The sequence below is a fragment of the Chrysemys picta genome, chromosome 2, assembly GCF_011386835.1.
Source record: "Chrysemys picta bellii isolate R12L10 chromosome 2, ASM1138683v2, whole genome shotgun sequence".
Taxonomy (NCBI): domain Eukaryota; kingdom Metazoa; phylum Chordata; order Testudines; family Emydidae; genus Chrysemys; species Chrysemys picta.
Genome location: NC_088792.1, coordinates 266,515,034 through 266,656,906, shown reverse-complemented (window position 1 = coordinate 266,656,906; position 141,873 = coordinate 266,515,034). Strand labels below are relative to the sequence as shown.

Genomic DNA, 141,873 nt, shown 5'->3' with positions numbered 1-141,873 from the left:
TTCTAACAACTCTCTTTTCGCCAACTTCTGTGAGTGGGGCCTGCCTCTGGCTCACAGCACAACTTTTGCTTAGCAGTGCCTGGAAGTACTTTGCTTCAGGCCTCAGACTGGGCCTTTGATACAAGAGTTTATGTTTCAGGGCCTCATCTTACTACAGCGTCATCTGCAAACTTGCTGAGGGTGCAGTCCACGCCATCCTCCAGATCATTAATGAAGATCTTGAACAAAACCGGCCCCAGGACCGACCCTTGGGGCACGCCGCTTGATATTGGGAGCTTCCCTGGTTGCCCCTGTGCCTAGGGGCCGGACATGCTGGCCACTTCCGGGTAGCTGTGCAGAGCCAGAACAGGCAGGGAGCCTGCCTTAGCCCCCCTGCATCACCAACTGGACTTAACAGCTGCCGTCAAAAACCGGACAGCTGGCAACCCTACACTCACCCAGTAGTGTCCATGCCCCAGAGGGAGACATGACTTTGGGAATTTCACCATTGAAGCCTGACAATGCTTCATATGTAAATACTCTATACAAATTTCATCTGAATGCTCTTTAGTTACATGATGATATTCCTTTTTATTCCAACCCACTTTGGGAGGATGAACTGGGCAGTGTATATTTTGGTTTCTTACATTTTCATAAATTCATAGCGTTCCAGGCCATAATGAACCATTTTGATCATCTAGTTTGACCTCCTGCATAAAGAATTTCACTCAGTAATTCCTGCATCAAAGCCATATAGTGTGGGTGAGCTAGAGCAGATTTCAAAAGAATATTACTTATTCTAAATTACAGAGCATTTCTGTGTAAGATGTGTATTTGGCTGAATTTTTTTTTAAACGTAGAAATCTAGGAGAACGTCATTTTCTGTTCAGAATTATCTAAGGATTACGTAGTTGCATTTTTGTGTGTGTACACCTGACATCCAGTTTATCACGTGTTAGACGTGTAAACTGAAAATTCTTACACTACATATAGAATATTACTGCATGAATGGGAAAGGTCTGAGGATATCATGTTAGAGTGCATCCTACTAAATATATATTCCAACATTATGCATTTATGTAATTTCCTCAAAATTCTAAAAGGGTAAATGTTTAAGTAAAATGTGACACTGGGATTAACGAACTAGCTTCATCCTGCAAACAAGAAACTCAGAACACTAATTAAGAATCAAACTTTGATTAAGAACTTGAGTATCACCTATCAAAGGAGGGGGTTATTTTCACACAGGCAGTAGTGGATACTGCTTTGCACTCTTTCTTACTTTCACTATCAGCTCTAGGGGTTGGCGTGAGTGGGCATATGTACAATCAGTCTTGGGGAAAGCTCAGAATGATGAACACAAGTTCCAGGCACATAGATAGAACAGGTAGAGATCCACAAGTGGCACTGTGGCAAAAAGTGCAACAGATGGGAGTGGTGTGATAAGTAGAGCAACTTTTTTTAAATACTGTTCAAGGAATACCGTTTTGCGAACATTTGTTAGTCTGTGACTTTCTCACAAAGTGATGGTTACAAATATTCATGTATTTGTCATTTCTGCTATGTGATTAGTCATGTGAGTCACATAATATTGTTTCTCTTTCCCCTGAGTGGATGACTAGAGCTACATCAAGACAATGACAGAACAAACCATTAAGGCCTTGATTATTTAATGGAAAGGATGGGGGAGCTCTTTAGAGAGAAAAGGCATCAGATAAATAGGGTTGAGGAATTTTTAAACCATTTTAGTTTTTCCTCTCTTCTTTTTCCACAAGAGCAAGCATTATGTGGACTTCAGATTTTTAAATACCTGGTTCCTCCCTCATCAAGGGAGACAGAAAAATATAAACCAAATTTGTGGCTTTTCAGCTTTACTTTTATTTTAGCACTGATAAAAAAAATCCCCAAAAACCACACACAAAAAAAAAAAACCCACCACACACACAGGCTTATTTGCAAAGAATACAGTCACCTATCATTGTCTCATAGCTGGCTAATTTTTCAAGTTCCAGGGGTCTGGCTGGGTATTGTCAACTCTCCCCATCTCATTTCATACTGAATATAATACTTTTTTCCCCTTGCTCAGATTGCATTTATTGGTGTTCATTTGTTATAACCTTCAAAACATTGTTAAGACAATATAGTTTTCCCACTAAACAAGTCCAAACTAGTCAGACACATCAGTGCTTATGTGATTAAAAGAATGGAACAGATCAGGTTTTTAGGCCAAGCTGTTTTAGACATGTGACAGACCACAGGAAAAGTTAGGAAACTTTCAAACTGAGAAACTGGCTCATTTTAAACTTCCCTATCTCTAAAATATACTTTATAAGATCAAAGTTCTTGCAAAGTTCATCAATAGCAGATGACAATTTAAATCTTGTGCTGATTTGTTATCCTTTTGCAAAGTTAGAATTGGGGGCCCTAGTTATTTAAATTCTTACACTTCACCCCCTCACCATGGTAGTATCTGAGCTCTGATTGAAATAGAGCTTTGACAGGAAAGATAGTTTGATCGCTAGCTGTGTAGCAAGGAGTGTCTAGCCATAAAATAGATATGTATGTATATTAGCAAGGCATGTACTTTTTATATTATCAATTAACTAGTATTATATGATACTTAATTTTCACAGAGGCTGCAAGTGGTGATAAATTTCAGAAAAGTGGCAAAATACTACACGTTGATCCAAAATTGCAGGACAGAGATACAGAGTGTATATGTATGTTTTATACTGATGCTCTTGAACTTTTAGAGGCAGATTGTCAGCTGATTACATGCTATTTTCATATTAACATGACTTCACGGAGTGTTTATATTGTTGTGAATATCATTAATTAGATTAACTGACAGGAAAATGTGTTTAATCTATTAATAGGTTAGAAAAAATAATGGTTTAGTCGGGATAAACCTGATAGAGACTTCTTAAAACTGAATATGCTATAAATATGATTTCACTGCTATTGACTGCTTTGCAAAGTAGATGGAAGGCTTTTCCAATGAAGAAGAAAGCTACATCTTTAAGTGTGCAAAAACTAACCAATTTGGTTGATCCAGTACATATTCACTGATCAAGGTAAAGGATTTTTTTATGAAGCAGCATTATAGAAACGTATTCTAACCTTATAGTAAATTAATAATGTGGCTTAGCAATAATACATCATGTAAAAATCATGTTTTGCAGACATTTTCTGAAGTGACTGCTGGTATCTGACATTTTATTACAAAACAAACTATCCTCCTTCCCATGTTGATGAGTGACATGCTAGTCCATGCCATACCGATTATCTTGACTACTATGACCTCCTCATCACTAGTTTTCCTGATACTCATATTTTTACCCCTCTGTCAATCCAAAATGTAGCAGCCACATATTCCTGGCCTGTTTATAAGATGGTTACTTTGCTTTTTGAAGCATTCCACTGGACTCCCCTTATCCATAGACCAAGTTTAAATTACTACTCAGCCTTGCCTTCAAACAACTGTGTCCAAACGTTTCCATTCTCCCTTTGCTCTGCCAATTATGTGACTTGTTTCTTCCACTCACGTCTTCATACCACACTGCATTAAATGATCTCCCAAATCCAGAAAGTCAAGGAAATCAACAGACACATCAGAAAGCAGTCTGCCAAATATGGGGGAGATGCCTTAGAACTAGGGCCCTACCAAATTCACAGCTCTGAAAAAAAAAAACACAAAAACACATCATGGACCATGAAATCTGGTCTCCCTTGTGAAATGTGGTCTTGTGTCCTTTTACCCTATACTATACAGATTTCATGGGGAGGACCAATGTTTCTCAAACTGGAGGTCCCGACCCAAAAGGATGTTGCGGGGCGGATTAGCCACTGGGTGGAAGGGGCATAGGCCGAGGGGCCCCGGCTGCCAGGGTGAGGGAAGCCCCTGCGCCCCAACCCGGCTCTGCGGCAGCAGTGCTGGGCTGTGGAAGCCCCTCCCCCAGTGGCCTCTGTTCCTGGCAACAGCCGCAGAATGCAGAAAGCCCTGCCCCTTCCCCAGTGGCCCCCAACCCCATCTGCAGCCATGGAATGGGGAAACACCCCCTCTCCCCATTGCCCCAGATCCCCTCCCCAGCAGAAGCCAGCTAGACAGGGACAGCCCCCCCCCATGACCCCCATCCCCACCAGAGCAAGCCCCTGTGCCCAACCTGCTCTCTGGCAGAAGTGCTGAGTGGGAGAAGCCTCAGTGCCCCAACCCTGGTCCCCCACAGAAGTGTGGGAGGTGACAGGGGAAGTCCCATCACCCAGACTCCCACTGCTGCCCTGGGACTGGAGAAGCTCTTACTCCCTGCTGCGGCCCTGGAGCCATGGCGTGGTGACAAAGCTTCTCTGGTCTTGAACCCACTGTTGGGGGAGGCAGAAAGGAGCAAAAGGGGTGTTGGGGCTGCAGTGGGGGATGGAATGCGGGGCACCCTGGGAGAAACAGGGACAGGCCCTGGGGAAAGGGATGGGACTGTGGGTGGGGGCACAAGCTGAAGGGAGGAATGGGGTCAGGGCCACAGGCAGAAGGGATGGGAGGGACCCCCCCACTTGCTCCACCCCACAGCCCCAGGAAACCCTAATCCACCTCTGTGTGTGGTGGGAGGAGGGGGAGAGAGAGGGTCACAATATTATTGTAGGGGGGTCATGGTATTGCTACCGTTACTTCTGCACTCCCTTCAGAACTGGGTGGCTGTTGGCTAGGAACCCAGCTCTGAAGCAGCGCCCTGCCAGTAGCAGCATGGAAGTAAGGAAGGTGATAAAGGAGGCATCGTAGTGTATCACCTTCCTTACTTCCATGCTGCTGCTGGCAAGGCGCTGCTTCAGAGCTAGGCTCCCGGTTAGTAGCTGCTACTCTCTTGCTGCCCAGCTCTGAAGGCAGTGCCACCTGCAGCAGCAGCCCAGAAGTAAGGGTGTGTAGCAAGGTGCACACTCACTGCCACAGCGCCACCTGCTGGTTACCTCAGGAATTAGCTCTTCCAGCTCCAGAGCACTTTCTGCTGGCCGGTGTCTGTCTCTCCTGCTGTCACTACTGGTCTTACCACTGGCATCAGTGTAGGCCCCATGTCCCCCCTGGCCCATAGTGCCCCTTCTCCGGGGTACTGCCCCACAGCAGTACCTCCACACTCAGGGGTCCTTCCCTCCCCAGGGAAACCCCCAATCCCACCTTGCCTCAATGACCTACTGCCAGTCTTCATTTAGCCCCATCCCTCAGGGGCAAACTGCAGTCTAAAGTGGCCACTCATCAGCAACAAGAGGGTTGGACCAGCTGCCTCTTCCTTCCTTGGCTGCTTCCCCACAGACCCAGTACCGCCTCGGGCCTTGGAAGCAAAGCCTCAACCTGGGAGTATACCAGGCTGGAGCTCCTTAGCTCTTCCTGCTCTTCCCAGCACTGCTTTGTCCAAGGTACCCCCTTCTGCTTGCAGGCAGCCAATCTTTCCCTCTTCAAGGCTGAAGAGAGACTGGCAGTCTTCTGGCCCTGAAGCCCTTTTATAGGGCCCAGCCTTGCCCTGATTGACTACTTTCCAGCCTTCTCTGATTGGCTCTCAGCCCCAGCCCTCTCCAAGGGCTGGCTTTTAATCCTTTCTGAGACAGAGCGGGGTGGCCGCCCTGCTACAGCATGGCTGTGATGGGTTGGGTCACAGAAACTGCCTTGGGACTGCCACCTGATGTGCTGAGACTACCTCTGAGCCTGTTTTCCCTGCTAGCTTGGGACTTCGGTACCTTGCCTGGTGTGCCAGACAGGCAAGCCTGCTACAAACACAGACCCAGGTCTGAACCACATCCCCCAAAAGCTGCAGGCTTAACTGAAAACAGCTTAAGAAGTGCTGCTGTCTCCAACACCCAGATACCCAGTTCCCAATGGGATCCAAACCCCAAATAAATCTGTTTTACTCTGCATAAAGCTTATACAGGGTAAACTCATAAATTGTTTGCCCTCTATAACACAGATAGAGAGATATGCACAGCTGTTTGCTCCCCCAGGAATTAATTACTTGCTCTGGGTTAATTAATAAGTAAAAAGTGGGCAAGTCACATGTCGATGCATGACTTAGTTCTCTATAGGAACGTTCCCAGGAAAGCTCAGATGTGGATAGGCGTCTATCAAAGTCTATTGTCAAACTAAGTGTTTCTTGATTGGGCAGTTACTGAGAATAGTCTTTTCTCAAGAAGCTGACTAAATGCTTCACTGAGGCTACTTAAAATCAAACAAGTACACAGCCAATATTCATAACTTCGAATACAAAAATGATACGTGCATACAAATAGGATGAATACATGCAGAAGAACATAACCTTTGCAAAGATATGTTACATGGCATATCTAGCATAAAACATATTCCAGTTATGTCATATTTACACTCATAAGCATATTTCTATAAAGCATTATGGGGTGCAACATCACAGTGGCAATAGTAAGACCCCCCTATAATAACTTTGCGACCACCTCCACACAACGACCTTTTGGGTCAGGACCCTTACAGTTACAACACCATGAAATTTCAGATTTAAATATCTGAAATCATGAAATTTATGATTTTTAAAATCCTATGACTGTGAAATTGACCAAAATAGACTGTGAATTTGGTAGGGCCCTACTTAGAACATTTGAGGATATTGTACAATTGCCCAGATATGTTTTTCTCTATGTTTATCTGATAGTGACTATATTCAATCTGTTATGACTTGTTCAATCTGGATATACAATTTTGGTTTTTGAGGAGCAGGGAGCTTGGTGGGATGCCAGCCAAACAGCTGCTGCCATGATATGTGAAATCACAGTCCAGCTCTTTTATTAAAGAAAACGATAAGCTACAGCCATAAGCAAACGGCATTCCACAAAGCTAGAGTTTCAGCTTTGTCTCCCTAATTTACCAAACAGGGATCATTCCCTGTCTTTAACTCTATACAGCACAGAGACATCTAGAGGCTGAATAGTATGCTAGACATGAAAATATCACTAGTTGCTAGCGGCATCTGGTGGTACAGCATAGTCTTGCAGGATGTAAATTTTGTCACCAGGTTGTGGGGAGAGGTTAGTAACTCTTTGGTTACTCCTAGTTCCAAGCGTAATTCTGAGCTCACTTGCACATACTCGTGTGTAGCCATGGTAGCACGTCTGTGTGAAGTACATACCCACAGGGTTCAGGGGGGTTTATACCTGGCATGGCTAGTCCATGTCACTGCTGATTGTTCAGTGCTGCCCGTGCTACCCTGACTACACTACTATTTTTAGCACACTAGCTCATTGAGCTAGTGTAGGTTACCATATTTTGAGTGTCCAAAAAGAGGACATTCCACGGGGCCCCGGCCCCGCCCCAACTCCACCCCTTCCCCAAAGTCCCCGCCCCAACTCCGCCCCCTCCCCTGCTTCCCGCGAACATTTGATTCGTGGGAAGCCTGAAGCAGGCAGCAGGTAAGCTGGGTGGGGGTGGGGGGAGGAGGCGCGGCCCAGTCTGGCTCCCCCAGCCGAGCGGCTCCCTCCGGCCCCGGCCCCGGCATCTCCAGCCTGGCTCGGCTCGGGCCCTGGGGTGCCGGCCCTGGGCCAGCCCCGGCCGAGCACCCCCGGCCCGCCCAGCACCCCCGGCCTGGCCCAGCACTGCCGGCCCGGCCCTGGCCCCCGGCCCCTGGCCCAGCACCGCCGCCCCGGCCCCAGCCCCCAGCCCAGCACCGCTGGCCTGGCCCCAGCCCCCGGCCCCGCCGGCCCGGCCCCGGCCCCCGGCCCGGCACCCCCACCCCCGGCCCAGCACCCCTGGCCCAGCGGCCCCGGCCCAGCACCGCCGGCCCAGCCCCGGCCCCCGGCCCAGCACCGCCGGCCCCGGCCCGGCACCCCTGGCCCCGCATGTCCCTATTTTCCCGGACATGTTCGGCTTTTTGGGATTTCCCCCAGGACGGGGATTTGGGGCCCAAAAAGCCGGACATGTCTGGGAAAATCCGGACGTATGGTAACCCTAAGCTAGTGCAAGTATTTCCATGGAAAGTGGGAGTCACACCTCCAGCTCCATGTGTAGACATATCCTCAGAACGAATGGGGTCAGTCAATGCTATTAAGACAATATCCACCAGTGTCTATTCTTTTTGGCCTATGGTGCAAGTTTGTGTCCAGGTCTGGGTGGGCAAAACAATTATAAATGTCCAGCTGTTTATTTGGTCAAAAGGTAGTTTAGGGTCAGAATAACTGGTCATACCCAATCCTTTACCACAAAAATTACAATTTCATCCCTTCCTGTTGTTGCTATTATCTGTTTAAGGTTGGTAACTGAAGTTGTAGCCTTATAAAACATCCTTATTTTATGAGGTATCTTTTTTTCAAGTGGCCCCTGGGATACATCACTGTGCATAATTTAAAGTGCTAAATATAAAAAATGTTCTTAGCAACAGCATGCATACAATTTGTTATCACAAGTGTTTATTCAAGTATGTACAACCTACTTAAAGAGAGGGGTTACTTGTATTTGCATCCCCATGGTCCAAAGCCATCTTGTTGGATGATGGGTAGGAGAAAAGGGGCATAATTAGGAGCTGTCTTTTAGATTGGCACCTGTCTGCCAGGAGGCCAGCAGAAGAATAGATCTTCCCCAGAGGGAAATTCAAACAGCCAGGGAGGGCTAATAGGCTTTAAGCCACCTGCAAGTAGTAGAACATTGGGGTTATTTACATTAAACACAAGTGAGCACTTATATTAGGTGAGCTTTTGCCCCAATTCACTGAGTTACTTTTAAAAAAAATATATTTGTCAAATAAATTGTTTTTATTATGTATGTGTTAAATCAGTCTGCCGCCATGTAGTTATTTTTAGAAGCTAGCTAGGAAGGGAAATGTAAATTAGAGATTTGTTATTTGATGTTCAAAGTGGGGCAGAGGGGAAGGATGGTGGTAAGTGAGGCTACAGGTTCTTTTATGAGAGGAATCTTTAAGAAACATGGAAGTATTATGTTGGGAGTTCAGTGAAACCTCATTGAAGCTAATGGGCTTAACAGCCACTCTTCATTCAGGATAAATGTAAGAATCAAATAAGCTCCTTTTGGAATAAGATAGCTGAAACTCAGGAGTGACCACACAAAACACAGGGCACATGCAAAGCTAGTTAAGAATTGAGCTATGTGGACAGAGGGGTTTCACTGGAGGGCTGAATGCAAACGCAGAGGGCTGCGTATTGTTTTTGGTGGAACTGTGTGCACGCGCACAGGCAGCGAGAAGAGAACACAACAGAAGCAGACAGAGAAGGCAGGCAGAAGCCAAAGACAGCCAAAATCACACTTGTAGCATGATGCTAGGACAGACCGCTTTTGGGATAGAGTGCGGGCTGGCTGGCAAAAGAGGTTTGGAATATTGAGCAAAGAAACTGCCTCCTGTTGATTGATTCCTAGTGCATTCAGAGAAACATGACTTTTTACATTCTTTGTAAATAAATAGGATTGCATCAAAGAAATACCTGACTCCATCATCAATAGGGCCCTACCAAATTCAGTCCATTTTGGTCAATTTCACAGTCATAAGATTTTAAAATTTCAAAATTTTATTATTTCATCTATTTAAATTTGAAATGTCACAGTTGTAATTTTAGGGGTCCTGACTCAAAAAGGAGTTGGGGGAGGGTTCCTCAAAGTTATTGTAAGGGGGGGGGTTGTGGTATTGCTCCTCTTATTTCTGCAGTGCTGCTGGCCGTGGCACTGCCTTCAGAGCTGGGCAGCTGAATTGCTGCAGGCGGGGAGCCCAGCTCTGAAGGCAGAGCCACGCCAGCAGTAGCGCAGAAGTAAGGATTGCATGGTATGGGATAGTATTGCCACCCTTACTTCTGCACTGCTGCTGGCGGGGTGCCACTTTCAGAGCTATGCACCCTGCCAATAGCCACCATCTCCGGCCACCAGCCACCACACTCCGGCCACCCAGCTCGAAGGCAGCGCAGAAGTAAGGGAGACAATACCATAGCCCCCCTAAAATAACCTTGCAACCTCCCTGCAACTCCCTTTTGGGTCAGAGCCCTCAATTTGAAAAACATTGGTCTCCCCCATGAAATCTGTATAGTATAGGGTTAAAGCACCCAAAAGACTAGATTTCAAGTTGGGAGACCAGATTTCACTGTCCACGACACGTTTTTCATGGCCTATAACCATGAGTTTGGTAGGGCCCTAATCATCATTTTTTCCTAAACTCCTCCTAAAGGAAACAAGCTGCAAGATACTGAACTGGCTAACTGCTTGGGTCACAAGGGGTAACAGAGGCTATAGAAGACTGGAGTTTCTTACCTGAATAAAGTTTCCTATTTCATTGTATCTTTTCTGACCTGAGAACAACTTGCAACTAGGAGTGTTTGGCCAGCACTTCCTGGTCTCATAGCCCAGTTAGAAGTTTACTGGGGAGCTACAGACTGACAGAAATTTAATAGAACAAGCCTACAAAACAAGATTGGTACTGCATTGTGTTATGCTTTTTCCTTTAAAAAGGATCTGATCAATCCTTCTCTGTTATTTTTTTAGTATCACCCTTAATTTGTGTGATGATCTATTACAGTGGTTTTCAATCTCTGGTCTGTAGGCTATGTCAAAGGGGTCTGCATTTCCATTTGAAATTTTGTAGGGGTCTTCAAATGAAAAAAGGTTGAAAATCACTGATATATTACAACACTGTGTTGGTGTCATTAGGCATAACCCTAGGTAACTCAGGAGGGTGGAAGACCACGAGTGTCAATGAAGCCTTCCTGCACTAGGCCTAAATGAACCAAACTCCTTCCATGTTTAAACTCTAATCGACCTCAAAAGCCAGATGCAGAAATTGGAATGTGTAACTGCCAGTTATCAGGTGCAACAGGCTGCATACCAGTGCCAAGCGGTAATAATGAGGCCTGCGTACTTCTGGCTGAAAGGCAAAATAACAAATCAAAGGAAAGGGAGAAGATAATAATTCCAAGAGAAGTTACTAACAAGCTGGACTTATAGCTGCCAAGATGATTTAATTGCTTAAATGTAATTGCTTGCTACTTGCTTAATATAAACCATTATAGGAGGAAGGGAGGGAGTGGGGGGGCGGGTGAAGGGAAAAGCCTAGCTGCAAAAAGAATAAAAAGGGAAAACTGCTTGTCTCAGTGTGCTTGATCTGAGACGTGCCAGTCTCCTTGCACCGCTTTGAGATCTCAAATAAACTTTGATTGCTTCTCCACGCTGGTGTGTTCATTAGCGCGAAACACACCGGGCAACAAACCCCGCTGTTGCTTTCCTCGGGCACTCTGTGCCGGCAACAGTCTCGGCGTCCCTGGGTGGGCTCGAGGCTGAAATTTAGCCTTGCCCGGACCCCTCTCGGAGGTCGATGGATTGCGGCGACGACCGGCGCCCAGCGCGCACCGGTGACTTCATCCGAGCCTCCGCGGAGACGCGGTTTGGTCGACCCCAGAGGGCACAACAGTGCAACGCGCTCGTACAGTGGAGAAGCGGCTGCGGGCGACGGTGGGGAACCGGTCCCGTGGATAGGGCGACGGTGCGAAACTGGACCCTTGGATAAGGTAGGAACAGTCCAGTGGGGACTTTACCTGTTTTGACCTGGGGACGCCCAGTGTCTTCCTAGGGTATGGGACAGGGACAGAGTACTTTAGGCAGGGCATGGTGTACACCCTTAGAATGCATTCTGGTGAACTGGAAAGTGTTTGAATCGGATCCATTGACTAAAAGTAAACTGAAAAGGTTCTGTACAGTAGACTGGCCTCAGTACCAGCTGGAGGACCAGGAAAGGTGGCCACCGGAAGGATCACATAATTATAATACGATCCTTCAATTACTTCTGTTTTGTCAGCAAACGGGTAAATGGAATGAACATATGTATGTACAGGTGTTTATGTTGCTAAGAGATAGGTCAGATCTTTTGCAGAGGTGTAATTTAACCCCGGCAGGACCGGCAGTGGCTAATGTTAGTCCTTCAAACCCCTCCCCGGTTGTGATGGCAGAGCCGGTGTCCCCTTCGGCTCCAACACCCCCACCCTATAAAGACAAGGTGCCTCAGGTCCCAGAGATTGCCCCCTCAGTGGGATTCTATCCATTGATTACTGAGACTAGGATAGCCCGTCCTGGAACAGACAACCGCCCGGCCACTACTATGCAGGTCTATACACATGTACCTTTTAACCCAGTCGACCTAGCAGCCTTTAAGGCACAGGCAGGGGAATTCTCCACGAACCCAAGCAAGTTTATCCCGGTCTTTGAGGGGTGCCTGGCTAGCCATAAGCCTGACTGGGATGATTGTAATGTCCTTATGCGGACCCTGCTGTCTGAGGTGGAGTGTAATCAGGTCGTGTCAAAGGCACGGGAGGAGGCACAGAATGCGTGGATAATGACCCTTGCAATTGAGCCCTCAGCCATGCAAGCCCCAGAATGGAGCCAGTGGGAGGAGCAGGTATATTCTCTGGTATGGGCATCCGGGGTCCCAGGAAAAGCGGCCCATCAACCCCCCGTTAATGTTCAGCTCTTGCCTGGAAAAGGTCCGGTGTGAATTAAGCAGTATCTGATCAAAAGGGAAGCCAGAGAGGGACTGCAGGAGACTATAGACCAGTTCCTAAAGTATGGGGTACTTCGAGAATGCCAGTCAGCTTGGAACGCTCCCATCTTGCCTGTACAAAAGCCCAATAGCACATATCGGCTGGTCCAGGACCTGAGGGCGGTTAATGAACGGGTTAAGACTCTGCACCCCCTTGTTCCCAACCCGTATACACTGTTGGCCTCTATAGGGGGCAGTACACCCATTTTTCGGTCCTAGATTTAAAGGACGCTTTCTTCATGATTCCAGTTGACACCCAATCTCAGGAGATTTTCTCTTTCGAGTGGGAGGACAAGAGAAGGGTTAAAAAGCAGCTTTGCTGGACAGTGTTGGCCCAGGGATTTAAAAATTCCCCCACCCTTTTCGGCCAGGCCCTGGCCAGAGACTTGGAGGAGTGGGACAATGAGGACAAGGTCCTCCTCCTACAATATGTAGATGACTTGTTCATTGCCGCTGTGGGTTTAACCCCTTGCCTTAAAGCCACTGTGAGCCTCTTGAACTTTGTTGGACTCCGAGGATATCGGGTAGCACAGAGTAAGGCTCAGATTGCCCTCCCAGAAGTACAGTACTTAGGATTCCACATAAGGCAGGGAGAGCGTCAGCTTTCAAATGAAAGGAAGGAAGCTATCTGTCAAATTCCTATCCCAAGCAATCGTAAACGGCTCAGGGCATTTCTGGGCATGGCAGGTTTCTGCAGAATATGGATCCCAAAGTTTGGACTGTGGGCTAAACGCTTCTACGAATGCGTTAAGGGAGCGGATCACGACCCCTTTCACTGATCCTCAGAAGCCGACAAGGCATTTAAGGTTTTAAAAAGGAAACTGATGGAAGCCCCAGCCCTGGGAGTGCTTACTCAGTTATTAGGCACCTGGAAACGTCCCGTGGCTTCTTATCTCAGTACATGTGCTCTCTGTCTGCTGTCCTCTGTTCTCTCCACAGGTATACCAGAGCTTTGCAGCCTGTCCTGCTGGATGCCCCGTCCACTCCCTGCAACCAGGTGACTCCGTTCTCGTTCGTACCTGGAAGGACGAGCCTCTCCAAGAGAAGTGGAAGGGACCCCACACCGTCCTGCTGGTCTCACACACAGCAGCAAAGGTTGAGGGACACAAAAATTGGATCCATCACTCTTGTCTAAAAGCAGTGCCCGCTCCTGAACGGTGGACCATCCAGCCTACGGAAAAGACTGCCAGCGATGACCTGGGACTTAAACTGTTATTCAAAAGACAATAAGGTCTGCTGGGAATGCCCTGTGACCTTTTTGGACAGTCGCAGCACACTCCCCACGAAAACTCTGAGCATTGGTTGTGTTTACTTTCACAGGGCCGGCCTAACCTGGTGGCCTGGTCCTTTTTGTTTTTAGTCTGCCTGCTATTGGTAATTGTTATTTTGTGGGTATTTGGAGAATTGTAATTGTTAGACTCCAGGGTCAAATGCCCAAAATGGAAACAGGTCCAGGGTCTGCCACTGTGTTACTCTTTGCCATAGGGGCACTCCTCTCATTGACTCCCATTTCCCCCCAGGCACATGCGGGATGGAGAAAAATCCCTATCAACTTAGAAACAAATACGTATGAGGCCCTGAAGGTTTGCTTTGCCCAAGAGTTTAACCTCTCTAACTGCTGGGTATGCTCCCAAATCCCGCACCACGCGGCAGGGTTTCCTTGGAAGGTGGTCCCCCAAAATTGGTCAGATATCTGCTGGGGATGGTTCAGTAGGGGAAAAAAATACCTCGGGTACCCCCTTGTTGCAAAACTGTACCACTGAATCCCAGTATGCATTAAGGGACGACCCCTGGAAGCCGCAGGCCAACTCAACACATCTCCCTTCCCCTATTAGGCTGCGGCCAGTGGCCCCCGGGTTGGTGTGCTATCAACAGTTCAAGTCTACCAATCACACCTGGCCTGCTGGAAATAGCACCTGTCAGTATTATTTATCCCCTGACAGTGACGCTTCCATCCCTGTCTATGTTAATGGCAAATCTGACTCTACCGCCTGGTTCGGACCATTTAGTGACACCCAAACAAGTAGGTGAAGTAGTGGTTATAATGGCTTGGTAGGGAATGGCCACTCCTTTTACATTTGCGGTACCTCTGCCTATAAGTGGCTACCGCATCAGTGATATGGAAGCTGCTACCTAGGATATCTTGCCCCTCCCCTTCGTGTCCTCCCTAAACTGCCCCCCTGGCCGCCCCAGACAGCGTAGATCTTTGTATGTCACCCCAGAGCCCATTACGGAAGGAGACAGGTTGGGTATGATCCTCCTCCCATCCTATGGGGTGGGACGGCTGGCTCAATTTTATCATAGGCTCTCTATGTTTCTCATCAAGTTCGCCAATGAAACCTTGGCCATAGAGAAAAGCCTTAACTCAGAACTTTACCAGCTCTGGTTCCTGTCCCTGCAAAACAGACAAGCCTTTGATTATGTTTTAGCCTCCCAGGGCGGGGTGTGTGCCCTTATTGGGAGTGAATGTTATACTTATGTCCCGGAAAACTCACAGGACATTAACAAGCACATCCTGTCGGCCGAACAGGCTTTCAAGCAGTGGAAGGCCCAGGAAAGGGAACCCACGGTTTTCGATTCCCTTTGGAGTTGGTTGCCTGACCTGGGAGGACTGGGGGTGGCCTTGTGCGTCTCCTCCTCACAGGTGTGGTACTGTGCCTGGTCACCCTCCTCCTGATCACTTGTTTTAAAATGCTCCTCCGTAAGCTTCGTGCCCCCCGTTCCCCAAAAGTTCCGACATGCCCTCTCATTTATAACCCCAGCTCCATGGCACTCAATCGTATCTTGTCCACAGAATATGAGAAAACTCAGCCAAAGGCTTGTTGAGTATTCTCAAAGGAGGGAGTTGTTGGTGTCATTAGGCATAACCCTAGGTAACTCGGGAGGGTGGAAGACCACGAGCGTCGATGAAGCCTTCCTGCACTAGGCCCTGGTGTGTTCATTGGCGTGAAGCACACTGGGCAACGAACCCTGCTGTTGCTTTCCTCGGGCACTCTGTGCCGGCAATAACAGTCCACAATTGCAGGCTATCCAGTGCATTGTTGTTTCCTCAGCGAATAGGGCAAATGGAAGAGGGCTTACTACACACACTGTAGGGAAAAAGACTGTGTATCCTAGTTTATGACAATGACTCTGTCCCCCAAGACCTACTAGCTGCCTGAATTGTCCTGGTTTTTCATTTTGTCAGTCAAAACATTTTTTTCTTAACTATGAAAAGTTGGTTCAAGATGTATCACTACCCAGAGTAGACTGTGCTTTGTGTTAACAACAAACAGTCCAGTGGAATGTGTTTAGTGTTATGAACAGTGCTTGGGGAGAAGAGCCAAATGAGATTACACTTCCTTTAAACTGTTGTTTCGAACAAAGTGAACCTTATTGACACTTGTTCAATGATTCATGATTAACTAATTCAGATCACCAAGTTACTGGGGGGAAAAATCCTCCTCTCCAAAAAAATATGCTTGAGTCACTGTTGAGACCGAAGCTGACAATAGTGGCACCAATGCACCTTTAGAAGAATGTGCTCTTTTACAAGTATTTTGTCACCCTATGATGTGTTGCCACAAGGATCCTGCGTTTAGATTATGGAATTGGAAATATACTTTAATTTTAGCTGCGTCATCCACTTGTCAAGACTCTTCTCATATGATACTTTACTCACTTTTTAATCTTCATTTTAATAGATCATGTGTTATAACATCTAAAATTTACAAATTAATATATCAGAGATGCACACATTCAGTCAAATCTACAAAAATCAATAGTGAACAGAATACTTGAAATTCATCGTATAATTAGGATTTTTTACATGATGTATACATATGTTAATACAACATTGCAAACAAGCATTTTTACTAAGTCTGTTTAGTATTACTATTAATTATATTCTAAAAGTTCAATGACTTGGAAGTGGGTGGGGGGGAAGAGTTGTAGCAGTAGCAGCTGCCATTGGGGTGGGGTGGGGTGGGGGAGAGGTCATACAGTTATTACCCCCAGGACTCCTGCCCCATCCACACACCCCGCTCCCTGTCCCCTGACTGCCCCCAGACCTCCGCTGCCCCATCCAACCCCCCCCCTCCTTCCTAACTGACCCCTCCCGGAACCCCTGCCCCCATTCAACCCCCTGTTCCCCCCTAGACCAACCTGACCCCTATCCACACCCCCTGTTCCCTGCCCCCTCACCGCGCTGCCTGGAGCACCGATGGCTGGCCGCACTACAGCCAGGCCACGCTGCCGCCGCCACCACCACCGCCACCACACAGCACAGAGACCAGGTCAGGCCGGTCGCACTGCCCCAGAAGCTCACAACCCCACCGCCCAGAGCATTGCGCCGGCGGCGGAGTGAGCGAGCTGAGGCTGCGGGGGAGGAGGGACAGCAGGAGAGGGTCGGGGCCTAGCCACCCGGCCCAGGAGCTCGGGGGCCGGGCAGGATGGTCCCACGGGCCGGATGTGGCCTGCGGGCCGTACTTTGCCCACCTCTGATTTAAAGGCTAGTGTTGCCAACTCTAATGATTTTGTCATGAGTCTCATGATAAGGATTGTTTTCCTTAACATCCCAGCTCCTGGAGTCAAGTGGATATGTACTGATTTCAGCCTTCATTTTGGTGTCATTAGGCATAACCCAGCTCCTGGAGTCATTTTAAAGAAAAATGAAGTTTCTAGCTCTCGTGGCTGTGGAAAAAGCATCAAAATGTGACCTCAGTGCACCCTAAAGGCTCAAAAAGCAGAAGGCAAATAAGAACACCAAATCTATTATTTTTACATAATCTCAAGATTTTTGAGAATTTGGGATTGGCAATACCGTGAAAGTTACTTGAAAGTGTCAGTTTCACTCTTGTTTAAGATCAGTTTCTAGTCTATTATTTGTAGTGCGGTAACACTCAGAGCCCCAGGCAGGCACAGTACAAACTCACAGGGCCTTGCCCTAGTAGCATCTTTCCAAAGTTAAATGGTCTATTCCAAGCTTGGTGAACTGCAAGAAGTGATAGAAAAATCTAATTATTTTTCTACAATTGTTTCAATTGTTGTATTCAAGAGTTAGTAACAAAGTAAGAATATACATTAAAATTTTAAATCTAACCAATGTCCCTTAAGTCAGGGGGCTATGATGGGGACTGCAGGAAGCGGCGGTCAGCGTATTCCGCGGCCCGTGGTACTTCCCACAGCCCCCATTGGCCTGGAGCAGCAAACCAAGGCCAGTGGGAGCTGCGATCGGCCGAACCTGCGGATGCGGCAGGTAAACAAACCGGCCCGGCCCACCAGGGGGCTTACCCTGGCAGGCCACGTGCCAAAGGTTGCCGATCTCTGGGCTAGGGTAATCGAACCCCATATCTCACTCCTAAGGGTAACCCAGGATGCAAGGGTATGCCGCTCACCTGTGTGCTGCTCTGGTTCCTGCAGAAATAATTGCCGGGTGCCGCAGCAAACTTTCCTACAGTGGGGGGAGAAAAGGCAGCTCTCCCAAAGAACCTTCAGCAGAGGATTGCAGAATACCTACAGGAAAGTTTCCTAGAGACCTCTATGGAGGATTCCTGTGACATCTCTGTGTATATTAATAGGGTTACCATTCGTCCGGATTTACCCGGACATGTCCTCCTTTTTGTACTAAAAATAGCGTCCGGGGGGAATTTGTAAAGCACTCACAATGTCCGGGATTTCCCCCTCAGGCAGAGCAGACCGAGCGGCTGGGAGGGCTGCAGGGAAGTCCCGGGCTGGACTCCGGAGCAGCTGTAGAGGAGCCGGATCCGCCCTGCATTCTGAGCAAGTGTATCAGCACAAAGTGCAGCCCTCCCCTTTTGCAACTGGGAGCGGTTTCTGCCATGCAGCGTAGCAAAACGGGAGCGAGAGCACTTTGTGCTGATACAAGGGCAGCTCTCCCCTGCAGTCCGGTCCGGGCCAGGGACCGGGTTTTGTTGTGCAGGGCCAGGGACCCGGTTTTGTTGTGCTGGGGAGCTCAGCCACGTGTCCGGCTCGCACAGAGCCCAACACCCTGTTCTGAGCAGCAGGGTAAGGGGGCCAGGGGGCAGGAAGGTTCTGGAGGTGGCAGTCAAGAAACGGGGAGGGGGCTTTTTGGGGGGAGTGGAGAAAGTTTTGGGCAGTCAGGGTACAGGTAGGGTCCTGGGGGGCAGTTGGGGGGGTCTTAGGAGGGGGCAGTTAGGGGACAAGGAACAGGGAATCTTAGGTGGGGGTGGGGTTCTGGAGGGCAGTTAGGAGCAGGGGTCCCAGGAGGGGGCAGTCAGGGGACAAGGAGCGGGGTGGGGGGCTGAGAGTTCTGGGGGGGAGCTGTCAGGGGGCAGGAGTGGGGAGAGGGATCGGAGCAGTCAGGGGACAGGGAGCAGAGGGGTTTAGATGGGTTGGGAGTTCTGGGGGGGCTGTCAGGGGGCAGGAGTGCGGAGAGGGATCGGAGCAGTCAGGGGACAGGGAGCAGAGGGGTTTAGATGGGTTGGGAGTTCTGGGGGGGGCTGTCAGGGGGCAGGAGTGGGGAGAGGGATCGGAGCAGTCAGGGGACAGGGAGCAGAGGGGTTTAGATGGGTTGGGAGTTCTGGGGGGGGGGCTGTCAGGGGGTGGGGAGTGGTTGGATGGGGCGTGGGAGTCCCAGGGGTCTGTCTGGGGGTGGGGGTGTGGATAAGGGTTGGGGCAGTCAGGGGACAAGAGGCAGGGAGGCTTAGATAGGGAGTGGAGTCCTGGGGGGCAGTTAGGGGCAGGGGTCCCAGGAGGGGGCAGTCAGGGGACAAGGAACGGGGGGAGGGTTGGGGGTTCTGGGGGGGCGGGAAGTGGGAGGGGCAGGGGCGGGGCTAGGGCGGGGCTCCTCCCGTCCTCTTTTTTGCTTGCTGAAATATGGTAACCCTAATATTACCAAATTTCCACCATGGCCCCACTGCATAGATGGACAGGCACTGTTGTTTATTTCTGTCCCTTATCCCTCCTCTACCATATAACAAAGTACATGTTTGTACTCTCACCATTCAGGGTCAAAGCAAAAAAAACTTACCAGAGCGCCCATCTCCTGCATCCTGTGCGCCGGAGCTGGAGTGCTGGGGCTGGTTAGACCCCTCTGGAGTGGAAAAGAGATCTTGACACCAGACGACCCTGCTGTGTGCTCCACATCAACTTCCAATTCAACCTCCTCTTCCACCACTTCCTTATCTGGGTTGAGTCCGCTCACTGCTGGCTCCAGCCCCCCTCGAAGTTTCCATAGGGCTCTTGGCAGTGGAGGTGAGGTTGCTGCCCAGGACGGCATGCAGCTCCTTATAGAAATGGCATGTCTTTGGCGTCACATCAGAATGGCGATTGGCCTCCCCTGCCTTCTGATATGCCTGCTTCAGCTCCTTGATTTTAGCACGACACTGCTGCGTGTCCCTTTTGTGCCCCTTCTCCTGCATGCCACTAGCAACCAGCCCATAGGTATCAAAATTCCTACGGCTGGTGCGAAGCTGCGACTGCACAGCCTCCTCTCCCCAAATACTCAGTAGGTCCAACTCCTCTGGTGTGCTCCATGCAGGAGATAGTCTGCTGTGTAAAGCTGGCATGGTCAGCTGGGAAGATGCTGTGTGAACTGTGCATGCCAAGCAAACAGGAAGAGGAATTTCAAAAATTCCCAGCCTTTTAATGGGGGAGGGGTGCATACCAATGTAACCCTTCTGCCCATCTAAGTTGGCAGCAACAAGGGCCAGGTTCTGTATCTAGGGGTTCCGTTTCAATAACTCAATGCAAAACCGGCTCGAGCCCCCACCCAGTGACCTGGGACAATTATATACCACCCCCTGAGTGCCTCTAAGAGGCAATACTTCCCCTCTTGCAAGCACAGAGTCTGAGTGTAGCAGAAAATGTTTAATAACATGAGGTAAACGACATCCACGTTAAATTGGAAAAACACCACAGACAGGATTCATAACACAAACCAGGAGCAAAAGACCCACCCTAGCAAATTGGGCTGTGTCCTTTCCCTTTGGTTCTTGAATCCAGCAACCCAAAAATCACCCAGAGTCCCCAAAGTCCTACACCCCCAAAGTCTCTTGGGTCCAGCAACCACCTAAAGTCCCAAAAGTCCAACAACCCCCAAAGTCTCTGTCCCTGGTCAGCGCAGCCCCAGAGTAAAAGGGGGGCACGCAGGGTGTTAAGGGGCACCTTACGTGATCCGAGGCCGGCCGGCCGTCTCTCTGTGGGGTTCCGCCACAGCCTTCACCACGAGCCAGTCCACTTCCTGCCGTCCCACGAATTGCTCTGCTCTACGAGCTGCTCCGCTCACCGCCCTGTGTGCTACTCCAGCCATCTCCGCAAATGGCTCCGCTCACCGACCTGTGAGCTGCTCCAGCCGTCCCGCAAACAGCTCCGCTCACCGTTCCTTCCGTCCCCGCAAGGCTCTGCGCTGCTCACTGCTCCTCCAGCTGTCCCCACAAACTTGCTCCGCCAGCCGCTTAGCAATATAGCTTCAGGCTCCCCCACTATTTAACACAGCACTCAGTGATCTCAGCTCTTAGTAACTTTAGCTCTTTTGTGATTTCAGCTCATAGTAGGGGAGCCCCAGTGCTGGGGCTCCCCTACTTTGGCCCAAAGTGAATTCAGTTCGGCAGCCTGTAACTAGACTCCTAATGGAATCAAAGTTAGCTCTGACATTCAACAGTGGAGAGAGAAGGTGATGCAATTGGTGTTTTGAGCCCTCAAAGAGGCGGGGGGACCATACCATCGCTAAGATCAAGTGTAGGTAGTCTCTTGGTCTATCCAGGGCCGTGATCAAGTGTCTTGATGTTTTTGGTCTTTTGGCCTTGAGATGAAAACCTTGCCTTTGTTTCTGGGACCTTGAAGTGAAAAAATTCTCTAAATTATATCTGTCCCCATCCTCTCTCCATTCACTGGGTTTTGTAACCCATGCCCCTTGTCTAGCAAGTGCTACTTAATTACTGGTGAGTCTCTCTGTCATACAACAGTTCCACTAGCCTTGATTCACCGAATCAGGGTAACAACACTTTATTCTTCCTGCCCCAATAACAGAGAAACTGGGGATCCCACACCAGCCAAAGTAACCACTTTCAGTTGTTGTTGTCCCAGGCTAGGCGGGTAGGTGTGCCTATGCAAACAAGGTCAGCCCCTGAAGTTCTTTTCAACCCTCACCATAATTCACCACCAGATGTCAAGGTAGAGCTTATCCTGACTCTGCTTACACCTGTGTACCTTCAGGGAATCAGAGTTCAAACTGCTGACCAGAGTGGTCAGGATGGGCATTGTGGGATACCTCCTGGAGCCAATTAAGGTGACATAACCAAATGACAGGTTTCAGAGTGGTAGCCGTGTTAGTCTGTATCAGCAAAAACAGCGAGGAGTCCTAGTAGCACCTTAGAGACTAAAGGTGTCTACACTCTAACTACATCACAAAAAGCTCTGTGCCGCTTGTCAAGGTGGTTTTTTTATTATGTCTACAAAGCAGGGGAGTTACATCGGTGGGAGGAGCATTTTAATGTGTATACCTCCACTGTTTTGTTGATGAAAGCTGACTTTTGTCAACAGAACTGTTTAGTGTAGACAAGCAAGGGGCGTGGTCAGAGCTCCGGTGCTCCTGGGGGCCCCCAATTTGGCCGGGGCTCTTGGGCATGGGCCCAGTTGGCCTGTGAAGTAATCCACCACTGGTTGCACCAGTATAACCTAATGTGTGAATTTAAGCCAATATTGTAAAACTGGGAAACCCCCGTGTGAACACCTATTTCGGTATAAAAGTGGCTTTATTTGATGTAGCTTAAGTTGGTTGGGAACGGGTTTAAATTAAACCAATACAAACCTGTCAATCTAAAATGAGTGTGTACACAGAGGTCTGTGCCACTTTAACTATCTCATTTTAAAAAGTGATTTAGACTGGTGCAACCTTTCCGTGTAGACAAGACCTACATTTCTAGCCCTCATAGTTATGATATGAAGAAAAACTTGAAAACATGAAACAAATATAACCAATGCAGGGATCTCAGCCTCAGTCTGAACAGAACCAAACCAGTAGCACTGAGGGCACCAAACTACCCCATTTACTTCTATGGGGTGTTAACTCCCACCCTACTGCTTTAGGGGCCTTTAACACCATCCCAGTAAAGTGTGGCAGAAGAATGAAGTATACACAGTGAACTCATGAACCTGTGGAGATACACCCCAGCTACTGGGGTAAGTATTGAGCCCCCCTGTGCCACCACAGCCTCTCCAAGGGGGAGTGGAAACCCCTGTTGTCACTCCTGGATGGTAAAGGAGATCCATCTGCTGCTGTCCTGTCAGTTTCAATGGGAGAGGGGCTGCCACCTGTTGATCCCAAGATGAAGGATGGGCGTCTGCTTCCAGAAGGAGAGTGGCCTCTTGCGTCTCTGGAACATGAGAACTAGGGGAAAAGATTCCAGATTCCTTAATCTGGCCCCACTGAATAGCAGTTCCTTGTGGAGACATCTCTAGTGCTTCTGTTGCTAGTATGCAAGCTCTTTGAGGAACAGCTGTCTTCATTTCAGAGAATCATAGGATTAAAAGGGTCACCACAGAAGTTGTCTGCTTTCACCCTTGTTCTGTTTTCTCTATGCTGATCAAGTCTCATGTGACATTGCACTTGGCAAGTTACCTAGTGGCAAAGGCTGCTATAGACATTTGTCCTACGTCTGACCTGCACTTAGCCTTTGTCAATAGCTCCTCCTCATGGCGTAAGGGAAAGTGAACTGGAAACAGAACCTGAGATTTCGCTCACCACGGCCTTTCAAAGGAGATGTTGGTGTTAACGGCGACAGCAAAACAACTTCTGTTGTTAGTTGCTGGAAGGGCCTCACCAGTGTCATGGTTATTTTGCCTGCTTCGTAATTTTGATTTTCAGGGATTCAGCCCATCAGAGCCATGACAGCTGCCCACGGTGATCAGAAAATGTCTCCACCTTGCTAGCATTAATTGTGGTTAGGCCCCTCAGATGGCGTGTGACTCCAAATAGGAATCAAAGGGCAGTCAACAAACAGCTGCTCCCCTTGTACGGGAGTCTAACAAGGGGGCGGGGGGGGGGGTTGTACCAACTCCCCTAAGCTCAGGGCCCCCCAAAACATCTGTGTCAATGAAGTGCAATGGGAGGCAGTGAGACCAAAGGGAACACAATGGGTTGGGGGCCGCATTTCTCTGGTGCCCTTTTCTGTTACAGATTATGTCTTCACAGGGAAACAGGAGCTCAGGGACAGAGCTAGCTTGAGAACCATCTGCATGTACATGAGAACAGCCATACTGGGTCAGACCAAAGGTCCAGCTAGCCCAGTATCCTGTTTCTGACAGTGGCCAATGCCCGCCCGAGAGGGAATGAACAGAACAGGCAATCATCAAGTGAGCCATTCTGTCACCCAGTCCCAGCTTCTGCAGGGAACCTCCCTGCAGCTAAAGGGGAAAGCCGGGGAGATGAGCACAGGGCAGCACTCCTCTTAGGAAGGAGGCAGCAGGATGGGGGAAGATCTTTCCCCTTTACTCCTCAAACCTCAACTCCACCGCCCGCACCTGCTCTGCAGGGGGTATTAGTGCATGAACCAGAGAATCGCTGGAATCCAAGTCGCGCACGCGCGTTTGTCCTTCCCCAACCATAGGCTAGGGGAAGAGCTCGCGCTCATTCTTGCACCTTCTCATCTAGACACTGCCGCACGCCTCCAACCTCCTTCTCGCGCATTAGGGATCACGTGACTCTTCGTAGGGCTCTCTACCTCTTCATGGCCCCGCCCAAGCGCGGCGCGTGGAGAGGGTTGTTTTAGCGCGCGCACTTTTGGAAGCGTTTGCCGCGCGCCGCTGGCCCGTCCCTTGGAGCCGGGAGCCCGGCGCCGGGCAGGATGCGGAGCCGCGAGGAGGTGGAGGCCACGCTGCATATCGCGAAGCTGAACCCGGCGGAGCTGCTGCCGCCCGTGCACTGCCTCAGCTTCAGCCCCCGCGCCAGCCCCGGAGAGTGCTGCCTGCTGCAGCTGGAGCCGGGCCTTTGCGCCGCGCTGGAGGCGGGGCACAGGTGCGGAAGTGGCCCGGCCTGGGACTGCGGGACTCACGGGGGACCGGGCTTGCAGCGCCCCCTGGCGGGCGGGCAGGAACGATGGGGATGGGGAGGTTGCCGGGACCTTGTCATTCGATCGTGTCAACGGGGGGGATGATGAAGGGGCAGATCACAGTTAAAATGGATCTGTACAATTTGCCGAACTGAAAGCCTCCCTGCGCCCCCTGCACTCTTGGCTGGGCGGAGTTTAAATTTATATTTTTCATTTATATATGTGTTAAAATGTGAAATGATCAATTTTTGGATACCTAGAACATATCTGTTTCCCATGTATAGCACAATTAAATAAAACGTGGCTCTCAACTTCTAAACATTTCTGCCTGGGAATAGTTCTTTTGAGCTCAATAGGACTATTCATGAAGCGCATACGTGTGAACCACATTTGTTTTTTGTGGTTCTGGGTAGTTTCTTTTGGTTGAAACAATGGGATGTATTCTGGTTTTAGGGGTCACAGAGGACTCTGGAGCATGGAGCCCTGGGAGAGAGTGTGAGTGACTTGGGGGTTGTGGTTGGTAAAAGGTTTGAAAACCCCTTCATTTGACTACAGTTGTCCTCTAAGGCAGGGGTTCTTGACCTTTTTCTTTCTGAGAACCCTCCCAACTTGCTATAAAAACTCCACACAGCCCAGCTGTACCACCACCCCTGTTTTTCTGTATATAAAAGCCAGCATTAGGGGGTAGCAAACAGGGCACTTGCCACGGGCCCCGTGAAGCTAAGCTGTTCAGGCTTTGGCTGAAGTGGCTTTGGCTTTCTGCCCTGGGCCTCAGTGAATCTAATGCTGATCCTGCTTGGAGGACCTCCTGAAACCTGATCAAGGCCCCCTGAGAACTGCTGTTCTAAGACAAAAGTGTAAGAAAATGTTAAAAATCATATGTAAGCAGAATTTTTTTCTGAACAACATTCAAAGTTACACTGTTAGTAGGTCTGGGTTTTTATTGGAGGAGTAGTTGTTGTTCCATTACCCAGTGGCCTGAATTAAGCTGGGAGTGATTGGGACTTGAGTGCGGCCTTGGTCATGTATATGAACTTGCAGGATCAAGATTTAAAAGATAAGAAAGTGGGTGAAATGAGCAAGAGGTGTGGGAAGAAGGAAGGAGTAACAGTAATATGATTAAATGAACTGTATGTCACAGCTTGTAGATCTGATATTCCAATTGGTAGCAGTAGTCATAATAACTGCAACTTGCCACCTGGTTAGCAATACTTTTAATGTATTTGAAATGTTATGTCATCTGTAAATAAAGATGAGTATTCCTTTGCTATTTTTGCATTTAAAAACAAGAACTTTTTTTTTTCAGCCTAGTGATCCGTGGTGAAAAAGATGAACAAGCTGTGCTGTGCAGTAAAGATAAAACTTATGATATGAAAATAGCAGATACTTCAAATATGTTGCTGTTTATCCCTGGCTGTAAAACTCCAGAACAGCTGCTTGCAGATCAAGCATCGTGTAATATCATTCACACCCAGGTATAGTCTTTTGTTTCCTTGTCGTCTGTTTTTCACATTAGTGTTACATCTAAGGTGCATGTTATTATAGTGTCTTACAATTGCAAATGATCAGCATGAGTGTATTAACATAAAACTTATCTATCATGGCTTCAGTTATCTGTTTAATAGATCCATGCATAAAGTCTATTTTTGGAGGTGCAGTAAGTACTCATGGTGCTTAGTAACTTGAAAGAATAGATATATTCTCCTTCACTCATTCTCCTTCACTCCTTCACTTAAATATAAGACACAAAGAGCAAATTGACACTTTTACATTAGTAGAGTGCCTGTTTAAATAGCCTACCCTGAAAGGCAGATTGTGCTGCACTTTCTTAGTTCCATAGTCTAACAAAAAATCTTGAAAGATGACTCTTCTATCCTAACTGTTGCATCTGAAAAGATTCTGTGGGGTGGAGGATTTTAGAATTATGAGTTTAAAGCATTCATTGTTTCTGCCCCTTTGAAGCAAATGTAATCAAATTTTCCTAAAAATGGTAAGGAAAATATTATCATTTGCTCTTAATTTTGTGCAGTGGGTATAATGACATCACTAAGAAGGAGTCACCCTCCTTCTCCAGTCCTAGAACAATCAAAAACATAATTTATTCCACAAAGTCCGCAGTTCTGCTGGTAGGAAAAAGTCCATTCAAAACAAAGTAGATTAACAAGAAAGTAATATTTCTCCTCCTTCAGTCTTGCTATGTTCTGTAATTATTTAAGTCACATGCACCAAGATAACTTTCTGTCAAATCACTTTTGGGTTTTTTTGGGTTGGGATCTTTCCTAAGACTCTCCCAAACATGTTGTAGTATATAGTTATATTGCTTAGATTGCAAACTCTTTGTGGGAGGTACTTTCTTTTTGTTATGTGTGCATAGTGCTAACCACAACGGGGTTGGGGCTGGTAAGTGCGACCATAATACAAATAAGAAGATAAATTACCTTTCTTCTGGAAGCAGTATGGATAGGCTTATGCATCAGTCCAAAGAGATGATCACTCAGGAGCAAGCACTCCCTTTCAAAGGGTCTGAGCATTCTGCTATGTTTGTCCAGGGTGAGCAACTAGCTCTGGCTATGAACTCACATGTGTTAGCGTATTTTTCTACTGCTAAATGACCAGGAGTATCTTCTTCTTTGAGAGATTTGAAAAGAAATGAAAAATAAGCACAGAAAAAAGACCCAAATGTTGTAGTTATTCTGCTTGTGTAATTGCCATTGCATGTGAAAAGAGCTGGAGAACTGAGGTCATAAACTAATATTTATTTAAATAAACTAATAGGGAAAAACTATAAACAAAAAAAAAAAGGTCTAAGATTTCCAAACAGAATTTGGAGACCGCATTTTGTATCTAGGCTGCTTTCTTGAGTAGTAGTGTTTTGGGTTTTTTAATTGACAATCTAGCTTCAATAGTTAAAAGGACAATTTAAAAAATTTTTTTTACTTAAAAATCAAATTTGATAGAACATCTTTAAAATCCTGACTTTTTAAAATACATTTAAAAAAAAACCTGAGCTTTTCTGTTACTCCAGCTGTTAATAGGATTTTTCATATAGGGGTGGGGGCTGGATCTGAGAGCAATACCACTAAATGAGCTTGCAGCCTGCTGTGCCTTCCCCATTCTGTGCTCACACCTGTCTGATGGCCTCTTCATAGCAGAGCATTGACTAAGGCCGCCTATCAAATGAACTCCTCAGTAGGACTTTTGGGGGATGCCCAAGGTATGCTTTAGAGATGTACCAATGCACCCTGATCTTCCTCTGAAGATCCTAGTGAGTTTAGAAGATTGGAGGCCTTGTATCAATTACACCTTTGCTTTTGGTTCTCCCTCTGTGGTAGATTAGGGAATGAAGGCAGTTCTTCTGTCGGTTGCCTCACTCAGCTTCTGTCATGTCCTGTCTCTGAATAGATATCTTGGCTCCAAACCCTGCCATGGTGTCACTGGTAAACCTCTTTTCCAGGGCCTGGGGAAAATAAGTGAGCAGTATTTTTAACAATGACCTCTGGGCACACTTAGTGCATGTACCTGGCTTACATAGCTGTGTAGCGAACATCATCTTTCCCAAGATGCATGTTTAATGAAGTAATGAGTCATAGCTCCCTTTGTTCCTCATTCATTGTGTAGTAAAATATCGATTAACTAGGAGTTCAAGAATATGGGAAATAATTGGAAAGATGAGAGAAGGAGAATAAAAAGATGGCTTGTGGAGAGCAGCAAGACCGACGTATTAAGAAGAAAAGAACAGATGTTGGAAGGGGTGAAATTGATAGGACTTTAAATTATCCTGCCATTAGCAGGTATTGTCCATATGTAGAGACCAGCTGGTTTCTTTCTCATGTAGACAGCAGGTATGCTTTTATTACTGAACTACAGACTTCTAACTCTTATTACCAATAATGGACTTCAGTGCAGAGAATATTTCTGCCTACTCTTCTTTAGAAAAGAGAAATAATCTCTTAATAAAAATCTTGATTTAATTTTTTTTTACGTGACCTCTGTAAAATTCATTGCTAATTATTCTTTGCAAGTTACTTTGGCTGACAGTGTTAAATTAAACGAGTCACTGAACATTTAATTTCTTTTTGTAGGTTGCTGGTTTCTCCAATAATTACTGGGAATTAAGGAAATGTCGACCTAAACTAAAGAAACTAAAGAAACTTCTAATGGAAAATCCTTATGAAGGGCCAGACAGTGAGAGAGAGAAAGCTCTGACTGACTCAAAGGTAAGCCTGTTAAGTAAATCACTTCCTTGTTTTTACTTTTCCTTTGTAATTGGTAATGAGCTAAAAGCCTAGTAAAGCTACATTCTTAACTAGAAAAAATACCTTTGCTCCCAGTTTTACTTAATTATGCAGAACTGTGGACTTGTACACAGTCCTGCTCTGAGCTGCTTTTTCTCCCTGCTTGAGACAGCCTGGCATGCTAGCCTAGTCAGGAATTGCTAGCAGTGTTACTGGCTGCAGTCAGTAGGCTGTTTGCCTGATGGTACACAGAAGAAAAAGAAAGGTAGTGAGAAGAGACGAAGTCTTCCTTTTTTGTGTAGACTAAAGCGTGGTTTTCAAACTGTGGGTTGCGACCCAGAACTGGGTCGCGGAATGTAAGGCACTGGGTTGCGGTGGCTCTGGTCAGCACCGCTGACTAGGCCGTTAAAAGTCCCGTTGATGGTGCTGCCCATCTAAGGCAGGCTAGTTCCTACCTGTTCTGACACCGCGCTTCGCTCCGGAAGCGGCCAGCAGCAGGTCCGGTTCCTAGGCAGGGGGGCTATGGGGCTCCGCACGCTGCACCCGCCCCGAGCACTGGCTCTGCACTCCATTTCCCGGCCAATGAGAGCTGGCGGGGAGGGTGTGCCTGCGGGTGAGAGCCTTGTGGAGCAGCTTAAGTGTTTCGGCCTAGGAGCTGGACCTGCTGCTAGCCACTTCTGGGGCGCAGCGCGGTCCACAGTGCCAGGATAGGCAGGAAGCCTGCCTTAGCTCCCCTGCTGCGCTGCTGACCAGGAGCGGCCACAGGTAAGCCCGTGCCCCACCTGCGCAACTCAATCCCCTACCCCAGCCCTGAGGCCCCCCCCCCCCCAAACCCAGAGCCCCCTCCTGCAAAGCCCTCATCCCTGGCCCTACCCCAGAGCCTGCATCCCCAGCCCAGAGTCCTGACCCCCTCCCACAGCCCAGCCCAAAGCCCCCTCCCACACCCTGAACCCTTCATTCCCAGCTCCACTGGGTCATGGGCATCAACAATTTTCTTCAACTAAAAAAGTTTGAAAACCATTTGACTAGAGGGTGGTGAGAAGAATTACTGTCCCCCTCCTGCAGGGGAAAGACTTCTGCACTAAGCCAGCAAAATGAAGCCAGAAGTTGGGGAGCGGGGTGACTGGCAACGTCCATTTTGAAGTCTTAAGGATCTGGCTATCTAAATCCCCCAAATGTTATGTGACTATCAGGTGTAGTGGCTTTCCCCAGTTACTTGTGCTTCTTGTGACTTCATCTCTTACCCTATGTAAAAGACACTCACCACTAAGGAAAGGGAAGTAAAATGATATAGGAAGGAAGAGAAGTAGAATAGCAAGGGTGATATGGTGGAAGTGGAGGAAGAAATGGTTGAGATTACTCCCAAGGCAAATGTAATTACAGATCTGTCCTGCCAGTGATGGGTTTTATTTTGTTATTAACATGCAAGTTCTGCCTTCATAAAAGCCAGTTCAGACATCAAGAATGAGAGATATGAATCATCTGACCCAAAATATAAGGCAGGTCTTGAGGAAATATTAAGTAAAGATGGAGTAAAATACAGTTTCTGAACATTTACATATGATCTATTAGCTTTAAAACTAGTCAGCTAACTTACATTTGCATGATAATGCAAATATCCTTTCAAATACTAATGCTCAAAGGTAACATCTAAGACTTCTCTGCATTTAAAAGAAAATACTTTTAACATGTCTGTTTTGTCTAATTATCTTCTGAATTTTGGTCGGAAGATAGAATAGTAAAGGAATAAAAATGATTTTTTTTTTTTTTTAAACATAAGATTCTTAACTGTTACAGATAACACTGTGGAGCTTTTAAATTAGATTCTAAGTTCCCTGGGAGGAGAGGCTACACCTTGCTATGGACGCCGATTCTGGCTGGAGCCCCTAGATGCCACCACAATAGAAGTGATGATATGAATTTTTGCTATGCTCCTTGTTTACTCATTGCATTTCTCTTGGCATGGGCAACTAACAAGTGATTGGTTTTTTTGTTTTGTTTTGTTTTTTTCCCCCTCTGCATGAAAATGAGCAATTCAGTAGATTATAGGAAACTCATGTTTTCATAACACAGCATACTGCTAAAGTGTTTGTTACATATATTCACTCAACATTTAAATATTGAAAGACAGCATATCCAGCAGTGCATTGCTCTCAAACACCATTTTATAGGACATTTATTCAATTCTAACTCTTGAGAGTTTTGTTTCATCTGCTAAATTGCCAATAACATTTCCTGAAGTGCCTGGGCGTAGCTTGGAGGTCACCTGTTGAAGTATTGACATAGTCCCAACACTGCTGAGTTTGTGAGATCTCATGGTACTGCAGCATGCATCCTATTAGTAAAGGAAGGAAGCATGGAAGAGAAAAAAGCAATCACCAGGAAAGAAGAGAAATATGGAGGAAAAGAGAAAATATTTTTTTATCCCAAAATTAAGATGGTGTCCACCAAAGTTAGTGGTGGTTTGCTATTTTGCCTTCTCATAGTCTGCCAGATTACTATACTTAAGATGAATCAATTCATTCCTGCCAGGAATTTTTTTTAAAACAAAAACTTAAGTATTAGCTTAAATATTAGATGTGCCTTTTAAAAAAATGTAAAGGCATAACAAAGACAAACCTGGTGAGGTGCATTTTGGGGAATCAAGTAGAACATGTTTGTCAATTATTTGGACCGATGTGAAGCAACTTATTTTGCTGACAACAATAATTGAGATAACTCATTCACATTTCAGAATTTGTTTTGCCTAATTTAAACCTGCTTGAATATTGTAAATTTCAAAGTGACTGTCCTCTACAGAGGGGGAATGAAAAGCAAATGGGTACCTTACATAGGATGCCCACTTGAGCTAGTCTGACTTCTGGAGGTAGTCTTATATCACTAGTACATGGTGCAAAGGCTTCCTTTAATTAGAAAGAATGTTATTTTTTAAAAAAATGTAATGATCTTTGGAGAAACTAGTTTAAATTGCAGGAAAAGATTGTTTGCAAATTTGAATTAGTGTGGTAAATTTAAGAGACTTCAAAACTCTGCAAAACCCAAGCCTCCACTGTGTTCTTCCATCCCTGTTCTAAATAATGTTGATCTTCATCATAGTTATACAAGGTAATATTTACTTCAATTTAGCTTTAGCAAGGGTTGAAGGTAATCCTTTTTTTCTTCTTGCATGTTGCAGTATACAATGGAAGACTTGCTAGATCGGATTCAAGCGAGTGAGGAGGAAATACTGCATCAGTTGCAGGTTATAAATGCCTGTAAAATTGAAGGTATTTGTCCCTATAGGTAGGATATGTATTATTTTGTAGCATAACACCTGGGGTCAACTTAGTGAGGAATGCATGAAAGAGGTGGTCTCTGCAGTGCTTTGTATAGCTTTCTCCTGAAATGTCTATAGTATCTTCCAATGTTTTATGTGGGAGTCAAAGGAGTTAATTGCTTTATTTGACTCCAAACAGTCACAACATGAAAGGCAGGCAGATAGGCATTCGTAGTGGGTTGAGAATACCTGCCACTATTGTTAGTAGTTCTCAAATGCTTTAATATTTTGGATCACAGAATATTAAAAATTCTTATTAACTACATCCCTGTTCAATGGTATAACATCTCTGTAACAACTGTGTAGTAGTTGATTTACATAGAAAAGTAACTAAGTATTTTGATCTCCTTGAAAAATTTAATCACACACTCTGCTCCATTCTACTATTCTGTTCCTTTTTCTCCTCTTGTTAAATGTTATTTAAATAACCTTTTAAGAGCTTGGTGTTCTGTTTGTGCCTTGAAAGGGAGCTGAGACTCAAGTGTGAGAATCCTGAAAGATATTTTCAGAGAAGCAGAATTACAAAGCATTATTACATATTTCTTTTGTTTGGCAGGATATTGGCGGGTTCTAGAATTTGATTATGAGATGAAACTTCTGAATCATGTGACTCAACTAATAGATTCTGAATCTTGGTCTTTTAGCAAGGTTCCTTTAAGTATCTGTCTTCAAGAACTTGGACCCCTGGAACCCGAGTAAGTACCTTTTTGTTTCTTTGTGCTTAAAGCACTAGAAAACAATTTACTGTTACCCATATTCATCATCATTAGTATTTGCACTTACCATAGAGGAGTCCTATAATATAACTATATTCAACTAACAGTGCTGAAGATTAGAAGTTCTTTGACTCTGTAAAACATAAATCCATTTCACCTTCAAGGTACAGCCCTGCTCTGAGGTCAGTGTGGAGCTGCACTGGCTCATAGTTTGGAAAACATTCATTGCTACAACCTACTTGGGATGGAAGGGATGCACTTACCCCCATGCCCACTCTAAATGCTTCTGGCCAGCTTTGTTGCCTGGTATGTAGGTGGGACAGGGCTATGGCCTGTCTCCTCATGTTTTGCAGGAATCTTTTGTCCCATAGAGGAGCAGTCCTTTTATAAAGGGAGTATGTGGGCTGCACTTGTGTCCCTTGCTGAGCATGGGGCACAATGAGGGCTTCTTGTACCCTTTTTTCCCCTCCCACCATTTATGTGCTCAAGGGGAGCATAGCATGGGCCTGAGTAATTTTATGCAGTAAAGGTGTGACACATCAAGTCTGGTTAGACTAATCTCTGTTCCCTGATCACTGTCACATACCATGGGTCAGGATTACAAAAGATCCTACTCCAGTCTCATGGCAGGCATAAGTATCCACTGATTGCAGTGACTACTGTTAAAATATACACTGACACAACAGCTAAAATGCTGTTCACTCTATTGTACGTGCTGCTTGTACTCATTACTTAATTGGCAAATTGCTGCCCATGGTGCAATACCATTCAGGAAGCATGGCAAACCAAAAATGTGTGGTGGGTACCTCCTGCATAATCATTTTGTATTTAGCACTGGTACTTCTGGTAGTATAATGCTATATTTAAATAAATATCAGTGATTATATTAATAGAATAGTATTACAATATTTACAGGCCATTCCATTCAAATTACAAGGCTATTGAATTGTGCTTACCGACTGAGGCTTTATAAATTTTTGTTGAACTTCATTTAGAGGAAAAAAACCCATACTGACATTTTGCTTTTATCCAAAATCTGCAAAGTAGTACAAGTTAGGCTATAATTTGATGCAACCAGTCCATAAAATACCTTTTATTAATATGTTATACATAACTGCAGTGCTTTGTGAAACTGTTTGTGATGCTTTTCGCCATTGAAAAATGAGGGAAGGCAAGAGTGTATCTTCCTTCCTTCTGCACCTCTTCAAAGCACATGGAGAGTGGGTACTAGGGAGGCAGGGGAAGGTGAAGTTGCTGGGGTAGTGGACTGAACCACGGCACATCCCATCCCCTATTGTCTTTCCTGCTTTTGCCTTGCCTTTCCCGTCCCTGTTTCAGTGTGTTAGTGGGAGGGAGGAAGGTATTTGTAGTGTTTTTTTTAATGATTGTACGCTAATTAACTTTATAGAATACATTTTTTTTTCAAACTGCATTCCTTTGCCATGAATCTGAAATGCATAAAAGTAGATTTTAAAGTTTTTAACTTTTTCTTTCAGAGAAATGATAGAACATATTCTTTTAAGTTATGGAATGAAATATACTGATGAAGGTAAGTTATGGCACCAATGCATTTATTAAGAAAGGAAGGTTAATAATTAATAAATTATGTAACTAAAATAACAAAGTGTAGGAGAGTAGGGAGGCCAACACTGAGCTAAGAAATGTTTAGGCTGATTATCATGGAAAATTTCCATAACAGTGAGGTCTACTAAACTGTGGTATAGGGAAACTAGTGTCATTAGAGAAAAATCATGAATTAGCAGAGAGGTACCTGAGATAAGCTAGTAGATCTTTCCAATTCATAATTTCTGTGATTGAGTTTAAATGTGTTGCACAGCATTAAAGAACTTTTTTTCTGATGAATTTTGTTATCCGGGCATTTGAATTAACTTGTGTAGTAGGGCACAGTGGCTCTTAAAGGGCTACAGGCCCAACATGAGTGTTTCTGATTTCAGACCATAATGTGGGGTTGGAATGAGTGTTGGGAAAGGCAGAGCTATAGAAGGCACTCTACTTGCGTAAGCTGAGACCAGGGAAGTAGCAAGACCTGGTGTGGAGCTCTCCACTAAAGGTGTTGGGAATGGCGCTATAGCAGCAGTGACTGTTGGGATATCTCTAGACAAGGAGCATGGAAGGGGTTGGTTGGTTTGAGCCCAAGGAAGTGGCTTGGAAGTCTGTGAGAGGACCTGAATGCAAAAGGAGCTTGGGAAGGGAGAATGTGAAGCAGGTAAGCTTGAGACCCAGGGTTTGCACGTATTTTTTTTTTTTTTTAATGGGCTTTGGACTAGGTCTTTCAGAGATGGGAGAAAGTGCACCTCGCCCTCTTTGCTACCCTGTATCAGGGGAGAAGACCAGGTGATACAGACCTTGGGGAAGTGAAAGGACTACTGAACTGTTTAGCTCAGAGAGTGCAAACAGCTGTTTGATATCAGACTTGCATAAACAAGAGTGAAAGAGATGGGGGTGGAGGGTAAAAGGACTGTTTCACCTGAGGAGGGTGCAGGTCTATTGATGTTAGTCCTGATCAACAGGGCTAAAAGCTGCGGCCAGGAGAGGACTAAGGATGCACTTGTTTCTGTTCTGACTCTTGTTTACCTCGGAAGGGAGGGGACTTTAGTTTAGCCAGAGGGTAAACTTAGGCACAAATTACCCTGCCAAGAGGGGGAGACTGCAGAACAGCGGGGAAACTTGGGGCACAGAAATGTCCTGATACCAATGCAGGTAAGAACCTGTAAGTGTAATTTTTTTTTCCCTTTGCAGATGAAGTTTATTTTGAAATGAATGCAGATAAAATATGCACAGCTACAGCACAAATGCTCTTGCAAAATGCAGTTAAATTCAATCTAGCTGAGTTTCAAGAAGTATGGCAACAAAGTGTCCCTGAAGGGCTGACGACAAGGCTGGATCAGCTCAAGGTAAAAACTAAACTAGTGGATTTGGTTTCATGTATTAGCAGGATGTTCTTACTGCTACATTGTGTAGGATTTGTATATGAATCATGAACAACCAGCTTATTTTTTATTTCAACAGTATTTGCCAGCAGCTGAGAGAAGCATCTTGGTCCTGTATTAAAGCATTTATGAGGTGTTTCCTGTAAAGTGAAACTGCCTAGGACCTCCGCAGTGTAGGAGCATGAGTGTGCTCTTCTAGCTGTCTCCCTAAACCTGATACACATAGCTATAGAGGAAAAATTTCAAATCTAGAGTCTATTACTATCAATATGGACAGAACTAGAAGTCCAACATACTGTAGAACAGCCTTTAATGATGCTAGCATGCTGCAACCAATATAAATTTTGTTGACTATGGTAGTGGGATATCAAGTTGTGTATGTTTACACGCTCCTCTCCCTTAAGGGATGTGAGAACTACCTCCTTCATGATGGGCCCCATTGTGAAGGCTTCCATTTTGCTTTTAGTATTGCTACTCCTTGTACAGTTTAGGGGTTAAAAATACTGAAATAAATGGCAATAGTAACACAAATTGATATGCCAAGAGATGGGAGGTTTGATCATGTTTTCTGTGTTAAAATTTGTGTCATCTTATTGTTGTCCCTATAGGGTTTGGCTCTGTTGGATAGACACTCAAGACCAGAGACTATCTTCTTGCTAAAAGTAGAAGAGTTGCCTGAGGATAACCAGGAAAGGTTCAACAGGCTATTTACCATTCGGGAAAAGTGGACAGCAGCAGATATTGCCCCATATATTCAGTAAGTAGTTCACTACTAAGCATAATACTGTTTTAAAGTACAGTAAGTACATAAAGATTTGTATAGTACTTGTAGTATATACTTGGTTGCATCATGGACCACTATAGCTGATAAAACCTTAAACTGCTAGATTTTTCTCCCAAATTCTACATGAGTAAAATATACTTACAGTATAGTCATTCAGAAGTATTATCTGTATTTCGTGAATGTGAATATTGAGGGTGAAATCCTGGGCCCCACTAAACTAAATGGAAGTTTTGTATTGACTTTGGACAATTCTACCCCCACTGAAGTCAAAGGATAAAAAGCAAAAAGTTAAACTGTCTTCCAGTAGACCTTTTTCTCCCTTTAGTAACACTTTGTGACCCATACACATGAGCTGTCTTGAAATCCAAAATCTTAACTGGAAGTTATATAACTCAACTTTTCTCTTGAAGATTATTAAGAGAGTGAATTCACACTGGGTGTTGAACCACACTCTGGAGAAAGGACAGCCAGGCTAGTGGAAGATGAAGGGATCAGAAGAGCATAGTCAGGAAATATTTAAAATGAGGGGAAATTGAAAGAAGATTATCAGCAAATATTTATGACTTGAGAAAAGGCTAAAAAACATCAACTTTCCTTTATACATCATATCTCCCAAATTAGTTTTTTTTTTTAAGTCAGTAAAATCCGACTTGATTCCAGAACCATACTCCAGTAGTACCTCTCATGTTTCATCCTTTCCCTTGTTCAAAATTGACATAACACTCACATAATCCAGTCAAGTTTTGGGCCTTGTTGGGCTAAGCAATGTACAAGCAGACACGCTTGGTTTGACATGATCTTTGCCTCAGAGCTTTGAGCCAAATTCTGCTGTTCAGAGTAAAATTTAAGTAACTCCATTGACTCAGACTTGGTCTAAACGTATCAGTACAGCTACGTCCATCAGGGGTGTTGAAAAAAACCTACACCCCTGACCAACATAGCCATGCCAATTCCCAGTATAGATACAGCTATGTCAACGGAAGAGTGTTTTTTGTTGACATAGCTAACATAATTCAGGAAGGTGGTGTATCTACATTGACAGAAAACCCCAATGTCATCTGAGTTTATACTATGGGACTATGCTGATATAGCTATGACGGCATGGACTCTGGAGTGTAAACAGCTATACTGGTGTAATGGAGAACAGAATTAGGCTTTTGCTTTTTTAGATTGTAAGTTATTCAAGGTAGGAACCATCTTTGTGTTTTGTAAAGCATGTAGTATACTTTTGGGAGTTACATAAATGCAGCAGCTATGCCGAGGTATGAATTTTAGATGATTGAAAGCATTTTGGGAGAAGCACACCAGTAGCTTATTAACATTCACTCTAGCCAGGCTGATTGCTACGTTAGGAAAACCGGTTACTGAAACAGTTTGTACTCAATCCTGAAATAGTTTGTTCTGATAACCCTTTTTTTTTTTTTAAAGTTGAAGCATGTTTTCACCACTATTTTTTTTCTCTCCAGAGACTTATGTGCAGAGAAGCAAACAGTAGCTGCACTTCTGACCAAATATGCTCGCTCTTCCATACAGAATGGTGTCAAAGTTTATAACTCTAGAAGACCCATCTCATAACAAGAAACAACCTTATTTAAGAATCAAGAATACGTCAAGGAATAACAACTGGTGGTGTTCATACCAGAATTATTTGTAATTATGTAGCAATATCAACTAATTTGAAATGTCACTGTTGTGAAAGATCTGTCAGTTTTTAAAAAAAAAAAGTACATTACTGTACACCAAAGACAGTGGAATTCTTTATTATTTTAGATCTTTGTGGAAATAACTGCTCTACCAAAATCTAAAAACACACATTGCTGGAATCTAGTTTCCACCATTTAACCAGAAAGACTTACAAATTTGTTTATATTGAACTGAAATTTGTAGTTTGTCTTAAAACTCCAGAAGCAAAATAAACTCTATCCTTACTTTACTTGCCCTCGTTTGTGCAAATATTTGCACACACTTTTTTCTTAAGTCTGCTGATACGGTAGTGAAGTCCAATAGCAAATTACAGAGAAAACTATTGCTTCTACACAGCAGTCGTTTCCCCCACCCCATTATCTTGTAAAAGCAGTCTACGTCCAGTGACAGTACTGAATATAGTATTTCAAAAGCAAAGTGGAATGCTTGGTTTGTTTGCTATAACAACTGAACTGTCAGAGCGTATTAGTTACCAACAAGCAATATTAGTGTTTTGAGCTTTATGTGTAAAATGAGAAGTTTGGCCTTATAGGTGAATTACTCATTTCCACAGTGGGCTACAAGTCAGGCCTTTGGAAGGTGGTCCTTCTGGTTCGTGTCTTTGAATGTGGATAACATGAAACAGAATTATGAGGCACTTAATGTTCTGGGTTCTTGACAATTTAATAGTATTGGCAAAATTGCCTTAAGTTACATAATGCTAAGAGGATGCCTCAAATTACTCAGACGTGTTATGGACTCAGCAACTTTTTCTGTAACCGGCCCTTCACCACTGGAATATTGTCAACCTAAAATTAATATACCAGAAGGCTTACATTTTTAAAAGTGGTAAATTAAACTGTTTGTAGTAGTATACTGCACATCTAGAATATGAGAACCCTAAAAAAAAGTTTCTGCAACATTTCCACCCAAATGTAAATATTTTTGAAATGTAGAGCTGTGAAGCATACTCTTCGTAATGTTGCCAAATTAAATTTTGTAAAGGCTTTTTATAACTGGATTTCCATTTGTCATTTATTAGTAACCCTGTGCACCCCAGTTTGCTATTTGACAGCTTTGCAAATCTCACTGTTAAATGGAAATATTATTGTAATACTTTAGGTAGCTTGCTATTTAAAATTTGAATGCACATAAGGCATTACATATACATGTGGAAGACCACCTGCTGGTTAATGTGCCAATGAGTGGGGAAGGAGGACAAAAGAGGAACAAACATGCTATAAAATAACCTGGTTTAACTCTTAAAATAGGGTATACTTAGCCTTCGAATTCTAATGTAAGAGCTGAAACTCCAGTGCCACCACCTTGCTGTTGTCAGCTTGTTTTTTTTGTTTTTAAATTGAAGGACAGTCTTTCCATTTTGCTAGAATATCCCCAACATAATATGGATGCCAAAAGGCCTTAGTGAACAATAAATCACACTCTCCACAAACTGGGTCTTCAGGGCAGAATTTGGGGACTCTGTTTCAGGAACTATATACCCTAATTGTTAGGCTAGTGAAGCAGGAGTGTGGGCTTTTTTTGTTTTTTCTTTCCATCGGGGCTGAGCAGTGTGTGCCCCAGGAGTCCCAACTTTTGTTCCTTCCTCTCAGCAGCTCCATTCTCCCACACAAGACCTTCAACACAAAAATATAAAACAAGATTACTCAGCATGCTAAGGGTCAACACTTTTAATTGCTTAATACAAGATTCTCATCCTGTGGATTCTAAATAATGTTTTACTCTGTAAAGCACCATGTAAATTTACAGTGCTATTTACTTGGTAATGTGATCTACAGGAAAGCAGTAAGAAGTTACTAAGAGAACTGATCAATCAGATTTGTGTAAACACTCTTCAATGAATGTATAATATTCATTGTCAGCTGACTTTTTAATAAGACTATAATGTACTTGCTCATCAGTTTTAGCAGACTGCCAAACAGGAAACAAGCTGTGTTTTGGTGTCAAAACAATCCTGGATTTGGAAAGAGGAAGTTGAAGAGATGGTAGAATAAAGATTTCAGTAACACCTTAGGTCAGGGCTGGCCAATGTCCAGCTCTTCAGAAGTTAATATGCAGCTCCTTGTATAGACACCGACTCCAGGGCTGGAGCTACAGGTACCAACTTTCCAATGTGCCAGGGGGTGCTCCCTGCTCAACCCCTGGCTCTGCCCCTTCCCACCCCCGAGCCTGCTGTGCCCTCGCTCCTCCCTCCCAGAGCCTTCTGCACACCACAAAACAGCTGATCGGAAGGTGTGGGGAGGGGGGAGGGGGAAGGCACTGATCAGTGGGGCTGCTGACATTACTGTGGCTCTTTGGCAATTTACACTAGTAAATTCTGGCTCCTTCTCAGGCTCAGGTTGGCCACCCCTGCCTTAGACGCAACAGCTTTCATCCTAAACTCATGGAAACAGACAAAGAGCTTACTGGGAACATAACTAAAGTGTGAAGAAACTTTTAGTGTCACTTCTAGGGAAAAAAATAAGGGGGACATGCTTTTAATGAACTCCTTTTGTACTTTAGCACAGCAGCTTTGTCCAGTAGCATAATACTTAATATAATGGAGAGAATTTCACATGTTCACAAATAGACCACACACTACACTGCTCACTACTGCACCTCAAGGACTATATATACTATTACATGAGTAGATGAAGACTGGGGCCATGCAACAGGGGCTTGAATGAAATCCACAATACATGTATTTCTTTTTTTCAAATTTAGAGATAAGAGTGAGCTGTATATTACACATGTAGATGTTTGTACAGCTTCCTATAGCAACTTACCTAGTCTGTCTCAGCCCATCTCAGCCCTCATATACAACAGTCGTTATTCACGTGTGGGGTTTTATTTGAATCAAATATGTAAACTAGCTTTTGGTGATTAATCCACCATTCTCAAACGTTAATTATTGCTATGACTGCAGGAAAAATCCGCTTTCCATTGACTACTCATCAGTTTGTCTTATCTTTCCTTGAACACTTCCAGTGATTATTATATAGCCTCCCTCCTTGAGTTATCCTCTTAAGTACTTTTTAGACTAAGTTCCCCAAACCCACTCAGTTATGAGGGCAGCATATGATAGCAAAAATACATACGCAAAAGCCATTCCCTTCCTTGTCTATTGCATTTGTATCTCATTCTGCTGTGATCACTTGATCCACTCTTTTTTGCTATAGTATAGGCTTACTTTAAAAATTACTCAAATGTTATACGATAGAATTCTATTAGTAGGTTGGCTGTAAAAAAGTCAACTATGTTTCTAAAATTAATTGCTTCCATGTATTTTAAGGTGGAGCAAGTATAAAGAAAGACAGCTACCCAAGTGAGATTTGTACATTTTATGAATTGTAAGGAATTGTGAACATTTTAAAAGTTTATCACTTGTAAATAAAGGAGTTGTAACTGAACATTGCACAATATAATACTTCCATGAACTGCTGCTAAGATACTATAATACAATATATGCTATAGTTTATCCATGTAACACAGCCAGAGGCTAACAAGCAATCTTTGTGACATGACTGCACATGGATATACCTATAACCAGAGATTAAAATGGCATTAAATACAGTGGTAGGAATTTGTTTCTTACAAACAAGGTTTGGCAGTCATATGCTCAGATATGGATTTAGTTGCCAAACTAGGCATCCTAATTTGACAACTCTGACAACTCTGTCATGCTATCATGACAGGCAGTTTCATGAATTTAATTCTCTTAAGTAAAACTTGTCCCATTCATTGTAGTGGGATAGTTCCGTATAATGCGATCAGCACAGAAAAATGCACAAACCAGACGCTCCATTCTTTGTGCAGGCTAAACTCCCTATGGAAGATGAGTTTGTTTAGACCTTTTTGAGCATATCAAAATGATAGTTTCAAAGTTACAGACTGAAAGTGAATAAATACACAAGTTAGTCATCCTAGAAATAATAGGTTCCTCACACTAGTTGAATGTCAGGCTCTGAGTGCCTTTCTGAGTGGAGATGGGAGTTAGGTGAGGAGGAGGGTCTGTCACTAAGTTATGCATATAAAACACAGCATTGGGAGAGTCTGACATTAAGAGGATGGGAGAAGCAGCCATTGTCATTAGGCAGGATCAGAAGGGAATGAAATTGTTTTACAGCCTTGACTTAAATGTCCATGATGAAGAGGAAAAAGCTGCAGAACCACAAGGAATTAACAATACCTTTTACTAACTATTGATCATGAGATTTTACACAAACTATACAGCCGAAGCCAGCTCTGGGAATTAAGGTTAGTGTTTGTCCAAAAATGTATTAGGAGCCAAGTTTCACTACAGGATTAGTTCCCATCAGGCTCCCTGTGGAGAGTTGGCCACTACTGTAAATTTATCACATCTTACCATTAGAGCTGGTCAAAACAAATGGAGCCTACCCCCTTCCCCAGTGGAAAACTGCAACAAACAAAATTGTTTCCATCTAAATCTTCAGTGGAATATTGATAATTTAGCAGAAATACAAGAACAAATATTTCAGCTAAAAATCTAAAACATTTCAGTTTGGTGCCTCATTCTCCCATTTGCTATAGGCCAGACGCCTGGTCAGATTACATCTTTCATGATACAACAGCAGCCTCCTCTCTTGGAGGGGGAGGGCTGCACACCATGGAAGATGCAGGTCAGCCAACCAGCCCAGAGAAAAGAGGACGTGAAAGGTCAGAACTACAACTCCCACGAGGCAGTGCGGCAGTAAGTCCAAATATTTCGTTTTTCAGGTGTTCATTTTTAAGTCTTCCCCGCAACGCCAAGCCAACACTTTTTGCAAAAACCAAAACCAAAAAACCAACCACGAAAAAAAAACCCCCACACATTTAGTAAAAAGAGTCACAAAATAGTTCTTCCCCACTGCAAACGTTTTTTGCTGAATATGTCACCCACCTTACTTGGACGGGGGAAATGAGGCATCGCCTAACACAGATTTCCACCCTCTCCAGTGGGGCACAGCCAAGCTGCCCAGTGCTCGGTGGATAAGGAACTGGGCAGGAAATGGTGTGAGACGCGCGTGGGAGGAAAGGGGCAGGAGGCACAGTGGGGGCTCGGGGAAGAGAGGTCCCACAGCCTGTCCCTACACAGCACATCCCTGTTTCCCTGCCTCCATCCCTTACCAAGCCACCACCAGGCGCGCGGGGCACAAACACTGCGCACGCGCCTCCCCGATTCTGCTCACAGCCGAGCCGCTTTGCGTTGCCACTGCCGAGACGCGCATGCGCATTCCGGCCGAAACGCTCACCTCTATCATTTTGATTCCCAACCACCCTCCTTTTCTCTGTCTCGCTCAGATTCCTCCAAGCCGCGCGGCACAGGGGGCAATGGAAGAGAGGGATTTTTAAAAGCCTTAAAGCCGGACTTGACCTTTCAACTGCCGGAAGGTCAAAGGTTACCAACAAAATGGCGGCCACAGCTGCTGCTGGGTTTACTGGCAGTGTGGAGCCGGTGGACGCCGGACGGGCCCAGGCAGCGCCTCGCCCGCCCTGCTGAGCCCTGGGACGGAGTTACATTGAGGGTCCCGAGCTGCTGTGTGCGCGGGTTAGCGCCCAGCCGCCCCTACTGCCCCCGAGACACGCTGCCGGAAGGCAGCGGCCGCTAGCCCAGCCCGTGCTCCGGGAGCGGCGGCAGCCAGGAACCGGAGCAGCTTCCACGCGCGTAGGAGCCACAACCTCAGCGCTACCAAGTCAGGAGCAGCTCCTGCTCGCCCAGGGCTGCAGCCGAGCCGTGCCCCCACGGCACCCCACCCGGCAGGAGCCGCAGAGCAGCCCCCGACCTGCCCCATCCCTTCCTGGCAGCAGCCGACGCCCCTACCCCCAAGAGCGGCAGCCTCGCTCCCGCCTAAAAATAGCAAACGCCTTAGCAGCCCCCTCCCACCTACCTATTAGCAGCAGCCCCTGCTGACCCAGCAGGAGCATGAACCCCTCACCCCAGTCATCACTATCAGTAGTTCCCAGACCTCCCCCAGCAGAGTCCATCACCTGTTGAGCAGCAGGCCCGCAACACCTATTTCCCCTCCGCATTTTGCAACTCAGATTGTGTGAAGGAGGCAGGAGATTTGTCCCCTCCTTGTACCTTCTGTGGAAGGGAATTGTGTGTCACACACATACATATATACAAGAAGACTGTATATTGTTGACTTTATAACTGTGCAGCTTCTCTGGCTGAATCTTGGGTGTCTTAGATCTACTGATGAGAGAACAGTAATGAAAGGGAACTTGACAAGGGGAAAAATCAAACCACCCATCCAAAGACCGCTAATGAGGACGATGTTGATGCATATTTGACTCTCAACAGTTCAGTGCTGCTGTGCAGGATGAATAGGAAGAAAGGAGACAAGGGATTTGAGAGCCCAAGACCTTATAAATTATAAGTATTAATTTTTATATTTCTTTTATGTGCTTGAGATTAGTGTTCGTTCTCTTTATTGTGTAATCTGAAAGCTTTATCGTGTAGGCTCTACGCTGACCAAAAGTTGACTGTTAAGGTTGGTTTTTAAGTAAAGTCAGATGAAGCTGTATAGGGGTAATTTAGGGATGCTTTAAAATTATTGCTGAACGTTTATACTCTGAAATCTTACTCTTTAAAGATGAATTGTGGGTTTCCATGTTCCAGTAATTCCATATCACATGTTCACAATTTTCATGTAAAATATTTTTTTCTATCTACCAACTCTTCAGACTCAGCATGATATCTGGAAGGAAAGCTGTGTGCTTTCCAACTCATGTATAAAGCTTTTTCAGCTGGAACTTACTTAACATTGCTACTTATGATGCATGAACCAGAATAGAATTCTGTTAATTGTTCTATAGCTCTATGTGCTCTGTAGTACGAACCAAAGGAAAAAGTGGTAAAAATTATTTCAGGCCTCATTCCCTGCACAAAGTTTATGGAGGTATGCCATTGCTTTAAATGTTTATTTCTCAGGACCTTCCAATGCTTGAAGAAAGTGCTGTTTCCCAAAAGACAGCTGGATGTCTTCCTCTTTCATGTATCGGATGTGTATATATGATGAGAGAGTCAACTTGCCAGAGAAATGTTTACTCCTTATGCCCTCTATCCATTCACCCCCCTTCTTCCCCAGCAATTACACCTCTTTGAGGTCCATAGCAGGCAATAGCCAGTCCTATTCTCTTGCAGCCTGGCAGGGACAGAACTCAGTCAGTTTTTATATACCGGTAGTTGGTGATATTGCACTCTAATAATTGACATTTCACGTATTGAAAAGCTATTTAGGTAATTGTTAGCGCTTTCATAACTTCCTCTGAGCCCTGCACTATTGTATTTGGGGTAACAGACAAAAAGATTCAAAAATAATTCCAGTGTAATATTTTAAAGCTGTTCAAAACAGTTCAAACTCTATTTTTCCTTGTAGCATATGTGTGTACAGCCTATATGATGGTGTGATACGTTGATGGTTTTAGTGACACCTTTGGGATGCCCTGCACAATTCCCATGGCTTGTATTTGGCCATTCATGCAGATAAGACCTTCATACCACATCACACAGTCATGAATTCTCTCCTTATGTTTATGTATATATATTTACACACTGAGTATAATATGTATACAGTATCTGTGTATATAGACACACATATGCTATAAAGATTGTTCAACTAAGATTTTCTTTTTATTAGGTTAAAGAAACATGAGAAATGACATTGACATGTTATTTGTCTGAATCTTTATTTTAAATGCTTTTGTTTTTTCCAGCACAACCCACCAGGTAGTCTGCATCAACAACATAAATTTTCAGAGAAAGTCTGTTGTAGTAAGTATATTTACAAAAATATTAAAGGTCATGTCCAAAACCAAGATTTTTTTCTGTATTTTTGAGGAAATATAACTGCACAAAAGCTGCATATGCTCTGTAACTTCTTTGCGCTATCTATGTTCTGACCAGGAGCCTGTTACAGGACTCTTTTGCCCAAGAGAACGAGGCTAAACAGAACTGTGGTTTAATATGAATTTCAGATATACAGATACAAGATGGACAGTAATTTGTGCCTGAATTTATTTGGAATTAGATTCAAGTCTTTTTAATTTCATTTGGACTATACATGCCAAATAAAAATGTTACCTTAAAATGTTTTAAGAGATTATAATAAGGTTATGCCTTAACGTATTTTGTGGTAAATTCATATTTCATTTTACACAGGCTTATTTAAAATTATAGTTTAAATAACAAAATAAAAAAAATCCGATTTACGTAAAAAAAATCTGCCCCCCTCCACCCCAAAATCATTTCTATCCACCCTGGTTAAAATTGGCTTTTATACCTCTAAAAATAAACAATCACAATTTCAGCTAATGTCACTGTTTATTTAAGGGTTAAAGTAGTAGAGATTTAGGCCCTGATCCTGAATCCATATGGACTAATAGCCAGACCCTGACAGCCATGAGGAACACTGTTGAAGTGAATGGAGCTCTGAATGAGTTCACAAATTTGCCTGTGTGGATCACCTTGCAGGATTATCAAGTCTTTAGGTTATGGAATCCAGTTTTATTATGAGTTAGGTACAATCATTTCAGTTTGAATTAAAAGGGACACCATTGAGTTGAATTCTAGTCCATTAAAAATAAGTTAAATGATCTCCAGTAATACACCTACTCCTGAATCATACTGCCAACTTCGTTAGTTTTACAGCTGAGAATATTCACCTTTCAAAAATTATGAGCGAGAACCCATTTTTAACTTTTATGAAACTTTGTTCTTTCTTTTTTTTAAACAAAAAATTGGCATTTGGATCTATTGTTTGACTATGGTGTCCCTTTTAAAAATATGAATAGAATGAATGAATAGAAAGGAATATTTTTATATTGTGTTTTTGAATATGACTGTATAATTAAATGATATTGGTTTACCTATTTATAGGGTTATGTGGAACTGACTATATTTCCCACGGTTGCAAACCTGAATAGAATCAAACTGAACAGTAAACAATGCAGGATATACAGAGTAAGAGTCAATGATCTGGAAGCAGCTTTTATTTATAATGATCCAACACTGGAGGTTTGTCACCATGAGTCAAAGCAGTAAGTAACTTGTTTGAAATTCTGTAAATGAGCTGCCTTATGTTACTGTGATAGTAAGTTGTTTTTTGTTCACTGGCAGATTTCAACTGATGATTTTCTTATAGTAACATCAATCTTAGTAAGAAAGAGTTAGCCATTAACTAAATCATGGTTTCCTTTGTCAGTTCCTTTTGTATACTGAATTATTTCCTGAAAAATTCAAGAGAATTTGTCTAGCTTGGGCCACTACTCTAATAGTTTGACTATAAAGTAAAATATAATCCTCAGTCTTTGGTCTGTTTTCTTCTATAGTGCTGTGCTAGAGAAATTTCATTACTGATTTTTGAATTAACATTTCTTTGTTTTACTTTGCCATGATATCAAATGTTTTTTAAATGTACTTTGTTAGGCAAATGTGATGAACTCAGAGGTTCACCTTCAATGCTTCAGGTGTTTTAGTCTTTCTCACTCATTGTTTTCAAATGAATATGTTACTAGAAGGCTAAAAGATGTCATATCATCTGGGGAACAATTTTAAGATTTAGGGCTTATCTACACCAGGGTTTTTCAACTTGTGGGTCGCCACCCAAAATTGGGTTGCCAGAATGTGTCAAAGGGGCACAGGGGAGGCCCTGAGGGGAGGGAAAGAAGGCTGGGTCCTGGAGTGGGGGAGGAGTTGCACAGCCGTCCCCACATTCGACCCGCAGCAGTGGCTTTTGTGGCACTGGTTCTGCAGAGCTGGCTGGGCTTGACTTCCTGATCTGAGACTTGTGATGTGGTACATGGGGTCACAGCCCCACTCACGTTTGGCCCAAGTGCCCCGTTTCAAGATGAGAGGACCAACTGGGCCAAACTTGTATGGGTAACCCCCATGGGCCAGGCCACAGCACCACTCTCACAAATTTGGCTGGACCAGCCCAAACCTGAGTGGCATTACAACCCTGGAGATGGCAACACCTGGAGTGGGGAGCCGAGCCGAGCCTATCCAACCCCGTGGAACCAGTGCAGTCACTATATTATGCATGTGTACGTACCTGTTATATTAATATATAAATTATATATCGTGGGTAAGAAATGTATAGTAAGCGAGTTTTTTGTACTAAAGCTATTTACTGGCTTGTGACAGGCCATCAAGGTTTACATATATATGGAGATATACCTATCTCATTGAACTGGAAGGGACCCCGAAAGGTCATCGAGTCCAGTCCCTGCCTTCACTAGCAGGACCAAGTACTGATTTTGCCCCAGATCCCTAAGTGGCCCCCCTCAAGGATTGAACTCACAACCCTGGGTTTAGCAGGCCAATGCTCAAACTACTCCCGCCCCATTTACAAATGGGTCCTGAGCCCAAGAAGATTGAGAATCACTGGTTTATACAAAACGTTTGCACCACTTTAACTAAAATCAGAGGAAAAAATAACATAGATTGTTTATAATTATATTGGTATGCCATCTTTGTACTGGAATAACTGTATCCACCCAAGGGTTGCGCTGATTTAATTTAATTGCTTCTTCTACCAATTTAGTTAAATCAGTGCAAAACTGTGTAGACAAAGCTTTAGTCATCCCTATTTAATCCCTTCTAGGTGAGGTTCTATGGCCTGTGTTATGATAGATGTCAGAATAAATCAGTGGTACCCAAGCTGTACATGATGGTTTGATCAAAACATCTTTATTCATCACCCTGTATCCTAATCTTATCTTTAAAAGGCGGTCAGTGTGTCCTTGTATCATCTTCGGGGAGTGTGTTCACACCATAACCCTGTATCAGGGTGTTCTGCTAGCCCTGTTCTTGCCCTATTCTGTGAACTTGCAAGCAGGCATGTTTTGTAACAGGGCCTGACTTCTGCTCACAACCTGACTTTTGCTAACTTTGCTTTATATCAGCAAGACTTGATTCCTACTTTTGTCCAGATCTCTTCAGGCCTCATGTTTCAGGCTCTCTTTCTACTACAAGTTGGTTTAGTGGAATGCTAACAGTTAAGAGGCTAAGTCCTGGTCTACAATACAGACTTAGATCGACAAAAGCTGCCTTACGTCAACCTAATTATGTCCGTGTCTACACTACAGCCTTGCCCCCATCTGATGTAAGTGCCCTAACTACACCAACATAATAACTCCACGAGAGGCGTAAGGCTTATGTTGGTGTAGTTAGGGAGAGACAGTGTCTGTGAAGACACTGAACTACTTACATTGGCTGTTTGGCTGTCATTCTTGTTGATTTCATGACTCTGCATTGGAGCAGTGAAGTTGGGTAGCAGTGGGGAATCAGACAGCAGCCCCGGCGGCATCCAAACTCCCAGCAGGGAGCTCTGTGCGGAGCTCAGAGCCTGGACTCTTAGCACCCAATATTGCCCCCTTAGCTTGGTAGAAGCACTCCTGGAGAGGATGCACACCACCAACAGAAGGAGGGTAGCGTGGACATGAAAAACCACAATAATTACTGTGGTGGCTGTAAGTCAACCTATCATAGGTTGACATAATTTTGTAGTGTAGACATGCCCTAAATGAAGATTCAGGTAAATGATATTTTTAAGTACCAGTAGTGTTCTATGAAGCTTAATTTAATAATCTGTCAGGTTTATTAGTCTTGATCATTACCTGTGCATACATTAGAACTCTGCATTTCTTAACTATTAGATTTCCATGATGAATTATAATAGCATCTGGGTTACCTCAAAGCCCAAAACTATAAAACTTAACTTTAAACTTCTCCTGACATGGGTTAGGAACTAGCTGTTAGAGAAGGATTAGTGCACTTCCTCACCTTTGCCTCAATTCCTGAAGCACAAGTGCTGTTCCCTAACTTGAAATTGTCCTTTATTAACTTCATGTTCAACCTAGCTGTTCAGTTGGGGATCTAATTTATATGGAGTATGAAATCAGAAGGAACACTTCAGCCTATGGTAGATCAGCTCCTGTTGTCCAATCCAGAACTGCTTTTTACTGTCAAGTCTTTTCACTGATGGCATAAAACATGTACAAATGTTTTCTTTTTGTTTTTAATGTTGAATGTGAATTTACTGTGGGGTTTTTTTAAGTGTACGACTGACATCCCTGGATTCTGTCTTCTATTTATCCACAGCATAGGCAGCAGCCTACAGGCACCATCTTTAGAGAGTGCTAGACTAGTTCTGTTTTTCATGCCCATTCTGTTCTTGGCCTCTCTGCTGAGACTATCGGGAATGACACCAATTGTGGTTATTGTAATGTCATCACCTATATACTAGCATCTGGACTAAGACCTCCAGAAGCATTTCACCAGGCCTGGGCTGTATTTGAACTTGTATTCTTGAAGCTATAGGCTCTGTATCTCATTGCTAACCATCTGTGCAAAGGCTTGAAAAATCCACTGTGCCAGATGCGGTCCGGTGGATAGGGCACCAGAGTGGAAGTCAGGAGACCTGAATCTAGTCCTAGCTCTAACATTGACTACTGTTCAGTATCTTGTGAGCACTGTAAAACTGACAAGAATCATGTTAATTTCATAGTGCTGATGCTTGGCAAAGCTCTGTACTTCAGCAGTTGCAGTCTGTGGAATTATTTTTTGTGTGTGGATGACCAAAAAAAATAGACACTGGGGTCTTGTCTACACAAGCAAACTTTTCTGTCATAATGCATCCTTTTAAACTAGGATTAGACCACACATGGTGAAAGTGCTGAAGTTTCATCTACACTGTAGAATGCACCATTGCTGCCAGTGGTAGAACGTTTACTAGTGGTATATTAAGTGAATGAAGTTTGCTAGTATAGATAGTGGAAGTGACCCACCTCCTCTTACTGCTTTGGTGTTACAAAGGAAGAGGGTCTCTACTCCTTTTTCCTTTGGCCAGGCTCTTGGCTTCTATGAAAGTGGGGTGTGTCCACTACTCTCTTTCTTCACACACACCCTTCCAAAACTAAAATTTTTGGGTCCTCCTCTCCAGTGAACAGCTCCAGTGTTTGCTCCTGCTCATAGCTTTCCCAAGCAGTGACAAGGAACTGGGATAGTTCTTTACAATTTCACGGCTGTCCACAGGATTTTGAATAGCACCTGTGAAAATTGTTGTTTTCACTCAGCTCTGGCTTGGGAAAAATATAAGCAGCAGCGGTATGATGAGCTGTCTTTCTGCATAGCAGAATGCACTCCATTTCTTCACAAGATGAACCAAATGTGAAGTTTATCTTTACAACCATAAGAGTTAGAAATTTAATTTTCTTTACAATTAAAGCTTAACTTCTACAGTAGTTGACGGCATTGTTTCTCCAGCTGAGAAGGAATTATTCCTACCCAGGGTGGGTGAGTAAACAAGCAAATTTTTTCAAGACTCTGGCTAGTAAGTTGTTTAATTTTGTAAGCCCTGTCCTGAGGCATCCAGTATCCCAAAAATGTAATTCTGAGACACAATCATAACTGTTCTTAGAAAATGTTCTGGAGGATAAAATCTTAATACTAATAGATTTAAGAAGTGATACTATCTTAACTTTGATTTCCCCATGGATGGCCTCTCCCTACTTTTTCCTAAAATCCCGATGTAGTCTTTGTATGACCTACCCAATAAAGATAGGAAGTCTGAAGCCCCAGGTTCTGGGGACAGGGTCATACGTTGTTCTGCACTGACCTCTCTGTATTTATGAGCCAGTGAGGAAGCCCTCCAGATTGCTACATTTGATCTTTCTCAACTGGAAGGATCATCATTGTACCAATCCTTAGACTTTTATAGTGGTGGGGTAAAACAGACGACAGAATTAGAGGGGAATATTGTATCTCCCAGTTGGTTTGAAGTCTTCCCTTGGAAAAGAACATATTTTTATAGTTATATTAAATATATAAAAGATATTATTTCATGTAAATTCCTACTTCTTAACACACCGAAGCCAATGTTTTAAATGTAAAATTTCAAAGCATTGTGTCTTTGCCAATGCCCCAATGATTTAGCAATTCTGCTATGCCTGGCTATGCCCTCTTTCACACGCTTCCTTACCTTGCCCTACTGCCTCAGCCAAAGGATCTGTCTAGTGGATATTTTATGAACTGCCACTACTATAAGGATTGTTTGCTTTTACTTGTGAAATGAGTGCTGACATGGGTGTCTTGAAATCTCTTTCAGACATGTTAGCATGGGTGTGTACATAAACATTAGTGAGGAGAGCAATGATGTGTGAGTTTCAAGCAGGGAGAGGAAGATGATTACAGAATGTGAAACTTATGTTGATTTTCCAAAACATTTTGTAATTTCCTTTAATCTTCCAAAAAGTAAATGACTTGTCTTAACCCTGCAGTGTCTTAAGTTGCTTAAATGAAGGAAGGACAAAGCAATTATTGGCAAAAAGATTGAATGCAGTTTGCCAATTTAGACAGGTTAATTAGAAATTATTACCTTTATAAATATTTGCAGCCAGAAGACATCACGGCACAGCTCAGCTAGCTGTCAGTAAGCTGATGACACTATCATACACATCTGTAAAGAGCTTTGTTTCTCATAAATCCTGGGATGATACACAGCCAGGCTAAGAGAGTAGTAAGTATATGTAGAGCACATTTCCAGGGGTAATTGCTATTGAGAAAAATACTTGTATTTTAGAAAATAAAAAGCAGCTTTCCAAAACTGTAAATGATACAGATTGGTTGGTAAATGATAGTTCCTGTTTATAAGGGATGATACGGTTTAAAAAACAACCTGAAATACTTCATAACAGTTCAGTGATAGTATTTTATAAAAGTTAACAAATTAAATTTTACCCTTTGCGAATAACCTGCTTTCCTTAGGACAGAATCAATGAGTAGTCAAATATGGGGGAATGGAAGGAAGGGAGAATATTTTTAGACTTCAGGACAAAAAAGGTTCATGTGGTAATAATGTCTCAGTTAACAAAATGTTTATTAATTTGTTAAATTACTTTCAGTGGAAGAAACCTTTTTGAGATAAACCACTTTGTTTCCAAAGAGATCCTGTTGGCTGTAATAGTATCATAATAAGTGTATTAAGGGCATTAGAAGACTGTATTTGTAAGTGAAGTTGTCAGGGTTTGGAGATGCATTTAAAGACTATGGTGAAGTAGCAGAAAAGTAAAATAAATTGTTTGAATAAGTCCTATTCCTAAAGCAATTTTCACAGGAAATTAGAGTGAAGTCTTTAAGGAGGAAGTTATGGAACACCATAAAACTCAAGCACTCTAAATCACCAGGACCAGTGATGTTTAGAGGGTTGGAAAGTTGCTAAACTGGTGCCTATATTTATAAAACAACAACAAAACCTAAACAAAACCTATTTCTCTATTCTGAGAAATACTGACCAGTGAGTGTCTCACTTCTGGATCTAGGAAACTGAGTCTAATGATAGAATAACGGTATCAAATCCCCATAGCTTCTTAAAGGGAAGAAGATTTGTACCTCTTTGACCTAATAAAATATATTTGAAAATGTTAATGGTTGATGAAGGTCATCTAATGAATATGGTTAGTGTGGATTTTCAAAAAGTTTTTGATAAAGTCCTCAATAAGACTCTTAAGGAAAATAATCACAAAATACAGAGCGAAATCTTGTTATGGATTAAAAACTGCTTAAAGAGCTTACTCTGATTGTTTTTTCTTAATCTTGTGATCAGTGTAGCACAAAAATATTTCCTGGGCTATATGGCCTAGCAGCAGCAGAGTAGAATGAACATGGTCTAGGAGGGTAGCTGGCCGAATGCAAAACCCAGCCGCTAGGTAAAAATAGAAAACAGCTGGTGCTCTTCCACTTTCCAAAGAGCAAAACTGGGAGGAGAAAAGTTGAATTTCCCCCACTTTTTGCCTCTGACTAATAGGTTTGTTCATTGAGCTTGTGTGTACAATTTTCAGTTTCTTGTTTTATATATTAATGATTTATGAGAAGGAAGTGAGCAGCAATCTTACTGATGGCACTATGTTTTAGTTAGCAAATCTGTGGAGGCCTTTAAGCAATTCTGGTTGTATGTAAACATACTGGAGAGTCAGGTTGTAAGCAAATAAAATATAATTTAAATAAACATTGGCCAATACTTTCAAATGTGAGTGCCTCTAAAATTAGACACCTAAACAAGAGTCTTCTGGTTTTCAGAGGTGCTGAGTTGCTGCAGTTTTCATTGACTTCACTGGAAGTTGAGGATGATCAGTACCTCTGATAATCAGGCCACTTATTTAGGTGTCTATCTTTACTTTGGAAATTCTGGCTGTTATTTACATTGGCAAAAATGTGTTTAATATATACTTATTAGCTCTGAACTTTCAAGATCCTCTGAGGAAAAGACTTGAAGTCATTATAAATAACTTGGTGTAGATGTTACTAGCCACAGCAGCAGTGTAGGCTGGCATGGTCATCCCTCCGCATCCGTGTCTGAGGGAGACCATGCCTCCTCGCCGTTTGGTCTGCTAGAGTATTCTCCCAAAGGAATTAAAAACAAGGGGGGGAATTAGCAGTTCTTAATAGGTCCTGGCCTTCAAGCAGGGCATGGCCATAAACAATCTGGGCTCTGGTCTGCAACCAGACAGAGCAGTAGCAGTTTATTTGCCCAGGCTTTAAACAGGGTGGGGTGGCAAGCAGTCAAGGCTCTGGCCTGCAGTCAGGCAGAGCTATAGCAGCTTATCCGCTTATCCAATCTAGGGGCTCCTGCAGAGTGGAGCATCAAGCACAGTCTATGGGGGCTCCAGTAGGGGGGAGCGCCAAGCACAGTCTATGAGGCTTCGGTAGGGATGCCCGAGGAGCGATGGCCTCCTGGCTTAAGGACGGGGAGTACTGCCACCAGTGTTCCCTCTAATTTTTCCCACAGGTGTACAGAATGAATTTTGTTCTGGGCACCAATATGGAGGTGCAGCAGGTCTGGGTCGGGGCTAAGTTGGGGCCAGGACAGGGGAGGGGCGCCCTGGCCGCGGCGGGTCAGGGCTTGGGCTGGGTTCGGGCTGTCCCTCCCTTAGCAGGGCTAGGGCAGGGGCACCCTCATAGGCCCCAGAGCTGGAGCACCCACAGAGAAAAATTAGCGGGTGCTGCTCAGCCTCACCCACTGGCAGCCAAGCTACCCCTGCTCCCCAACATCTCTCACCTGCCAGCGGCCCCGCTGACCAACTCCTCCTCCTCCTCCTCCCTCCCAGTGCCTCCTACAAACAGCTGTTTTGCAGTGTGTAGGAACAGGAAGCTCTGAGAGGGAGGTACAGGGACTGGGTGCGGTTGGGGGAAGAGGAGGGACAGGGCCGAGCGGAAGTGGGGCGGGAGCGGGGACCTCAGGGAAAGGGGGGGGGGTCGAGCACCCCCCCCGGCTAGAGGGGAAGTCGGGTTGGGCTAGGTTGGGGCTGGGGGAGAGGCGCCCCTACCCCAGCCGCGGCAGGTCACAGTGGGTGGGTTCCCTGAGCACCTGTGCCTCACTAAATAGGTTACTGTGCAGCCGTGCAGCTTACAGGGAACTTAGACTGCTACCTCAGGGGAGGGGTGGCGGGGGGCCGCCCAACTCCACTGCATCACAGCCCAGGGCCCTAACAGTGGCAGAGTGGTTTGCCACTGGATCAGCGGGAAATCCACCCGCAACACACTGACCGTGTTTCCAGCATCACCACAGCCAGACAGTAGTCTGGCTCCCCTGGGTTGCTTCCTACTCTCCCCCTTGGTCGTTTTCAGTCTCCCCAGGATACTCTGCCAAGGGTAGCGGTAGTGTCTGGAGTGGCAGGGCTCTCTGGAAGCTCAGGCTGGTCGTCAGGGCAGCAGCGGTTCTCTTGGGCATCCCACTCCAGCAGTGGGGAAAGAGCATCTGTCTCCTTCCACAGCTCCCTCTCAATTGAGCTGCTGGGCTGGCCTTTTATGCTTCCTCTTCCTGTACCACCCCTCTGCTTCTGGCTTGCGGGTCATGGCCCTCCTGGTTCCACCCACCAGGCGGCTTGCGGTGTCCCCTCCCTCCCATCTGAGGGAGGCCATGCCTCCTTGCTACAAGCAGTTAGAGCAATAGTGTATTCAGATATGTTAATAAAGGGATTAAAGAGAATACCAATAATAGTATTATGAAAAAATATATACTGTTACCTGTATCGAAAGAAAAAGCAAGCAGGTGCTCTAGGGCAACCTGACTGTGCTGGAAGTTACACAGTGAAGGGAAGGTAACTGACAAGCCTGGAAATACTCTGGTCAGAATGGAGAGAGATGTGTCTCTCTTGGAGCTGAAAGCCAAGAGTGGGTACCCTTGCTGAACCACTGCGGGGAAATGCAGATGCAGTTGCCCTGAACTTGTCTTGTGATGTTTCCTTCTGTATTCTAGGAACTGGACTTAGACCATCAAATTGTTTTGAACAGGCCACTGAATAGACATCAGATTTTCTATTTTTACTATTATGGTTATAATGATATTCCACATTTGTACTATTTCCTGCTGTAACGTGTCATACTAATGCCATTTAGAATCAAGATGTTTCCTCACAGCTTGGATTGCTTGTTTAAAATAAACAATTATATAACTTTCCCTCTCCCATCATATGCCATGTGTATCAGACTCAAGACACCACTATTTAATACAGTTACTAGGTTTTACTTTACAAGACTGCCAATTTTCTGATAATGCTTTTGTTTTGGTAAATATAGGTTTAGAAATAGAACTTCATTGTATAAAGTATGTAGAAAAAACAATTGGCATTTAGTGGACTCTGTTTTTGTCTTTAATGTGGAAGGTAATGTTTAATGGCTTTATATTTTGTTACTGGGGGGTTAAACATTGGAGGACTTCAATTTTAAAGCAGCTGAGTAAATACTGCTTTTTTGTACATCTGCAACCTGCTATGATGTACTCATGGATTACCATAATGTATCATTCTTTATTGTTTTTAGTAAAATGGCAAAGAAATACTGTTTCCTCAATAGTTTGTAAACTTGATGTTGCTGTTTAAGGACTTGTAAGTGTAGGGTCATGGAAAAATGAAGCCATATTTTCAGCATTCATGTTCATGTATAGTGTTTATTCATATCCTGGAAGCATATTTAAAACAATGTTAAACTGAGTATTTTGTTACAGAAAGTTAAAATGGGAGGTATGGTTCCTAACTGTGTCATTTGGGGAAGCTGGAAAGTGAATATATATTATTCTCTCTCAATCAGTCCACAGTTGGTAAATTAGAACAATTTATCATTATTTCTTGACCTGTAATTTTTGTCTATAACTGTGGGGGTTTATTTTTAAACAGCCATAGCCAGTTTATAGAGGGCAATCAAGCCATGAAAAGATTGCTCTATAGTTCTAATCCTCTAATAGATTCCTTTTATAATGAATCACCCATTTGATTTGGACCACTATACATCTCCACAATAAAAAGAACAAAATAAAGACTGATTTTTATTAAAATGTTAGGCTCTATTGATCTTAATAGTCTACCTTTCTCGTTACATAATAATAACCTTTTCCTGTCTGTAAATCCACTGGAATTTAAAATGTAACCACAATCTCACCACGATTCCTCAGAATTGAACAAATTCTTTGACGTCCTGGAAAGGAATCCCCTGCCAGTAATTAGAGACAGATTTACATTAAAATGAGTTAAAACAAAAAAAAATCCCAAGTTTAAAGCTAATATTAAAGTTGACTTGTTAATTTTTATTTTCTTTTGATAGTGACTTGCCATAATTACTAAATCAAGCCATCAAGCCAAGAATTAAGGAATTATTTTCATACAGTGTTTGCTTTTTTCATTCTCACCCCAAGTCCTGCGAAGACTTAAGCATTTGAGTAACTTTATACACCTCTACCTCAATATAACGCTGTCCTCAGGAGCCAAAAAAATCTTACCGCGTTATAGGTGAAACTGCGTTATATTGAACTTGCTTTGATCCACCGGAGCGCGCAGCCCATGTAGGCCGATATTTTCCAAAATGGTACCTAAAATTAGATTTCTACAACAATATTTAGTAATATTTAATATTGAGTGAATTTATTTTCAAAATGAGCACCCTGTAACTCTCATTAAAGTCACTGGGAACAGTTAAGTGCTTAAGCAGTTTGAAAAATTTGTGACTTATTTAGATGCCTAAATATTAGTTTGGAGCCTAACTGTAAGTTCCTGCTTTTGAAAATTCTGGCCTTAAAAACATACTTTCCACATAGTTCAACATATTGACTTTAGATATTCACATATGCCAATAAGTGCGTTGTCAGATTATTTTTTACATAACGTATGTTCAGATTCTTTTAAGAATAGACATTTTTTTGTTTCTGTGTTTTGCATACTTGTTAGTAAATGTTTATAAGCCTGATTTTTCCAAGAAGCAGTATTGTTGTTCGATACTTCTCAATTTGTTATATGTCTAAATTTCTCTGTTTAATGCTAATCCTATCAAGAATGATATAAATCACTACTATAACAAGAGCCAAAGCAATCAGAGAGCATAATCTTAAAAGTTGCGCTGATACCATATTTGAATGTGCATTTTAAGAGTTGAAATGGGTTTTACTTTCTTGTAGGAGAAATCTCAACTATTTTTCCAATGCTTATGCTGCTGCGGTCAGTGCTGTGGACCCAGATGCTGGAAATGGAGAACTCTGCATTAAGGTTCCTTCGGAGCTGTGGAAACACGTTGATGGTAAAGTGTAGAGACCATATTGATACTTAAATTAAGGTACTGCAGATTTGATAGCCAGGGCATTTTATATTGAAAGACATTAGATTTAAGTAAACATAAATAATATATTAAATTCTATAGATTTAATTAGAATGACTCTTTCCCCTTCCCCACAAAAAACCCCCACCAACACCTTTTTGGAAAGAATAAACAGCCCGGATCCACAAAGGGACTTGGGTGTTCCAGCACTCAGTGCCGCATGGAGTTGGACAACTTAATATGGGCTACAGGGGAGATGCATATCTGCTTGCAATTCAAAACCAGGAACTCCTCTACTGATATCAGATGGCTTAGGCTTTTTTTGTTTTTTTTAAAGTGTAACAAACTAAGGAAAGGGGAAGTTGATAGTAGTGAATATAAATAAGAAGTTAGCAATTGTAAAAAAATTGATAAGGGAAAGAAAAGGACATAAGGAGAAATCTATGGCCATCAGGGATAAGGACAACAAAAAGGAGTTTTTAAAATGTATTAGGAACAAAAAGAATCCTGACAGTGCTATTGGTCCACTACTAGATGGAAATGGTAGAATTATCAATAATAATGTGGAAAAGGCAGAACTGTTCAATAAATATTTTTCTTCTGTATATGCGGAAAAAACATGATATAGTCTCATCATATGGTGATGGTAACACTCTTTCCATTCCACCCTCATCTCTAGAGAATGTTAAACAGAAGCTATTAAAGTTAGACATTTTTAAATCAGCAGGTCTATGTGTTTTAAAAGAGCTAGCCTAGGAGCTCACTGGACTGTTAATGTTGGTTTTCAATATGTCTTGGAGCACTGGGGAAGTTCCAGAAGACTGGAAGAAATCTAATTTTGTACCAATTTAAAAAAGGGAAAAAGGGCGGACTCAGGTAATCATAGGTCTGTCAGCCTGACATCCATCCCAGACAAGATAATGGAGCAGCTGACACAGGACTCGATTAATAAAGAATTAAAGGAGGGTAATGTAATTAATGCAAATGTACATGGGTTTCCGTAAAATAGATCCTGTCAACCTAACTTGATATTTTATTTATGAGAAGAGCCATAAGAATTAGTAAGAGATTAAAAAACATGCCTTCTAGTGATAGATTGAAAGTGTTCGATCTATTTAGCTTAACAAAGAGAAGGTTAAGGGATGACTTGATTAGGGTCTGTAAGTATCTACCTGGGGAACAAATATTTAATAATGGGGTCTTCAGTCTAGCAGAAAAAGGTCTAACATGATCCAATGGCTGGAAGTTGAAGCTAGACAAATTGAAACTGGAAATAAGGCATACATTTTTAACAGCGAGGGTAATTAACCATTGGAACAATTTACCCAGGATTGCAGTGGATTCTTCATCACTGACAATTTTTAAATCCAGATGGGATGTTTTTCTAAAAGATCTGCTCTAGGAATTATTTTGGGGAAGTTCTATGGCCCATATTATACAGGAGGTCTGACTAGATGATCACAATGATCCCTTCTGGCCTTGGAATCTATGAATTTAGGTGCCTAAGCTGTTTTTTTCTGAGAATGAGTTAAGCACCTGCCTTGCTTAATGCAAAATGAGAGGAAGAGGAGGAAGAGATGGTGGTGATGCCCACCTTTATAACTTTTAGTCCAGTGGTTAGAAACTCACCTGGGATGTGGAAGACCCAGGTTGAATTCTTCCCTCTGCCTGAGGTGGTAGAGGATTTGAACAAGGGTCTCCCATACATCTCAGGAGATTGCTCTAACCACTGAGCTGTGAGATGTTCTGTTAAAGCTGTTCTTCTTTGGATAAATAATCACAGGAGGAGGGGGACTAGTACCTGGGTCTCCCACCTCCCAGGTGGATGCCCTAGACACCAGGCATTAGAATCATATTCTCTCTCTTTCTACCTCTTATTCAATGACTCTGATTATTTATCCAAAATGGAACAGCTTCAACAGGAGCAATTGAGGGAGCAGTACTTATTCTTGGGTTTAGGCACCCAAGTACTTTTGTGGATATGGACCACACATCACTCACAAGAGCTTTTAAAAATAGCCCTTTTGCCTTAAATGCACAGGATTTTGGGGTAATGCTTTACCTGTCAATGTCAGTCTTCCGAAGCTATCCATTTTCACAAGGATAATTCGAAAGGGCGTTCTGACTCATGGCTTCGAGGTTTCCTTGTGATAGTTAAGAAAATGGTTCAGTTACCCCTCTCTAGTGAGTTCTATTTTTTAAGTCTATTGGTGAAAGCCAAATATCTTGCATGTTAAAATTATTTTTGTAAACTAAATCAAGGTATATGGGAGCCAATTAGGCATATTTTTGTAAGGATATGTGTATTTTCATATCTTCATCTATTTTTAAAGTTACATTTCTCTTTTGACTGTCACATTGTGGGAGGTTTTATTTTATTTTGTTTTTGTGGGTGGGTGGTCTGATACATATAACATGTGAATGAGAAATATAGATTTGTGTGTAGACTGGAATAACTGTGCTGGAACAGTATAACAGTTAATTTATATTTTCTAGGATGTATTTACATCAATCTTTCCTAGATTAAGCTTCTGCAATGATGGTGTCCTTTAATAGTTGACACTTACTGTATTTACTAGCTCCAAAGCCCTGGTAAAGATGTTTTAGTATTGGGGCGTTGGAAGGTGAGAAGGAACCACAAGTGAAGGTTTTGCTTAATATAAAATTTTTAATATAGAAAATAGTTTGATAGCTTGATGGTACATTACAATATTTAAGCTTTAAATGGCCCAATTGTGTGAGTTGCTGAATGTTCTCCACTCCCCCTGAAGTTAATGAGAGTTGAGGGCACATAGTACCTTGCAAGATTGAGCCCTGTGAATGTTTCCTGTAAAATAAATGTTATATGAATTGCTTTCATACACACACTAAACACATGGTTGCTTTCTTACTGCTGTAGAGTTAAAAGTCCTAAAGGTGCACATAAATTTTTCTCTGGACCAGCCAAAGGGAGGCCTTCATTTTGTGGTGCCTAATGTAGAAGGTAGCATGGCAGAGAGAGGGGCCCATGTCTTTTCTTGTGGCTATCAAAATTCTACAAGGTAAGAATCTTAATCCTCAAATGTTATATTGCATAACGGATCTTGAGTATCTTACAGAATCTCAGCATATTGGAAATACTCGTAGTAATAATTCCATGGTTTTCTAATTTAGTTTCTTGTGGAAAATGTCAGTTATTTAATCTCAAACTTCTGTTTGGAGTGAATTCAACACAGTCTGGCACAAAATGAACCACTGGAGATTTCTAAAGTCTGCATGGCATAATTTAATGGGAAACAGTAGCAAAGAAGCTTCCACTGCTGGCAGACTTGTGTGAAGTTGGTGCATAGTGAGAGATATAGAGTGGGGTTGCCTGCATGCCAAGTACCAAAGTATTTAGGAATATATATAGCCTGGAATTGGAGAGGAAAAACTTGTCATAAAAAAGAAAAGTATGTAGTGTTTTCTTATTCTTTTTTTTTTTAACATCCTAATCTTTTTCCTAGGTTTTGGTTTCCTTGTGTTGATTCATACTCTGAACTGTGCACATGGAAACTAGAATATACAGTAGATGCTGCAATGGTGGCTGTTTCAAATGGAGATTTGGTGGAAACAATATATACCCATGATATGAGAAAGAAGACCTTTCATTACTTGCTGACTATTCCAACTGCGGCTTCTAACATCTCTCTGGCCATAGGACCCTTTGAAATCCTTGTTGATCCATACATGCATGAGGTAATAATCTTCAGAGGACTCTCCTTTTTAGAGAACTGGTAACTTTATTTCATTTTAGTGCCTATAGCTAGATCCAGCAAGTATCAGTCCAAGAAAGATATATGATTAACATACCAGTCTCTGCTAGTACAATTATGGGATGATACTGATCTAGTGTTACCTTTATAAATCCTGGTAATGTTTTGTATCTCTGAAATAAAACTCTAGGTAGAAGTCAGGGAACTAGATTAGTTGGGATTGGTAAAAGGATACCTTTTCCAATAGGTTTAAATACAAGCCAGTGCTCATAGTGACTACAAGTTGTTACCACATAGTTCAGTGGCTTATGTAAATAAATTGGTAGCAAGAGTCTCTTTCATGGTGGCCTGTTGTGTTGTCCATGTCCACAAAATGAGCCATTATGATTTATACTCTTGTCTATATTCTCAGAGAGACTGAAGATGAACTAGGCAGGCAAATTAAACTACCTTTTCACCCCAGGAAGTGGCCCATCTATGTCCCTCTTGGTTGGAGTTCAAGCATGGTGGGGGTATTGATGGCAAACCTATACTACTGATGTCTATGCTGTATTTGATCTGTGGAAAAATTGAAGACTTTAGTCTCCAGTACTGACAGTCTGGTATCTTTCACAGGAATAAATTAACTTTTCAAAAAATCTGGTGGGAAATATAATATCTATTATAAAAATTAGTGGAAGTGATCTGAAAAATCCAGTGATAAAGAAACAGAAATGGCATTTCTGCAGTGTTTTAATGGTTTGACGGCTACTAATGACATTGATCCAAAGACTCTCATGGCTGATGTTACTTCACAGAAATCAGTGGTGTTAGACCTGTCATAATTCTTAATAATTAGGTCCATTGTTACCAATTGCACAGTAACCTTTGGGGAAATAACAGTAACAAAAAGGTACTTACTGGGATGAGGGTATGATGTGGTTGAAACTAAATAACAATAGCGACATTTGATTCACTTGCTGCTGTCCAATATAAAATAATGTATTATTGCGTAAAGGAAGATAGTGTTCAACAAGGTCACTGATGGATTTAAAAAAAAAGTTATGTCTTTGAATGGTAGACATCCTTTGTAATGCTTCCCAATCTCCTGGTCCAAAATAATCTCTGTATGTTGACCTGTAATGCACACTGGTGAATGGGCTAACTTTAAAAGTTTAGTACTGCATACCTGTGTACCTTGACTCATTATACAATACCTTTCAAATAAATTATTTTTCTGTTGCAGCTCTCACAATTAAGATTGGCATCACTGTGTCCTTTCCTTCCATGATACCTGTTACCACAGCTGTACAAATGTTGGTTTCTGTTACATTGCAGTGGCCTCTTACATAGGGACAACACTGTTTTTCTTTTGACTTTTTTTTCTTTGTTTTAAATGTTATGTAATGTTAAAATTTGATATTTATATATTTAAATATTGTTAAGTTTCCTGTTAAATTACTTTTTTTTTTTTTTAGGTGACTCATTTTTGTTTACCACAGCTTCTCCCATTGCTCAAACACACCACATCATACCTTCATGAGGTCTTTGAATTCTATGAGGAGATTCTTACCTGTCGCTACCCTTACTCCTGTTTCAAGACTGTTTTTGTAGATGAAGCATATGTTGAAGTAGCTGCTTATGCTTCTATGAGTATTTTTAGGTTAGTATTTATGGCACTCATATGTCTAAAAATTTGTGCTGAGAGAGAACCCTAGACTGCATCCCTTTTCTGGTGATGAGAAGATTAGGGCCAAAAATTTCTAAGTTGGGTGCCTAAAGTTAGGCACTTAAATAAGGGCTTGATTTGCAAAGGTGTGGAATGTCCACAACTCATATTGGTTTCATAGCCTGACTTAAGGCACCCAAGTTTTAAAATATTGGCCTTTGTCCATACTGCTATCTTTTAACATAAGTTTCTAGTTTCCTACTTTTTACAAAGACATTTATATTTAAAATAGCAAAACAAAACCCAGCATTTGCAAGGCTGCATTTTGCTTTCTGTAATCAGAATTGCTGTCACATAAAACATTTAAGGTTGTGTTAAATAAAGTGCAGCTGTCTTACTGAAGTTTATGACAATTTGTTACATTTCTTCAGCTGGAAAAAGATGCCATGTATCCATAGAGTTTCACCAGATAAAACATAAAAAGCAAACTAGCATTAGTTCTGCATTTGGGACAGAAGCATTTTATGCATGTGAAAACAGCTGGAGATCTGTAGGTTATTTAAAGAGTCTGTCTTTAGGTTATTTAGAAGAAAAATAGAAATTAAGTTCTGCATGGCAAAACAGTGAAAGATTCCCAGATGATAGTATCACATCTCGTATTTTGTTTTGATTGTGTTTCCTTCTCTTGTAGATTGTGCTTATGTTCTTTTTTTGTTTTGATCTAGCACAAATCTTTTACACAGTGCAATGATTATAGATGAGACTCCACTGACAAGGAGATACTTAGCTCAAGCTCTGGCTCAGCAATTTTTTGGCTGTTTTATATCCAGAATGTCCTGGTGAGTACCATAAAACAGTACTATATACAAAATGGTAATAGGATATTTTGGAAGTATAATTTGCATGTTGCATTTTACCCTAATGGTAGACGAAACAGTATCCTTAGAAGAAATAATACAAATCATTAGGATCATCAGTGAATAAGAATTCAAGAGAAATTGTTTGGTTTCCCACTGAAAGAGAAATTAAAGAAAAAACATTGTTCCCACCAGCTACTAATTACTGAAATTATATAACCTAATGTATGCAGTCGTTATCAAATAAGGTAGGGCAAAGTGAGTAAAAGAACTAAATCTTAGATCAGAATCTGACATTAGAGGTTGATTATAATAGTCCATAAAAAAAATTGTAAGGGTTCTATGAAAAAATGATGAATGAAGGGTCCTAACTAGACTTTTGAGACCTGTAGCTGTTGGACCCATGCAAGCTGATCAGGGCTGTGAGTTCTGGTTCTGGAATAGGTTAATCTGTTGAGGAGAAAAAGTATCTCACAGGGGTATGGAAGACAGTGGTTCTGGGCATTCAGATATGCACAAAGATTAATCTCATGTTATAGGCAGAGCTATTAGTGCTGCCTTTAGTTAAAGTTACCCAACGCTTTCCATTAAGATTTTTTTTTTTTTATAAAGTTGAATATCATTTTGCCAAATCTTAACTATTTGGGCTGAAATTTTCCATGTCGGCTCTCTGCCTCAGGTTGAATTTGAAAGTTTTAAGAAAAATAGCTTAGTTAAAATATTTTTTTCCCCCCATGTTAAAAAAATTCTTACAGCTGTTTTGTTGAGAAGCTGTAGTGCCTCTGTGCTTGAAATTTGGCAGAGGGATTGCCTTTGTTTGAAGGATGTGCCTTTTGCTGTTCCCGTGAAAATGTGCCCAAATTTGGCTAAGTTATAAACCTTTGAAAAATTACACTATGCACATATTCTTAGAGTTTGGCAGGTACATTTTCTGAAGATTCCACCTACATTAGAGCTGCAGGGGCTGATCATGACTTTCCCAGTGATTGTTGCTCCCGGCTACTGCAGGCTGCTGTGGTACGTGGCACTAGAACTGATGGCACGGAGACCTTCTTTTGTGCTCTCAATATTGCCATCTGCTGCCACCCAGGCAGTGTGGAGGAGTAAGCAGCCTGACTGGATTTCAGAAGGAATAACAGGGTACTTGTGGAGTGGGAGAACTAGTAGATTATGACAAGGAGCCTGGTGAGGGTGGATACTGGGCCTGGGAGCGAGAAGTCTGGGAGCAAAGAGAATGGGATTGGCTGGGCAAGTTTACTAGGATGGGGGAGTGCCTCACCTTCATAACTGTACAACTCTACCCATCAAAAATCTCTTGCAGTTTCTTTCTATTCTTACCCACCTGTCCATCAGCCTGTTAGCATTCATGTAAAGTCCTGTCTACTGTAGATTTCAGCCATCAGTGGCCTGCCACTGGTTTAGTGGCACCAGTTGAAACTCCTAGTGTAGACTAGGCAAAGCTACTCTGAACTATTTGTCCTGATGTATCTTAGCTGTGCTGAAGACTCGACTGGTCACTAATAGCTGTAATTGGGGCAAATTCCTGGTATAGACAAGGCCTTAGTGCACCTTACAAGGGCCCCTTTTGTGCTCTTTCTCCCACTCACATCTTTGCAGCCTTCTGTGCCACTCTTGTGCTTGGAACTGATGGTATTGTTCACCAAACAACTTCCTTCTGTAGATTCATATCCTTCCTCAGAATGCACTTCTCAAAGTCATAACCCAAGCGTGAGATAGTTGGGGTGGCAAAACTAAAGATATTCTCTAGGAATTATTTTAAGGAAGTACTGTGTGGTCTGTATTATACAGGAGAACAGACTAGATGATCATGATGTCCCTTCTGGCTTTGGAATCTGTGAATCAATGAATATCACATAAATCGGTTCACAGCTCATCAGGCTCCTATTGACTTAGACTTGAGAAGTTATATAACCTGCTGAAATGTGTGCTTTAGTGAAACATGAGCTGCCCTTGGCTAGTTCAAAATACCCTGCAAGTCAAGGAGACAGAGTTCAGAGTTGTTTCTTATTGCAGGTCAGATGAGTGGGTGCTGAAGGGAATCTCTGGCTATATTTATGGCCTTTGGATGAAAAAAACCTTTGGTGTCAATGAATATCGCCACTGGATTAAGAAGGTAATGAGACAAAAGAAGTTTGTTCTTGTAAAGTATGCATACATTTTAATATCAAGATAAGGTAAGGTAGAAACCAAATAATACAGTTTTGAATTACAATTTAAAGGGACACTGTCAGGTTAAATCATACTTCTGACAGAACACTTTTATCTCCTGTTGTTGCAAGTGAAATACCTAATGGAAGAAATCTAGAAGCAAAATATTTTTCTTAATCTGTTTACTTTGTGCACAGTCATTGTCGTTGCTTCCCCTTTATAGACAGTTTCCTCTGCTTTGGGTGTTTTGCCCAGTAACAAGGAAGAAAAGAAGAATGTGATTTTTAAACCTCAGATATTGATATTGGAACTCAGATACAGGTATATTACTTGAATCTGCTTCATCATTCTGTGGTGTCAGAGTTACCACTGGATCTCTCCTTGAACTATGGCGGTGATCCAATAGGGGCTCTGGTAACTTATCATATAGCCAGGACTGGCTCCGGCCTTTTTTGCCGCCCCAAGCGGTGAAGCGGAAAAATAAATAAAGCCGCGATCGGTGGCACTTCGGCAGCCGCTCTACTGCGCCGCTTCATTCTTCAGCGGCAATTCGGCAGTGGGTCCTTTGCTCTGAGAAGGACTGAGGGACCCGCCGCTGAATTGCCGCCGAAGACCCGGATGTGTCGTCCCTTTCCATTGGCCGTCCCATGCACCTGCTTCCTTTGTTGGTGCCTGGAGCCAGCCCTGCATATAGCATCATTTTGCAAAATATTTGTCTGTTATTCGTTTAAGGCTAGATTCATAAAGGAACTTAAGCATGGCAGTGCTGAGTGTTACCATGCTTAACTTCAGGTTCTTAGAAAATCACTGGGATCCACAAAGCCTGAATTAGGCTTTCAAGCTTCCTGTACAATGAATGGAGAGGGATAGGCACCTAAGAATGGGATTCACAAAAGTCACACACTATGCAGCTCCCCGCCTAATCTAGCCAATGGAAGATGCCAAGGAGAGGGGTGTATCTTAAGACTTCCCCTCCCACCCCCTTTTGGGAGTTTGGCACCTAGATCCAGCCTGGAGGGAGGCGCCTCCATCTGTGCAAACCTTCTTGGCATTAGGCGTCTACACCATTTTTGCAAGAAGCAGCATAGGGAGGAGGAGGAGGGAGGAGGATCTTCCTTTTAACTTGTAGCCCAGTGGCTAGGTACTAACCTGGGATATGGGAGACCCCAGGTTCAAGTACCTGATTGGGAGAAAGGCTTTGAACAGGGATCTGCCACCTCTCAGGTGAGTGCCCTAACCACTGGGCTAGGGGATAGTCTGATGTGGGGCTCCCAGAGTTTCTCCTGTTGAAGCTGTTCCACTGTGCGTAGATAAATAAATAAAGTCATTGGAGCAGGGGGATTGGATCCTAGGTTTCCCACCTCTTAAGTGAGTGCTCTAACCGGGCTATAGAATCATTTTCCTTCTCTCTCTCTTTCGCGCCCAATGACTTTTTCATTAAGATCCCTGATCCGGTAGGAGAGCTGTGAACCTGCTTGCTGGATCAAACTCTGCAGGCAAGTGAAGCAGAGGAACACCTATTTTCCCACGCTTCATTTATCACAGTGCGGTGTCTGGACACTGAGAGTGCAGCTGAAGAGCACAGAGGCAGAAACAGAAGCACTTAAGGAGCTTTTACTACAAAAACTTAGGTGTTGAGTGAGTTTGGGAACTGACAGGGTTCAGTGGCAGCTGAGTGGTGGGTTTGTGAATCCCAGTGGGGCCTAGTTCTGGGATTCAGGTGCCTAAAGTAGCAATTAGGTGCCTAAATCCTTTTGTGAATGTAGCTCTTAGGCTGTAAAATTAAGTTAATAAAATGTCTTTGGTTTTGTGTTATAGCCTGTGTTTTGCAAAATACTTGTGTTTTAGACCAAAGCGTCTAAAATAATATACCACCAACTTCTAAAAGTGTACTTCATAATAAAAATGCCATTGACTTGCTATCCTGTGGGCTGCCTCCATAATCCAAGAGGGATCCAGGTTGATAGCTTTGACTTCACTGAATGATGCATCCTGGGGCATCACAAAACTGTAGAAGTTGGCCAGTGTGAATCCAGGGTGCTAAGATGAATCAAGGCGGACATTAGGATTTGTTATGAACTAAATATTCTGACCATATTTCCTCAAAACTGCCTTAGCATCTTTACAGGTAGAAATATTAGACTTTGGTTATGCAGTAAGTTCTGCACAGGGTTCTGCCTAGATAGAGCTCATGGTGAGACTGGCCTTAGTAGTTAAATTTTTGGAGAGAAGGAATCACTTCTCACATAACTCATTTACCCATGTTTAACTCTCTCTCTTTCGCAGCTCCTTCTCAATACTCATTACTGTTTCATGTTGAATAATCATGTTTGCAAAAAGCTCTGAAGTTGTAAAGCAAAATATATGTGCCTAATAATAGTACACAAGTTCAACCAAGAGTTTTTGAAATGGTTATGAACCCTTGGACTTTAGGGGATAAGCCAACCTCTAATTAATGGGGGCTAGAAAGAAAATTTCCCTGAAGATGTTAATTCTAGTTTTCTTGTATCTCTTTCTGAAGTAGCTGGTACTATGTACTTTCAGAGACAGGATGCAAGACTAGATGGACTGGTCCAGTATGGCAATTCCTATGTTCCTTGTGCTAGTAGTAATCACAGGTGATAGATTATTCTTAGTGGAAACACAAAACCAATCTGCCTTGGAAACAAAATCACCTCTCACTCCCAGATATTGGTGAAGTCCCTTGCTTTTACTCATCAGGGGATCAGAGGAAGTTTATGCTCCAGCAAAGTGAAAAGCAAAGTTCCTCTGATATGTTATCAACTGAATATTAAACTTTAGCTCTGTTATTCAGTTCTACTGCTTTATTTCTGTTTGCCTGGATGATGAACATCTGTTCTTCATTGTAATCCTGTAATTGCTAGCTCTCTGGTGCTAAAATATTGATTATGATTTTTTTTTCTTAAACAAATTAGTAAAATTACTTCAAATACATTTCACTTGTTGTTCAGGTCTGATCTCTGAGGTTAAGAAATGATCACTTTATAGAACACTGGAAAGCCCACTAATTAGCCTCTTCTGCTTAACAATATATACATTTTTATATATTGTACTTTTTAGGAGCTAGACCAAATAGTGGTATATGAACTGAAGACTGGCGGAGTTTTACTGCATCCAATATTTGGAGGAGGAAAAGAGAAAGACAAGTATGTTTGTTTAAACTATAAGTCATTGTAGGGTGTGTTTTTATGAGGCCATTAATATTTACTTTGGGTATGTTGTGAGGCACAAGGCCAAAGGCTGGAGGACTTCAGCTGCCTAAGGCATGTATTAATGGTCTCATAAAGTACATCATGGATGTAGTTTATCACTATTGTTTTATGAATCTCTAATTTTAAAACTTAAAGACAGTTATTTTTATTGAATGTTTTTAATTCTGCTGTAAAAACCAGTTTTCATTACAGGGACAGGAGAGGGAAAGGGAGTTAAAAACTTAATTCCTGTTACTTTTACAATGATTTTTAATCATTTTTAGATTTTTAAACAGCATTAATGGTAAATTTGGTGGTTGGATTTGTTTTTCTTTGCTCTCTTGTTTCTGATACCACTTCTTGTTACATTCACTCTTTTGATGTTGATCTTTTTGTCCTGTTAATTAGAAAAATGAAACTTAAAAGTAGACCAGCTGTTAAGAGCCATTGAGAAAAGTAGATGGGCTGGGCCATCTGCAGGAATGCTTTTCTGCTTTTGAGTATATGCACATCCAGATTTTAGTTTGGTTTAAATTCAGAACTCATAGCCTCAGAATACCCATTTAATAATTGTACACTGATAAAAAAAAAAAAACAGAGAAGGAAATGACTTTCAGAATGAGAACTGGAATGTAACTAACAACCAATTTCCCACCTAGGTGAATCCTCAACCACGCAAGGCTGTATGGTTGTTGACAGTTACAGAATTAGCTTTCATGTGCATTCCAGGTCATTACTCCACTTTGCCTGCCTGCTCATGTTGGATTTTGCTTTAATTCAGTGCCCTGCTCTTTCACAAATAGCAAATCAGGCAAAGTAATGAGATAGCCTTGCTGCGCATGCCTCTGGAAAACAAGGCATAGCTGGTACATCTAATTTTAGGCCTCCTGGCCTGGTTGATACCTTGTTAAACTAAATTGGGTGTGCTGAGTTAGGACTTGATTTAGTGTTGGGGTGTTTTGTGTTTTGTTTTTGGCTTTTTGTTAGCAGCTAAAAGTATAACAGCAACATATTCTCCACTTCAGAGAAACTGACTTTATATGAGTTGTGTTGGGGAAAGCCACAGAAAAATAGATCAAGTTTTTTAAAAGCCAACAAACTAGAGCTACTACAAAAATGCAAGTAGATTCATATGGTCTCACATTTCTTGGGGTAGGGGATATAAGAAGAAATTCAAAAAAGGGGTTTGTGTGTGAGAGAGAGAGAGCTGGTCAGACGTTAAGTTTGACCGGCTGGTTTCCATCCCAGGTCCTCAAAGGATATGGACCCCTGTTACTTATTAAAAATAAATGTGACTTGGTATCAATTATACACATTATTAAATTTTTTAAACTAAAATCATGACAACATATCATCAAAGGTAAGCTGTTTATATTAAACTAAAAATAAAATGTTATAAGTATCCAATCAAATAAGTTAAGATCAATATTGGATTGGAGTTAAATCATCAAATTAGTACAAAAACCAGTCAATTGCTATACGTTCTGTAAAAGAGACTAAGAAGGTGGTTGTCTGCATGTTTATAGATCCCAATTAAAGATTTTTACTGAAGTCAATCAAACCAATAATTTAAAGTTTGTTAAATAACTTGTTTTTAGTATTAAGCTATCTACTGTCCTAACCAAAACCTTGGAGCCAATTATAAAACTTTCTTCTCAAACTTCAGTTTTTTATGTCGTGGCTAACCTTTTTTCTCTCCTTCTCTCTCCTCAACAGAGATTATAATACTAACTTTAGCAGAGCAACCTTGATAAACAGAAGTTTAACAAATGCTTATTTACCAGAAATTATAGATGACAAAATCAAGTCTCTCAATACTTTCAGGTTCAAAACACAGTTTAATAACTGTCTTTATGAGACAATATTTAGGGCTGTTTAAACTATGAGCACTTTTTCTCTGTGGTACCTTCTCTATTTAAACTTTATGGGTGTGTCGCAATTCTTGTGTCTCTAATGGGTGCCTACTTTTGTCTGGGTGCTGCTAAATCCATAGGGTGTCCCTGCCTGCATGAATGGGAGTCTCTCCAATACTAATTTAAGACACACAGTCTGTGTGCATTTGAAGGAGATGGGGATTCCTGGCTCCCCACTCCACAAGTTCTTTCAGTATAGTTCCTTATTCACTACTTGTGAGAAGGGCAGAGGGTTGGAGCACAGAACATTTCACAGCTAATTTAGGGGCTTACCAAATCTATTCTGCCTGGTTGATATAACGGAGTCTTCTACTTCCTTGTAGGCCTAGGAAATCGGTGAATGAACTTCTTGAGGGCAGTTTCATTGACGCTTTCCAGGAGATCTGCTTGAGGACTGTAGAGCTATTGTCTGCTCTCTCTCAGAGCTGCCCATCAACTGCCTAGGAATTCCTGCTTTTAAACCTTTATTCCACCCATGACATGACTGATGGAGGAAGGTCCAGCCAGGCCCACCGCAGCTCTCTAACCCCTTATCACTGGCATGTGGTTTATACACCCTGTCGCAGGACGCTCTCACACACATGCATGCACGCAGCCACGCTTTCGCTTTCCCATCTTAAAAATAAAGCAAATAAGAAGGCTGGGGTGTCTTCCTGTTAAATTCAAGGCAAAAAATATGGACAGGAAAATAAGTTACTTAAGATAACAGGAAGTTTGGGAATTCTTCAGTCCTCACAGTATTCTGTGCTTCTGTAAAGTAGGAGCTGAAACAGCAAACAAGATGCCAGATGATATTCTGCTGGCCCAGCACTACTTGTTAGTGGGCCTCCTTCAGGTGCAGGGAGAGACTGGTCAGAGGCTGCAGTGGCCTGACTTTCCCCAAGGTGAACAGCCTAGGAGATTCTGGAAGGTGAATTTTTCCTCCGATGGATGTTGACCCAAAAGGCGAGGCTTCTAAACCTAGTCCTTGATTCTTAAGGTTTATGAATTTTGCTCACTCTGCCTTGCAGCTCCTCCTTCTCTGCCTCACAAGTCCGGAAAAAACAGGTGCAAGGGCCTGCCTTGAAGCCATGCAAGTTTGAATTAGGTCATTGCTGGCGAGCATTAACTTGGGAAAGTTTAAAGCAGCAATTTTAAAATATTCTGTGTTTTTCATATCACAGAGATTGTTGGTCTATGACCAAAAAATAAAATAATAATAATAAAAAATCCAGATATATACGACCACTTTTGAGGAAATTGACCCGATCTCATCTGGGTCGAATGCCTTAAGACATGTCACCAGTTTATGGAAAATTCAATATAAAACACCTATAAAAATAACTAAAGGGAAAAACTCTAGCACAACAAAACCAGTCACTGAACATTAATTCATCAGCCAAACAAAAATAAATTCAGACTTATAAAATTTATCATCTCCAGTTTCTTCTCTGCTAATGGAAAACAGGCAAATGTTCTTATTTTTCTCACGAATAAGGCAATTAGAGTAACTTTTCTATTTTTGAACTGGACTATAGATCAGGCAACTTATTTTTAAGTTATTTTAAATCTTATCAAGAAGAAGTCCATTTAAAATATAATGTCTGTATGCCATACAAGCTATTCTCCTCACAGGGAGAAGCTTCAGATCATGTGCATTATGATTTTAAACCCAACAGACACTGTGAAATTCAGAATTAGTTAGGAGAACTTTTAACTCTGTTTCTTGCTTGTAGATACTATCATATGGCCTTTCCTTATCTGATCATATAGTGAGGCAATGTGATATTTTATTTTCCAAATATTTAATTTGCAAGTATGATTTAATTCAGATTTTTGTTTAAATCCCTCCTCATCTTCAAGGGCAGTGTCAGTGAGGGTGATTAATTAATAAAACGTTCTAACCAAAAAGTACACTGAAAATTTTAGGTCTGTCTCAGAGCAACTTAAAAGCAAGTGAATTTGAAAATATGGTGATTACTGACCACCACTGTTTTGGGACACATGATATACCATGTATAGGAGATGCCAGTGTGCCTAAGTACTGAAGTTGTTTTTAGGTTTTGCTATGCTTTGATTAGTAAACTTTTATTTGTTTTTAAGTAGTTTAAAAGGATTACATTATTATTTTTTAATTTATTTGTACTATCCCAGCGCTGAGGATCTCTAGTCATGGACCAGGACCCTGTTGTGTTTGGTGCTGCCCAAAAAGTCATTTAGTCAATCTTTTTTTCATTTTATTAAAGTATAATAAAATTATATTCTCTTGAAGCATATTGAAACTTCCTCCATGAAAGCATTTTTTAAATTGGATCTTGTGCATTTGAACAAACATCAACTTTTCAACCTAAAAATAAATGCAGAACAGTGGACTTAGAAATGGAAGAGACCTTTTATACTAATTTCTGTTGACCAATTAAATTACGTTGTTAATACAGTATGTAGCTTGTTCAGGTTCATTTTAGCTATTTTTGACTGTAAAATCCACCTGAAACAGTGTATAGGATAAGGGAGGGTTTGCTGCATTGTGTAATTCAAGACTAGTGAAATTTTCTTTAGATGTTATGCTTTAAACAAAACCCCTTTTTCTAGCCATTTTACTATCAACAGCCTTGCTGCAGAGATTGGCTTTCAAATGAAACTGAAATAAAATAAGTAATATCCATAGAAGGTCAACTAAGTTGTTCTCATTTGTAGAACAATCAATTGTATGCTTTCCAAATAAATGTTTGTTTAAATATGTAGTAATTGCAATCAAATTGATTTTAAATGAAGGGGGACCCCTCCCCCCCCAAAAAGCTATGAGCAGTTCTCAGTAGCCTGATGACATATACCCTTTCCGCACTGATTTTTATAGATTAAATTCTTACTAGACAACTTCATATTTGTAATATTACTATATTACTGTAGAAGAAACTGTAGTTTCTTCTAATTTATTCTCTGTACTCCTCTATGTAATATACATGCACCTATCTCTACATTATAAAAATTGTAGACTTTTTCATGAATAAATCCATGATGCATTGTTGTCTTAAATAAGTAGAAACAATATGAATGTATACTGCAATCATCTTGTTACCAGTAACTGTTGTGGGCTTTTTGCCATAATATTCAGAACAGAAAATACATTAAATTATTTTGATTTAATTTTTCAGCCCTGCATCACATCTACATTTTTCTATAAAACACCCTCACACGCTCTCCTGGGAATATTACACTATGTTCCAGTGTAAAGCCCATCTTGTTATGAGATTGATAGAAAACAGGATCAGTATGGAGTTCATGCTACAAGTAGGTGTTTAAATTCTTTTATGAGGTATATTCAACTTTTTATCTTTAAGTACAATTATGTTCCGTAAGTTACTTTTTAAAAATCATCTTGGGGTTTCATGTTTGCTTGTGTATCAATAACTTTGAGATAAACTGTGCTCATAGTACAGGTAAACTGGATTATAATGCACAGGTTGGTTATTTCCTTCTCAGACATGGCTAGTAATAAAGGTTCTGAACCCAAATTAGCTCCTCAGTGACATCTTCGCAATTTCATTGCCTCCAGTAGAGTTACTGTTTGAAACTTAGTAAACAAAATTTTTTTGCACTATAAAGAGAACCAGCAGGATTCTGGCCTGTGTTGGGCTCCTAGCATTATCATAACTAAATAATAATTAAAATACGGCTTCTTTGAAAAGTTAAATACTTGTGAGATTTCAGTTTCTCTTTCTATTTTATGATTTCGTAAGAAAAAATGTGACACTTAATAAAGGGAGACCCAGAACTCTGAAAGCAGTATTACTCTGTAAAGATGTAATGTTCTTAATTGGTATAATGATAAAATATAGGCTAAAACATGCAATGCTAATGGTTTTTGTTTAAACTCGAATCACAACAGCCTATACTATGTTCCTTCACACAGTATCCATATGGTAACTTGTCCTTTGTAGTCCATGTAAAAGAAAACTGAACCCCCGATATGCACTTTAAATACAACAGTTTACTGTCCTGAGGAATAAATTGAGTGACTTGTTTTTTTTTCTTTTATAGCAAAGTATAATAGAGTTTTTAATAGACTTTGACTCGTAACACAGTAATGTAGTACATGAGTAGGGCCCTACCAAATTCACGGCCATGAAAAATGCTGCGCGGACTGTGAAATCTGATCTCCCGCCCTTGAAATCTGGTCTTTTGTGTTCTTTTACCCTATGCTACACAGATTTCAAAGGGAAGACCAGCATTTCTCAAATTGGAGGTCCTGACCCAAAAGGGAGTTGCAGGGGGGGTTGCAAGGTTATTTTAAAGGGGTCACAGTATTGCCACCCTTACTTCTGCGCTGCCTTCAGAGCTGGGTGGCCAGAGAGCGGCGGCAATTGGCCTGGCACCCAGCTCCGCCAGCAGCAGTGTAGAAGTAAGGGTGGCAATACCATACCATGCCACCCTTACTTCTGTGTGGTTGCCTTCAAAGCTGGGTGGCCGGAGAGTGGCGGCTGCTTACCGAGGGCCCAGCTCTGCAGGCAGCAGCGCAGAAATAAGGGTAGTAATATCATACCACACCATCTTTACTTCTGCACTGCTGCTGGCGGTGGCTCTGTCTTCAGAGCTGGGCTCCCGGCCAGCAGCTGCCGCTTTCCAGCTGCCCAGCTCTGAAGACAGAGCCACTGCCAGCAGCAGTGCAGAAGTAAAGGTAGCAGTACTGCAACACCCCCTACAATGTCTTTGTAACCCCCCTAAAACTCCTTTTTGGGTCAGGACCGTAGAATTACAACTCCGTGAAATTTCAGATTTAAATAGCTGAAATCATGAAATTTATGATTTTAAATTCCTATGACGGTGAAATTGACCAAAATGGACCAAGAATTTGTTAGGGCCCTATATATGAGATATAATCATGAAGAATTTTTTTTATAAAGATGCACATATTAGTAGGTAAGTTAGTTATTGGAGAATGCATCCTTAGCTGTAAAAGGGAGGTAAAAAAAATCATATGTATTATCATATTTGTGTAAAAGAAAATGATTGCTGTTGATAGTTAACGTCAACTGTAAGCTCTCAAAGTATTTATAGTCTTGTGCTTTAGAAATGCTTATAGCTAGATAATAGATATTGAAATACATTTCTGCATTCAACTCCATGTAAATTTATTAGAAAACTGCCTGTTAAAATATGCCTGGTGATGAGTGATGAGCATAGATAGGAAAGGGTGAAATAGTGTGTAGCTTCCTTTTGTCCCAGGGTTAAACATTTTATTTGTCATTAAGATAATGCTGGTACTGCAGCTGCCTTTGAATTAGGCCTAATCTCTTCCCAGCACCATTGTTTTTAGCCCATTTATCTGCACTCTATCTTCAAATCCCAACTTCAGATAGCGACAATCTAATGTGTTTCTGAAATTCCTTTGTTTTGAAAAGGATCTTTTCTTTCTTTATTTTTTTAAGATAAACATTACAGAACGAGCTGATTGGCATTGCCTGAAGACAATCAAGATAAAAAATTCATATAATTCAATATTCAAAATATGTAAAATGAATTTTTCTATCATTTTAGGTTTTCAACAAACTGTTGAGTCTGGCCAGCACTGCCTCGTCTCAGAAGTTCCAGTCTCACATGTGGAGTCAGATGCTGGTTTCCACATCTGGATTTTTGAAATCCATCTCTAATGTCTCTGGCAAAGACATCCAGCCTTTAATAAAACAGTGGGTGTATCCTTTTCATTCTAGTTCTGAATTGTTAAAGTGGAGAAGAAATGTAGCTTTTCGTTGGCACTATTACAGGAATGTGCAGGAAGATATGAAATGCCTAAATTTTTAACAGAGTTAGAAACAAAGGGATTCATATTAAAAATAGGAACAATCTACCTATTTAGATTCCTTTCATAGTGACTTACAGTTCGCTGGCTTTTTCTGGGTGCTCTTTGCTTTTCAAGACTGGAAGGAGTTGCAGTATTTGTCAGTTTTACCGGTAGTGAAATTACTATAAAGAAGCTCAAGCACTCTCATGGAATTAAAGGTCAAACTATACTACAGAGATCCAGGGGACACTGCCATTAGAAATATGCTAAAGTCTGACATGGAAAATGCTATAGTCTGGTGCATTTTCAGATGTGATTTCCAGTAAATCACTGTGGCATAAATTACCTGGGGTAGCAGATTGATAGTACATTTTTTAGATCAATGTGAGCCCTAATACTAGCATCAGAGGGGTAGCCGTGTTAGTCTGAATCTGTAAAAAGCAACAGAGGGTCCTGTGGCACCTTTAAGACTAACAGAAGTATTGGAGCGTAAACTTTTGTGGGTAAAAACCTCACTTCTTCAGATGCAAGTCTTGGGTTTTTACCCACGAAAGCTTACGCTCCAATACTTCTGTTAGTCTTAAAGGTGCCACAGGACCCTCTGTTGCTTTTTACTAATACTAGCAGAAATTTGAAAATAAATTGTTTTATCTATTTTCATTGGTATTTTAAATGAACATTTTATGGCTGCAGCAAAATCAGAGAGATAAGGTAGTTGAGGTAATATCTTTATTGGCCCAACTTCTGTTGGTGGAAGGGACACAGTTGTAGGCTTCACAGAGCTCTTCTTCAGGTTTGGGGATGGTAACCAGAGTGTCTAATCTAAATACAAGTTGGGACAGATTGTTAAGTGTAAGGGGATCACACATGCCATATGGTTGTACTGTTTCAGTAGAGAAAACAAAACTCAATTTTATTCATGTATGTAGGGAATTATTCATTTGTTCTGACTTTTCCTGTAAGTAATATTTTATATAACTCTTAGTGTGTAAAAAGGCCTGAAAGCAAGATTATTATTCCACAATACTAGAACAATACATAAAAATCAGTGTGCACCAAAGAAATTTTAGAATGTACCACATTTCTGGAGTGAAATATTTCATAATGGATAAACACGCATCAATTTTTTTTTATGGGGCATGGTAAGGAAACATCTAATTTATTAATTCTTCTTTCCATACATAGCTATGCAAAAATACTAGTAATCAGTGGAGAATTCCATGAACGTGATCTTTTTTTATAAAGTGGGTAAAGCTGGTAACAAGCTAATAACAGGGTAACTTTGAAAGAGACACTCCTGAGAGAACATGACTAAAAGAGAACTTAATCGATCCATAACTCTTCAGGATTATTTGATTTGGTAATCCCTGTCCTCTGTGCTTTAGCCACATTATTGTTAGATGAAAATACTGCACTTCAGTGAGAACTCTGTTCCATTTCAGTTGTGACTAAAATAAGGCAATAATTGTCACACAAACTAAAACTATTCACAGAAATGGTTCAACCAGTAGCTGCCTGAAATACAAAACTGGTGGAGATCACTATTCGTATTCAATTTTACTGAAGGTGACAAACCCAAGATCACTACCATAATGACCCAGATTGAAAAGCTTCTAGAAAATGGATGTTTTATGTGAAATCTGGTTAGAAAACAGTAAACTATAATCTCTAGTCATATTTCTCTGAGTTTCACTTAGCCAAAACATACAAAAAAACAAACATACTTACTGGTGGTGCTCAAATTAAGAGTCTGGCCTCCCTGAAGAAAGACCCAGTACTGCTAGAACAGCGGTCCCCAAACTTTTGAGGGTCACACCCCCTTTTGCCCCTCTCTGTGCCCCCCCATTCTCCCGGGGTTGGGAGTGGGGCTACGGCTCGGGGGGGGGGGAGGGGTACGCGGTCAGGGGGCTGAGGCTGGGGCCTCAGCTGGACGTGGTTCTGGGGCCGGGAGTGGGGCCGCGGCCAGGTGCCAAGGCTGGGGGCAGGGGTGAGAGCAGTGCTGCAGCTGGGCTGCGATGGGGGCCGGCAGCCAGGCCTGTGGCCAGGTGCAGCTCCACTCCCAGCCTTGCCCCCAGCCTCAGCCCCGGGTGGCCAGGTGCAACTCCACTCCCAGCCTTGCCGGGCCAGGAACGGAACCGTGGCTAAGGCAAGGGGCTGGCATGGGCCCACGAGCGGAGCCGCGCCAAGGCTGGGGCCAGGGCCAGGCGAGGGGATGGGAGCTGGGGATGTGGCTGAGGGCAGGACCAGAGCAGAGCTGGGGGTGGGGAGGGGCTGGGTGGCGCTCCCTCCCCACCCCCTGTGGGGGCTGGTCTGGGCCCCACTGTGCCCTCCGTGCATTCCTCCATGCTCCCCTGGGGGGGGGGTGCCCCACAGTTTGGGGACCTCTGTGCTAGAGGAAGTGCGCAAGGACACCTGAGGAACATGGTGTGAAATAATACAGCTTTTCATTATGACTTGTTTTTATTTTCAGTGGAAAAAAATTACTGCACTTCACAGTACTAGGTATTCTGTCTACAGTTCTTTTTGTTGAGCTTTCTGTAATCTTGTTTTCTCTACCAGCATATAAAAATCTCCAATAAGACTATTTTAAAAAATATTCCTGAGGTGCTCCCTTTGCACACGGCTTTTGTCTCCCATTGATGGGACTGAAAGGAACCCAAAATATTTTTCCCTCTCCGCTTTTCTTTGAACCTTTTTGTGCTGTGACAGTCAAATACAAATCTAGTTCAAAATGTGAGAATATTTACCTTATAAATGTTATTTTTATTTATAAACACTATCTTTTGTCCCTCAAAATTCCTATACAATTTATTAGGGATCAGAGTGGTGTGGTAAAATTTTATGGCAGTTTTGCGTTTAATAGAAAACGAAATGTATTGGAATTGGAAATAAAGCAAGACTACACTTCTCCTGGGACCCAGAAATATGTGGTAAGGTCCATTTTCCATAGTTTGTTTACAACACTGTTGATGTGCATTTATCTCTGTACACACATTTATAAACATTAGGTTTATATTTATATTAGACAAATTCGTTTTTATTACACTAATAATTAAAGTATCTTAATTTTCTTCAGGGTCCTCTTAAAGTAACAGTGCAAGAACTTGATGGATCTTTCAACCATACATTGCAGATAGAAGAAAACAGTCTTAAACATGATATACCTTGCCATTCCAAAAGCAGAAGGTAAGAATTAGAACTACAGAATGCAGATGTTTATAGAATGTATGTATAATAATGTCCAGTGCAATTAATGGGAAGTGTGAAATCTAAATCTTTTAATACTTCTTTTTGAAAATGTTGATAATCTTACTGTATAATTTACCATTTTGGGGTAATAGAATCATAGGCCAGAAGGGACCACCAGATCATCTAGTCTATCTGTATATTACAGGCCACCTACAGCAACCAGCACCAATTAACTCAATAACTGAAATTAGACCAAAATATTACAGCCCACAGGAGACTATACTGTTATGTACCACAGGCAGAGAGCAGGAAGGAACAAGGTGCACTAATGCCTGAGGCCTTCATAATGGCAGGGAAATGATTATGTGAGATATACCAAGATAATCCTGGCAAGTGATCTGCGGAAAGTGAAAAATCCTAAAGGTCACTGCCAGTCTATCCTGAGGGAAAGTTCTTTCCCAACCTGATATATGGTGATCAGTTAAACCCTGAGCATGTGAGCAAGAACCAGCCAGTCAAGCACTTGAGAGAGAGCCTGCTCAGTGCCACCTCCGAGCCCTGGCCTACTCCGTCCAATGTCCCATCTCCAGCCATGGCCATCATTGATGCTTCAAAAGAAGATTAAAAAAGAACAACCCAGAAAATATTCCGGTGACGGGACATCCCTTTCTGACCCTGAAGGTGGCCAGCTGAAACCATGAAGTATGACGTTTTAGGAAAATAAGACGAAAACCAGACATGAGCCCTATGGCTGCCAAGTCCTGCCCCCTACCAGCACAAACAACCCCGTCATACAATCACATTCATAAATTTGTTCAGCTCCTTCTTAAAACTAATTAAGTTGTTTACCCCTACAACTCCTATTAGGAGACTGTTCCAGAACCTCACCTCTGATGGTTAGAAACCTAATTTCAAGTCTGAATTTGTTCATGGACAGTTTATACCCATTTGTTCTTGTGCCAACATTGTCCTTTAGCTTAAATAGCTCTTTGGTAAATATCCTCCCTGGCATTTACTTCCCCCTATATAGAGAGCAATCGTATCTTTTATCAGCCTTCTTTTTGTTAGACTAAACAAGCCAAGCTGTTCCAATCTCCTCTCACAAGATAGGCATTTCATTCCCCTGATCAGCTTAGTAACTCTTCTCTGCACCTGTTCCAGTTTAAATTCATTACTCTTGAACATGTGTGACTAGAGTTGTACACAGTATGCCAAGAGGTCTCAGTGCTGTGTACAATGGCATTAATACTTCTCTATCTCTACAGGAAATGCCTTTCCTGATGTAGCTTAGAATCATATTTGCCTTTTTCACAGCCGTGTCACTTTGGTGGCTCATAGTCATCCTGCGATGAACCCACATGTCCAGATCTCTTTTCTCCTCTGTTGCTTCCAACTTATGAGCCCCAGCTTGTAGAAGAAATTCTTATTATTAGACCCTTGGTGCATGACCTTGAACTTTGTGCTATTGAATTTCATCTCATTTCTGTCACTCCAGTATTCAAGGTTATCTGGCTCTTCTTGTGTAATATTCTGATCCTCTTTTTTATTGCGATTGCTTCCTAACTTTGTATCATCAGCAAAATTTTATTAGCATGCTCCTACTTTTTGTGCCAAGGTCATTAATAAAAATATTTAATAAGATTGGTCCCAAGACCTATGTTTGAGTAACTCCACTAGTAACCTCCCTCAAATCCAGTAATTTACCTTTCAGTACAACCATTTGCCTTTTTCCCTTTAGTCAGTTCGTTATTTACCTGATAGTTCTAGTACCTGATCCTCATCGTCTCTAATTTTACTAATAATTTCCCATGTGGCACCGTGTCAAATGCTTTACTGAAGTCCAAGTATGTTAGATTTACTGGACTTCCCTTATCTAAAAAATCAGTTATTTTCTGAAAGTAGGTTAGCCTGTCATGGTAAACCCATGTTGCATTGCATCCCTTTACCTCCATGAATTTAATTATTCTTTCCTTCACAATTTGTTCTAATTGTAAAGGAAAGAATAATTGCATAGTAGTGAGGTCAGACTAACAGGTCTGTAATTGCCTGCATCACCTTTTTCCCCTTTTTTAAATATAGGTACAACATTATCTTTCTCCAGGCATAGGTAAATGTATTAAAATCCTTGCTACTGGACTAGCAATCTCATGTGCCAGTTCTTTAAGTATTCTGGTATGGAAATTACTCAATCCCCCTGACTTGAGTGCATTAAGTTCTTTGAATTCTTCTTCCACCTCAGCTGTGGTAATTTTCATTTCTAGATGCTTATTTCTATCAGCCATACTGGCTTCATGCACATGTTCCATATTATCATGCTTATTGAAAATGAAGGCAATAATAATATGTTATAATATAATTAGCAGACATATCTACAAATGTATAAGAGAGAAAATTCAGAGGAAAAAGCAGAATCAGTTATTAGCACTACATTCACTGGTAATCAGATACTAAAACTTAACAACAAATGTCCAGTTGTTCATAAAGTTCCTAGGCCTTGTGAAAATCTAAACAGAAACTTGTTTGTGTAATATGGAATAGTTTTTAGTAAATTTTAATTCCTTTTGAATTGCTCAAGGAGAAATGCCTTTGAATGGGAAATCTCGCCAAGAAAGAAGACCAGAAACAACAAGAAATAACTCAAATCAGGCAACTGGATTAAAAAATATAATATTTTCCCCTTCCCTAAAAATACCAAGACAGTATTGATTAAACTTATGAGTAAAACAAACCAAATACCTCCCTATTCGGATTGTCTCAGTCTCCTAAAAAAAATTTTTAAAATCACTTCAGCCTCAACTTTCCAAAGATGTATGTGTGTACTTAATTTTAAGCATGTAAGTACTGTAGTCTTATTTAAGACAGTGGGTCTCCTCATGTGCTTTAAGTTATGTGAGTAAAGGTTTGCAGGATCTTAAATGAGTCAGAGTGGGAGCGAAGGGGAATTAAGTACCTAAAAACAGACCCTTCCCAAAAATCATTTATTTTGGAGTTTTACAAAAACTACCAACATGAATATGAACACCATGATGTTACCCCCACCTTCAGCAAAACATAAAAAATCAAAATACACACTGAGAATTTTTAATAAACAGAGCTAAAATACTTCTTCATGGAAGTGGCATCACTGATGGGATGTTGTCAGGACCACGGGCAGAGAGGACTTCAGCAAGACTGAAATATAAACCCATAACACAGTGGTTCTCAAACTGTGAGTCGGGACCCCAAAGTGGGTCGCAGCCCCATTTTAATGGGATTGCCAGGGCCAGCATTAGACTTGCTAGGACCCAGGGCTGAAGCCTGAGCTCCACCCCCCTACCCAGGGCAGTGGATCTGGGGCTCTGGTCTCATCTTCCCCCACCCGACATGGTGGTGCTTGGGCTGCGCCCCCTTCTTCTCCCACTGGGGCAGCAGGGCTCGGACTCTGCTCCTCCCTATCCCCTGGGGTCATGGATTAATTGTGTTGTCAGAAGGGAGTTGTGGTGCAATGAAGTTTGAGAACCCCTGCTATAATATAATTGTATTTTTAATCAGTACATGTACTTTATCTCAGTATTCATAGTGATCACATATTACACTTAATCCTGATTTAAACATGTTATATGTTGTTATATAGAGAGAAAGAGTCAGTATAGTTATCTGAAGGTTGTATTCTTCATTTTGAAGGTATAACTTAAATTGTATTACTTTTTTAAAAACACAGAAATAAGAAAAAAAAGATTCCATTAATGAATGGAGAAGAGGTGGACATGGATCTTTCTGCAATGGAGTAAGTTGGTTTGTTGAAGACAAATGGACATTGTCTCCTCCATGCTTATATATAATTCCCTTATTAGTATTAATGTTTGCCCTAAGCATGTTTTAAGGTTTTGGGTGATGATATTTATCTTTCAGTTCATAATTGCTGTTTATGCCTGTAATCCGTCATTTTTATATTTGCCATTGTTTTTCAATATCTGAGGTTTTATTTTCCTAGTTGGGGATAGTTTAGGAAATTCTGATTATTGTACTATAAATGCGTAGAGTAGTGTTTCTGAAACTGGGGTCACCGCTTGTGTAGGGAAAGCCCAAGCGGGCCTGGCCGGTTTGTTTACCTGCCCCGTCCGTAGGTCCGGCCTATCGCGGCTCCCACTGGCCGCGGTTCGCTGCTCTGGGCCAATGGGGGCTGCTGGAAGTGGCACGGGCCAAGGGACATACTGGCCGCCGCTTCCAGCTGCTCCCAGCTGCTCCCATTGGCCTGCAGCGGTGAACCGCGACCAGTGGGAGCTGCGATCAGCCGGACCTGCAGACGGGGCAGGTAAACAAACTGGCCCGGCCTGCCAGGGGCTATCCCTACACAAGCGGCGACCCCAGTTTGAGAAACACTGGCATAGAGTAATATGAGCTGTTTTTGGAGAAAGCTCAAACTGGGCATGATAATGTATTGGAATAAATGAAGATGTTCATTCTTGTGCATTTCTAATCATATCTCTAAGGTTAGTTTAAAAATAAAATTTAAACAAGTAATAAAGAATTATTAATTCAGAATTTGTTGCCCTTGCATTAAACTTAGGGAAATATTTGATGGAGCTCAGTGAATGCTATGTAAGTACCTAGATGGATGGATCCATCTTAGATGAGTTCCTGAAATCCTGAAATTAGGGTGATCAGACAGCAAATGTGAAAAATCGGGATGGCAGTGGGAGGTAATAAGATCCTATATAAGAAAAAGACCCAAAAACCGAGACTATCCCTATAAAATTGGGACATCTGGTCACCCTATCTGGGATTCATTTATACTTAATCCATCTTGATTGCTCTTTGAACTGCTGAAGGTGTTGGCAGCTTCCATGTACTCCTGTGCTGATGAAGGCCAGTGGTCCATTATTGGTAGGCATTGTCATCACCTCCATGAAGGAGGGCAGCTTGCCTGTTTCTCTTCAAGAGAATTAGGGGTAAAACAATCTGATAAATTAAGCCTCGTTTATGAACATGTGATCTAGTAATGTAAATTTATAGAGGACATTTTCATTGGTGAAATTTTTAATGAATAATTTCTACATATTAAATACACAGAAATAATTTGACAAATAGTACAAGTATCATGTACAAAAGAAGAAATGACCACAATTAACTGTAAGTGGTTCTGGTCATTTATAGTCAGGTGGCTAGGGCACTGCACAGGGACTTGGGAGCCCTGAGTTCTATTTCTGGATGTACCAGTGTGTGTGCTTGGGCAAGCTACTTTACCTCTCAGTGCCACTGTTTTCCCTCCCCCAAGAAGTTTTGCCAGTTCTTCTCTCTTTTGTACTCGTGGTCTCCTTTTCTCACAAGTGACTGCATTTTTTCTCCATATCTTCCCCCATATGCCTAGAACATCTTCCTTGTCTCTGTATATCATACAAGCTCTTTCTTTCTCTTAATCCCTCTTAAAACTTCCTTCTTTTGGTTATTCTTTCATATCAAGATGCATACATTAAGAGCATGAGATATGCTTATGTTCATTATTGATAACTCCTCCTCCTCCTGTGCCCTCTCCTTGTCCGTTGTTTATCATTGAGTGTCATAATCTTGCTGTGTTATTGACTTTTACATAAGCTCCTTGGAAAAGAGGTCTTTTTTTGCCTGTAAAGCGTCATATATGGCTACAGTGCTATATAACATTGTATTGGAGGAAAACACCCTTTTGGAGGACACCACTGGAGAATTTAATTTTGGGGAGTGAAATGATGGTTAATGGAACCTTTCGATTCTAGGTCACTACTTTAAATCCTGTATAGTAGTACTTGTAACTTGGATCTCCTAATAGCTATTAGATATATGTGAAATGAGCTGGTGAACCCTGTCAGTTTCCACCATGATAGCTCACCACGTTAAAAACCATCAGCCCAATTGTCTCTAATTGGTCATCTTGTGGGTAGTCTAAGCATTGTTCAACCATGCCAGATACAGTCTCTGAGGAAAGAGAATTAAACACATCAAGACTATTACTTATTTTGCTGTTGCCTGTCATATGGCTGCCAGTTTAGCATGTTTAACAGTGGTTTAGCTTTTTTTTTTTTGTTAATTCACAATTAGCTGAGACATCTTTTTATTTACTATTGTAGGCTTATAATGTTTTAAGCTGTGAATGTTTTGTGTATCTTTTTTTAGTGCTGATTCTCCTTTACTCTGGATTAGAATAGATCCAGATATGTCTGTATTGAGGAAGGTAGAATTTGAACAAGCTGACTTCATGTGGCAATATCAGCTTCGGTATGAAAGAGATGTAGTTGCACAGGAAGAATCCATTTTGGCATTGGAAAAGTTCCCCACTCCAGCATCGCGACTTGCCCTGACTGATATACTAGAACAAGAGCAATGTTTCTACCGAGTGAGAATGCTGGCCTGCTTCTGTCTTGCAAAGGTGAGATCACATAGCACAGAAATAATGAGAGAAATCTGCTAGACATTGTAAACATTTGAAAATGAGTCAAAAATCATCACAGTTCTTAAATTGGCTTGATATCTGGCCTGTTTAAAGTGGTTTGCCAAGTATTTTTAACATGACTGATTTGAAAGGAAAGCTTTATTATTTTAGTCTGTAAATGGAGACTGCAGAAAGCTTTCATAATAATTGTCAAAATTGAGATGTCAGACATTTAAACCACAAGGGATTTTTCCAGTTTTCATTAAGTTGAAGAAATAAAAGAACTTTTGTTTAAACAATTTTCAGAGAGCCAAAATGTATTTTATTTTGGTGGGAAAGTCCTTGTCCCTTCTTCTGAGAAATCTGGTGAAGTGGTGAATTTCACCTTTATAGCATGAGAGAGACTACTATGTGCATTCAGATTGTTGCAGTATATCTCTTTAGGTTGAGTGGTGCAAAAATAAATGTAAAGTTAGTCTGCATTTGAAAATTAAGAATCAAATTGTTGACTTAAAAAGGGGGGGGGGGGGAGAACAGTTTGGTTACAAAATTAGTAAGTCCTAAAGGAGTTCAAATGAAAAGCAAATTGGATATCGCCGGAAACTTACAGGTGGAAATGTCAAAAGAGTGAAAATTAAAAAAAAAAATCTTAAGGAAGCATAATCAAGGAGTAGCTGAATGTTTTCTGGTGTGCAATAGATTAATCTCTCTGAACTTCCTTTCTGTCATTACGAGGATGTATACAATATATATCTGTTTGAAAATATATTGAGAGTAACGTTATTTTCAAAATCAAAACACTCGTGGCAACATATTTTAGCATTATAAAATACTAACACAAAAGATAAAAGTACACTTTCTCCATTATGTGCTGGCATTGATACTGCCTGTTTGACTCAACAGTGACATGCATATTTATTGGAGTGCTCTGTATGAATTCATTATGAAAAACGCAGTAAGTGTCTTGCTTAAAGTGAATATTAAAAAAGAACAGCTTCGATAGCATCTCCACTCATTTCATTTTTCACTCTAAAAGCTGCTTATTATCGCTGTACTGTTTGCTCCTGGTAAACAGAGTAAATTCTGCTGATTGTAGCAATATGAACAAGGTGATGTCCTTGCAAGTGGTAGGTGTTTCATAGAAAAGACAGATCCCAGCCCCCAAAGAGATTATAATCTAAATAGTTTGACAGACAAATGAGGCTATAACATAAACCAGACTGGAGCATGGAAGAATATGTTTATGGGTATTTGGTTATACAGTTACTGCACAGATATTGATGTGTTTGTGTATATACACTCACACGTATATACATATAAATATGCATATCCTCATATTTTTAGGGGATGTGGCAGAAGTGGTTTTTTCATGAGTTACTTGAGTTAGGCCAGGGTGAAGGCTTGACATGTACATTTTGAAAGGATATTCCAAGTATAAAGAGACAAAATGGAAGAAGGTACAGATGTGTGAGATGAAAAGCACTTTCAGGTTGGCATCCTTGGTAGTGGAAAAGGCAAAAGGAGACCACATCAGAGATGTGTAGGGACTTAAAAACTGGGGAAAGAAATTTGAACTTCCTGTGCAGCATAATGAGAAGTCAGTCAAATGGAATATCAAGAGAGGGAAGACATGGCTGAAGCAATGGTTGAGAAAGATTTTGGCTTGAACATTTTTCATTGAACGATTGGTGATGGTGAAGATAATCAATATTGCAGTAGTGCCCAGAGTATTCCATTGTGCTAGGTGCTATACAAAGACAAAGGTAGCCATGGTCCCTGTTAGTCCCAAGAAGATTATTGTCTAGTAAAGGGCCAAATTTTGCCAGCCTTAAATTAAGGGAGAGGAGGTGATTTCTGTAGTTAAGGAAGAATATGCTTAGGGATTGACAGCAGGAACAGAAAGGTCAATTCTTGTTAAAAGTTGTGAGGAAAATGAAACAGGATTTGGTTGCGGTCTAGAAGTGTGAGGAATTCAAAGTGAACCCCAGGTTCTGAGCAAGTCCATAAAGGGTTTTTAAAACCCCACAGTGGTAATTTTAGAATGAATAGTTTCTGGTGAAACAGTTTGATGCAGCTCAATGTGGACAGGATTTTTTTCCTTTCATAGGAAATACTGTGGAGAGAAAGTATAATTTGATGCATTTTAGTGCCAATTTTACCTTAAGGTGGATAGTAGGAAAACTGTTCTCAGTATCAGAGAGACAAAGTGGGTGAGGTAATATATTTTATTGGACCAATTTCTGTTGGTGAAAGAGACAAGCTTTTGAGCTTACACAGAGCTTTTTAGGTCTGGGAATGATGCTCAGAGTTCTGTGTAAGCTCAAAAGCTTGTCTCTTTCACCAACAGAAGTTGGTCCAATAAAAGATATTACCTCACCCACTTTGTCTCGTTAATATCCTGGTACCAGCACAGCTACAACAACACTTCTCACTGTCAACTCACTTTAATTTTAACAAAGACTAAGGTGTTCAGTTTTTATTAACTTTATTGAGCAAAATCAAAATTTCCCCTGGTTATTTGAAATATGGTTGGCTCCTAACTAGCAATGTGATTATTGTTGTGAAATGTTGGGTTGCAGAACTATGGATTTTCATTTTGATGCACAGAAGTAGTATGTGATATTCTAGGATAAACCATTAAGTAGTAACTAAGTTGAATTAAACATCTGCTTAAGATATTGCATTCAAAACTATTAGTAGCAGAAGCAGCCAGATGACACGTTGAGCTGTAATGGTCTGAGATTTTAACAGTGGTATGAATTAATCTTTTGGACTTTCTAGCCATGCTGGTTATTTAAATACAATCTTAGTTGACGTTAAAATGTACCACAGCTGGCCTAGAAGCTGATACTATCATCAACCAGGTAATGATTTTTCAGCGAACCTATATCAAAAGTGAAGAAAATGCAATATCAACTGTACAGCTTCCTGAGTAGGTGATTCCTGGGGAAATGACCATGAAGAGAAAAGAGAAAGCAGGGTTCTTGAGTAAAATTAATTCTTTTTTGAGTGGGACACTTAAGCTTTGGGTCCGTTCCCTTCTGCCAAATGGACAGTGATGCTGTTGTGCTGTAGCATCACAATTTAGTATTAAAGATCCTCCATTGCTATCTGATCATATTTCAGGAGGAATGAACAGCCAACTTTTTTATTATGACATACTGTATTAGGGTATGTTAGAACTCTTAAAAATATATTGTTGGATGAATATGATGTGAACAGTGTAAGTTAGATGGGAAGATTGACGCTGTCCTAGAGCTTTTATATACACCTCTACCTCGATATAACGCTGTCCTTGGGAGCCAAAAAATCTTACCGCCTTATAGGTGAAACTGTGTTATATCGAACTTGATTTGATGCGCCAGAGCGCGCAGCCCCACCCCCCCAGAGTGCTGCTTTTCCTGTGTTCTATTTGAATTCGTGTTATATCGGGTGGCGTTATACTGGGGTAGAGGTGTATTCCCTAAAAGTAGACATAACTCGAGACAAGCTTCTTACCTTGTGGTTTGTAAAACTGGGTCATTCATTTAATTCATGCATGCATGGAAGATCTCCGCTAAAGGCCACATACAAACTATAGCATGTAAATAGAATAGAGAAACAGAAAAAGTGGCTAAGTCAGTGATTGAGAAGGTAAGAAATTAATGTGACTAAAAAAAATATAAAAAGATACTAAAAATACTGCTGTTGGCTCAATTTAATATAGATGATCTTGGCCCTATCTATCAGTGGTGGCCGAACTTACTGACCCTCCGAGCCGCATACAACAATATTCAGAAGTTCGAGAGCCAGAGTCACCTGCTGGGGCTTGGGACTTCAGCCCCGCTCCTGCTGAAGTCATGAGCCCTGGCAGGTGCGTCCCATGTGGCTGAAGCCCCAAGAACCCCTCCCCACTGGGCAGAAGCCAGAGGAGATGTGTGGACAGGGGGCACGTATCCCTCCAGATTTTTGCTAGGGTTTGCTGGTCCCGGTCAGTCACAGGACCTCTCCCTGCATGGCAGCTGCTGGAGCCGGCAAGCTGGGAGCTTCGGACATGGGGAGAGACAGCGGCAAACAGCTGGGAGCTGCAGGGAGAGCTGCTGCTTTTGCTGCTGCCTCTCCTTGCGGAGCTAAAGCAGTGTCCCCTCCCTGAAGCTCCCAGCTGTTTGTTGCTGCCTCTCCAGGGGAAGCTAACACCTGAGAGCTGCAGGAAGTGGCCACTGAGGGTAAGAGGGTGGACATGGGGGGGGGGGGAGTTCAAGCTATTGTAGGAGGGGTGAACCTTTAAATTGTGTCCCCCAACTCTCAGCAGAAGCCCCTATCCCCACCACCCTACTGCAGGGTAGAAGCCCTAAGTTCCCCCCTTCCCCCAGCCTGGTAGGGGAAGAAGTGGGGGGTTTCACGAGCCGCACTTTAACTGTAAAAGAGCTGCATGTGGCTTGCGAGCTGCAGATTGGCCACCCCTGCTATATATTTTGCAGCAAATTGCTTAAAATAAATGGAAACTTAATACAAACACTTTTTTAAAAATTATGGTATGCAGTCTTTATTTAATTAACAGTTTATACTGTGTTGATGTTTTAATCTTTGGTAATACAGCTTCCGAATGTGTTTGTCTTACACTGAAATCAGAAATTTCAGAATTGAGGATATAGCTCCCATTTTCATAATAACCTTTGTCTCAGGAAAACAGAAGGATTTGGCAGTCATGGGCATGAAGATGGGAGGTTTCTCACTGGGAGAGGATTTGGATCAATTTTGGCTTCTTGGGTTAGAACTGGAACTTCTGTCATTGGGAAGGGAGCTGCCAACCTCTAGAGAGGCATTTTCTCTCTTTGGCTCCTTCTCTCTTTGCCTTTCCCCAAGAAACTGAGCAGTTCCCTGTTTGCTCAATGCTTCTTGCTCTGTTTGACTGAAAATTGTTTCCTGGAAAAAACTGTCGCCCTTCTAAACAAATTAGAGGGAAAACATTAATGTGGCTGTGTCAGGACTTGGTCAGAACACCATCATCACACATTCCATTCAGTCTTGCAGTATATAAGGAATATTTTTTCCTTACTCTTCTGTGGAGTGTCCTTTACCAAAGGCAAACTGCTCCTCTGTTGCTGCCGAATCATAGAATACATGGAGTTCTGCTGGTAACATTAAAAATTCTATCAATAAATATCATATACATATTAATTTCTGCAGACATTTACTATTCTATACACTAAAGATCTCAGAACAGGATGAAACAGATCTCAAGAAGATTTGCCTGACTGTGGTCCAGGACTACAGCTAGACAGGAGCCTGAATTGCCTTTTACTCTTGGGGTGGTCTTTTACTCTTGGGGTGGTTGACGCGTGGTTGAAATCTAGGTTGAGGTTATTGGCAGGGTAAATTTGGGAAGTTGTTATTGCAAATGCCTCTTCCATAATTGGCTTCTGTAGAGACAGAAAACTTGGCTTAATGAACAGAAAATATTTGTCTAAAATATAAAAGGAGGAAATAATTAAAAACAGAAATTGATCGTGCAATGGTAATTAGTTGCAGACTTCCTATAAGTAAAATGAGTTCCACACGCTTTAGTTCCAGTGCATAGAAGGTATGTTGGAGATGAGATTATGTTGATAAAAATATGTTTCTGTTGAAAAGAATAGTTCATTCTGTCCAATTGTATTTTTTTTAATTCTTGGAAACAAATATGTGTGCTTTTGTTCAGCCTATGATACACTTGCATAGGTGATGATAATGTGCCTTCCCTTCCCCCTAATTATATAGATTGCAAATTCCATGGTAAGTACATGGACAGGACCACCAGCCATGAAGTCACTCTTTACCCGAATGTTTTGTTGTAAAAGTTGTCCAAACATTGTGAAGACCAACAACTTCATGAACTTTCAAAGCTACTTTCTGCAAAAGGTAAAATATGTTTTCTCATTGTACTTTTTAAAGATATGTCAGAGGAAGCAGTCTTTTTCTACAAATGACAAATTCCACAATATAAATAGTAAGAACACTGTCCGAGCCACAAGCCAAAATCACTGGTTCTCTCCACAATCTCAGTCTGATGATTGTATCTAACTTTGTTATGCTGGGTCTGTTTGTTCCATTCTTGTCAGTAGACAGTAAATTGAAAGTTATAACAATTCTTTCTGAATAGCTAATAGCGAGCAGGAATCATTTAAATTTAAAATATATTTCACTATTAGAACCAAGTATACAGGCATAATAGAGGAATATGCTTTGTGAATATGTGCAAACGTAATCTTGCACAGAACTTATTATGTTAGTTACCATTGTTAAACAATTTTTGTTCCTCTTACCTAAAGTTAAATATTCATATTATTTGTCAGCTGTTTTTTGAATTAATTAATGTACAAGAATCTCTTATGATACAAATATTATTCAAATGTCATTATTATTGAATCTGAAATCATAAAGTTGTGCACTAGTTAGCCTGTAGAATGCAATAATCTTATCACTGTTGCCCTTTGTTCTCCCTCCATCCTGCTCCATCCTATGGTTTGTCAAACCCACTTGTTGCATCTAAATTTAGATTCTAAACTTCTCAAGTCAAGGACTGTCTTTTATACTGTATGTGTACAGTGCCCAGCATAAAGGTGCCCCAATCTTTTGAGGCCCCTCCGTGCTTTTGTGATAAAAAATAACAACAATTGAAATGATTGACAATGATTTTCTGTCAAGCTCTGTTTTTAAAAAATTTTGGGTTATTGAGTTCTGTCCTAACTTTAGTTTTAATCCCTCTTCTTCCACATCCTTCTCCCACTCCTCCCTTCCAAAAATATTCACCGTTTTTCACCATCTCTCTCTCTCTCTCTCTCTCTCTCTCTCTCTCTCATCCCAGCCTTCTTTCATATTCTTGCAAATGCTTTTGATCTTTGTTTATTCTCTCCGGCTACCTTCAGTGTTGTTTCTCTTCCCACAGCATGTTAACCCTCAGCTTCCTAAATTTTAGATTCTGCTTCTCATGTTTCATTTGCCATGTTTAGCCTTATTTGCCTGGCATCAACTTCCTCTCCTGCATACTCAGAGCCATTTCAAGTCTGTCTCCGTCAGAGCTAACTGTTTTTAGAAAATAACTTCACAATATTTTCAACTAAAAATTGTGCAACCCTTTGTATATAAGGTATGAAGTCTGACTTTCAAAAGCCATCTAAAAATGGACTTTTCAAAGAGTAAAACTGTTCATTGCTCATTGTTTAATTTAATATTTAATGGTTTTGTTTTTCCTGCTAATATAATAAGAATTTTATTTTAATCTTCACACAGACTATGCCTGTTGCCATGGCCTTGCTGAGGGATGTTCATAACCTCTGTCCTAAAGAGGTTTTGACATTTATTTTAGACCTAATCAAGTACAATGACAACAGGAAAAATAAGGTAAGGAACCTTCCTACAAATGTTTGATCTATTTTAATGACTCTCTCTTGTTATAGGCAGTATATAGAGCAATAGTCTTTTCAGTACAATGCCCTGTGCTACTAACTTATATGTATATGAACATATAATGTGTAAATATACACACGGATTCAGCAAAAACTGGTAGTAGATAACTTGACCTCCATCATTTATTCCCTGGATCTGGGAGACTGGTATGCCGCCCTCGACCTGAAAGACAGTTACTTTCACATATCAATATTTCATGGACACAGACGGTTCCTACGTTTCGTAGTTGGGACAGTCCACTACCAATTCGCAGTGTTCCCTTTTGACCTAGCAACGGCACCAAGGGTGTTTTCGAAATGCATGTTGGTGGTGACGGCATACCTCAGATGTTGGGGCATCCAGATTTACTCATACCTTAACGACTAGCTCATCAAGGGCCACTCCAGGGTCTAGGTCCAGTGTAGCATCAAGATGTTGCGAGCCACTTGTCAAGCTCTGGGCCTGTTGATAAACGAACAAAATTCAACATTGATCCTGACAGTGCCGGCTTTAGGGCGATTCAGCCAATTCCCTGGAATCGGGCCCCGCACCCCTAAGAGGGCTCCGCAACGTCCCAAAGGAGCTGCTGCCGAAGTCCCACCACTGTCTTCGGCGGCAGCTCAGTCGCTGCCACGGAGGAAGGTCCATCCGCCGAAGTACCGTCGAAGGTACCGGCAGCCAATTGAGCTGCCGCCGAAGTCCTGGTGGGACAGTGGCGGGACTTCAGCGGCAGCTCCTTCGAATTGGGCCCTGTGGTGCCTAAAGCCGGCCCTGGATCCTGATCCAACAGATAGTTTATCAGAGAGGTGCTAGACTGTACCTGAGCCAGAGCATTCCTGCCAGAGGCCAAGTTCAGGGCAATGTCAGATCTGATTGCCATCGTCACTGCCCATCCACTCACCACTGCCTGGGTCAGTTTCAGACTATTGTGGCACATGGCAGCATGCATCTATGTTTTCCAACATGCGAGACTCGGGCTGCGTCCCCTCCAGATGTGTCTGGAGTTGATCTACTCCCCGGGCAGACAAGGTCATCACAGTCCCTCCACGGGTACTTACCTCTCTGCAGTGGTGGTTCGACCTGATTCTGGTGTTGGAAGGTGTGCTGTTCATGAGCCCGCGACCAATGGTCTCCCTGATTTCGGATGCATCTGACCTCGATTGGGAGCGCATCTCGGTAAACTGCTCACTCAAGGGTTATGGTCTCGAAAGGAGCTTGCATTGCATATAAACATCAGGAAGCTCAGAGCCATCTGCTTGGCCTGCAGTGTCTTCCTTCCCCAACTGTCTGGCCAGGCAGTGCAGATGTTGACGAACAACACGGCCTCCATGTTCTACGTCAACAGGCAGGGGGGAACTTGATGGTCAGCTCTGTGCCAGGAGGCCTTCTGTCTATGGGACTTTTGAATCCAGCATGCAATCCACCTGGAAGCTTCGCACCTCCCCAGCGTATGCAACACGCTGGTGGATTGCCTCAGCAGGTCCTTCTTCTCTCACCACGAGTGGTCCCTTCACTCGGAGGTCATCAGAATGCTCTTCCAGAAGTGGGGAGCTCCCCGAGTGGACTTGTTCGCCACTAGACAGAACAGAAACTGTCATCGGTTTTCTTCTCTCCAAGGGCTCGGCAGAGGCTCGTTATCCGATGCCTTTCTCCTGTCTTGGTCAGGAGACATTATGTACGCTTTTCCTCCAATTCTGCTCATCAGCAAAGTCCTCTAAAAAATCAAGAGGGACAAGGCATGGGTCATTTTTCTCGCCCCAGCATGGCATCGCCAGCATTGGTTCCTGGCAGTTGCAGCCCCGTGGCCACTTCCCAGCTGCCTGGATGTACTCTCGCAGGATCACTGTCGACTCCTGCACTCAAACCTCGCCGCTCTCCACCTCACAGCTTGGAACAGCTTGGCTGAATCCAGAGGTACAAGCCTGCTCTAGTCAGGTACAGCATATTCTCTTGGAGGGCAGAAAGCCGTCCACCAGAGCAACTTACCTGGCAAAGTGGAATTGTTTCTCCTGCTGGGTGTTAGAGCGGAATATCTCCCCAACCCAGTTGTCTCTGCAGTCCATCCTGGATTACCTGCTTCACTTAAAGCTCTCGCCTTTTCGATCAAGGTGCACCTGGCAGCCATATCGACCTTGCATCCAGGGTAGATCGGTGTTCTCTCATGAGATGTCAATCAGGTTCCCAAAAGGCCTTGAAAGACTCTTTCTGCCAATCTGGGACCTGGTTCCCCAATGGGACCTCAACCTGGTCCGCTTCAGGCTCACGGGTCCGCCCTTTGAGCGTATGGCTTCTTGGTCCCTTTCCCACTTGTCATGGAAGGTTGCATTCCTTGTAGCTATTGCCTCCGCGAGATGTGTTTCCGAAATTAAAGCCCTCACTTGGGAGCCCCCGTACACGATATTCTACAAGGACAAAGTTCAGCTGCGGCCCCATCCAGCCTTCCGTCAAAGGTGGTATCACACTTCCATGTCAATCAGGATATCTTCCTCCCGTTGTTCTGTCCAAAGCCTCAAATGACCAATGAGGAGAGGTGGCTGCATGCTCTAGATGTAAGACATGCCCTGGCGTTCTACCTGAAGCGAACCAAGCCCTTCCACAGATCAACCCATCTCTTTATCACGATAGCTGACAGGATGAAGGGCCTTCTGGTGTCCTCTCAGAGGATTTCCAATTGGATCACCACCTGCATCCGTACTTGTTACGAGTTGGTACAGGCTGTACCTCCACCAGTAGTGAAGGCTCACTCGATTAGGGCTCAGGTGTCTTCGGCTGTCTTCCTGGCACATGTCCCTATCCAGGACATCTGCAGGGCCACAACATGGTCTTCAGTACACATGTTTATGATGCATTACGCTATCACCCAGCAAGCCAGAGATGATGCTGGATTTGGCAGAGCTGTGTTGCAATCGACACATCCATGAACTCTTACCCACCTCCGATGGTACTGCTTGGGAGTCACCTACAGTGGAATGGACATGAGCACGCACTCAAAGAAGAAAAGACAGTTACCTTTCATAACTGTTGTTCTTCGAAATGTGTTGCTCATGTCCATTCCATGACCCAGCCTCCTTCCCCTCTGTCGGAGTTCCGTCACAAAGTAACTGAGGCAGGGGGAGCCGGCGGCACCCCTTATACTGGTGCATACACACGCAACTCCAGAGGGTGCCAGAGCCCAGCCCTTACGGATACCACTGAGGGGAAAAACTTCCGGCACCAGTGCATGTGGCGAGCACACACACCTACAATGGAATGGACAGGAGCAACACAACTTGAAGAACAACAGTTACAAAAGGTAACCGTCTTTTCATGCCCCACTCACCAAGAGGACACTAAATCAAATGTGTCATTATTTAAATTAAGCAAAATGAGCACAGTTAGGAACCAAAATTTCAAACCTGGGTGTATTGAGGAAGAGGAATGGTCATGTGTTTAAGGCATTAGATTGGGTCTCTGAAGACTGAGGGCCAATTCTCAGCTGTGCCACAGACCTTCTGATCAAGTCGCTTAATCACTCAATGCCCCAAATCCTTACATGCAAAATTAGGATGATGCTTCCCTACTTCACAAGGATGTTGCAAATGTACTACATTGATGAGGACCTTAGAAGCACCAAGGGAGAGAGCTGGACATGGAAATCCATATGTATGCACCTGAATAAAAAGTGTCCTGACTTTTAGAAGTGCTACAGCACCCATTAACACCAGTAAGAGTTTGAGTTTTTACTACCTCTGAAAATTTAGGCATCTAAATGCGAATTGAAGTGCCTAATGTAAGATATGCATGTTTGAAAGTGTTGGGCTTTAGTTCAGAGCTAATATGGGAAAAACATTCCATTCACAGATTTGGGGGAGAAAGGGTTGGAGTGTGACTATTAACAGAATATTCATAGATTTTTACTATATTCTTCCTGCTCTATTAAGTTCATAAGTATGTGCACTAGCAACTAACTCATTCAGTTTAATAGTGAATGTTTTATTTTTTGATACAGAAAGTGACTCTTTAGACATCAATTATCTAAACATTTAGTACAGGAGTAAACTGAACTAAGAGCTTCAGCATTGTTTGTTTTATTGTAAAAAAATAAATGGTGCAATGTGCTCTGCCTCTCTTTGTTCAATTGATGGTCCTTTGATTCAGTTTTCAGACAACTATTATCGTGCTGAACTGATTGACGCACTAGCCAACTCTGTAACTCCTGCAGTCAGTGTGAACAATGAAGTTCGAACTCTGGATAATTTAAATCCTGATGTTCGACTCATACTTGAGGAAATTACCAGGTTCTTAAATATGGAAAAGCTTCTGCCCAGTTACAGACATACCATTACAGTCAGGTATGATTTAATAATTTCTAAAACTTATGCAAATGTAAAGAGAGAATAGACCTAGTCATGTTTAATGTTGTTGTTGTTTTTAATTTCCTACATCCTGCTGTTAACACTGATGTAATCAAATTGAGCTTACTTTCCCTAGCCTTAAGTGATGTGTTCTCTTTATTTTAAATACACAAAAAAGGGCATTAACAGAATGCAGGAAAATATTTTTGGGCATAAGGGACACTAAAAGGCATGCAAAAACCATTCTTTCATTTAAAAAATATTGCAAAGTATGTAAGGTATTTTTAAAACCATAGAATTAAGAAAACTTGAAAATATCAGGAAGAAAATTAAAACCTCACAGAACAAATACATGCAAAAACTAGTGTTAATGAAACTTTAATGTAGAAAAATTAAGCACTCAAATCATCAAAATCTAAAAATATATATTTTTAATGGCAATGTTAAATGATCACATTATGTATCCCATATTTATTATTCACAGTAAATTTATGAAGATTATGCAAAAGAAACAAGTGGGACAATATATAGAATACAAAACACAATGGGCCAAATTTTCTGCTGGTGTATGTTGGAGCAGCTCCATTGAAGCCAAGAGGAGTGAATTTGCTCCGGTAGGGAATTTGGTCCAGTGTTTCCATCTACTGTATAAACTCATCTTTTATTAATTTTGTGTGCCTACAGTCCTGACAACTATAAAAACCCATGGTGGTATAGTAATTTGGATAGTTTTATCCTAGAAAATTTGCAGTGAAGTTTACAAATTAATATCATAATATTGAAGAAAATAGCTTTATTCACAGTAATTGATATTCCAGAAACTCACTGCAGATTGTCCTCCCTCTTCACCCCCACCCTCATCTAGCTGTCTGAAAGCCATTCGTATACTTCAGAAGAATGGACATGTCCCCAGTGATCCTGCTCTCTTTAAAACATATGCAGAATATGGACACTTTGTGGACATCCGAATAGCAGCTTTGGAGGCCGTTGTTGATTACACAAAAGGTAATTTTAAAAAAAACTTTCGATCACTGCATAAAATTCACACGCCAATGCAAAACCTGAACAGTGACCTCAGTAATGTTAAATAGAATAACTTTTCAGATGAAGTGACGCCATGATAGTAGATGAGCCAATGTGTGGATAAAAGAGAGCACAGGATTACTAATAAGGTTTTTGCCCTTACGAGCATGAGTTTCATGAAGTTCGGATGAATATTGCTTTTCAGTATCTCCTGAAGATAGAAACAAATGCCTTATGGAATGTGTTTTTGACGGTATGGTAGGTGATATAGAAAGCTGAAGAATTCCCTTTACTTATTTTCAAGATTTAAAGAATTTGAGTGAGTGGTGTGTTTCTTGATGCAACCTTAGTTTTTGTTTTTGCTAATAGGTTACAATTTGCCATTTGCAGGCATGTTGGGTTATGAATTGGAAGGCAGAGGCTCGGCTTGGCTGGCTATTTGGTTGATAGTGGTTTTCCACTTCCTTATGTGGCTTATTTATAGCATGTTTCCATTTTGAAAAGCTTATTTGCTTTTATTTATTTTTTTCTTTGTTTAAAATGCCTATAATAGGTCTGAGGTAAGGATTCTTTACTGCTTGAAAAATATTCTGTAACTTTCTTCTTAACCATCATTTGAAATTAAAACACCACACTAGCAAACTTTCCAGAGGCTATTGGAAATTAAGGCTTTAGTGATTTATGCAAATGCATAGTTAGTACTAGCTTAACCTGTTCATTAGTCAATATTGCTGGGATCTTGTCTTTCTCTGTGCAGAAATTGGCGCAGCTGTAGTATTTGCAGGTTATTTCCGCCCAACTGGCAAACTCCCTGAAGTTCTGTCTCTGCAAACAAAAGTGGTCAGGGGTGTTCTAGGCCCCCTACTTATTCCTTTATAAATTTAATGCTTCATTTTTTTTTCAGGTAATAGTGAGCTTCCCTTCTCTTTTCTCATTTGCTTTCTCCTTCTGTAGAGTGCATTTTGAGGGATTTTCCCCCTCATTGACCTCTGAGTGGAGTATCTTGTTTAATGAAGGGTGTAGAAAACTTAGGCTCTCAGGTTCCTGGTGCCAGAGTGAGACTAACAAACTTTCAGAGCTTTTGAACTCTTGTAATTTGAGGTACCTGCTTTGGAAAACAACATTTTTAGTTGTTACATCTGCCAGGAATGTGAGGATCTACTGGGTTGTTGTTTTGGGGTTTTTCAGACTATTAAAAGATGTACTATATCAAAGGCCAGACTTGTCTTTGTTCCTTATAGTGTCATCTAGTTACCATGTAAATTTCAAGAGCCGATCAAAAGCATTAATATCAGTCATTTAAGTCTGGTATAAACAGATTACACTACATGGCAAATGTCAGAAGATCCCTATTATATTTCAAGCACAAGAGCCTTTAGTTGTTTAGTAAATAGAATAGACTTATTTTTTACCAAGAAAGATGGGGTTCTTTATTTCTGTACCCTGACACTATTCATATAGAGAAGTTGCTTTTCAGACAGTCCACTCCATAATAAAAGGTCATTTACAAAACTTGCTTTATTAGCAATCCTAGGAATTGCAACTTAAATAAGTTTGATTTAAACTGCTCAAAAACATTGTGAGCTCCTGCTACACAGTTTTATTTGCAATGATTTATATATTCCCTTAATGTTTTTTAGAAGCTGAATAGAATATTTTCATCAATTTGCCTATGTATTATTTTTAGATAACCCTGTGATTTAATGCTAAGGGAGACAAGGAAAACTACGTCTCTTAATTAAGCAGTATTAAATTTTCTCCATATAAAGCTATCCTCATATGTAATGCTCCATCCATCTTCTACTCTACTTCAGTCACTTATCAAGCAGAGTGCCCAGAATGTGAGCACAGGGAGCTGAGGAACCTATGTGATGTTACTATTTAGAGTGACAGGCTGAAGTCTACTTGACATGCAGACACAAGACCAAATTATCAGTGCTTAAAGTATTCAAAAGTCTTAAAGGAGCAACCAAAATTAATAACTCCTTTGTGTAAAAGGCACTGTCCTCCTTTGAGTATGTGTCAGTGTGGATCCCACTCAGGGTGAAAGTAAGCTGGAACGGGCCCGTATGGTGTACTGGTAAAAGGTGGCCGCTGGAACCGGCCCGTAACAGCCGATGTTAAAGCTTTAACGTCACTGCCCCTTTTCCTCCCTGCCCCCCGGGCCACTGACAGTGGGGGGGGAAAGGAGCATCTGCCGGCGATTTAAAAGTGCCAGGCAGCGCGGATGGGCTGGCTGGGGGATGCTGACCAGAGTCAGCCCCCGTACTGGTAAGGGTTGAGTGTTACTTTCACCCCTGATCCCACTGTAGGTGTGCAAGTGTCCATCAGAGCCATGTGTGAGCCCTGCTTTTCTTTGAGTAGTGTCCCTATGGGTGCCTCACTTCAGGTGCACATGCACCTGTGATCAGAGATTTTAGGTAGCAGTGCCCCTGTGGCCCGTGCCTGCTCTTTACTCTACCTCATGCACTGCACCGTTGCTATATAGAGCTGCACAAGTAAACTGCCCTCAGTTTCTTCTCAGCTGCCTCAGCCTGAGACGGAGCCTCAACAGTGTCTATGTTGAGCTTACCTCAACTATAATTTTTTTTCATAATTTTACTTAACTTAGTTGTAGTTGTAGTAGTTAATTATGATTAGCTGTAGTTAAATCACACACACACACACACACACACACAAAAAATCTTGTGAGGATCGTTGTTGTTTCAGTTTTTTTTCCCTGCGGGGACCTTTCGGTTGTTGGGAGGGTATGCCTGGCTATCTGGGTTTTAAATGTTGCCTTTTGTTCTGGGAGGCTGTCCTGTGAGCAATGGGTATTCCTGATGTACCTGTTCCTTTAGAGAGTCACAATTCCCCAAAAGTGTAATTTTTACCTGTCCTTAAAATCAAGAGTCAGAAAGAACTGGGAGATTAAATTGTGCCACCTCATGATGGAGAGCTCCTTCCATCCCGCTTCTGACCCAGGCCAGAGGACCCCGCCACCTTGTATACCAGTCTCCAAGGAAGTCGGCTGCCTCAGCCACTTCGTCACAACACTCCCCTGGAGTTTCTAAGAGGAAGATTCAAGAATCTTCTCAAAAAGACTCTAGGAAACAGAGTTCAGGTTCCTCAAGTAGTGAATCTACTTCAAAGAAACCCTTGTTGCTGATTGAGACAACTGCTTTGATGCCCAGCGGTTCCCTACTCAGTACCCACGAGGCTGCAGATTCCTCAGGTACTGCGACCACCATTAAACCCAAAGAATCTAAGGGTTCCAGCTCTGGAAGATCATCGGTACCATCTGGGAATCAAGGTGGCAAGGAGAAGACGACCACCTTTAAATCTGTTCCAATAGAATCACTCAGTCTCTTGGTATCTACCATTTTGGTACCACAGAAGACCAGACTATCATCTGGCAGGCACTTCTCAGAGTGCATAAACCCTTTGGTACCATCCATTCCTTCTGCTACAATCACCTCTACTCATGCTGCTGCCTTGGTACCGAACACCATTTTGGCAGTGTTCCCTCTAATTTTTCCCACCATGTGTGGAATGAATATTGGTGCACATAACAAAATTCATGTGGCAGGGGTGGGGCCAAGGGGTTCAGAGTGTGGGAGGGGCTCAGGGCTGGGGCAGAGTGTTGGGGTGGAGAAGGAGTGAGGACTCCGGCTGGGGTGCAGGCTCTGGGGTGGGGCTGAGGATGAGGGGTTTGGGGTGCAGGCTGCCCCTGGGCTATGGCAGGGAGAGAGGACTCCTCCCAGCTTTCTTCCTTCCCCCCCCACCAGCTCTCTCTCCCCGCAGCAGCACCTGGGCTGGGGAGGAGGGGTGCCTCTCCCACAGGTGCGGCAGGTCCGGGCTGGGTTGGGGCCGCAGGAGGGGTGACTTCCCACAGCTGCGGAAGGTCCGTGCCGGGGTTGGGGCTATGGGAGGGGCACATCTCCCACGGCTATGGCGGGTCCAGGCCAGGCTGGGTTGGATCCAGGGCTGGGGGAAAGGAATCTCTCCCTGCCACAGCCCTGAGCACCTGCACAGCGCTTAATAGGCGCTGCATAGCTTAGAGGGAACTTAGCATGTCGGTATTGCAGGAGTTTAGATTTTCATGAGACCTTTTGTGATAGAGATGCCTAGCTGCCCTTTGTTCTGTACTGGTCTGTTCATGGTACTGAAGACCTCTAGGTCTCCAGACATTTACCCGGTACTGACGGAGTCATCACCTTTTTCGGCCGATTCTCCACCTCTATAAAGTGATGTTGAAGAGGAAGAGGAGGATGGGAATTTCTCACCAGTTTCTCAGATTTAAGTTCAGGGCTCCCCTCCTCACTGTCAGAGGAGTATTAATATGGAGACTTCTAGGGAGAAGGAGCATATTCCAGAAAGACACCTTCAAGATCAATCCCGGTGGTATGAGCACTCTTGGATGCCCCCACCTATACCATATGCGCCTCCTCGTTGTCCATACTGGAAGCCATGAGAGGCATACTACTAACAATTCTCTAGGACTCCCACCTGCCAGCATCACTCGTCAGCACAATAGGGGTAGACTATCCCCCCCCATCCCTTCTCTCAAAAGCCCGAAGTACAAGAAGAGACTTTCAAGGAGCAGGAGGCAAGAGTGGTCAAAGAAGTCACTATGCCAACCAACACCTTTCCTTCATCCCCAGATGAAGCAATCATGCCTGCCCCACCAGTCCTGGCTGACGACTTCAAACAGTTCCAGGACCTTATTAAAATGGTAGTGGCCTCCTTACAGATACCATTTGATGAGGAGGTTAAGGAGTCACAACATAAACTTCTAGATAGTCTGCCTACAGCGTTATCTGCCTGAATTGCATTCACTACCTATTGATAAGGTTCTGCTCTGCTGGATCCTCCAAAAGTAATATCCCAGCGACAATATCGGCCACTTGTAGAAGGGCTGAAAAAACATATTATGTTCCATCTTTGCCAATTAACGTGGAAGTTAGCACCACGCTAAATCAATGTTGTACGATAGAGATCAGAAGCATCTTGATTTATTTGGTCACAAATCATGTTCGTCTGTGGCTCTGCAGTTTAGGATCACCTACTGTCAGGTGTTGATGATATGATTATATTTCACCAGTTACTCAAAGCTCAATTCATTGAGCATTTACCACCAGAACAGAGGGATCAGTTCCAGGAAATCATTACAGAGGGTCAGCCTCTTGCCAGAACATCTCTGCAGACCTCTCTGGATGCTGCTGACACAGGTGCTTGCTTTATTTCTATGGCGGTAGTCGTGAGAGAGGCCTGCAGGCTTCAGCTCTCAGGATTTTGGATTGAGAACCAGAATACAGTTAAGGACCTTTCCTGCAATGACTTAAAACTTATTGCAGAGAATACTTAAGTCTCTGCATACTTTGATTCCAGGGCCACGCTACATTCCCTTGGAATTTACACACATGCACTTAAAAAGAAATTTAGTAAGTGCCAGACAGCTCAGAGATCTTGTCCTGTTCAGTTCTCTGACTCCCAGAGACCTTATGAACCTCAACGAAAAAGGCAGAGATTCCAGAAAGAGACTGTCTGCCACACAGGTATCAACCTCACAACCCTCATCATCAAAACACCAATTTTGATTGTTTGGTTGAGGTTCTGAATTACTCCCCCTTTCTCCTTACCAGCTACAACAGTTCGCATACCTTCCTTGCTTCAGGGGCCTTTCTCACTTCCAACAAGCTTGGAAGCATATCACTGTGGACAAGTGGGTTTTGGAAATCATATTAGCAGGATACTCCATCCATTTTACTTCCCTGCCACCATCCCACCCACCTTCACTGTCCTCCTTCAGGGACCTGCTGTGGGGACAGAGGCCGAGTGAGCCAGAGCCCCTCTCCTCCCACATCCCACCCAACCCCGGCAGCCTGGCCCAGGCAGGGAGCGGGCTATCACTGCCTCCCAGCTAGGCTCTCAGGCAGACGCAGCTCCTTCCCAAACCCCGCCCGGTTGCCAGGGAGAGTGGCCGAACGTGCCGGGGGAGCGGGAGAGGGGGACATGCAAGGAGAGAACAGAACACAACTCCCTCCCCACAGGTAACATATGGCTTGGAGAGAGTGGCGGCCCTGGGCTGGATGCAGGGCGGGGTGGGTGTCACTGGGCAGGGGAGACATACGTGTCCTCCCCGTTAGATAGAGCCCCCCTCCCAGTATGGGGAGGCACCAGTCATCTGGGGGTATCCCACCATATACTTGTTTGCCACAAAGGACACCAAACATCTGAATTTCTGCTCCAGAGGGGGCATGACGCCAGTCTTCCCATCAGACACCTTCCTCTTCAATGGCTTGGGGATTGCTGTGTGCTTTCTTGCTGACTCTTCTGATCTCCAGAATAACTTCCAAGATTGGACAGGATAACGCTTTGTCATTGTAACAGCCTTATACAGTCCAAGTTTGGCTGCCAAACCTGGTAGAGATATCAAAGAAGCCTCCTATGCACCTTCTGGTTTGCTCAGACATAGTATCCTGGAACCTCAGTCAGATAAAGCACTCAGATCTGTAGTCATTTTGGCTGGCTGAGCACTGCTGACAGAAGCTGCTCACTACAAGTTCAGGAAATTCTTATACAAAGCAGGAAACCATCCACCAGGAAGACATACTTTCCAAAATGTAAAAGGTTCTTCATATGGGCAACTCAGAATATTATTGACCCAGTGCAAGCCCCAATACTGAAAAATCCTGGACTACATTCCCTCCTGAAACACACAGGGTAGCATTTAATTCCTTAAGGTTCACCTTGCTGTGAAATTGGCGTGTCATGTTGTAGTACAGTCATACTCTGTCTTGTCATACTTTGATACTGAAATTCCTCAAGGGCCTTCTTCATTCTTGTCTTCCAGTCAGGACCTGACTCCCACATGGGATCTCACATTTTCCTTTTAAAGCTTAGTGAGTATCCCCTGGAAGCATTCTCAGTATACCACATTGCCATCAATATGTTTTTTCTCATGGCAGTTACCTGATGCAGAGTTAGTGAACACCACGGTCTTATGGCCAGTCTGCATTACTCCTCCTTCCATAGGGATGAGATGGTGATGAAACCACACTCTTAAGTTCATCAATTAAGGTGGTCTCGAAATTCACCTCAACCAACCCCATCACATTATCAGTCTTCAGGTGAAGCTGAACTAAGTGCCAAGAGAGAAGAAGGTGCATGCTTGGATGTCTCCAGAGCCTTGCTATATTACCTACCTGTATTATTAAAGGACCAAATGTTCCTGGCTTTCTCCGCCTCTTTGTGACTATATCCAGTATCGAAAAGCCAAGCTCTCTCATCATAGAGCAACTTGAAATGGATCATGCAGCATATTTCCACCTGTTATCAGTTGGCTGGTGAGTCACTCCGTCCAAACATCAAGGACTACACCCCGGGGCTCAGGTGGCATTGTCCACCTGCTTCAGAAAAGTTAGTCTCTGTGATCTGCAAGGCAGTTATGTGGAGCAATTCACTAGCTTTTGTTGAACGTGTGTTTTGATGTGGCAGCCAGATCAGATGCCAACTTTGGAGTGCAGTACTTCTATCTGACTGATACAGCTGAAACTTCTCATTCCCACTCTCCGGGGAGGATACTGTATGTCAGTCACCTCTAGAGGGATCCACACTGACATATACTCAAAAAAGAACAATTTCTTACCATACAGCAACTGAGGTTAGTTAAGATATTGTGGGTCCCATAACCCCACCCTCTGTCTCCACTTTTGGGAGTCCTGATCAATGCAGGCTTTGGCTGTGGCCACTCCACCCTTTATGCCTTCACACACGAGCACATGAAAGCACAGGCATATGCATAGCCTGATGGACACTGCTAGTAATTAAAAAAAAAAAAAAAAAATCCAGTCTCTCACACATGAGGTGCATGTGTACCTATAGTTGGATGCACATTGACTAAACGCCTTGAAGAATCACAATTCCTGTAGGGTTTGTAACCATTCTTTCTTCTAGTAGAGCTATTAAAATATTTTTAAGGAGAAGATGCTGATTTTCTGTAGATAATTTTCAGTATAATTACCTGTTCCATTAAAACCGAGTTGCCTTATATTCAGAAGTGTATAGGTCATTTCAAAGAGCAATAGCAACTATTTGTTGGTGTAGATTAGACTTGAAAAGCTAAATAAGTTATAGTCCAAAAACTGCTGAAGTAGAGACCAAAACTGAAGCAAATCAGAAGGAAAAGCTGAACTGAAGTGAATAAAACAGATGAAAATTAGATAAGGGAAATACAGAAAATGGAGAATGTTTCTATAAAGTAGAAAGAGAGCAGCAAACTTTTTGTTGAAGGCATCTGCACAGGAACAATTAGTAAATGCAGTTGAAATGTGGAGGATGCTGTCTTGATAGATAAGTAAAGCCACTGCTGAGCAAGTAACTATATATTGTGGGTGGTTGCGAATTAAATAATGTTGTGGCACCCCACGAAAATGAAATGAGGAAAACAGTTGAATGAAGATTAGCCTCTTTGAATTTGTGTATTTTCATATGTTTACTTTATCCCATACTATTGTTTTTCTTTTGTAGTATTATAGGGTAATTAAAGGGATACAGTCAAATGATTTAGGCCTCTACCTAACCTACTAATTTAGTTCCTAATCTTAAACCAATCCATGTACAGTATTTACTCTAGGGGCACTCGCTAACACATTCATGATTGGGTCACTGACTTTTGAAATATTCAAAAACAGTTTGATAGAGAACAGGTTATAAGCATATGGAGAAGAGTATGTTCACAGTTTTGTGTATAAGTAAGGCCTGTAGTCCAGGTGAGTATTTTCCTAGCATTTTTTACAGCTAGACATCTATTACAAAACTTAATGGATAGTTAGTGTCAGGATAATATTTTCTATACTCCTCTGAATGAAATATACTACAGGATTATATTCTCTACATACTATTCACTTTTTAGTGTGTAATGTCGAATACTGAAGAATTTTTGCTCCTTTTAAAAAGAAAATGTCATTTTAGATGTATCACTAGTATTAATCTATACTGACATGGAAATGTCTGTTTCATCATTTGTGATGCATTCCAATCATACTACAGCTACAGATAATCCCTGGTGATTCTATGTAACACATATAGAATAATTTTCTAATTGGTCTTTGCTTCTCTCTTTAGTTGTCTCTGCATACTATTAACAAATCATTTAATTTTTGTTATAGTTGATCGGAGTTATGAGGAATTACAGTGGTTGCTTAACATGGTTCAGAATGATCCTGTACCTTATGTAAGGTTAGTATGTCTACAAAGACTCAAAGTTAGCACTTTTCACTAATATTAGAATTAGTGCATAGAGTTCTTTGGCCTGTGCTATGCCAGAGGTTAGGCTAGATGACCATAATGGTCATTTCTGGCCTTAAAATCTATAAATATTTTGTGAAAATTTGTTTCCATTAATTTGTAAAATACCACCAAAATTCATCTTTGATGTTTATGGTAATTTATACTTAGCAATGTGTTTCTCGTTGTTTAACAATCCATAACTAAAAAAACAAAATTTGATCAGTTTTTAGTCTCAAACTACATGTATTTTCTGTTTTGTCCTTTGATTTAAGAGGCTTTCCTACAGATAATTGGCATATGTCCATCTAATATTGGTCTGTTGCATATAACAATTTTTTTTTTCTCTCAAGTGTGTATAAGTGTGTTAGGACTGAATGAACATCATTTGTTTGGCTACCAAAGAGTGTAAAACAGTTGTTAGACTGTAGATGGGGTGAAAGGATAACAAGTCAAAATGTTGTGGTTACTTGATAATTTTATCTGATTTAATTTAGATTTAGCCAATGTAATACTGTATATATTTTAGCATGGCAGCCTCTGAACTTCGTTTCCCTGCTCCTCAATTCTGTCTGTTCCTGATTGCCAGTGTAGTAGTACTGTTCTTTAAGATGAATAGACTTGGTATTTTTCCTATTTATCTTTTAGGCTTCCTGTGCAAGTATAGTTGCTAATTTCCCTATCCTAGGAATATATTGCTGTTGTTCTTTTTAAAGAAAGTTAGGTATAATTTGACCCATTAGATCAGAGATAAGTAACAGGCAACATCAGCTGAGGAAGCAGAATATTTTTAATTGAGTCTTTCGAAGAGATGCTGTCAATTTGCATTTTTTATTAATTTTTAAATTCCAGTTTCAGATAGAGCACCCACTTTAAAAATTATATCCTTAATATAAAAAAATCCCTTCAAACCTTAAAGGTTTTTCTGTTCCCATATTTATAAGGGTCTTTTCAACAAGGGAGAAAACTGACTATTTAGGGAAAATGGTGAAAATTACTATTCACAATGTGTTGTCAAAAGCATAGTAAACAATCTGAAAAATTACAGTGTTTTTTTGTTTTTTTGCTCACTGCTGGCAGGTATTGGGGTCATAGGTGTTGCATGCAAAATATTCAGACAGTAATGTAATTTCTAAATTGTTGGCGTCCCTTTAAAAAGTGAAGAGTGAGTCTTAAATGTTTTTACTGATTCCTGTCATTTTGTAACACGTTTAATGTTTAGACAAGTTTAAAAACAAAACTGAAAAATAAATATTTATTAGAATGTGAAGAGAATATTGACTCAGTACAGTTCCGATTAATTTCCCTTAGAGCATAACACGGCCTTTCAAATTCTCATGAAAACAAATCAGCCTCGATACAAAATCATACTTTCCCTTTACCATAGTGACTGGTTTCAGAATAGCAGCCGTATTAGTCTGTATCCGCAAAAAGAACAGGAGTACTAGTCTCTAAGGTGCCACAAGTACTCCTGTTCTTTTTTCCCTTTACCATGATGAGTGACGCCATCAACTAATATCCACTCTGGTCATGTCCTATTTATTATCTGAAAACTAATTAATTTGGGGATGAGATGTGCATATATGTGTGCATGTACAGACAGAAGAAATACATAAAAGGAATTAAAATATATGTATATATTAGGGGCTCACAAATCTTAATATTTGTATTCCTAATACAAACTCCAGTGTCAAAAACAGAATTGCAGACACAAAACAGTAACTTTGGAGTCTCAGTTCATTTGGATTAAAAAAGGAATTTTTGTTTCTCTTTCAGACATAAGATTTTGAACATGCTGACGAGGAATCCACCCTTTACTAAGAACATGGAGTCTCCCTTGTGCAATGAAGCTTTGGTGGATCAGCTTTGGAAACTTATGAATTCAGGTTGAATCTGTTCTGTATTTTAAGAAACTTGGCGTGGTTAGCATTCTGCATATTCTCTGGTATATAAAATGAGCTCTCTTTAGGTTTGTTGAAGCTCAAAAATTGAGGCTTTCCATTCACACTCGCATCATCTTGTAGTGATACCCAGCATATAAGATTGTCCTTTGGCACCCTGTTTTTCTCCATCCTCTGCAATTACTGTACTTGTTGCAAAGTACATTTAGCATAGACTCACATCTCGTGTGATTCTTTGATCCAAGCCAGCAAAAGTAATATTTCTTGTAGGAGGGCCAACAGTTTTCACCTTGTGTTGCTACTTCACACATTGTGTCTTTTCTATTACAAAATGTTGGAATGTAATTTTCATATATATAATTTTTGAATAAATCCTGAAATGAATTTTTGAATTATTTTCAATATTCAAATTGATCAAACACTTCAAGTTCTCATTAGATTAAGCACCTCCATCCCCAATCTAAATGAGTAAAATAGATTTTAGAATTTCTGTGGATAAATTAGATCTTAAGAAGTTTTTACTTTAAAATTAAGACTTACTTGGCTTTGACTAGTAAAGATCCTAATGTGAGAAGGATTTGTATCTTTTGCTATTGACTTGTTTTTCATTACTGAGGCAGTTTTATCCAGTACTCACGAACTGCTCTTTAACATTTGGCACAGTACGGATTACATATAAACATTTACATAGTCTTTTAGGTCATTCATAGCTGACTGTTCTCTTTGCATCTTTATTTTTAGTGCTTGAAAGTTTACAGCTACACTCCAGGGGTTAAAGTAGGGAGACTACTAGTAGTTCAGTTTTGTAAGATTTGCCAAGTGTCAGACTCAGGAAATAAACATTTTGATGTTATCTCCAGAGAATTTGTGTTCCCTGTTTCTCAAGAGAAGTGTGTGTGCAGTGTTCACTTATATCCATTACCTCCTTTGGCAAATAACAGATAAAATATAAATTTTCGTTATATTTGGGACTTAAAGCACTTACTCCCTATGCATGAAGATGACATTCTGGTTGGATTTTATTTTCTGTAAATAAAAATACAAAGATAATTGCAAAGTGTGAGTGCCAATAAAAATGTTTGTTAAAGGCAAGATGAATTGTTAATCCACCAGATATGGCTGCATGGTCTTAAAGCAGTGGTGCATTTACATTTACTAAAACCTAAAATAATTACATTGTGGGGAAACAAATCTTTGTTTTTTTCTGTAATCTTTCGTTGATAATGCTACTGAATTCCAAAGAGTGTAGTGTTGAGCTATATTTACAGGGGTTCACAGGTTCTCCCAGCAATTGTATTTAAGATTAACAGTTCTGCCGACCTACTCTGTGAAAGTGGGACTGATGCTGAATATTGATGATCTTTTATTGAATATTAAATGGCCAGATCGTTTATAAAGAAAAAATAAGTATAGTTCATATCTCAGCAGCAGCGTATTTTCTTGTTCGGTTTGAATGTTAGATCTGTCCAGATTTCATTGCTCCCCCCGTCACCAGCCAATTGTTCATGCAACTCTCATCAGAAAAGAGGTGCCTGAAACTGCATAAATATATAAAACTAAGTCTATTCCAAACACTGTTCGCTCCCATGGTACTTGTAATCCACAAGAATACATCTTGTAATTTTCCCTCTGCAAGGTCTTGCTCAGCCAAATCAACATGGCAGTTGGCTCATCCTTGTCTTGTTTACCAATTTAATTTCTATTCCTGCTAGGGAACAATAAGTTTGATGAACTTGTAATCAGTCAAGTGCTGGCCGGAGTTAGCACCAAAACCATTGTACTTACAACATTGTGCCAGATGTTAGATGTTTTTTGCTTTGGGTGGTGCCAAATGTGCTTTTACCATTAGTGTGTGATGATGTCAATGCAACGTGGAGTTCTTAATCATTTCATTTTTCATAAAAGCATTTTTAGTGTATTAAAACATTTTCTTAAATTTAATTACAAATCAGAATATTGGATTCTAGTTGAAACATACTAGATGGTAGTCACCTTAATTGCTCCTTTTGAAGTATGTCAGTGACATTTCCAGAGCGTGTGCAGCAGTTATACCCCAGTCATGATTGGGGTTCCTCTTCTGCTAAATGTTATATAAAACAGAGGAAAACATGGTTCCTACCCTAAAGATGTCATGTCATGTTTTCAGTCATGTCTCTTTCTCACAGATTTAGAACTATGGTTGTCTTGGACCATAATGCTTCACTAGTAACTGGAGTCTGTTGCTGTTGTATGGATGCAAGAATGACTGACAGACAGAAGTAACAACTCATTTTACTTATGATTACAGACTGCATCTCAGTCCCTTGCCTAGAGCTGACCTCCTACATGATGGTATTCAGTAACATACATTATTTTTAAAAAGAGTATATGTAGGCTTGAGAGACAAGGTGAGTGAGGTAATCTTTTTTACTGAACCAACTTCTGTTGGTGAGTGAGACAAGTTCTTCTTCAGCTCTGGATGGCTCGAAAGCTTGTCTCTCTCACAAAGAGAAATTGATCCAGTAAAAGATCAATTTCTCACCCACCTTGTTTCTCTAATTTCCTGGGACTGACACAGCTACAGCTACATTGCATATGTGTAGACTTATAACAAAGGCAAGATAATAATGATCATACAGTACAGGAGACAAGACAGGGTAGAAACATCATGACTCTTGAGTGTATAGCAAAACTGAATTGCCAGGATTTTATTGATTTGTACTACAGAATATGTGATTGGTTGAAGCTAGTTTCTGGTGTGGCAATGATTGCTGCTGTTTAAGATTCTTGCTTAGTTTTCCAATTTTACAGCTTCCCCAGACTGCTAGTTGTGCTGGATTTTATAGTTTTGTGATGTAGACAGTTAGAGAATAGGTTGAAGCAATAAAATTCAGTTTATTTTTCATGTAACTCATTTTCACATCCAGACTTGTTGAGGTGAAAGGCTAGTTTGTCAATGTGTTGTTCCACTTACCTGCTAATTGTCTTTGAAAGTAAAATCTAAAATGAGATGTTAAATATGAAAACTAGTGGCATGTGTATTTTTTATTAACATTATTTAGCTTTGTTGTGATATAGCACCCAAAGATTCCCGTTGTGATTGGGGTCCTGTTGTGGTAAGCATTGTACAGAACATAGAGGAAGACATGCTCCCAGCCTCAAACAGCTTACAGTCTTAAAAGCAAACATAACAAGTGAGTGTAACAAATAATAGGAGGGAAGGAGGAAGGATGAGGACAGCATAGGCTAAAAATGTGCACAGCGTGATGGTTCCAAATCATTTGAACTTTTTTTTTTTTTTTTTTTAAAGATTATCTCTACATTTTAACACTTGCTTCTCCTTGATTTTTAGGTACTTCACATGACTGGAGGCTCCGATGTGGTGCTGTGGACCTGTACTTCACGCTTTTTGGCCTCAGTAGACCTTCTTGTTTGCCATTACCAGAGCTTGGACTGGTCCTTAATCTGAAAGAAAAGAAAGCTGTACTTAATCCTACCATCATCCCTGAGTCAGTGGCAAACAGTCAGGAACCCATGAACAATCCTAACAATCATGGACAACTGATAGGATTCCAAAGCACTGTAAGCACTGACCATCTGCACATGCCTCCCCCACCCTGCTTTGAATACTTCTGTTGGCTCCCAATTGTACTGTGTAATGAATTCAAACTTCTTGTCTGAACTTCCAAGACTTAACCCTCTGACCTTTTTGCTCTGTGTTACTCTCAAGTCTTCCAATATAGTGCCAGCCTTAATACCCTCTGTCTCTTTCTCTCATTCCACCTTTGTGCCTTTTCCCTAATGTGTGGAATGACCTTCCAGCTAGTTTCCCGAGCCCACACTCACTCCTCATTTGTATCCATTCTAAAACGTAACGGTTTCTGTATCGTTTACAAGAAGTAAGCTTTATTCACACAGAACCTGTGTGGTATAAAGATTTTTATCAGCATGAAAATGGGATATATTGAGATTTTTTTTTTATATTTCCATCTAGAAACCAAGTGCCTTAGTTCCCATGAGTCCAACTCATGGCTCCAAGAGACTCATAGAAGCATCTAAAAATGTCAGATTTAAAATCTGATATTGTTTGCCTTTCAATTGTGTGGTCACACTGGGAAGCTAGAAAAATCCTCTTCCCAATGGTATGAAGATCCCATTTCTAGGCCTTTGAGGATGCTGGATGTTGGATTTTAAAGTCATGTATTTTTTAATATAAAAACTGCCACTAGTTCAGAACTAAATCTTGCCTAAAGTGGTCCTTGGGCAGATGTAATTATGGAGGGAAAAGTCAACATTTAATAGAGAAAGAGGAAACTATTTTTCTGACAGGTTAATTTTTTAAAAAAATCAACTGTTATAAGAGTAAGTGCTAGTGAGAGAACTTAGTAGGTGGAAGGTAACTCACTGGTCATGTATAAAATTTGATTGTAAGCAGTTTGGGATAGGAACCTGTTCTTTTACTCCCTCTGAAGCATATAACACACTTAGGAGTAAAAATAACATATACATTCAAAGTAATGGGAAATAAATACAGAATTTTTTCTCACTAAAAAGTCCATCTTTTCTCTAGTCCTTATCTTTAGAGTAAGAGTTGTGCTCAAAGCTTTTAGAAAATAAAAATATAAGTGCAGAAATTCAGTGTTAATGTGTGGCTCATCAGAGATTCTTTGAATTGCCTCTGAAAGTTATCAACATTTGTGCAACACTTAACTTATTCATGTATAACTAGTTTCTGTCCTCAGATGTGCATCATGAATGTCCTTATTTATAAACGTCTCTGTAACATTTTTTGCTTGTATCTGAGCACCTGACAGCAACTCATAGGTAGATAGCTATGTGTATGTAAAGGCAGATGAGGCCATTAGCTTGTAATATACTTGGAAGCAGTATACTCTGAAGAATGTGTGAGCAAACAACATCATTTCGCTATATCTGTTGTTTGTGAAACTTGCTTAAATATGTGTCTTTGTTATTAGATGTGCTTACAGCACACACAATACCTTGATTTCTGGGTGTTTATGCGTTTTCCTGCTTTAAGAATCTAGATAACCTCTTTTCAGTTCCCAGAACATGGCTGTGTTCATTTTCAAAAAACTATCACCCTAAACTGATGCTAATTTAGTTTTCCTTGTGAAATTCAAACAGAATAATACTGTACGGAAGTTGGATAGCACCTCAGGCAAACTTTCTTCCAGAATGTTTCACAGACTTAAATAGTGTTAGGAGTAATAATAGAACATGAAATGAAGAGGCCTGACCAAGGATAAAAATATATTTTTGTGAAGTAAAAAGAATTTCTGATAGATGCTATAGCATATCTAGGTTGACTAGATTGTCTTTTGAGGTTGCATGTTCTGTGAGCATGAGTTTGAGAATGAGAATTGTTAAATTATTGTTCTGGAATCTGCTGTGGGAGGAGGTAAGTTTCAAAGGCTGAAGTTTTAATTCTAGAAAGCATGCATTTATAGCCACGTGATTGGTGTGGGACACCCTTGATTCCGAAGTGGTACACCACCTTAGTATAGTAGTAGATGCTTCTAATGGTTTGGAGAAAAGGCTATGGTAGGCCTTACTTTTGTCTAGGTTTTAAAAAGGGCTAGTGTCTGTTTCTGTAAGTATGTTTGTCTTTTCCTGTATTTTATTTTGTTTTCTCATTGTACTTTGGAAAGCCTTTCTCCTTTTTAATGCCTATAACTATGTAGTTTGTAACTCATTAGACTTACACATTTATTTTCATGTTCCTCTTACCTTTATTTTGGTTAATCTAAGCAATAATTTTCAAAGGGGTCTTACACACCTCCTTTTTGGAGAAAAGCTAGTATGACATCTAAAAGGAAATCAAGGGCATAACCGTTATATTTGACTTTTATTCAACAAAATTAGTGTTAAATTTTAAATATAACCTCTGAAGATTAATCTAAATCCCTTGTTTAGATCAGAAACTATGATAATTTTCAACTGAGATTTGAAATGAGGAGAATTAGTGAGGCAGATATATATAGAAAGGCTTTTCAGGAGCTGCCGAGATTTGTTGCACACCAACAGTACCATGATTGTGAGAAGGGACAGAAGAGAGGCCAGTTCTAGATATGCAGAGGGAGCAAGGATTGAAGTAAAGAGAAAGTATGTTTGTAGGAGAGGTTGGCACAAGTCCATGAAAGGCTTTAGGGAATATTTTTTGCCTCAACTACAGGGAAGATTCTGTTCAACTCAAGTGTGTTTTCAGCCATTATGTCACTTTTAGATTTAAATATGCTTTTACTGTCTTCTAATTTTAATCTTTAAATGCTGCTTCAGGAGGATGATCATCTTGTTAAAGAAACAGCATCCAGCGTTTCTGTTCATCAGCAAGGGGTGAAGAGGAAGGCTGATATGCCACTTGGATCCCCATTGGAGCCAGGGCAGATACCGGAGAAGAATGAAGACAGTAAAGTCAAACTAAAAATCAGAGTAAGAAAATGGCAATTCAACTTTAACATATTTAGTATAACAGTAGAGTCTTTTGCTGAGTTTTCTAACAGCTGTAGCCTAACAAAAGGCATGCTGTGCATATGTGTAAGGTAGTTGTTGTGATTACTTTGGCAAAATTATCTCCCATCAGATTCTTTATTGGCTGGCAGGGAGTGAAGCTGCCAATTAATGTTCTAAATGTACATGCTGTTTCCACTGTAAATTAGAAAGAAGGATAATGAGCAAGACTTCTATATTATATATTCCTTCATTTTTGTTCATTATCAGTGATAAAAAATTTGCTTCCTTTCCCAGAAAAATAAGACCTGTTAGAGTTATTTATTAATATTATCTTATTTTTACATATTTCTTGCTGGTGTTTTAGTTCTCAAATTCTCAGGAAGAGGAGGAAATTGATATGGACACTGTTCATGATAGTCAAGCTTTTATCTACCATCATTTGAATATGTTGGAGAGACCATCAACACCAGGTATGAATAGGTTAATTTGCAGATCACAGATAGTATATGAGTCTCAACCAGTGAAAGTGTTCTTCTTCTGCAGCTTTTTCCCCCCTGAATGCACTTTAGTAAATGTTTGAGTGTTGATGAAAAGCAAGTGTAGAATGGTTTCTGTGAGTCTTATATGTCATTAGGTATTCAAGAATAGTTCATATAAATATATATTACTGTGTTCTGGTTGTATATTTTTGATACATTTCTTAGTAAGGAAATATGTTATGCTTTAGAAAAAAAATGCAAATTAAAATAATAAAATAAACCGAAGCCAGAAAAACAAAGTTAGGGAGAAGAAAAATAGACCCAGGCAGTGATTTGGGAAAGTTGGTTTCTGACTGTATTAGGTTACAAAAAACATTTTTAAATAGAAGAGAACAATAAAGCAGAAGCAAATCTATTCTAGTACCAAATGCATAGTGTGGCCAATCTGAATAAGTTATAACTGGATTAATTCTAGTAATAAAGACACTCAAACTGGCCTCAGAGATACTTATTTCAGAGTAGCAGCCGTGTTAGTCTGTATCCGCAAAAAGAACAGGAGTACTTGTGGCACCTTAGAGACTAACAAATTTATTAGAGCATAAGCTTTCGTGGACTACAGCCCACTTCTTCGGATGCATATAGAATGGAACATATATTGAGGAGATATATATACACATATACAGAGAGCATGAACAGGTGGGAGTTGTCTTACCAACTCTGAGAGGCCAATTAAGTAAGTGGGGAAAAAAAACTTTTGAAGTGATAATCAAGATAGCCCAGTACAGACAGTTTGATAAGAAGTGTGAGAATACTTACAAGGGGAGATAGATTCAATGTTTGTAATGGCTCAGCCATTCCCAGTCCTTATTCAATCCTAAATTGACTGGGCTATCTTGATTATCACTTCAAAAGTTTTTTTCAGTTTCTTAATTGGCCTCTCAGAGTTGGTAAGACAACTCCCACCTGTTCATGCTCTCTGTATGTGTGTATATATATCTCCTCAATATATGTTCCATTCTATATGCATCCGAAGAAGTGGGCTGTAGCCCACGAAAGCTTATGCTCTAATAAATTTGTTAGTCTCTAAGGTGCCACAAGTACTCCTGTTCTTTTTTTAGAGATACTTATGACTGTTTTAAACTTGAAAAGTTTCCATCTGTGACTATCTTTTTGTTTCCTGTCCTTTAGACAATTATCTTGTCGAGTTCTGTTACTCCTCTTCTCTGGATTTTTACCTCTAAGTATTATTCTTAGATATTTCTTGAAAACCTTAAGCAAAGTTCCCTACTAAACTTCCCTACTCTGTTATTAACAGAGAGAAATTCAGTAACAGGCCAACACTAGTTAATCTTTGATTTCTCATTCTCTAGCATGTCCCATAAATAATTACCAATATTTTTTCCATAACTTGCTGAACTCTGAAAGGTGATTTGCAATGTTTTACCTTTTAAAGTATAGTATATAGAAGGGCGGTAAGCATATAAGTGCAAGAGCAGTGTCATGGCTAGTCATAAAATGTGTAGGACTGGAAGGGACCTCTAGTCAGGGCTATGTAATAACTAGACCATTCCTGACAGGTGTTTGTCTAACCTGTTCTTAAAAACCTCCAATGATGGAGATTCCACAGCCTCCCTAGGCAATTTATTCCAGTGCTTAACTACCCTGACAGTTAGGAAGCGTTTTCTAATGTCAAACCTAAACCGACCTCACTGCAATTTAAGCCCATTGCTTCTTGTCCTGTTCTCAGAGGTTAACAAGAACAGTTTTCACCCTCCTCCTTTTTAACAACTTTTTATAGACTTGACAACTGTTATCTTGTCCTCCCTCAGTCTTTTCTTCTCCACACTAAACAAACTCATTTTTTTCAGTCTTTCCTCAGAGGTCATGTTTTCTAGACCTTTAATCATTTTTATTGTTCTCCTCTGGACTTTCTCCAATTTGTCCACATCTTTCCTGAAATGTAGCATCCGGAACTGGACACAGTACTCCATCTGAGGCCTTATCAGTGTGAAGTAGGTGGAAGAATTACTTCTCATGTTTTGCTTACAACACTCCTGCTAATACATCTGTGATGGGGTGTACCAGGCCCTTTGAGGCCCCCTGCTGGAGGCCTTGCAGTCCTACCACACCCCGCCCCAGGAAAGGAGCAATAAAGGTGGGTCCTCAAGGCCTACACTCCCACTTGATATGCTCTTCCATCTTGAGTGTGAACCACTGACAACTGCTCTCTGGGAACAGTTTTCAAACCAGTTATGCACCCACCTTATAATAGCTCCATCTCAGCTATATTTCCCTAGTTTGTTTATGAGAAGATCATATGAGACATATCAAAAGCCTTACTAAAGTCAAGATATTCCATGTCTGCCACTTCCCCCCATCCACAAGGCTTGTTATCTTGTCAAAAAAAGCTATTCGATTGGTTTGACACTATTTGATCTTGACAAATCCATGTTGACTGTTACTTATCTCTTATTATCTTCTAGGTGTTTTCAAATTGATTGCTTGATTATTTGCTCCATTATCTTTCTGGTTACTGAAGTTAAGCTGACTGGTCCGCAGTTCCCAGGGTTGTCCTTATTCCCCTTTTTATAGACTGACACTATCCATCCCTCCTTTTCTGCTGTTATCACAAAGCATGGTGCATGCTGGGGATGTCAGCTACCACCGATACTCATTAGCATAAGAAGCTGATCTGTTGAGTGTTAGTATTTATAACTTCTATGTGATGTTTTGCAATGTTTCATTTTTTATTATTTTACTTACTATGGGGTATAAAGTCATAAACAAGAAACTTTGCAAAACTGTGCCAAATTGTTCACAAATGGGACTTACGGGACTCTCCGTCAGCCAGCTCCATGCTCTAATGTTGTTCCATATTAAGTATGCTGAGGTTCAGAATGAGAGTGTTCTGAATCAGAGTAGAATGGGGGCCAGTTGGCCACTACTTATATAGATCTATAACGGACAGAAATGTTAATCTGAGATTATGTGCTGAATGACGCATTTACCCCTGCTATGTATATATGTAGCACAGATGAAATACACTTCGTTTCTTAGGTCACTGAGAAATCAGACGTTATCTTTGCCTCTGAAAGTGCATGGAACTCACTTAAAAGCCTTTGAAAATCAGTGTATTTTGAGAGACAAGGTGGGTGAGGAGTATCAGAGGGGTAGCCATGTTAGTCTGAATCTGTAAAAAGCAACAGAGGTCCTGTGGCACCTTTAAGACTAACAGAAGTATTGGGAGCATAAGCTTTCGTGGGTAAGAACCTCAAGGTGGGTGAGGATTACCTAACTCACTTTGTATCTCTAATATCGTGTGACCAACGCAGCTACAACTACACTGCATACAATACTGTATTTTGAGACAGTTTGATCTTAGCATATTTTTTCTTGTTTTCTCTTCCTTGATTTATACTGCTATTTATACTGCCAGGGACAGTTTTATTAAAAATATTCTTTGCTTTTAAAACTTCACCTTTTTCTTCTTTTTGGTACAAATAGAGAAATATGAAATTCAGGTGAGCAATAAGGGCAGATGAGCTCAAATAATAAACAAGTGAGGAAAAATCATACCATATCTAAATAGAATTGCTTTCAAATGCAGTTTTCTCAGTTTTCCAGAGATATCAATGAGTCTTTACAGCCAAGATTTTCAGGGGACTTTCAGAATGATTTGAATTATTGCAGGACTGGCACAGAGTAAGCATACTTCAACCGTTGATGGTGTTGAAGTGGCTTTTGATGGAGGTGATAAAATAGAGCATCTTATTAGTAGATATCAGGGCTCTCGTGTCATCTCCAAACCAAGGTACCCTGAAAAAATAGTGAAGTCTTAGTCCATACACAGCCTCTCCTCTCAGAGCTGTGGGTCAGACTCACATCAGCTCTTACAAAACGTTAGGGAATTAGCCAAACACAGTTCTAGCTTTGTAAATAGCAGCTGGAAAGAGAGTTCATGCTGGCTTTGAATGCTGCCATATCTATTTGTGAGTAATATTCAGCATGCTTTTTGATTGATTTCCCCACAGGATAATAAATTGGACTCAAACACAAATTTCTCCATCTTACTGTGTCTTACAGAAAACCATGTAAATTTGATTTTCTTTATTATATTACTGTTTTACAAGCTTTCTGTTGTATCCTTTTACCCATAAAGGTGGCCCTACGAGGTCAGGGTTGAGACCCACACCCAGGATAGTAAAGGGAGGCTTGCTGGTTTTTCTGTGAAAAAATAGGATTTCAGTGTTTAATGCTGTAATTAATTACAGCACCTTTCATAGTTCAGCTTCACTTGGAAAATGTTTTCAAACATATGTTAAAAATGCCCTACATACAATAATGAATTTCTTTTATGCTGTTCAAACCATGAATGCTTCTATGCATCTTACAAAAAATAATTAAACCCAGAAAATTCAAGTATGTGAAGTATCTTTTAAACTTGCTGTTGTGTTAATTATAGTTCTTCCCTAAGTACAGCAGCTTTGAGAGAATCAACAGAAGCCTTTTTTGAGCATCTGAAGCCATTCAAGATCAGATTTCTAATATGAAAAACAGAATTTTTATTTGCTATTAAATCATCAAGAACGGTGGCAATGTTCCACCGTCAGTCTTAAAAGATCACAAAAATTTCAAGACTTTGCACTCTTTCTTTCAAATATAAACACCAGCCTTCATGTCACATTTAAGACTGCAAAGTGACTAATACACTATATTGCACAGATGAATTTGGTGAAACGGGTTTATTCCATGTGGAAAAGTGTCCTTTGTATTAGGTAGTCCTTTCAATCGGATTAGCTTTTATATCAGACAAGTTTAAAATAGAATCTGTTTACTTTCATATTTCACTTCTCTTAAAGTGTAGTCATACTCTAAAATCAGACACTGTAAAAATTGAATCACAGGATTGCACATTTGTGTCAATGATTCCAGACTAATTTTTTTTCACTTTACTTATAAACTGAAGTAAATAAGTTTATAAGTAAAACACTTTTTTCCCCCTAAATGTGACCCCTGTGCATTCAGTCTGGGTTCAGCTTTTCTGGCTCAGCACATCATCACCCATAATAATTAGAACTTTAGTTAACCATCCTTTTCACAATGAACAATAGTATGCAGTTCAGTTTCTCTTAGTTGTATTGACTCTGCAGAAATAAAAAGTAAATAAGCAGATGAGACTCTGAAAGCATATAAGGAGCATATCTGTTGAGTTAACAAGATGTAATTTCTATGTACTGGTAGTTACTCTCCTGACATCACTGGACTTTAAGTTGGTGTAGCAATTATTAGAAAAGGCATACCCTGTTGGAAAAACGTCATAAGTTCTATTGACTCCCTCACTTCTCCAGAATAATAAAAATGGCCACTCTGCTGTTCTTGTAGACCACTGTTTTCCTATCCAGTGGCCCACATAAGTTCTACCTGCAGGCTATGTGATAGAAACCTAGTCACCAGATTACATTTGGTGATCTTGAACGTTCATTTATATTTTTCCCCATTCTCGTTTATCACCAGTATAACAGTTCAAAACATGGTTCATTTAGCTAGAAAGTGAAAAGTTGCTGGAATTATTTGAAACTTGTGACAATGAATGGAGCAAATATTGCCTCAAAGTATAGAAGGAAAATATTTTAGCTATATTTTTAAATAATGCATTTATGACAAATTTCTGCACCGTTACAAATTGTCTATTGAAGATCAGTTTGATGTACAAATTCAACATAACATGGCTGCATGTGTACAGACACCATGGTTATCAGTGGAAATTCAACCTGGGACCTGTATCAAGAGTACAAATCCCTGCTACTTGAGCAAAATGAATTCACTCAGGGCTTGCCTTAACAGTATGTTAGTGCACACCAACTGGGGCGTAAATTCTAGTGGGTGGGCGCCAGCGTGTCACACGCTTACTGATTTGTGTGGACCCTACTGGCATGCACTAACAGTTCCTTAGAGCATGTTGATATAGCCTGTGCTATGTTAAGGTGCACTAGAGAACTTTAGTGTACACTAGCAGTGTACACACAATACACTGGTGTGCACAAGAACTTACACCCCAGTTGGTGTGCACTAACACACCATGTAGACAGACCAGCCCTCAGTCAGCTGTGAGTAAATAGCATGCTGTTATAGTCACAAGGATCAGCCACTAGAGGGAGACAGGATCACCTGCACTATACCAATGTACTTAACAATGCAGGTAGAAATGTGCAGTAATGCTTGTTTCTCAGAACATGATAGCAGCATTCACAGAAGCTTGTTTTTGCTTAGCCTTTTTAAGCTGGAAACATTTTCTGTAATTGTTGTGGTAGACTAGCTTTAATACATATTAGCTAAGTATGTAGTATGCATGGGATAATTTTATTATCTAAAATATGCTTGTTTCCAATCTGGTGGCTTTTAAGTTTTGAGATTCTGTTGGAGCCACTGAAGACTGAAATAGCATAATGTATATTGAGCTAATATCCATTCTGTCCTTCATGAACAATGGCATTTCCAGGTACTATAACAATAACATAAACATTGAGATAAAAGTCACAATATGACTAAGACATTCATCTGTGGTCTTACAGGGAGTCACAAATGCATTGTGCCAGGAAAACATATACAGATCTCATATTCTGTTGCAACTGCTAATTTCACTGAGAGAATGATTTATTGTTCTAGGGTAATTAGAGGGGACTGGTCGGGCTTTTAGACTGACTAACTATTGTCCACATAGGTCCTCAAGGACTCTGGACCCACTTGGCTTATTGAAAGAAATATGGCTCATTATCTTTTTATAAATTTTAATAAAGCTATTAAACAAAATATAAACAAAAATCAAGAAAACATATTACCAAACCTAAACTATTGTTAATAATACTAAACTAAAATTAAAGAAATACAACTTAAATGGAGATAAAATTACCAAATTACTATCAATATTGGTTTGGAAATAAATCATCAAATTAATTAAATCACCAAATGAATACAACAAATAATGCTTATAATATTCTAAGACAGGCTCTAAGGATGTGGCTGTCTGTTTGGTTATAAATCCCAACTAAAGAATTTTACCAGTTCAGTCAAATACTGAAACCGAATGATCTAATGTCTGAACCACAATTTTACAGTCAATTACAAAGCTTCCTCCTTAGATTTCAATTCTTGTCTGATGAGTAACCCTTTTCATCCCGCTCCTGTGCAGAGAAATTACAATACAGGCCTTAAAAGAGCCCTTTGATAAGCAGAAGTTTGACAACTCTTGTTTGACAGTTCACAGCTGCCAGCTTTGAATTCTTAGGACCCCTTGAAGACGCTTTATTTAATGAGTATTTTATGAGGCTTTGTTTTATGGCATGGAGAAACTTGGGGAACTCTCTTTCTGATGTCTTTCTTGTGTGGACTTTATGGGTGATGCTACACAGTTGCACACATACAACCACACCCTAAATTTATAGAATAAAAGGGTTGGGACATATTCCAGCTAATACAAACAAAAGACAAGAATGAAAATGGAAGAACACGAAAACAGGGGAATTATGAACTCTACAGCTTTTGTGGTCTTCTCGCCTCGTATGAAATAGGAGCTGGAACTGTGGTTGAGGAACCAGATAGTGATATTGCTGACACAGCACTTCTTGTTAGTGGGTTTTCTTCAGGTGCAGGGAGAGACTGTCCAAAGTCTGGCATAGCTTTTTTGTTGATGACTTGAGTGATCAGTTTCAGGATTCTGGAAGGTCAGTCTTCTCTCAGGTGGCTCATTGACCCAGAAGGCTTCTTGGCCCCACCCTTGATTCTTATGGTTTTGAGCATTGCTCACTCTGCCTTGCAGTGCCGCCTTCCAAAGCATTCAGAAAAATCAGTTGCTAATTAGATCATCTTCAGCAAACATCAAACGGGAAAAGTCTCACTTAAGCCAGCAAGTTTAAAAAGTCTGCAGTTCTCCCCAAAATATAAAAATACAGAACAGGAGACTACTTTTGAGGAAGTTGACATGGCCTTTTCTGGGTGTAGAGGTCTCTTGAGATGTATTATGTCACCAGTTTACAAAATTTCAGCACAAAGTAAAATAAAAATTTATTTAAATAACCCTAGCAACCTATCAGCCCCTCAACATTCATCCATCAGGAAAATTAAAAATAAGTTGGACAGCTTATAACTAGATGTTGTAATTATTTCGCAAACAAGACAATTTAGTAATCTGTATATTTAGGAGCTAGGACATAAGACAAACAGCTTGTTTCTGAAAGTTTTCATTTTGATGGAAAAAAGATTAAAGCTTATCAAAATAAAGCTTACCCATGTAAAATAAATATTCAAGTTTAAAATGAAGTCTGTATTCCCATCTGTGCTACTTCTCTTGCATCATATCTCTGCAGTCTTTGTAACATTCTGTTTGACTAAGTAGGTGTTCTAGAAGAACAACAAGGAGTCTGGTGGCAGCTTAAAGACTAACAGATTTATTTGGGCATAAGCTTTCGTGGGTAAAAACCTCAATTCTTCAGATGCTTATGCCCAAATAAATCTGTTAGTCTTTAAGGTGCCACCAGACTCCTTGTTGTTTTTGTAGATACAGACTAACACGGCTACCCCCTGATACTTGACACCATGCTAGGTGTTCTAGGAGTCTCATCTCATTTGGCAATTTCATCTAATTCTGCACACCTACCCAACTAGCTGGAACAGAGAAAAGCTAATAATTATGTTGGAATCTGCACATCCAGAACAAAGGAAGATGCCAAGTGGATTCTGAATTTGTATATTCTGCTTCAAGGAATGCTAGTAACCACTTCAGAAGTGAATTCATGAGCTCTCCCGCTCGTTACTGTTTTTTGCTATTATGTGGGAAACACAGGTTCAGATTCTTATTCCATGAAAGAAGAAATTGCATGGTCTCCCTGCAGCAATCCCCCTTTGACCAATGTAGAAATGAAATTGATGGCCTTAGAAAGAATTATTATTTAGCCCTCCTCACCCAGATTGGCAGGTCGCTAATACAGGCCTTCTGTAAGCGTTAATCATAGGGAATCCTGGGGATGAAAAGGTGATCTCTTTGTGCAACATTGATTTTTGTCTAGGGAGGGTCAATGCCTAACGTAGGTGTAGTCCTTCTAATCACTCACAAAAGTCCATTTTACAGATGTCTTACTTCAATCACCTGGGCAGGCTTCTTATGACACATTTATGATGCCTGTATTGACTTCAAAGCACTCTTTGGCAGTATCAAATATCATGTCTTTTGGGGAGTTGGTGCTGTTGGAATATTTGAAAAACATCTGTTGTCAATGAAGCAGCTGTGTGAAGGAAGTGAATGTTGTCAGATTCAAGGACTGCGGCACAAACTGGCTCAGTTTTGAATATATTTAAAGAACAGTATATGAAAGGATTTGAGCTAGTCTAATCAGCTTTGATTTCCTTTTTTATATCACAATATACAAAGCTTTGGTGCAATCTGTGCCGTCTGTGTTTATTTCTATAGGAATAATATTCCCCAGTTGTTTTTGCTGATTGCATTGTGATCATATTTGGGGTTCCCTTAAGTTGTTGGCAGATAAAACCATGAATATATAGGATTTTGGGTCAACTGAAGAAGGAAAAAATTAGTGATGCCATTGATTTTGAAGTCTAATACTTAGATAGTCAGTTCAGTGATCAGTTTAATGAAGGTCATTTTGTCTTAGTGTTTTCTAGACTTTTGAAAGATGAGCCCCTTTCTCTGGAAAATGAAGCCAATCGTTCACTACCATGTGGTTTTAAAGGCATACAAGTTTTAATATATACTGTGATAGACCCAGACCAGTTGGGAACAGCAGAGTAGCAGAAGGGGGATATACTGGCCACTGGATAAGTAGTTTTCTGTTCCTTGAGTGACCAGAGCAGGAGCTGCTCCAGACTAATAGACCACCTGACTCCAATTAACCTGCTAAGAGTCAGGTGAGGCAGTTAAGCACCTGTCTCTAATTAAGGTCCCTCTGATGCTATAAAAGAGCACACTCCAGTCAAGCCAGGAGAGAGGAAGTGTGTGTGAGGAACTGGGAGCAAGAGGTGTGCAAGAAGCTGAGAGTGAGTAGGCGTACTGCTGGAGGACTGAGAAGTATAAGCGTTATCAGACATCAGGAGGAAGGTCCGGTGGTGAGGACAAAGAAGGTGTTGGGAGGAGGCCATGGGGAAGTAGCCCAGGGAGTTGTAGGTGTCGTGCAACTGTACCAGGAGGCACTCTAAACAGCTGCAGTCCACAGGGCCCTGGGCTGGAACCCGGAGTAGAGGGCGGGCCCGGGTTCCCCCCATACCTCCCAACTCCTGATCAAACACAGGATGAATTGACCTGGACTATAGCCTCTACCAGAGGGGAAGGTCTCTTGACTGTTTCCTGACCCACAGGGTGAATCTGTCAAGCGAGCAAATCCGCCAATAAGCGCAGGACCCACCAAGGTAAAGGAGGAACTTTGTCACAATACATTTTCTGTTCCTCCTTGGTTAGTCCTTAATTCTTCCTCTGCCCCTAAGGGGCACAACCCATACTTTGGAAAATGCTGGTGTAGATCTTTTTTTACGTGCTCTGAAGAGCAGTGATACAGTTAACAATGTTGATATTTCAAGTATCACTGACATCTGTGTTAACATCACTGAAATAAATGTCAGTTCACACTTCAGGGCTATTGTTATAGGATAGGCTCTTTGCAAACTCAGATATTTGTTTCTGCGTTGATTTTACTGGCTTCATGTTTTGAAGGCTTTCTTTGCAATCATAAGAGCTTGAAACCTACTATTTTGAAATAAAAACAAACTCAGAAGAATAAGACAGAGACCTGAGCATGCTGCACCTTTCAGCTAGTCTTTCAGCTTCTCTCATAGGGGAGCACTGACCTATCATTCAGGGACATTTACCATTGGCTTATCAGTATTAACATACTACCTCCGGTACTTGCTTTGTTCCCTTCCCCTTCCACATTTGGAAGATTCAGAAGTATGCTTTGGCATCAGAGAAACTTTGTATGTTGTGCCATCTAGCCCTCTGAAATGCAGCATGCAGTATTAGAGGTGAGCCAGAAACAAAATCCTGGATCTGAAAATCTCTCTCCCCTACAAGTTAGTCGGAGCTGAAGTCTATAGATTGGGCTCATCTGATACCCTCTTTATTTTAGTGTGTACTGTGATAATAGAATTGTTCATATGAATAACCTTTTACATACATGATATACTTTGCCACTGTAACATGCAAATAAAATATTTATATACAACATTGTGTGCATGTAAAGTATTTGTGCACTGAAGGCAATGGAAACAAAAACGTAATCTTCTTTACCCGTGTTTCATGAACTAATTGGGACTGAGCAATTTTATAAAGTTTTTGATTTTATGAATTCAATATCTCAAAATGGCAGTAGATATGGTGCATAAGTTGCAGTATGATGCGCCATTTTCTTTTTGTCCTTCAAACCACTGTAAAGTGATTATTCTAATGCACTGAAGGCATCAGCATGTGAAGGGATGCCACTGTTGTTACATGATTCAACCACCTCCTGCTGGTTGGGAAATCTGGTTCATTTAACTCGTTGTTCATAACATTGGTGTTCTGCTATATTCTAATATCTTGAGCAGACGTGTTCATTTTTCATTGTGCTAAGGTTCATAGGTTCACTAAACGGGTATTTCAGCATGCTTGCAGCTTGGGGGCAGAAACCATGGTTTTTCTAGATGCCTAAAAAGTAGCTAGAATTTAAAGGAATGGGTTCAGGAAGTGGAAGTAGATTCAGAGGGGAGGTCTTTTGAGAGATTTAAGATTATTAGAAATAAAGAATTGTTACAGGTAGAGTCATGAAGCAGTCTCTTATATTTTTGCAGTAAACTTGCAAGTGGCCTACAGATTTGGATTACACCTGTCCAGGGTAGAGTAAAAAGTGATGTGGCTAATATGCATTAAAGTCAACAATTGATGTCTTAGTTAGCATGTGCATGTCATGTATATACCATAATAGAGTTAATAGTACATCAGAAATTAAAGTCGCTTTGAATTGTGATGTTAAATGGTGTTATTTGATAACAAATATAGTAAAGCATATATTATTCTGCTGAGTTCAGGACTAAATTTTGTAAAATGTTCATAGAATTTAAGCCCAGAGGGACCACTGTGGTCATCTGATCTGACATCCTGAATAGCATAAGCAATTTAATTTCACCCAGTAATTCCTGCATCAAGCCCATATCTAGGGGTTGAGCTAGACCATGCTTTTTAGACAGGCATCCAGTCTTCAGGTAATGGAGAATCAAATCATAACCCTTGGTAAATTGTTCTAATGGTTAATTATCCACCCTTACTGTTAAGAATTTGCACCTTATTCCTAGCCTGCATGTAAGCTTCAGCTTCCAGACATTGGGGGGAGGGATAGCTCAGTGGTTTGAGCATTGGCCTGCTAAACCCAGGGTTGTGAGTTCAGTCCTTGAGGGGGCCACTTAGGGATCTGGGGCAAAATCAGTACTTGATCCTGCTAGTGAAGGCAGGGGGCTGGACTCAATGACCTTTCAAGGTCCCTTCCAGTTCTAGGAGATAGGATATTATTATTATTATTATTATTCATTAGATTTTATGGGCTTTTTTCTGCTAGATTAAAGAACACTATATTATCTGTAATCTTCTCTCATGTAAGTACTTATAGGTGGTGATCAAATCACCTCTTAATCTTTTCTTGGATATACTAAATAGATTGAGCTTTTTTTAAGTTTTTCTCTATGATTGTCAGTTATATTGAGAGAAAATACAAAGTTGGTTCCTGAAATGTTTTGACTTCTAAGAAAACTGGAGTACCAAGACAGAGGCAGTTGCACTGAGTTTTGCCTTTGCAGTGAATAGAGAGCAAATCATGGTTCCCTGGGAAGACCAATCTGCAATATTTCTCCAATTCTGTAAAATGCTACAGATAAAAGAAAAATTCAGAATATAGAACAGACTTGTTGTGTTGATGAAATAGGCCTATATCTACTTGGAGGTCTTATTCCTGTATTGCTTAAATACGTAAAATCCTGATGTTTAAAGAATATTGGTATCCTATTAGTATAATTTGGATTTCTGTTTATTTAAGATGACAAACTTTGAATGTCTGTATTATTCAGAAGAGCGAGGAAATGCTTGAATGTTAAATATTTTGAAAAATCAGCTTATTTCCACAGTTCAGCATCAAAAAATTCATGTTTGTATACAGAACCTAATGTTTGACATCAGCCTGTACAGGAAATTTAACTTCTTAATAGTACCAATCGTTGGTTTGATTATTGTTGTCCATTATCTATTGTTATATCCAGAATGTTTCACACGCACCCTAGTTGTTCACTGCATACATTTTATTAAGTTTTTGAACTTTTATGTTGGAAAATTGGTGTCTTGAAATTGGTATGTTTGCAGTTCCTTAGCTGTATAGTCACTAGTCATCTGGGATAAATTTATACCATTTGAAGCAGGGAGTAGCACATCCCACCTACACTGCTAAGAATCAAGTCTACAATATGGAAACTGTCAGTGTGCTTATAGGCTTGTCTAGGAATACCAGAAGGTAATGGCACCAGTGTACTAATAGAGTCTGTATTAGAATACTAAATATGATGGGAGGCATGAGAGTGTAAATACTAACTTATATTTCAGCAACAGCTTTTTTTATGTTAAATTATGAGTTAATAATTTATCACAATGTAAAAATTGAAATTCCAATTGTATCTTTGTCTTAGGTAAAGAACAGTCTTCACTAGAGCTGAACATGCTTCCAGTGCCAGCAGCTCCACTCTCTGTGTTCAGCAAAGAATCCAATTCCTCAAAACACAGTGATCATCACCACCACCACCACCATGAGCACAAGAAAAAGAAGAAAAAGCATAAACATAAGCATAAGCATAAACATAAACATGACAGCAAAGAAAAAGAGAAGGAGCCCTTCACTTTCTCCAACAGCCCAGCCAGTGGACGGTCAATTCGCTCTCCATCACTTTCGGACTGAAGTGAGCACTTCTAGAACTCAACCCAGAGCATTCACAGAGCATTTAGAAGGATGTATATAACTATAGCCTCTATCTTTTTCTATGAAAATAGGAAAGCATGAGTTGCCTTAGCAATTCAGAAGCTGTGTCACAATCCAAATTTGAAACATTCTATTTGTATATTCAGTAGCTGAACTGAATTGGATTCAAAAAAATATTTTATGGTTCTGAGTCAGTTTCTTTTTCCCTGTTCTTTCTCCCCACCTCCCACTCATTTTCCCTTTTAAACAAAGAAAACAGCTCTTTATATAAGGACCCCATGTCTACTGGCAACCCCCTGAACATCATGCTGTCCATGTGTACTGCCAGACTCAATTATGTTTTATGCCTTTGATGAATGTTATGAGGCAAAGTATGTTTTAAACAGAAGCCAACTGCCAGACCTCTGATGAAGCACTGTTTCCAAGACAGTATTGTATAACCAAGCATAGACCTCCTGAGAAGACAAAGGCTTTCCCATAATCTTCTTCAGTTGAGCTATTTCTTGATTTAACCATTGCAGTGTAATGTCAGAGTTTTAAAAATAGTACATAGAATATTTGCCTTTTTCAGATACTAAACTCTTAAAGTTCCAAGCTTCTTTTAAGCTGCAGATTTTTATTATGGACACGACCCTTCGAATATAATCGCATTCTGCAATTATGTTTCCGTAATTTTAGCAGAAAAACTTAATGCATGTTTTGCCCTTAATCAGGCTTTTAAAATACAATAAAATTTGTAAATTATTTTGGCAAAGGCAGTTTTTTCATTAAGTGTGATGAAATTGGAAAAAATGACTTTTGCTGAAATGAAAAACATTTTGGAAATCTGTATACATTAAAAAATATACTCCTGTTAAAGTGAATTTACTTGGAAGTATTCTACAATGTCAGTTCATGAATCTACAGGAAAATCTATATTACTGCATTAACCTAAGTCTGAGACTTTAAAAGGTGAGTGAATTCAGATGCCTCTAGCTGTGATTTATGCAGTTTGGTTATGCCAATTCACCCAGCCAATATTTTGTTTTAAAACTTCAGTTTTTAAAATTTTTGGCAATACAAGTAAAAACATCACTGCTTCTTTTTATATTTTCTCCTTATTTGTGCATAGAGGTAGGGGTTTTTTTGTTTGTTTTTATTTTCATGTACCAGTTTACTACTGTTGGGTGGATTTTGCATCTTATTCAGCTTTCTGTTATAAAATGGTTGTATTTAGGTTAAATATTATATTTTCAAATGTTTTTGTTAAAGGACTCCTGAGAGAATGAATGATGCTACATCTAGGAAAAAAGTGTTCAAAAGCGCCCAAGACGGATTTTTTTTTTTAAACCAGTCTGTTTCCCCCCTACCTCTCCTGCCCAATAAACACTTTTATATGAAATACCTGCTGTTGGATCTTGTCATATTTTTGGTGTGTACCATTGAACAGAAACAAATTATCTGCATTCTATAGGAAAACAGTGCATCAAGAAGCAGGGGGTAAGAGAAGAAAAAGCAGACAGTCCTTAATGTGGGTTTACTTAGATTATTCTGTTGCTTTTAGGCCTTACCTATGAGACTTTCAAATTATATTGCTGTTACAGGCTTTGGAGAGCTGGTGTTGTAAACATCAATATATGAAAAGGGATATGTTTATTTATATTGCCACTAGCATTGAGGAACCCTAAGCAAAGACCAGATCCCCAAAAATCTTATAATATTGGTTAATGATATGACACAGCTGGCAGCAGGAAAAAAAACAGGTGAGGTGGGGAAGGAAGGACAAGGTAACAGTAATACAAGCATGATTTGTACAGTTTAACATAACACCTAGCCACTGTCGACTGATATTCTGCTGGCATCATGAATTAAGAAGGAGAGATTTTGAAGTGGCTTGATGGAATTTTTCAGATGGTTTTTCCACAGGTTAAGAGTTGACCCACAAAGTGGAAAGGTATTTGTGGGATTGTGATTACATTTAAGGGAAGCAGCACTCTAGTGATATGAGCACAGAGTTGAGGGTCAATAGACCTGGGTTCTAATCCCAGTTGTGACATATTTATCCGTTTGAGTCTGATTAAATTGTTTAACATCTATGTGTTTGTTTTCCCTTCTTTAAAATTAAATTGTGGTTGCTCCCCAAATGTGTTAGACACTGTATGCAGACATAGAAAGTCACAGTCCTTGCTCCCAAGAGTTTGCAATTTTGTAATTTATAACTATTCAGTGTTCAACTGTTTTGAAGTTTTCTCCTTCAACATTAAAAACTGAATGTGTAGTTATTCAGTGCAATGCCTGGTTGTTGGATTATTTATCTCCTGTAAATTCAAATCTTACAGGTTACCTGCAATGCATACAGTTCATTTTGTACAGTCTGGTTCTGATATTCAAAGTTGTAAACTGTCCTAATCCATAGGGCTCTGCTACCTGGGCCATATGGGAAAATGCTTGACTTGGTAGGTTTGCATTTGCTCAAGCACTGTGAAAATGTGCGTGTGTGCATGTTGCATATATATGTATATAAATATATATGTATACATGTTTGTGTCTGTCTCTTACGTGTGTAATATATACATGAACATGAGAGACCGTGTGTGTGTGTGTGTGTGCACGCACATAAACACAGCGAGAGCAAAGACTACACAATTCATTTCAATGTCTGATGCTAAGATAGTTGTTACCTTTTCTGTCTGTCCTGTGGTTGTGGGGAAGGGATTCCATAAAGCAAGCTCTTCTCTGAACTCTTGCACAAGACTTGATTCTTGTCTCTGTATAGCAAATTCGTATCCAAGCCCATAAAATACTCCAAGGTAAACTTCTAAGATTAATATTGACAACAACAGTAAACCATCTTACATTATCTAGCTCAGGGGTCGGCAACCTTTCAGAAGTGGTGTGCCAAGTCTTCATTTATTCACTCTAATTTAAGGTTTCGCGTGCCAGTAATACATTTAAACGCTTTTAGAAGGTCTCTTTCTATAAGTCTAGAATATATAACTAAACTATTGTTGTATGTAAAGTAAATAAGGTTTTTAAAATGTTTAAGAAGCTTCATTTAAAATTAAATTAAAATGCAGAGCCCCCCGGGCCAGGACCCAGGCAGTGTGAGTACCACTGAAAATCAGCTCGCGTGCTGCCTTCGGCACGCATGCCATAGGTTGCCTACCTCTGGTCTAGCTCCTTAGGGCATAAGACTACAATATTGTAATGACTACTTACATTTATTTCATATTCATAAAAAAGTCATAGGTTATTTTATGTGACCTGTACATGAAGGCACTTAAGTCCTATCAGTATTTCCATAATTTCTTTAACACGGTTTATCCACTCAAAGTAAGAACGTGAACATTGTTTACACAATATTAGACATCACATATAACCCTTAAAATACTGAAGGTGAATATTAATGATTTGAATACGATTTTAAACTAAGTTATATACTGTTGTCTCATTCAGAATTTAAAACCACAATAATGATTTTTCATTCATAATAACCATGGACACTTAATATACATTTTGTATTCTTATAAGGTCCTCTGATATCCTCAATAAGTGTCAAGATATTATTTAAATAAATTGTTCTTACATTGTTTGTCTTTGGCATAAAACTATGACATATTAGAAGTCTATATTGATATACACAAGTGAGCCAGAAATCAATTTTAGAAAAAACTTTGCATTAATGTATTACTGTGACCTCAGCTGGCTCCCCGGTCACTCAGTTAGAGGGAACTGCAAAGAATGGGGCAGACAGTCCCCAAAGCTGGTGAATTTCCAATACTTAGATTTTCCAAACCAGCACACAACAGCTTCCATACTTTATAAGCCAACAACACAGTTCCCTTAAAGTAACCGAGCCTCAGGCCTCCACCTAGACACCCATGTTAGATAGGATGAGGATTAATGAAAATCGTATTCATCATATAAAAAAGGTTCTACCAATCCCAAAGGATTGGAAACATTACCTCCTAGGTTAATGAATATTCCAGACCTCTCCCAAATACACCCTTACAGCCAATTCTTATTAACTAAATTAAAATTTATTAAAAAAGAAAAATGAGAGAATTGGTTAAAAGAGCAGTATACATACAGACATGAGTCAATCTTGAGATTCAGATTCATAGCAGAGATGGTGAGCTTTGTAGATGCAAAGAGTTCTTTCAGAAACAGTTCAAAGGTTATAGTCCAATGTTTCCATTCAGGGCGGTCCAGTCAGAACTGGGATCTCAGTCCTTGTGGCTTAGGCTTCCCCTGCATGAAACCTCAAGCAGATCTGAGATGACAGGATCAAGACTCAAGAGTCTGTTATACAATTCCAGGCCTCCTTTGACAGGGCGGAGTCCTTAGGCCAACAATAGGCATTCAGGGTGACTTTGAAGTAGGTCTATTTCTTGAGCTCTCTGTCACATGGGATGCACAGTTGCTTTAAATATTCAAAAACAGAAGCCTAAATTTGGGCTGCTAAGTGCATCCTTGGGCACTTGCCTAACTTCAAAAGTGCTGAGCACCCAACTCCTCCCATTAACCTCAGTTTTAAGGCCAAGATTTTTCAAAATAGAAACTTTTTTGATTTATATAGCACCTAAAGCGTGGCCCAGATGCTTTACAGAATATAGAAAGATAGGGGGCCAGCCATGCAGAGTTTACACTCTTAAATTAAGACAAAGGAGGGCAGGGGGAAGGGAGAAAAAGGCTTACAGTTAAAATAATTGGGATTGCTTGTTTCTGTAAGCTTGTTAGCAAATACAAGGTTGAGGGAATGGCCCTTGTAGCAAGTGGGGAAATTGATAGGATACATTTCAGGTGTTTGATGCTCAAATCCTAAAGCTACAGGGACATACAAAAACTTAGAACAGTACAGAGTGAACAGCTGAAGCTTCTTTTCCACAAAATTGTAACAATTTAATTACTAGAAAAACACCTTTGTGAAGAAGAACAAGGTCGTGATAGGCTGTGCTGCACTGTAACAACTATTTAGTATCTTTTTTTTTTTTTTAGAACTGACAGGGTTTTTTTCAGAGGATGGAAGAACTCTGATTTAGCAAGGGGTGGTAGAGGTTAAATAGCTCTGAGTGACCGTATAATAGGGTGACCAGATGTCCCGATTTTATAGGGACAGTCCCGATTTTTGGGTCTTTTTCTTATATAGGATCCTATTATCCCCTACCCCCTGTCCCGATTTTTCACATTTGCTGTCTGGTCACCCTACAGTATAAGAAGAGCTCTGCCACTTGCAGAGCAATGCCCTGATTAAGTTTAGGGATCTATCCTCCAAAAGTTGAAGCAGTTCATTAAACAGTTACAGCTGGGTGTTTTCTTTTTTTCCCTAATTACTTATGAAGAGATGTTAGGAAGTGGGCAAGCTGACAAACGTACATGATTTAGGATTATATTGAAAAAATCTAATGAATTTTCCACTTGGTTCACTAATCCACAACTGCTTATGTAATAGGTGCTTTTGCTACACTAGTCTCACCTCAAATCTAGCTAAAACGTAACCAAGGTTTTGCTGTAATGTACATGGAGAGATCAGACTCCCATAAATGGTATACTTGCTCAGGGCTCACCCAAATCCCTGCTCCAGTAGGGGTCACCAGACTCCCAATCCATATCCAAGCGATAAACACTGGAGGAACTGGAGAGGCACGCTCCTGTTTATGCCCCCGGTTCATAGCACAAGGAGGGCGACTGCGCAAGCACGAATCAGTGGACGCTACTTGCTACAAATACCCAGTCTCTGGCGCATGAAGTGCATGCGTACCCACATGTGGAATACACATAGGGACCAGCTTTTGAACAACAACCTATTTCTCTATTCTCCGTTTCAAAAATGCATGAACTGCTTGAGCTGAGATTTTTCCACAAAAATTCTGCTCAAAGTAGAAACATGATAAGGAAAATTTCAGACCAAACAGTGAAACTTTGGCAAAGTTACAAGCAATTGAAAACAGTCTTATTATTGGAAGTGAAGGGGGAGGTCTTATAAATGGAAGTGTAACAAAGGGCAGAGATACTAGCCCGGCCTATAATAATGTTAATTAAATTTGATATTGCAATTTTTCTGAAAGAAACTTATACTTCAGGAATCTAGTTCTAAGTGATCTACCATGCCTGCAAAACCCAAATAATTACCTCATCCAATAATTAAATAGGTTAGACTATGTATAAGGACAACCGTTGCTTTGCCTATAATTCCACTGTTGTCTAAATATATACTGAATGCCTGCTAACTTCAAATGCATTTGAAAGTATTGTGGTTTCTCTCAACCTGAGTGGTTAGCCTACAGTAGCTGTCTTACAGATTGTTTCTGTTAAAAGGAGAAATCAGTGATGGAGTCAGGTATTTCTTTGATGCAATCTTGTTTATTTACAAGGAATGTTAGGCAGTCCTGTTTTCTTGAACACTTCAGGAATCAAACAAGAGGCAGTTTCTTTGCTCATAGTTTCCACCCAGCACTCTAAACATTGAAGTTTACATTCAGTTCACTAACAGGTACTCTGCAAACTATGATAGACACCCTGGTGGGCAGATGGCTAAGACATGCTTATTTCCCAATAAACATCATGGATTTAAGCTTGGCACTCGTGACGGGTTAGATCACAGAAACCCCCTTGGGAGCTGCCACCCAATGTACCAAAACTACTCCTGCTCCTGTTTACCCTGCCAGCTCAGGACTCCAGCACCCTGTCTTGCTGGGCCAGACACTCCCATTTGCTCCAACACAGACCCAGGGTCTGAATAACTTGCCCCAAAGCAGCAAGTTTACCCAAAAACAGCTCACAGAAGTGTGCTTGTCCTTAGCACTCAGATACCCAACTCCCAATGGGGTCTAAACCCAAATAAATCCGTTTTACCCTGTATAAAGCTTATACAGGGTAAACTCATAAATTGTTTGCCCTCTGTAACACTGATAGAGAGATATGCACAGCGGTTTGCTCCCCCAGGTATTAATACATAATTACTAAGTAGAAAGTGACTTTATTAAATACAGAAAGTAGGATTTAAGTGGTTCCAAGTAGTAACAGACAGAACAAAGTAAGTCACCAAGCAAAATAAAATAAAATGCGCAAATCTATGTCTAATCAAACTGAATACAGATAATCTCACCCTCAGAGATGCTTCAGTAAGTTTTTTCTCAGACTGGACACCTTCCAGGCCTGGGCACAATTCTTTCCCCTGGTACAGCTCTTGTTGTAGCTCAGGGGATTCTTCATGATGGTTCCTCTCCCCTTTTGTTCTGTTCCACCCCTTTATATATCTTTTGCATAAGGCGGGAACCCTTTGTCCCTCTGGGTTTCCACCCCCCTTCACTGGAAAAGCACCAGGTTAAAGATGGATTCCAGTTCAGGTGACATGATCACATCTCACTGCAAGACTTCATTGCCCACTTGCCAGCACACACATATACAAGAAGACTAACAGGTAAACACAGCCATCTGCAGAGAATGGCCCTTGTTAACGGGAGTCATCAAGATTCCAAACCATCATTAATGGCCCACACTTTACATAATTACAATAGGCCCTCGGAGTTATATTTTATATTTCTAGTTTTAGATACAAGAGTGGTACATTTCTACAAATAGGATGATCACACTCAGTAGATTATAAGCTTTGTAATGATACCTCACAAGAGACCTTTTGCATGAAGCATATCCCAGTTGCATTATATTCACTTCTTATGTTTTTATAAAACCATATAGACTGCACAACGTCACAGCACTTATATAGTACTTTACATTTCCCTGTCTCAAGCTAAGGAAATTAATAATCCAACCAGCGGACTAAATTCGGTGAGGAATCCCGGTCACATGCTACTTGAGGCATGTTGCACATTAACTAAGGCCCGGTTCACACTAACCCCCCATTTCGAACTAAGGTACACAAATTCAGCTAGGTTAATAACGTAGCTGAATTCGAAGTACCTTAGTTCGAACTTACCGCGGGTCCAGACGCGGCAGGCAGGCTCCCCCGTCGATGCCGCGTACTCCTCTCGCCGAGCTGGAGTACCGGCGTCGACGGCGAGCACTTCCGGGATCGATCCCAGAAGATCGATTGCTTACCACCGGACCCGGAGGTAAGTGTAGACCTACCCTAAGAAGCACTAATGATGAAGAATGAGGGTTACACAGTAATAAGATTGTGTGGTTACAATTGCAGTCTGTACATCTTGATGTTTCTTTAAGGGGTCAATGAACTCACTTGTAGGCAAGTAGCAAGCAATGGGGCTGGAGAGGTGGTGAGGAATAGCAATTTGAGAAGAGGGTGAGGGCTTGACATGTAAGAAGTGTCCATCTGCTGTGCAGTGTGGGAAATGGTACAAAGACAGGAGTGAGGAAAGGAAACCCAGGGAACTCAAGGCTGAAGTTGCTAGTGGGGAAGAGAAGTGAATGGAGAAATCCTTTTTCATTGGGAGAGTGTCAATGAACTAAAATATATTGGGACATTGTTCAGGATCAAGCTAAGTGCAGAAAACACCAGCCTGCACTGTGAAAAAGACACTCCCCTGAGCGACACAAGTTACAGCGACCTAAGCTCTGTCCACACTAGCGCTATGTCGGTGGGAGATGGTCTGCTGCCAACATAGCTTCCGCCTCTGGTGAAGGTGGAGTAATTAGGCTGACAGAAGACCGCTCTCCCATGGGCATAGTACGCCTTCACTAGACGAGCCACAGCAGTGCAGCTGCATCGGTGCAGCCGTGCCAATGTAGTGCTGTAGTGTAGACTTGCCCTTAGTCTGCTCACTGCCATTAATGCCAAAAGTATAAAAATATTAAGTAATTGACATAGTATGGTTGATACTCGCCACTTCTTTTAAAACATCATTGTCCATACCACTGCTTTAGATTCATTTAATCTCTACTTCAAGGATTTGCCATGAAGGCCTTGAAGCTCGTAGCTCCCCATCCTGAGAGCTTTAACCAGAAAAGTGGCCAGACAACAGTTCAGCAGAATGCACCAACTGGGGGAGGCATATGCTCAGCCTGAAAGGGTGACAGCAGGGCAGACTAATTGATCTTGTGAGCCATAAGTGGAGCCTCCATTAAGTGCCAGGATAAATGGTGAATCTAGAAAAGGCAAAGCTGAAGCTGGGAAAGTTGGGAGGGACTGCTAATGATCCAGCAACCTCTCCTCCTGTCTCCTACCACTGTATGACCTGAGTTGGAATTGTCTGTGTCCGTTACAGTTCTCCTTTACTTCAGAATCTGTAAATATATCTATTGTAAATAGTTTTTAGTAAACTTAGACTTAGTGTTTAGAGTTTTCAGTGTTTTTAGTATTTTTTTTTTTTTATAACTAAGATAGTTGTTTAGTTCCTCACCATCTCAGGTAGATTCTCTTTGCAGAGGACTATACCCAGAATTCCAGGATTTAAGAACTGTATCCCTTGACCCC

The 141,873-nt window shown here is 41.2% G+C and overlaps 2 protein-coding genes and 1 long non-coding RNA gene across 5 annotated transcripts; 2 read left to right on the top strand and 1 right to left on the bottom strand.

Moving 5' to 3' along the window:
- The first annotated feature begins 24,055 nt into the window (after positions 1–24,055).
- On the top strand, positions 24,056–39,209 carry DSCC1 (DNA replication and sister chromatid cohesion 1). Its single transcript, XM_005303373.5, has 9 exons — positions 24,056–24,474; positions 25,815–25,983; positions 28,591–28,725; positions 31,919–32,009; positions 32,616–32,754; positions 34,272–34,324; positions 35,536–35,690; positions 36,335–36,483; positions 37,977–39,209. Exons 1-9 carry the CDS (start codon positions 24,305–24,307, stop codon positions 38,083–38,085), a joined length of 1,170 nt encoding a protein of 389 aa, XP_005303430.1. The 5' UTR covers positions 24,056–24,304; the 3' UTR covers positions 38,086–39,209.
- On the bottom strand, positions 38,255–43,396 carry LOC101950809 (uncharacterized). The gene is made up of 2 exons (XR_256537.5): positions 43,094–43,396; positions 38,255–39,830 (listed from the first exon to the last, which is right to left on the bottom strand). It is a non-coding gene; the product is annotated as an uncharacterized LOC101950809 (long non-coding RNA).
- A 972-nt stretch (positions 43,397–44,368) lies between these two features.
- On the top strand, positions 44,369–134,767 carry TAF2 (TATA-box binding protein associated factor 2). 3 transcript variants are annotated; one of them, XM_065586068.1, is made up of 26 exons: positions 44,369–44,570; positions 45,917–45,970; positions 47,075–47,235; positions 58,641–58,759; positions 61,677–61,818; positions 62,263–62,494; positions 63,969–64,153; positions 64,885–64,998; positions 67,051–67,150; positions 70,267–70,352; positions 75,445–75,580; positions 77,828–77,982; positions 80,887–81,001; positions 81,148–81,257; positions 84,961–85,026; positions 87,417–87,642; positions 93,385–93,525; positions 94,897–95,007; positions 99,190–99,383; positions 100,252–100,391; positions 109,562–109,631; positions 111,456–111,565; positions 114,912–115,141; positions 117,857–118,009; positions 118,395–118,500; positions 132,214–134,767. In XM_065586068.1, the coding sequence occupies exons 1-26, from the start codon at positions 44,517–44,519 to the stop codon at positions 132,477–132,479; spliced, it is 3,576 nt and encodes a 1,191-aa protein (XP_065442140.1). In that variant the 5' UTR covers positions 44,369–44,516; the 3' UTR covers positions 132,480–134,767. The 3 variants fall into 3 exon arrangements, with proteins under 3 accessions (XP_065442140.1, XP_065442139.1, XP_005303433.2); XM_065586067.1 differs by having other exon boundaries at positions 87,390–87,642; XM_005303376.4 differs by lacking the exons at positions 44,369–44,570; positions 45,917–45,970; positions 47,075–47,235 and having other exon boundaries at positions 58,656–58,795; positions 87,390–87,642.
- The last annotated feature ends 7,106 nt before the right edge of the window (positions 134,768–141,873 follow it).

What these genes read in the sequence shown, in the direction of transcription:
- DSCC1 (XM_005303373.5), top strand. Translation starts at nt 24,305, where the DNA reads ATGCGGAGCCGCGAGGAGGTGGAGGCCACGCTGCATATCGCGAAGCTG. An exon ending in GTAATATCATTCACACCCAG is followed by an intron (nt 25,984 to 28,590) that starts GTATAGTCTTTT and finishes TTCTTTTTGTAG; the next exon opens with GTTGCTGGTTTCTCCAATAA. An exon ending in AAGCTCTGACTGACTCAAAG is followed by an intron (nt 28,726 to 31,918) that starts GTAAGCCTGTTA and finishes TGCATGTTGCAG; the next exon opens with TATACAATGGAAGACTTGCT.
- TAF2 (XM_065586067.1), top strand. Translation starts at nt 44,517, where the DNA reads ATGAATAGGAAGAAAGGAGACAAGGGATTTGAGAGCCCAAGACCTTAT. An exon ending in CCTTTAATAAAACAGTGGGT is followed by an intron (nt 77,983 to 80,886) that starts GTATCCTTTTCA and finishes ACAATTTATTAG; the next exon opens with GGATCAGAGTGGTGTGGTAA. An exon ending in ATGGATCTTTCTGCAATGGA is followed by an intron (nt 85,027 to 87,389) that starts GTAAGTTGGTTT and finishes ATCTTTTTTTAG; the next exon opens with TGCTGATTCTCCTTTACTCT.